This window comes from Ochotona princeps, chromosome X, assembly GCF_030435755.1.
Source record: "Ochotona princeps isolate mOchPri1 chromosome X, mOchPri1.hap1, whole genome shotgun sequence".
NCBI lineage: Eukaryota > Metazoa > Chordata > Mammalia > Lagomorpha > Ochotonidae > Ochotona > Ochotona princeps.
Genome location: NC_080865.1, coordinates 65,786,489 through 65,930,667, shown reverse-complemented (window position 1 = coordinate 65,930,667; position 144,179 = coordinate 65,786,489). Strand labels below are relative to the sequence as shown.

Genomic DNA, 144,179 nt, shown 5'->3' with positions numbered 1-144,179 from the left:
GCATCCTAAGAGGTTATTTAAGATGCTCTACCAGATGCCTATCCAAATACCTGTTTTCCCTAATAGGCATCCTAGCAGGTAGTAAATGATATCTCATTGTGGTTATGATTTGCATTTCCCTGATGACTAACGATGTATGGCTTTTTTTCACATGCCTATTTTCTTTGGAACAATGCCTATTCAAGTACATGCTATTTGTTTATATAGCTGTGACCATAAGTGTATTGACTCTTAACTGGGCTCTATATTCCCACATATTGTATTTTGGCACCTCTGGGTTCCAGTAAAGGTGTCAGCACCAACATTTACTGATTGCCTGTTTTTTGTTTTTTTTTTTTTTTTTTACAGTTGTATTAATGGTCTTCTCTCTGATATCTGTCACCTATGGGGCCACCCTCTGCAATATGTTGGCTATCCAGATCAAGTATGATGACTACAAGATTCGCCTGGGACCACTAGAAGTTCTTTGCATCACCATCTGGAGGACGTTGGAGATCACTTCCCGTCTCATGATCCTGGTGCTCTTCTCAGCCACTTTGAAGCTGAAGGCTGTGCCCTTCTTAGTGCTCAATTTCCTGATCATTCTTTTTGAGCCTTGGGTTAAGTTCTGGAGGAGTGGTGCCCAGATGCCCAATAACATTGAAAAAAACTTCAGCCGGGTCGGTACTCTGGTAGTACTAATTTCAGTCACTGTCCTCTATGCTGGCATCAACTTCTCTTGCTGGTCAGCCTTGCAGTTGAAGTTAGCAGATAGAGATCTTGTTGACAAAGGTCAGAACTGGGGTCACATGGCCCTGCACTATAGTGTGAGGTTAGTAGAGAATGTGATCATGGTCTTGGTTTTTAAGTTCTTGGGAGTGAAAGTGTTACTGAATTATTGCCATTCTTTGATTGCCTTGCAACTCATTATTGCATATGTCATTTCCATTGGCTTCATGCTCCTTTTCTTCCAATACTTGCATCCTTTGCGCTCACTGTTCACCCATAATGTTGTAGATTACCTCCACTGTGTCTGTTGCCACCGGCAGTCTCAGGACAGGGCTGAGAACTCAGAGCCATCCTTTGAAGCTGAAACAAGGCAAAATGTTGTCTGATTCTACCTTCTGAGTATTTGGGGGATGGGATAGAAGTTGCTATAGCAATTGTGAAATTTAAGGAAGAATGAGGCTCATGGGTGAATACCCACCAGCACATTTTCTAGTTTTTTGTTGGTAAGTCTATGCAAAGAAAGAGCAACTCCAAAAGAGGTTTTATTTTATTTTCTCCAGATTTATTGCTGTGTTTGAACACTAGAGGTAACCATGACCTAGATGAAAGTGTCAGAAATACCACTGAAATCCTTTCTACCCAGGTCAATTCAGATAACTTACTTCCAAGCATCTTGGGCTCTCTTTGACCTTCCAGTTCAGCTCACATGCTTGAGTCATTACTTGGCTTTCCTAGACTGAGAAGAAGGCCTAGAATTCTATGAGAATTTATCATGACTGATTAGAGGATGTGACAGTTTACTGGCTATGGGTACATCCCAGGAAATAATGTGACTAATGTGGAACCTGGAACTTGTTAGTGTGGCTGGAGTATTTTCATTCTAATGAGAAATATTGGCTAAGAAGAAGAGTCAGTAATAAAATAGTTATTTCCCTAAATGAGGTAGCTCTCCATTAGGATCTTACTGGTGATCATTCTATAAGGGCCTCTCTTTTCAATGGCCCTTGGTAAGCATACTCTGAGGAGGTAGTACAGAATAGGACTCCTTCATGTCATAAGGACAATTTTTCCCCTTCAGGGGCTTGCACGGACCTCAAGCTTGTCCAGTTGAATGGATGAACGAAATCTCCCTCTTAGTGCCTCATTATCAGGGATTCATTCTCACTTAGTTTTTAAAAAAAGATTTATTTATTTTTATTGCAAAGTCAGATATACAGAGAGGAGGAGAGACAGAGAGGAAGATCTTCCATACGTTGATTAACTCCCCAAGTGACCACAACAGCTGGAGCTCAGTCAATCCAAAGCCAGGAGCCAGGAACTTCCTCCAGGTCTCCCATGCAGGTGCAGGGTCCCAAGGCTTTGGGCCGTCCTTGACTGCTTTCCTAGGCCACAAGCAGGGAGCTGGATGGGAAGTGGAGCTGTCGGGATGAGAACTGGTCCCCATATGGGATCCTGGAGCATTCAAGGCGAGGACTTTAGCCACTAGGCCACCATGTCGGGCCCCCCACTTAGTTTTTCAGTGCTCTTGCTATGATACTACTTGGTGTAGACCTCAGAGAGGCTGAACTGCAATTGGAAATGAAGAGTGGATGGAACTGGATGGAAATGAAGAGTGCTCATTGTCTGCTACTACCCTTATTATTTTGCTGTTTTCTTTCTAGGGGAGAGAAAATTATTGCTGGCACATCTCTTTCATGCTATTTGGGAGTAGGATGGGTGCCCAACACCCTGAAGCAGGGTGAAGGCAGAGAAAGGAAACCAGATTACATTAAGTCATCATCAGTTCTTTTTTTTCCCACAGAATTTTACTTTCTTTTAAAAGATTTATTTATTTTTATTAGAAAGGCAGATATACAGAGAGGAGGAGAGACAGAGAGGAAGATCTTCCATCTGATGGTTCACTCCCCAAGTGACCACAACAGCTGGAGCTGAGCCAATCCAAAGCCAGGAGCCAGGAGCTCTTCCGGGTCTCCCATGTGGGTGCAGGGTCCCAAGGCTTTGGGCCGTCCTCTACTGCTTTCTGAGGCCACAAGCAGGGAGCTGGATAGGAAGTAGCACCACCAGGATTAGAACTGGTGGCCATATGGGATCCTGTTGCACGTGCAAGGCGAGCACTTAACCACTACACTATCACGCCGGGCCCAGAATTTTACTTTCTAACAAAGAGCGAAGGTTTGTCAACTACTCATTCATAACTTCCCTGTGGGTGAATGCATGTATCCTTTTTTCACATATTTCAATATCTGTGTCTCATTGAAGTTGATATTTTGATGGGACTCTCCCCCAGATGCCTGTATGGTAGCCAACAAATTGAGAATATTATGAACCCTACCTGTTGGGACTAAATATTTCAGAATTTACTTGAATAATTCTTGCCCATCACAGAGCTTGAAAATGAGAACTCTTAGTCATGTGTGCCAGTTGTGGTCCCCACATTGCTTCAGGAAATTCTAAACAATCTGACTTAAGACTTCCTGATCAATTTTACTCTTGGACTATCTTTAGCAAATTCCCCTTTCTTATTCAATGCCAGGACATGATGTTGAGAGAGCTCCTTTTAAGTAGTGGGGTTATTAACCAGAATTAGGCTTTTCCTTGGCATGGCTACAGCGGTTTTCCCAACTTCAAATGTTATTTGGAGGTAAAGAATTGGATAATTAAATTGGGAGAGACTGTAGCAACTTGATTTAGAGCAAGAGATTTCCTTTTTCAAATCCAATTCCATCCTTACATTTTCACATGATGAAGAAGAGACAAAGGTTGTTGTCACATAAACCTCCCACTGATGTTTGGCTGGTGTTTTCATGGTGAGCTTGAAATAAATAATCTATTAGAAGTCCAAAAGAACACATTGCCTCTTTAGAATTGAAGCAAGAATTTCTCCCCAGTGGTCAACATGCCCTTAATTAAGACCAGGAACATCAATGAACAATAATTTGGTTCATAAAAGCATGTGAATCAGCTACTTAAGGGATGAGTGCTATGGAAATATAGAGACACATCAAGTGGGGCTGGCCAATTATAGCTAGAGTGGAGATGCACAAGGCAGACTAGGCAACATCAAACCTCCCATTTCCTCCCCAGCCTCAGTGATTCAATGTTGTGGGAATGCAGGCAGTTTAGGGAGATGGGTGTGGAGCAGTTTCCAACCAGAAAAACCTGTTCCTTCACCCAAAGAGAAGGATTCTAGTGATACATTATGCAAATGAATTTTTGGAACTACCTGTAGATGCTGTCCTTTCTGTTGCACAGAAATTCTGCAGATACACTGGAGGGGAAGGAATTGTGAAATATGTTGTTGAGATTAAAGAACAGGGGAAATGCATACACCACATAAAAATACATGTAGTTTTTTTAGATGTCACATCAAAATACACTTATCTTTTCATTTCGTTTTCCATGAGCTCCCTGAAGAACTCTCATATTTGCAAACAATTCTTCCATTGACTACTCTCTTTATGCTCAGAAACATTTTTTAAAGACTTCTTTTTATTGGATAGTTAGATATACAGAGAGGATGATCTTCCATCCGTTGATTCACTCCCCAAGCAGCCGCAATGGCCGGAGCTGAGCCAATTCAAAGCCAGGGGCTAGGAGCCTCTTCTGGGTCTCCCACATGGGTGCAGGGTCACAAAGCTTTGGGCCGTCTTTGACTGCTTTCTTAGGCCACAAGCAGGGAGCTGGATGGGAAGCAAGGCTGTCGAGATTAGAACCAGCATCCATATGGGATCCTGTTGCATGCGATGTGAGGAGTTTAGCTGCTAGGCTACCACGCTGAGCCCTATGCTCGGAAATATATTTTTTTAAGATTTTATTATTATTGGAAAGCCGGATATACAGAGAGGAGGAGAGACAGAGAGGAAGATCTTCCATCCGATGTTTCACTCCCCAAGTGAGCCGCAACGGGCCGGTGCGCACCGATCCGATGCCGGGAACCTGGAACCTCCTCCAGGTCTCCCACGTGGGTGCAGGGTCCCAAAGCTTTGGGCTGTCCTCGACTGCTTTCCCAGGCCACAAGCAGGGAGCTGGATGGGAAGTGGAGCTGCTGGGATTAGAACCGGCGCCCATATGGGATCCCGGGGCATTCAAGGCGAGGACTTTAGCCGCTAGGCCACGTCGCTGGGCCCAGTTTGGAAATATTTTTAAAAGGCTTATTTATTTGAAAATCAGAGTTACAGAGTTAAAAATTAGTGGGGGGGGGAGAGAGAGAGAGAGAAAGAGAGAGAGAGAGAGAGAGAGAGAGAGAGAGAGAGAGAGAGAGAGAAATCATCCCTCCATTGGTTCATTCCTGAAGCAGCTGAAGGGAATGAACTATGTCCAGGCCTGACTTAAGCCAGGAATTTAGATTTACCTTTGGGTTTATTACATCAGCGGCAGGGATCAAATATTTTGGGCCATTTTCTGCTTTTACCCCAATACAGCAGTAGTTATCTTGATTAGAAGCAGAGCAGCCAAGCCTTGGGCTGATTCTCCAATACAGAACGGCTGCAGGTGGTGGCTTAAGATGCTGTGCTACAATACTGGAGCCCATCTTTTGAATCTTAGAGCAATATAGAGTACCTGTGTATTGGCAAGTTTTGCTGAGTAGAGGATGAAGCAAAGATGAGATCAGCACACCATGAAGTCTAGGGAAACAAATTAGGCCAAAGTTATATCTGTTGTCATATTACTTGAAATTTGGTAGCCCAAGTATGGATAAATGATTATGTTATGGAAATCTATTAAATAAACTAAAAACTGTCATGTTTATTTGTTCCACAAATAGTTTCAAACTGCTGGCATGGAGCTGTGAAGCACTGTGGGTGAACTAAATGTGAAATATTTAAATAAAGCACTTAGATAAATAAAGTTTGTATTTATAAGTGCATACTGTAAGTCTGACACAGCCTTGGATTTTTAATGGGTTATTTGACTCAATCCTCACAACACTGATGGAACAGATATTGTTATTATCTATTGCACAGATTAAGAATATTTTTTAAAATAGGTTTATTTATTTTTATTGGAAAAGCAGATTCACAGAAAAGGAGAGACAGAGAGAAAGTTCTTCCATCCACTGGTTCACTCCCCAAATGGCCTCAATGACCAGAGCTGAGCTGATACAAAGCCAGGAGCAACGGGCTTCTCCCAGGTCTCCCATGTGGGTGCAGGGTCCCAAGGCTTTGGGTCATGCTCTACTGCTTTCCCAGGCCATAAGCAGGGAACTGGAAGTGAAGGCGCCTGGACACGAATTGGCGTTCATATGGCATCCTGATGCTTGCAAGGTGAGGATTTAGTGATTGAGTCATCACACGGGACCCAAGATTCTTTTTATTTTTCTTTTGTTTGAAAGGCAGGGAGACAACAAGAGAGACACATACATCTCCTATCCTCTGGTTCATTCCCCAAATGCCTAAAACAAGCAGATATAGATCAGTACAAAATCAGGAATTGGGGGAAATTCATTCTGGGTCTCACATTTGGGCAGCAGGAATCTGACTACTTTACTCATCACCTGCTGTCTTCCAAAGCATGTATTAGTAGGAAGCTAGAATGGACAGGATAGTTAGAACTCAAACCTAAGTATCCAATACAGAATACAGACATACCAAGCAACACCCTAACCATTATGCCTAGTGCCTGCCTCTAGAGATGATGGTTGTGAAGCTCAGAAAGGATGATATTTTTCCATGAGCACAGCTAGTATTAGAACTCAGGACTCATCTTAGAACCTTACATTATAAACCTTATGCCCTTAATCTTAATCATGATACAAACATTATAGTCTTTGTAGGACCTTCATGAAATTATTCAGTATTATTAATTTCACAAGCCTTTTTCTGAATCATGGCTAGGCTTGTGTCAAATATTTCTTCCCACAAACACTATTCATCAGGGAATTCTCAAATCCTTCTAGAGTGAGAAGAGTCAAATCTTAAAATGTTGGGTCAAAACTGAAGTGTGTGCTCAGATGTTCCTGTAGGTTTATTCTTAGATTTAGCAGGTGGTATACTAAAAGGTCCTATTTCCCTTTTATATTCATGACTTTGGCTCCTGCATGCTCCTAAACACCACCTTCCTTCCTAATTCTGCTTGAGGGAAGAAAACTAGAAGGAGAAGTTCTTACTCAGGCTAGTATTAACTCTGATCCCAGAAACAACCAATCAGAGTGATGTGAAAGCTCATTCTCTTTCACTTCCTCTTGTCGAAACTGTTGTTTCTCATGGAGAAACTGACTCTACATTCTAGAGCAGGCCATGGAGGTGGACAGTAGAGAGCAAGAAACCCCAACACACACACACATCCCAGCTATCACAGCTTTGAAGCTTCAGTCATACTCCAGGCCCTTTCAGCTAAGCCCCTGAGGCCTGCATCTCCAAGATTGTGATATTTGGCTTTAGAGAGCTTTTATCACTTCCTGGAGTGAGACACATATGTATACATACTAGCACACAGTGGGCTCTGGCTCTAAGAAACTCCTTCATACAAAATCAGTTGCCTCAGAACCCTCCAAGATATTTATATGCATCAATGTAGAAATCCTCATTTCCCAAAGCTTTTTGCTATTGGGCTTTCTCACCACCTCCTAGATCTCATGATGCTGTTCTTCCTGAAGGGTTGCACTAACCCGTCACACACATTAGACCCCTGCAGCTTCTGGAGGGCTTGATGAAAATATGCTACAGGCCTTGCTCACAATGTATATGTCATGTGAAACCACTAAATAATGAGGCCAACCCGTGTAGGATATGAGAGCTAAATTAAAAAGAATGCATTGTGTATGTGGAAATAATATCTGAATAGCACCTTACAATATACAAGGTGCATCTTTACAACCTGTTATTATAATGTTTTATATATATATATATATATATATATATATAATATTTGTTACCAATACATCAGTTAGACCATCTGTGTGAGTTGTACACATGGAGTTACATGGTTCTAACACTGAACTCACCAAACATTATCAGGCTTTTATTTTGTGCCAGGAAAATCTGTATGAATACCTCAAAGTGCTATAGACATGCCTAAAGAGTCAAAACTGAATCCTGCATATCTTTTTCTAAAAAGATTTATTCATTTATTACAGCCAGATATACAGAGAGGAGGAGAGACAGAGAGGAAGATCTTCCATCCGATGATTCACTCCCCAAGTGAGCCGCAACGGGCCGGTGCGCGCCGATCCGATGCCAGGAACCAGGAACCTCTTCCGGGTCTCCCATGAGGTGCAGGGTCCCAATGCATTGGGCCACCCTCAACTGCTTTCCCAGGCCACAAGCAGGGAGCTGGATGGGAAGTGGAGCTGCTGGGATTAGAACCGGCGCCCATATGGGATCCCGAGGCGTTCAAGGCGAGGACTTTAGCCGCTAGGCCACGCCGCCGGGCCCGAATCCTGCATATCTAATGTAAGTGATGTTAGAAATGAACACGCACTCTCACACATTGCTAATATGAGTATAAAATGCTGGCACACCTTTTGGAAGAATTTGTTAGTGTTTGCAAAAATAGGCGCACATTTTGCTGTTGAGTTTTAATCTCTAGGATTTTTTTCTTATGGAAACATGGTCACAATTATGCAAAGAGATGTAGTCAGGGATATTTATTGAAAAATTGGTAAGAAATTTCCATTTATGGGGAAATGATTAAGCTCAGGCAAGTCTATGAGTGTAATGCTATCTGGCCATTAAGAATAGAAGGGAGAAAAAAAATTAAAAAAAAAAAGAAAAAAGAATAGAAGGGAGGTGCATATAACATATGCTAAGTAAAAATGTAAATGACAAAAGCAGATGGAGGAACAAAATGTGTAAGACGATTTCATAAGGAGTCAATCAATATTTGGAAACAGGGATATTATAGGACCCACCGAATCATCCACTCTCCTCAAAAATATATCCACATCCTACTCCTTGGAAAATGTGAAAATGTCCTGTTATATGGCTGGGGAAATTAAGGTAGGTAATCAGTTGACTTTCAAATGGGGCATGCTATGGTTCAGATGTTGTTTGAACCCTCACAAATGTTCAGAGATGGGAGGCTTGTTCATCAGGGTGCTGGTATAGGAAAATGATGGGACTTGGTGGTGGGGCCCAGTGGAAGACAGCTACATCACTGAGGGTCTGTGCTGGGGGTGAGTTCTTACAAGAGCAAATTGCTAGAAAAGCCTGAGATGACATCCCCTCCTCGCTTCTCTGCTTTCATTGTTTGAGGTGTGTTTTTTTTCCCCTTTTCCTTCTCACATGTGTTCTCACCATTTCCAGGGGCCCTGTACTGACAAACTCAAAAAAGAGGCTACGACATGCCATTTGGTTTCCACTGCCCCAAACAGTGTGCAAAGTAAAACTTTCTGTTGTAAGTTAACATTTTGTGCAAGGTGCAACGACTCAATGGGCTAATCCTCTCCCTGCAAGCACAGGCATACCATATGGGCACTGGTTTGGTTCATGTCCTGACTGCTCCACTTCCTACTAAGCTCCCTGCTTGTGGCAGGGGAAAGCAGTATGGATGGGCCAACACTTTGGTACACTGCACGCCTGTGGCAGACCTAGAAGAAGATCCTGGCTCCTGACTTCAGATTGGCTTAGCTCTAGCCATTGTAGCCACTTGGGGAGTGAACCAGCAGGTGGAAGATATTTCTCTGTGTCACCTTCTCTCTGTAAATCTGTTTTTCCAATAAAAATAAATGAATTTTTAAAAAGGCTAACCTGTTTCATATAGCAAAAAAAGTTAACTAGGAGTTTGCAGTGGATTTTCTGTGTATGCTTGATATAATCATAAAGGTCATTTTAAAAGAGAAGATGATGTGAAATAGCTATACTCTAAGTTTTGGAGATAGAGGAAGCAGTCATGAACCCATAATTTCAAGGATGCAGCTCTAGATGCTGGAAAAGTAAGGAAATAGATTCTCCTATAGAGATGCCAGAAGGAGTGTGGACTTTTGATGCCTCAGTTTTGACTCAGTGAAACTGGTTTCCAATGTCTTACCTCCAGATCTGTAAGGGGATAAGCATGTGTAATTTTAAACCTCTAAGTTGGTGGTAACCTGTTACAGAAACATTAAGAAACTAACAGAAATGAAAGACAATTACTTGGCCAGTGTTGGCTGTCACAGCTATTTGGGGAGTATATCAACGCATGGAAGATCTCGTTCTCTCTCCTTCCCTCTTTTTTCTGACTTTCAAAAAACAATGCATCTTATTTAAAAATCATCCAAGGTTTTGAGCTAGAAAATTGTTAGCTCAGTTGATTTAGACTTAGTCATTTCACAATTCTATTCTACTAAGAATTTCACAATTCTAAAATTATAAGATGCAGTGATATTTTGTATCCACCTGAAGAAGATTCCGTGGCCAATAGGTGAAGGATGAATAGGTGGCGTAGAGAATCATTATGGCTGTGGAAAGCTGCAATGTTATACTATATTGATGGATACCTATCATTAACCATTTGTCTAAATCTACAAAACATATAACATCAAGAGTGAACTCCAGGGAAAATCAAGATGGTAGAATGGGGTGAGGACACATTTAAACAGATGGAGAATCATTATCCAGTGTGAAGCAGAGAGGGCACATTCCAGGAAATAGGAGAGGACACACCAATGGTAGAGGGGCATCTAGAGACTGACAGACATGATGAAGCACTAGAGACAACAGAGTAATGGTGCTGCAGTGACTAAATAACCCAGCAGCAGTCAGTGAGTGACGATCCGAGCTTCACCAGTGACCAGAGTTCATGGGCAGCCAGGTGAGAAGGGGAGTTCACTGGGAACTAAGGAAGTGAATCCAGGCAAAGAACCGCAAATCCTGTTGATATGTTTCATACCACTATCAGCAGAGACAGAGCAGCAGACCCCAAGCAAGCAATGCAGGAACAGAGTGAATTTCACAGGCCAGACTCCAACTAGTGCCACATAGGGCACAATTTTGTGTAGTGAGGCAACTTAGTGCATTGCACTAGTCCTGCATGGAAAATAGTATTAATGTGGTATCCTACAGGTTCCAACCAAAATAGATTCAGGTTGCCTCCAGACCTAAAGGCCAGCAGATCCAGAACTCCATCAGTGACGTATCAGGTGTCATTTTGTACAGTGTGGCAAAGGCTTTGAGACTGCAAAGTAAAATGACAACAGAAGGCTAAAACAATGAATAACCCGTTGCTAAAATGACAGAACCAAATTACCGCCTATTTATAGTAATCCTGAATACAAGTGCTTAAACGCATCAATCAAAAGTCATGGATTAGTAGACTGGATTAAAATAAAAACCCATCTATCTGTTGCCTGCAGGAGACACATGTCACCAACAAAGATTAGTGGAAACTGTATCATGGATTTTGATTTTTTTTTGTTACATTTCTTCAAAAACAGTTTTTTTTTCATATTAAAATCTGCACTGATTCATAGATCATACAGTAACACCATTTTCTTCAAAACGTTCTTGATTTTCTTTTTCTTTTCTGCAGTGGCACATTAGTTATTCAGTAGCATGTTACTTAACTTCATGGTATTATAAATTTTCATTTTTCTTCCTGTTGTTGATTTTGTTTTGTGGCTTTTCATTTAAGGGGATGTACAGTAACTGTGGTGTACACAATCATATCCAAATGTGAAGATTCAATGCAGTATGCATCTATATTTCCAGATCAAAGATGGACTCCCAAATATCCCAATGGAATCCCAATTAATTATTATCTTGACAAATGCTGGACTCTCTGCCATTATCCATACCCACAATGTCAGGATACACTTAAATAGAATGTTTATGAAGAACTATGCTATTGAAACCATATAAAGGAAATCAGTGAGTGGGGAGGGGATTTGAGGAGCAGGAAACGAAATCCCAGAGCCTATGGACTGTATCATAAAATAATTTAAAAATATAAAAAATGCAAGATTAAAAGACAACCATCAAGAAGATAGGAAGAGGTATTAATAAGATGTTTTGGAACCTATAAAGAACTAGTTTCTGGGAAACATAAATGAGCCCAGATGCTCATTAAGAAAAATTATCAACTCTCACAAGAAAAAATGGAAAAATTTATGAATTTCAAAAGTTACTGTTGGAAAGTGGGTATCCTCTTAAATAACTATAAACAAGGGGTTTCTGTGACATAGTGGGTAATGTCACTGTCTGCTCCATTGGCCTCATTTGAGCACCTATTTGAGTCCCAGGTGCTCTGCTTCTGATCCAACTCCCTGTTGATGGCCTGGGAAAGAAGTGGAAGATGGTTTGAGTCCTTGGATCCCTGCACCCATGTGGGAGATCCAGAAGAAGCTCCTGGCTCCCGACTTTGGATCAGCTCAGCACTGGCCATTGCAGCCATTTGGGGAGTAAACCAGCAGATGCAAGACCTTTGTCTCTTCTCTGTAACTTTGCCTTTCAAATAAAAATAAAATGTAAACCTAAAAAATACAAAAAGAGTGAAAGTTAAACTAAAGACTGTGGTTGAGGACTTAATCTAAGGATTATATTTGAGGATGGTGTGTCAATGTAGGTTCATCAGTTACAACAAATGGACCGCTTTGGTGTGGGATTTTGTTAGTGGGGAACCTGTGTTTATGTAGGGCTGCAGGTAAGTGAGAAATCTCTGTATCATGCTGTCAATTTTGGTGTGAATCTAGAACTGCTCTATGAAAATAAAATCTTTTAAAAAATATTTAGCCTAACATCATTAAACAAAATATAATCATTTGTAAGAGTATACAGAATTTATTGAACAGGACTGTCACAGTTCCAGAATTATAATTTTAAATGAACCTTTATAGAAACAAACCTACATATTAAACCATAAATACAACAGAAAAACATAGAAAAAAAGGAAAGATACCTGATTTTGGTCTTTATTGACCTGTAAGACTTGAAAAGCCTTGATTTTTAACTTAGAAATCTTGTTTTGACATTCCTTTGCATGAGTTTTTTTTTGTGTTACTATTTCTAAAACACCAGTTTTCATATCCTCTTTTGAGTTGACTTTGCCATCCTACTCATGTCCTCTTCAACGGGTAAAATGAAATTTTAACACGTGCTCACTCTATTGGTATGAAACTTGTGGTTTTGTTTTTTGTTTGTTTTTACAATTTTAGAGTTCAACTTTTACAATGTTTAAAAAACAATCCCAAAATTTTGTGGGAAGAGTGGGGTGGTTGGAAGAAAATGCTCCAAACTCTAAGTATTTGTTTAAGGAGGCATGGAAAAAATTACTGGGAATTTTTATCATGGTGAGTATTTTTAAATACTTGAATTTGGATTATTTCACATGTAATTTTTAATCTGAAAAATACATGGAGCCAGTTCCATGGCATAGCATGCTAAACCTCCACTTGTGGCACCAGCCTCTCATATGGGCACTGGCTTGAGTTCTAGTGACTCCACTTCTGATTCAGCTCCTGGTTAATGGCCTAGGAAAGCAGCAGAGGATGGCTGAAGTGCTTGCACCTCGGGACTCAGGTAGAAGATCCAGAAGAATCTCTTGGCTCCTGGCTTCAAAACATCCCAGCTCCAGCCAATGCAACCATCTGTCTCTTCCTCTCTCTCTCTCTCTCCAATTCTGCCTTTAAAGTAAAAATAAATAAATTTTCATAGGAAAACGATGAAAATGATGCATATACCATTTATGCCCTCCACAAGTTTAGGATTTGACTGAGAAACACATGATCTCATATGACTAACTAGAAACACAAGGTCAGTTACAATAGGCACCCTTAAATAAAGGGAGTTATCATCTGTTGAGTGCTGATTAGATATAAAAGCCCATGTTGGATCACATGGCATCATTTTGTCACAGGATCCTTGGGAGGTTGATGCTATAGATTTCTATTTCTCACAGGAAGGAGCTAAACTTGAGAGTGACTTGTCTGAAGTCACCAACTACAAAGACAAAGATCCAAAAACTTAAACCCTTATCTTTTTGATTGCAAAGCTGTTCTTTTCTTTCAGCTGCAGTGCCTCTTCCTACAGATGTTGGATCTCATGGTCTGGACTGGGTATGACTCAAGTTCAGTATTTTTATACTCACTTGTGGTTCTTTTTTTTTTCTTTTTTGCAAGATCCACTTTAGAAATGCGGAATTACAGAGAGAAGGAGAGACAGAGAGACCTTCCATTTGCTGGTTCACTCCCCACGAGGTCTTAAAGGCCAAAGCTGAGCTGATCAGGAGCCAGGAGCCCCTTATGAGTTTTCCACATGATGCAGGGTTCCATGGACTTGGGCCATCATCCACTGCTTTCCCAAGCAATAAGCTGAGAACTGGATGGGAAGTGGAGTAGCTAGGACAGGAACTGGAGCCCATATGGGATGCTGGCACCACAGGCAGAAGCTTAGCACACTACTCCACAGCGCTGGCCTCTTATTTTTAATTTTTCTTAAATTTTATTTTATTACGATTAATATTATTTTCATCTGTGGTTCTTTAAATGGGGGCAGATCCATTCACACATTGCTCAGGAGCAAGCAGGCAGAAGGCAGTTCTGTCTACTCTTTGCCTGAACCGGCTAATTGTTCTGGCTGCTCTAGAGGGCTTCCCTTCTTTCCCTGTGCTCACTATCTTGGCTTTAGGCTCCAATATTCCTTGATTCCCTGACCCATTTGGCTCTTCTTTGTTTTCACAACTTCTGCCTGCCTTACAGCTTGGTTTTCCCTTCTAATTGACTAATTTGCTGATGAAACAACCCTCCCACCAGCCCCAACACCCAGGTGCCTACACCTGCTAGATAAGTTTCACTGTCTCTGTCCAAACTGGGAGAGTGAGATTGAACGGACATAGCCAGATCAGAAGCCTAGAACTTCCATGGAACTGACATGGAAGAATAGTGCCTAGGTGCCCTAGTGACAAATTCAGCACCGGAGAGAAATGTGAAAGCTTTTTAATTAAGAATGAATTGAAAAGTGGAGTTTGAAGGATCATGAGGTAAATTACAGGACAAATCTAAAGTTCATGAATATAGCTTAGGCTGGAAACCAGTGATACATTGGGTACTGAGACAGGAATGAAAGGAATGCAGCTTTTGCAGTGAATAGTGAGGGTTGGAGATTTATTGTATAATCATTCAAGCAATGACAGACAATGAGCTATAAGTAAAGTGTTATGGGAGTACTGGGGAAATAGATTTCAATCTGACTGAAGAGATAAGGAGAGATATATAGTGGATGTGAGAATAGAAACAAGCTTTACAGCAGAAGAGGGGTTTCTAGTGGTTGAGGTGAGTGGCAGGTGTAGTTTAGTGGAGGAAATGTTATATGATACATGGCACACAGGTTCATGACGTTTATGTTCATAGAGCAGCAAGTTATTACAAGGTCTTGAGCATATATGCATTAGAAGTAAGGCACAGTTGGAGATGAGGATTGAAAAGTAAACTGGAGGGTGGGAGAGTAGTGGAGATCTTTAAATGTACGGGCTAAGAATACTGAATTCAAATTTAGCAATAGGAGGATCATTTAAAACTAGAAAATAACATACAGGAAAACTATAATTTGGGGGTAGTGTATCATTTTATGATTTTTTATAATGTGTTTATTAGAGAGAGAGAGAGAGAGAGAGAGAGAGAGAGAGAGAACGTCTAAGAGGACCTTCTTCCAGGTCTCCCACATGGATGCAGTGATGCAAGTACTCAGGCCATCCTCTGCTGCTCTCCCAGGCACATTAGCTAGGAGCTGGGTCAGACGTGCAGCAGCTGGAACTTGAATTGGCACCCTTGTGGGATGCTGGCATCAACAGGCGGTGGCTTCACCTGATATGCCACAATGTATAAATTTATGTAGCCACCACTGCAATCAGATCACAAAGCAATTCCAATGTCTTATACAATTCCCTTGTGCTAGCCATTGATAGTCACAGCCTCCTCATACTCCTAACCCCTGGCAACATGGTTCCCATTCGCTGTTCTTATAATTTGGTTTCTTTGAGATCACATACAGACGGGATCATACAGTACACATCCTCTTGTACTGAAAAGATCTGGAGTAGCCAAGATGACTTGGCTGTGGCTAATTTAGGAAGATCGCTCTGGTATTTGTGTGAAAGATAGGTTAGAGGTGAGTAAAGGAGTTCAAATCAGAGCTGGCCATTCCATAATCATTTAAAGGCTGGTTGTACTTAATGTAACAGCTGTGGGAAGATGACACTAAACTAGTGTCATAGTTTAAACATGTTTACATAGCTATAATGTTTTTATTTATTTATTTATTTTTAAATTATTTTTTTATTAATTATTATGCATTATGTGACAGTTTCATAGGCTCAATGTTTTTATTTATTTAAGTATGATTACCCAGAGGATATCCTAGTACACACACACAAAAAACTCATTTAAATTTTATTTTGTCATAGAAGACATGATATGTTGTAGTTACACTAAAGTTTCTGGAAGACATATACATCAAATCTTTGAGAAAAAAAAACATTTATTTGTTTTTATTGGAAAGGGAGATTTACAGATAAAAGGTGAGACAGAGAGAAGGATCCTCCATTCGCTGACTCACTCCCCAAGTGCCTTCAATGGCCTGAGCTGAGCGGTTCAGAAGCCAGGAGCCAGGCGCTTCTTCCATTTCTCCCACAAGGGTGCAGGGTCACAAGACTTTGGGCTGTGATCCACTACTTTTCCAGGTCACAAGCAGGGAGCTGGATGGGAAGTGGAGCAGCTGGTATACAAACTGGCACCTACATGCAATACTGGCACTTGCAGATAGATAATTAGCCTGTTGAGCCACCATGCTGAGCACAAGATCTTTATTATTATTATTATTATTATTATTACATTTCATTTTGTGACACAGTTTCATAGGCTCTGGAACTCCCTCAACCCCTACCCGTGCCCTCCCCCCCACCCAGGGTGGATTCCTCCACCTTGTTGTAGTATTAAAACTCAAATTAAGTCAAGATTCTTTCGTTGCAAACATATACCAAGCTTAAGAGTCCAGCATCTTATTGTCCAGATAAATTCAACAGTTTCTTGGGAAGACCATCTCTGGTCTGAAGGCTGAGCTGGCAGAATATCATCATGGCCAATTAAAAGCCCCAACATAACATCAACAACTGTTTACAACATTGTGGAGTTAATTGACATGATATTGAGTAACCAATATGTTAAAAAATGCAAGTTCTTAACCACATCCTGTGACTACCTCAATTTTAGTTTGTAAACAACTGGCTTCTATACACCTTGAAATGGCTATAGGGTACTATTCAGCTGTTTCGTGTCTATTTTCATTTTAGTATTGAGCAGTTTATAGTTTTGAAGCATAATTTTTACTGAACTTGGCAGATTTTAGAGTAGTTCAAACAGGCTTATAACTCTAACAAGGCATATGTCAACAGTTGAGGTGCAGAACAGTTTTAGGAGGGGTGTGCAGAGAAATCTTCAATGCCTTAGTGGGGAGTAACTTATCTTTGTGTCTTACTTAGTAAGGTATATGTGAGTCCATGCTGTTTCCTGTCTGTTCCAAGCTTTCCTTGTTTTATTTATTTTATTTTTCTTTTATTTTAATTTTATTTTAGGGGGTGCTCCGGAGCGACCCTGATGGTCCTTGCAGGAGAGGTTGGGGTTCCAAAGTTGGAGCTAAGTAAGGACCAGAGAAAGCTCCTCTCCTGAGTCCCGAAGGAAGTTTACTGTTCTTCTGTTTCTGAGGACTGCTCAGGGATCCTGGCTATTGTTCTAATGACCTTGGATCCTGCGAGCAAGGATTTGGGTTTGGTTTCTTCGTTCCCATGTGGTAGATCCAAACGGGAGTGGATGACCTCAGAGTTCTCGGCCTCCGAAGGCACTCCAATTCCCCGTGGTCTCCTTGGGAGTTGGGATGCAGTCCTTGGTGCCCTCACTGATAGTCCTTGGTGAGGATCTGGGAGTCTGCAGGGTTGGGATACAAGCCTCCTCCTGTCCTCCTGCTCCACTGTGCCTCCCCCCCACCCCTGCTCTGTGCATGTGACTTCCTGTTAAGAGGTTGTCAGGATCGCTCTTGATTCCCCCTATATGTCTTTGTGTTTTACTAATGTCTAATGCTGATTCAAGTCTGTTGTCTATAAGTTACCTGTTATATTCTTGGTAGGTTATACTTCACGTCTTCCTCACACATTCTAAGGAGATGGAAGATTTCTCTGCTCTCCCGCCCCATTACTGAGTGACATAGGGTCTTAAAAGTATGTTAGGTTTTACAATTCTTTGATGTAGTTCATAAGCAGTCTGACTCACATTGATTCTTGGTTCATTGGTTACATCACAATATCTTATTGCATGAGATACAGGCTGTTTGAGATTGAAATAATATTACATTTTATAAGTACTATTTTTCATATTGACATCATTTCATCTTAAATTAAGGCAAACATGTGGTATCTAACCTTTTGGGATTGAGTCATTTCCCTTAGCATGGTGGTTTCCAGTTGGGCCCATTTGGCCACAAAGAACTGCATTTCGTTTTTTTTTAATAACTGAGTAGTATTCCATGGAGTAAATGAACCATAGCTTTCTTATCCAGTCTTCTGTTGATGGGCATTTTGGTTGCTTCCAAGTTTTTGCAATTATTGATTGTGCTGCTATGAACATAGGGGTGCATGTTGGTTTCTCATGTAACAGGTGTTTGGGATATATTCCTAGGAGTGCTATTGCTGGGTTATATGGTATGCAGATTTTGAGTTGTTTGAGTGTTCTCCATACTGATTTCCATAGAGGCTGTACCAGCCTGCAGTCCCACCAGTAGTGGAGTAGGGTTCCCTTTTCCCCACATCCTCACCAGCAAGTGTTATTGGTGGTTTTTTATATGTGAGCCATTGTTACTGGCGTTAGGTGGTGTTAGGTCATTGATGTTTTAATTTGGATTTCCCTTATTGCCAGGGAACTTGAGCATTTTTCTATATGTTTGTTTGCCATTTGGGTTTGTTCGTTTGTGAAATGTCTGGGCACAAGATCTTAATTTGTTATTGTCACATGATTAAAGTAGAGGTGATGATGGCTTCTTTACTGTAGTCTACATTTCCAAAAATCTTTTGCCCTTTCCTATCAATCCTCCTACCCTTGCAAACATACCTGATGTTTCATGTATAGGTAGGAAAATAGGTAAGCCATACATGATTATTTCTTTTTTAATTTAAACAATGTAGTTGTATTTACTTGGGAGCCAGAGAGACAGAGATCCATCTGTCATTCCATTCTTCAAATGTTTGCAATAGTTAGGGCTGGGCTAAGCTAAATGCAAGAGTCCAGAACTCAATCTGGGTCTCCCATGTTGGTATCAAGGACTAAACTACTTTTGCCATCACCTGCCACTTCAGCAGGAAGCTGGAATCAGAAGTGGAGCTGGACCCCAGTGCTGTGGCAATGAGGTAAGCTACTACCTGTGACACCAGCCATACTGAAGCCAGGAATCAGGAGATTCTTCTGGGTCTCCCACCTCGGTGCAGGGTCCCAAGGCCTTGGGCCATCCTCCGCTGCTTTCCCAGGCCACAAGCAGAGAGCTGGATGGGAAGTGGAGCAGTTGGGACACAACTGGTGGTCATATGGGATGCTGGCACTGGAGGTAGAGGATTATCCAGTTGAAGCTGCATGCTGCCCCTGCAAACAGCATCTGAACTATTTTTGCCAAAAGCTGCCCCATTAAAAAAATTAATTTGTTTTTTTATTTGAAAGACATAATTACAAATGGAAGGGGAGACAGAAAGAACGAACTTCCGTCTAGTGGTCCGCTCCCCAATGGCTGCAGTAGCCAGGGCTGTCCTGGTCCAAAACCAGGAGCTTCTTCTAAGTCTTTCCCAGACCGTTAGCAGGGAATTGGATCAGAGTTGGAGCAGCCAGTACTTGAACTGGCATCCATATGAAATGTTGGTGTCAGAGATGGAGGATGAACCTGCTACGTCATAGTGCTAGCCCTCACCGCTCCATTTAAAAAATTTTTTTTTATCACTTGGCATGATAAAATTTACCACCTATTGTTTCTGTGTTACTGAGGAGAGTTGAGGTACTGTAACGAAGTGAAAAACAGGATCACACTGCTAATTAAGAGTAAATTAGAAAGTGGAATCCAGGATTCATACTCCTAGTCCAGACCTCTTTTTTATTCAACCTGTTGTCATGAGCTTGTTCAAACATACATAAAAGAAAATAATATAATGAATTTTCAGACAGATTCAACAATTAACGTTTTGTTAATATTTCATCTAGCTTCCAATTATATTTTGTATTTATCTAGGTGGAAGACTTTAAAGAAAATTTTGCAAAACTTGGTATGTATTCATAACTGATAAGGATATACGTTTGAAAATATTGTTTATAGAGTTGAGAGGATGCACACACATGTTGGCTTACAATTAGGGTGGGGAGAGTCGAGGTATAGAGGAAGGTAGGTGGGACAAATGCTTCAGTTCTTTTTTTTCTCTTGTGTCCACAGGAAGGTCTCCCGAGGGAGCTCCCCCTTGCTGTCAAACTACATCAGCACCCTGGGATGGGGGACAGTCATTTGATGCTACCCTGGAGACCACAATGTGGGAAGATTGTTCCTAGTGTGTTACTTGGGTGTTTTTTGAGACATTGCCAGCTTTGTTGCAGAAGAGTTGAGAAAATCATTCCAAGGTTTATTGGCTGACCAAGTCCTCTTTAGTACTTCCACAGGCCCAGACACTACAAAGTTTGGTCAGCAGAGTGGTCCTACCTGTTCTGCTTTCCAGTCTCTGAAGAGGCACTCACTTGACTTCCTCTGCTGGTCTAGATGAGCTGGCTGTCATGTCCCCTGTTTGCATCTGGACATGTTGTCCACTGCAAAGGCATCAGCAACTGAAGAGATCCAGTCCTGATACATGCACTCCAAGGTCAGCACACATCCTGTGATTTTCTCTATGGCCAGAGTTTGAGTCCAACAGTCTAATTGGTGAGTTCCCCCACCTGTGATGACCTCAGATTTGACTCTTGTGTACATCAGCCAGTGCATGGTCAGGTTCGGTCTGTCACCTATACCAGCCAGTACACATACCAGTTAATGCAGCTGCCTGATCAGATCACCCTCAGCCCCTTCTCTCACACAAATTGATGAGTGTTGCTGCCTAACTCAGCCCATCCCAGCTGACCACAGGCACAGTCCTCATGCACACCAGTGGGTACTGTGGCCTAGTCCAGGAGAACCCTAATAATCTCCATCAGGCTCACCCCCAGTCCAAGTTCTTGTGTGTGCAAGCATATGCTGCAGCCTAGCCCACATCCCATCTGGTTCTTGTGCACGGCCATCTGTGCTGTGGCTTAGGCCAGCCGAGTCTATCTTCAGACCAGTCCATATGTGTGCTGACAGGTGTTGCCACCTTGTCCAGCCTGGTCTTACCCAACCCTGGCTCTTGTACTCAACTGGAGCTGCAACCTACCAGGGAAGTGTTGGGAGTTTGCCTACCAGACCCACTCCCAGCTACGAATCTTGGTGCTTGCAGGGGTACTGCAGTCCAGACTGACATGCCTTACATCCAGTCCGGGCACTTGCCAATAAGTGTTATGGCCTAGTCTAGCTGACCCACACCCATTCTGGCTTTTGTATTTGTTAGCAGATGTGAAAGCCTAGTCCATTTTGGCCTGTCCCTAGTCCAAGCTCTCATGCTCACCAGTGGAAGCAATGGCATGGCAGATTTAAAATAATTTTTTAAAAAATGTCTTTAAAAGCAATAATAATGGTGATGATGATGAGCCTACTTTTAACTTGAGCATGTTAAGAGTGGCATTGCCAGCCTTTCCAAGAAATTAAAAGCCAAGGTCACTAAAAAGGGTAGATAATTGTACAATTCTTTCCTTCCACAAAGCCAGCTAATAAGCTAGCAAACTGCAAGAAACAGCTTTCACAGAACTCAAAAATTTCCACCAATCAACAGCAAGCTTTTTTTTTTTTGTATTGAGATGGGACTGTGGTATTCAAAATGGCCTGTTTGCTTTACCTCACTAGCCAGAACAGAGGCAGTTGTAAAGAAGGCAGCTCACACTCCTGGTGCAGGTTGTGCTGGAAGAAATACTACACACCTTCTTCTCAAAGAATTCTGGGTGTGGATTTTGAGCTTCCCTGAAGGAATCTCACAAAGGTTTCCCTTGTTCTAATCAACTTTCTATGTTCCAAGGGCTCCTCTCTTTCAACTTCATTCTCTTTCTCTGCAACTCTGACTTTCAAATAAATAAATGTTTAAATCTTTAAAAAGAAGTGCTTTAACGGCTGGATCAGCTCACTATGTGGCATTTGCCAAAAGCTTTTCAAGGCAATGGTGTAGATAAAAGCAGCCCATGGCAAAGTCAAACAGCTGAACAAGCACAGGACGAGCCAAAACACACAGGGAGGGGGTTGGGAAAGGAAGGATACCTAAACAAGGGAATTAACAAGGCCATATACACTCCAGGCCTGACTATGTGCTTGGTGCCTGAGCGGCCCCCAAGTTTCTACTGCTGGCCAGACTATGGACTCTATACCCAAGCAGGATATGAAGGCTGAAGTACAGTTGCAAATGGCCTGGATAAGTACTGGAGGACTACGCCTCAAAAAGAATCAATCTACATGGCTTGAAATGATATTGTTTCCTTTTTATTGTTTTATTCCTGGCATTTATAGGACAGCTCTATGAAAAATACTAGCTGGTCATCAAACTAGTGGAAACATGACATCATGGGCCACACAAGATAAAAAAGAGTCAGACTTTAGCAAGAAGTTTCAGAGAAGTCATTAAACAACGAGTATTGACATTGTGGTTAAGTGGGTTAAGCCCTTGATTGTGACGTCAGCATCCCATATTGGAGCCGTAGTTCAATCCTAGCTGCACCACTTCTAATCCAACTCCCTGATAATCTACTTGAAATGCAATGAAAAATGGCCCCAGTCATTGGGCACCTGCACCCATTTGGGAGATTTGGATGGGACTTATATTCCTGACTTTAATCTGTTGGCACTGGGGACTAATCACCAGATAGAAGATCTCTCTCTCTCAAATAAATCACTAAAGACCGGCCGCCACAGGAGCTGGCCACCCGCCATCACACCACAGCAGGCATATGGTCTCATGACTGGGGGGCGAAGGTGGAGGAGGAGAGGGGAGGAGTTCCAGGGGACCTAGGAGATAGTATCAGTGGGGGTGTGCAGAGTCCTGGGGTGTCACATCCAGGCAGGCAGTGTGAGACTGGGGATTTCCCCATGTGCTTGGTCCCTGGGGGGAGGGGAAGGGAGAGAAGCAGCCTGGGTTAACTTGCTGGCTTGCTGGTATGCAGTTTGACCGGACTTGGGGGATGTTTGAATGTGTACAGATCTTGAGTGGATGGAGCGTTAGGATCCAAGGCCAGCACACATGCCAGGACCTTGGGTCATTGGTGGGTGGGCAGAGCTCCAGGCAAGCACACGATCACCCTGGAAGACGGGGTTTCAGAAGACTGGGCTCCCAACACAGGGATTATAGATTGCCCAGGGAAGGGAGTAAGGGGATGTGTGGGAGGAAGGACTGCTGAAGGAGTATGTTACAGATGAAAAATGACTTCTGAGGGACTTTCACTGACAAGGTCACTGTACTTTCAGATAAGTGAGGAGGAAGAGATCGAACAGTTTAGAGGCAAGACTGGAAGACTATGCTGAGTGAGACTGATGCACCAGCCCACATGGGAGAACTGAGCTGGGCTAGTTAGCATCAACCACTGCTGACCACCACTCACTGGTGCACACTAAAGCTAGGGCTGGGGCCTACCTGTCAGGGCTAGATCACAGTGCCTGCCAGTGAGAGTCAGAACAGGGGATGGGTGATGTTAGGATGAGCCATGACACTAACTTGCATGCAAGAGAACCAGGTTGGAGGCAGAATCCATGGGGGATATGTGGATTCAGCCTGTGGAACTACAATTTCTGCTGGTTTGCTCAAGAGCTGGGGGTAGTGACAGGCTGAGCTAGGCATGACCATGGAACCCTTAGACACTCCTGGGTACTGGGGTTGGGAGCAGGCCAGGCTAGTCCAGGCTATAGCACCCATAAGTGCACCCAAGAATAGGGTGTGGGGTGGGCCAGCCACAACATCCACCAGCTCACACAAAAGCCTAGACACAAGGGGCAGACTGTGCTGGGTAAGGGCCTGGCACCTGCTGGCATGTATGAGGTCTGGATCTGGGAGTGGGCCTAGTGGGGGAACTTGGGAAACACTTCTGGAGAGTCATAGCTCCCACTGGTGAGCATGTGATCCAGGCCTGGGTGTTGGTCAGGCTGGGCAAGGCAGCTCCATTTGTCAGCAGTGTGTGGGTTGGTTCAGGGGCCGGGAGTGGACTGGGCAGGATCGGGACAACCATTAGTGCACTGGCATGTGCGGGAGCCAGGATGGAGTGTGGGCCATGCTGGGCTAGGCTATCACACCTGTGTGCTTCAAAGCCAGGGGTGGGAGCAGACTAGGCAGGGCTAGGTGACAGCACCCACAAGTGAAAGTTGGGACTGAAGGCAGGACTGGCCAGGCTGAAACATCTGATGGCAAAAGCTAAGACAGGAAATGGGCTGTGCCGAACTTGGTCACTTAGTCACTGGCATGTGCAAAGATATTTGGCTGGTAGCAGGCCTGGTTGGGTAGCTAAGGGGACACCTGGCTCGGTTTTGGGTTCCACTGGTGAGTGTGTGAGCTGGCATGGAGGAAGCAATCTGGGCCTGGACATGGCTGCAGCGTCCGTCGGCATGCGTGTGAACTGGGTCTGATGTGCACCAGACTGGGCTAGGCTTGAGCACCCACTGGTGCTCATGAAAGGCAGAGTGGGTATAGGACAGACTGGCCTAAGTCTCTGAACTCACTGAACCATGTGAGAGCTGGGTCTGGGCATGGACAAGGTGTGACTGGTCTGTAACACCCAGCAGTTAGAACCGGAATGAGTGTGGGCTGGTCAGGCAGTCCATTGTTCCTGCCAGGACAGGAGGTGAACTGAGTCATTCTGGGCCAAGGACCCACTGTGTATGTTAAGAGTGGCATTGCACTGGCCACTGGAAGGAGACCTGATAAAGGAACTTGGGGAACTCCTCTGTCAGTATGCACTCCCTACAGGTGAACACAAGAAAGAGCAAAGGCTAGCAGCAGCTCAGACCAGGTTACATTATCCACCAGCATACACGTGGGTCAGGTCTGGGAGTGGACCAGGTTTGACCAGTTCATTATCAGGGTAAGAGAAAGAAGATGCAAATATAAAAGTTAGATAAAACTCTGTATTCTTACTTTTGAATTGGACTATCATGAATTATTTCATCTAGAAAGGTTTTTTGACTCTTGCCACTGAAAACGAAGAAGTAATGATATCCCAACAGCAAATATCCTTAGCATTCGTTCTGAAGTGTTTTAATACTATGTCCTGCTGAAAGGAGTGAAATCTTTGGAGAAATGACCTTCCAGATCTTGGACAGTAAATACACAAAATGAGCCTGGGAGATCTTGTAACAGAAAGAAAAGATGCTATCAAAGAACACTAGGCTTCTGTCAACAGTCAAGGAAGCACTCTAATCAATGGTGAGATATTTTTGTGCACTAAAATAATAATAATAATGGTGATGATGATGATGATGATGAAGGGCTGGTGTGGTTGCACAGTGCCTAGGCCTCCACCTGTTGCACCTGTTGCACCAGCATCCCATGTGGGTGCAGGTTCAAGTTCCGACTGCCCAACTTCCAATCCAACTCCCTGCTTGTGGCCTGATTGAGCAGTGAAGGATGGTCCAAGTTCTTCAAACCCTATACCCACTTAGGAGAGCTGGAGGAAGCTCCTGGCTCCTGGCTTTGATTCAGCTCAGCTCCAGTCATTGCAGCCATTTGGGAAGTGGACCAGTGAATGGAAGATCTTTCCTTCTCTCCATAAATTTGATATGTCGTTCCAACAAAAATAAATAAATCTTTTAGATCTGACTCAGCCCACATATATGCTGATGGGTGCTGTATCCTGTTCTGGTCTAGTCTGCCCCCCAACCCTGGCTCTTGTGCTCTCCAACAGGAACTGCAACCTAGCAGAGTTCCCCAAGTTCTACTGGGCCTGCTCCAAGCAATGGATCTCACATTTGCCAGCAGGTTCTGCAGCCAAGCCTGACATGGCCTACTCCATATCCCTGGCCCTAATCAGCAGGTATTGTGGCCTAGCCTAACTATCTCTGACCCATTCCAGCTCCTGCCAGTCCCACACCTATCCTGGCTCTCACAAGTGCCAATAGAAGCTGGGCCTAGCCCAGCCTGGCTTTCCTCCAGACAGCCCACACATATCTAACAGGTGTTACAGACTTGCCAAGCCAGTCCACCCTTAGTACAGGTTTTTGCACTTACCAGTGGGCACTGAAGCCTAGCAGGGCAGTCCTCATAGTTTTACGAGGCTCTCTCCCAACCCCAGATCTTGCACATGCTGGTGGGTGTTTTGACTCAGCCTGGCACAACCTGCCACCAGTCTAACCTGCTGTCATTGGGTATTGCAGCCTACCCCAGTCTGTCCTGCCCCTAAATTTGGCACACACACACACATGCCAAAGAGTGCTGTAACCTTGCCTGTCCTGGCCCAACACTAGCCCCGGCTCTCATGCTCCACAGCAGTTGCTGCAGCCTAGCAGAGTAGGTCCCAAAGTTCAGTAAGTTCCCTGCCCACACTTCCTTAGATGCAATTTGTATTATGTAAGTTTTTTTGCATAAGTCATTCTTTCCTGCTTGTTTTCATGCTCCATAACTTTTATTGAAAACTGGATATTTACTGGAGATTTTGAAAGTTAGAACTCAGGAACTAGGCTACTGCCCTCTCCCAACCTTGTTGCTACTTGTTATGGATTTTTTAAACAATTTAGTGATTTATTTGTTCTTTTTAATTTTTTTATGATGTTTACACAATTGATCAGGGTAGGAATGGTCAAGAATTAGGAAAAAGTAGATGAGACTATTGCTCCCAAATTTTCTTTTTCCTCCTCTTGTATCTGGGGGAAAGGAGGAGATAAAGGGAGAAGTTGCACCCAGTTTTCCAACTGCCTCAGGACACAGGAATGAGGAACAGCCAATTGATATCATCCCAGGGTTTCTGATGTGGAGCATGCTTTGAAGGTTCTACTCAAGTGATTTCAATAGTTCTGAAATGATGTCAATCTTGCTGACCCAAAGATCAGGAAATTCTTCCAAGGTCCATTGGATGATATAATCCAAATTAGAGTCTCCATTCACCTAAAAATTTTCTGTCAATACTTGGCTAGGGTAGTTGATCAATTTGTTCTGTCTTCCTTTCTCTGTTATGGTACCAGATGCCCTCTGCAGGCCCCAATAGACTGGCATATACTCCATGTGCATCTGGGCATGCCATGCACAGCTCCATCTTAGCCACTGGGGAAGCCTAGTTCTGACATATGCAGCTCCACAGTCAGTCCACAGATCCTATAATTCTCAAAATAGTTAGAGTTTTGAGCAAGTGGTTCAGTTGAGGGGCTTCCCAAAGAGGCATCATTTGAGGTGATTTCAGACCTGACTTGTGTATGCTTGTCAGTATGAGATCTGACTTAGTGTGTCATCCATATCAGCCAACACGGACACTGATAATTGCAATTGCTGGGTCAGTTCTGTCTCTAACCACATCTCTTACACAAGCCAATGAATGCAGAAGCCCAGTCCATCTCTGCCCACCATACACTTGGTCCTCATGCACTCAAGAGGGAGCTGCAGCCTAGTGGGAGCAACCCTAAATAAACCCCACCAGGTCCACCCTCGGCCCTTGTTCTTGAGCATGCTGGTATGTACAGCAGACTGGTCCAGTCATTTCCACATCCCATTTGATTCTTGTACACATCAATGGGTGTTGCAGCCTAGTTCAATTCAATCAACTCCACTATCAGCCCCACATGCATGCCCGTGGGTGTTATTACCTGTCTGGCCTGGCCTATCCCCAGCCCTGGTTCCCATGCTCACTGGTGGAAGTTGCAGCCTATGAGAAAGGTGCCATAGTTTCCCTACTAGGCCCACTCCCAGTCCTGAATCTTGCACTCTCCAGGTGGTTCTGCCATCTAGCTTTCAGGACATTCCCCCATTCCCAGCACTTGCTTGCTGATGCTGTGGCAAAACCCAACCAGCCAGCACTCATTCTGGCTCATGCATGCACCAGTGGATACAGATGATTAGCCCAGCCTGGCTCTCCCCCTAACCCAGTTCACATGGAATCCAACAGGTGTTGTAGCCCTGCCTCGCCTGATAAGCTCCCAGTCCCAGTTTTCATTCTCACTAATGGGAGCAGTGGCCCAGCAGGGGAGCCCGCATTACCCCGTTACTGGGCTTGCACTGCTCCACCCTGGTCTCATGTGTACTGGTGAGTGTTATAGCCCAGTCTGGCATGGCTCACCTCACCTTGGAGTTTGCTGGTGGGTGCTGCAAACCCACCAGCCTGACCCAACCTGCGCACAGTTCCAGCTCATGCTGTTGGGTGCTGCAGCCTAGCCCAAGCCTACCAGCCTCCAATTCCAGCCCTGCATGACTTCTGGTATTGTGGCATCCCCGTCTGTCCTGCATTCCTTCCTGCTTCCTAGATCTGCCATTAACCTCATTTCTCTTTATTAGTGCTAAATAAGACAATAATTTCATAACTGAATGCCAATATTACTGTAACCATCAAGACTATGAAAAGCAGTCTGATTTCTTGTGGTTCACTTTTACCCTTGAACAATGTCACTAGGGGTGTATAACCACAAAATAATCTGCTAATATTTTTTTGTTGTATTTGAGAGGCAGAGATAGATCTTCCGTCTCCTAGTTTACTTTCCAGTGTCTCTAATAGACAGGACCGAGCCAGACCAAAGCCAGGCTCCTGGAACACAATCTAGATCTGCCATTTGGGTAGCAGGGACTCAACTCCTTGAGCTATCAGCTGCCTCTCTGGGTGCACATTAGGAGAAAGCTGGAACCAGAAAGGGAACCAGAACTCTGTTATGGTACACTGACATCCCTTGTGACACCATAACCAATGTACCAGACACTCATGACAGTACTGTGCTTTAAAGATATTTTAAGGTATTCTCTGTATGATTATGGCACTTCCTTGATCTATATCTAGGTTCATTTGTTTCAGTTTGTTTTCAATTCTTAGATATTGCTTTTTATTTAACCTATTTTTAAATATTTATTTTTTGTTTGAAAGGCAGAATTACAAAGAGAGAAAAATAGAGACAGAGATATTTTCTGTCCACTGGTTTACTCCACAGATGGCTTCAGTGTCTGAAGCTGAGCTGATCTGAAGCCAGGAACTAGGAGCTTTTAAGAGGTCTCCCATGGGGCACAAGGACTCAAGGACTTAAACCATCTTCTGCTGCTTTCCCAGGCCATTAATGGGGAACTGGATTGGAGGTGGAGCAGCCAGGACTCTATCAAGCACACATATGGGATGATAGTGCTGAAGGCTGAGGTTTAACATAGTAAGTCATGGTTGGAGCCTTAACTTGATTTTTAGTTATGCATCTGAATTTAAAGCTAGATAACATGGTACATTCAGGGAAGTTTTGCTTCTAATTCTCTCATTACTCCTGGTTCCTCCTTTCTTCAATTTTGTTAAATTTTTGCTTTATATCGTGGATATTTCTTACTTAAAAATAGAAGCAAATGTATGTGTGCGCACATGTGTATTTCTCTGCATTTTTATACCCAAGATGGCTTCCTCTCTACCTGCTCACCCTGCCACTGGTGATCATCAATAAATAAAGATCAGCCACGTTTCTTAAAATTGCATATTACTTAACATGTACATGTGTAGGATTTCAATCAGTCTTTGGATACAATAAATAATAGCAATGGGAATTTGTCATTTTTCACATTTTTCTATCCTGGTATAGCCTCTAGTAAGTGACAGGTCTGTATGTGTGTTATTTTACTAAATGTTGACAAATTACCCTCCATAGAGATTATACCATTCTGCATTCCCAGTGGCAACATACAAGAGTTCAGACCAATTTATATCTCATGAGAGAGTCAGTGGGGATTGAGGTGGTGGACTCTGACCTTAACAGCATGAGAGAATTCACCTCACAACTCAACCCACAGAAATACTCTAGAACTTTCAACCTTACTACTTTCCTTATGATATACCCTGTGCTGGTAATAAATGGATTACCTGGCAGTCATGAGGAATGCATTGTGGCAAGCCTTGTCTTGTTATGAACCATGTCTCAGACTCTCCAGCTGCCTGGCTAGAGGAGGCTAAATATTCTGAAGCATGTGATCTTGTCTATGCACCTGTGTCTGGAGGGCAAGGTCTAGTACACACAGAACAGAATGTTATAGTCTCTTCCCTGAAGTACTTTTTCATTCATTATTATCAACTCTGAAATGAGTCTTTGGAGATTCTCAAAAGACGCGTCCATCATCTCTTTAGCCTTTGATCTTTCAACCAGGCTGTTGCTTGCCTTCACATGGCTTTCCCCTGTTTCCTTGGAGCTCTCGCCACCTTGTGGCAGCTCAGCAACTTTTTTGGGAAACTGAAAAACTTTTCATAAGGGAAGGATATAAAATCCAGACTCCTTACCATGTTATATGGTGTCTGTGACATGTTTTGTGACATCAGTAATTTACTTCAAAACGTTTCAGAATCAACTAATATACCGTATTTCATCAATTCTAAGATACATATTTTTCACTTATCGCCTGTGAAATTGGAGTTAAATTTTATCATTCAAATTATTTCATATTCTAATTGACAGCAATTTCCCTCTCTTGGCGCATAAAATAATGATTTGTCTTATAGCATGTAATGTTTTGGATTCATTGAATCAATTATTCAATGAAATATCGCATCTGTCTAAGAAGTCTTTTAAAATACTGATGCAGTGTAGGCACAATGGAGAATAGCTGGATTCAGTGTGCATTTTGAAGTGGTGGAGGAACCAGCAATGTTTGTTTATACTAAAAGTGATGCTTTACAACGTATTTTAAGTTAGTTTGAGTGTATACTCTTGGGGTAGTGAGTTAGCAGCTGATTTATCCTGAATTATTTTAATCATAAATATGTACTCAGAAGTGATTTCTTACCACTGAAAGCTCCCACTCCAGTGTCAGAACCTCCAGTACCTTCCTATGGCTCAGAATTCTGTGCTTTCCTACCTGAAAATGCACTCAGGAGGTTCATAATGTTTCTTTATGGCATGAGCCCCTTTGGCCAACTGGTAAACCCTTTTCGATTATATTTTTAGGGCACAAAGTCATTAAAATATTGAAGAGATAATTTGGGAGAATCAAGTTGGCAAAACAGGGAAAGGACACATTTCAACAGATGGAGAAACATTAATCAAGGTGAAGCAGAGAGGGCACATTCCAGAAAATAGGAGAGGACAAACTGATGGCTGAGAGGGCACCTGTAGACAGGAAATCAGTGGAGACAACAGTGTGGTGTTGCAGTGACCAGATATCTCGTTGGCATTCAGTGAGGGTGATCTGAACTCCATCAATGCCCAAAACTCCACCAGCATGCATGTGGGAAGTAGAGTTCACCAGGAACTCAGGAGGTGAACTGAGGTAAAGAACTGCCCATCCTGATGGTTTGTTTTATTTGACCAGGAGCAGAGACACAGCAGCAGATCCCAACAGTCAGTGCGGAACAGGATATATTGCGCAGCAAAGACTCCCACAGAGCTGAATCAGGGGACATTTTGTGTAGGGAGGCTAAAGCTATGGGACAAGGCTGCACATGCACTAAGCTGGGAGCAAACTCATTCCTAGCTCAGTGATTGCAACAGCATGGTATCCTACAGGTTACACCCAAAATAGGTTTGGGTATCTCCCATGTCAGGTGCCATTTTGTACAGTGTGGGAAAGGTTTTGAGACTGCAGGGACAATAGAGGGCTGTGCATAAACTAAGCTGGGAGTAAACTCACTTAGCTCAGTGCATTGCATTGGTCCCACAGGGAAAATAATATCAACATTGACATCTTACAACTCAAAATGGGTCTGGGTGGTCCTCAGATGTAAAGTCCAGCAGAATCCAGCAAGATCAGCACTGCTGATAATCTAGCTATTTAGGACACCTGGTGTTTCCCTAATCCTGGGACCTGCTCCAACTAAAAGTGGGAGAAAGCTGTATAGGCAGTGGTGCAGCTACTACACAGGATCACAAGAGGTGGAAAGTGGTGACCCAGGAATTGGGGTTACGGAGATCATGGTCGAAGTCTAACATAAGAGCCTAGATCTGAAGTTTGCTGGAGGGAGTGGCACAAATGACTACAAAAGAAGAATCAACCTCAATCAGTATAATCAAACCAAAGAGCTGTGGGTGACACAGCTTAGAGACCTGCCCCAAGGAGAAGAATCTGCTAACCAGAAGTACAATGACCAAAAGCAAAAGAAGAGACAAAGGCACAATGAATATGACTGAAGACACCCCTGTAAAAAAGCAAAACCCTATGCCAACCTCAGCGATAACCGAAGAACACATTGGAAAAATGAGAGGTAAAGAATTCAAAACACTTACTATGAAGCTTCTTATCAACAGTGAGAATCATATACAAGAGTTCAAGGAGTTTAAGGAATATGTCACACAGGAAATTGCAACGCTGAAACAAAATCAAGCAAAATTATTAGAAATGAAAGACACAACGGAGCACATTAAAAATTCAATGGAATGTCTCAATAATAGAGTGAATGATTCAAGGCAGAAGAAATAAGTGGAATTGGAAGATACTTCTTGCCACATTTGGGAAATAATCAAAAAGCTGGAAGCAGAGTTGGCTCAAGCTAAAAGAACTATTCAAAAATTAAGAGACACTATTAAAGGCCAAATATAAGAGTTATGGCAGTTCCAGAAGGTGCAGAAAGAGAAGCTGGTTGGGAAAATGTATTTACTGAAATATTGAAGAAAAATTTCCCTAATATGGAGAAAGAATTGGGAACCAACATCCAGGAGGGGCACAGAAATCCCCAACAGGGGTGACCAAAAGTTATCCTCACCGCGGCACATGATGATCAAGCTCTTGTCAATTGAACCTAAGTAAAAAGACAATAGAGGACTAAATCAATGAACAACCATTCCCAAAAAGGCAGGACCAAATTACCACCCATACATATTAACCCTGAAAGTAATTGGCTTAAGCTCAATCATACGTCATAGATTGGTAGATTGGATTTAAAAAACAAAACACATCTATTTGTTGTCTAGAAGAGACACATTTCACCAACAAAGTGAAATCAGTGGAAGCTGTATCTCATGGATTTTGATGTTTTTGTGTTTGTTAGTTGCATCTCTTCAAAACAGTTTCTTGTGATTAAATTATTCAATGACTCATAGATCGTACAGTAGCATCATTTTCTTCAAGAAGGTAATTGATTTTCCTTTTCATTTCTTCAGCGACACATTAATCATTCAGTAGCATGTTATTTAACTTCATGGCATTGTAAACTTCTATTTTTCTCCCTGTTGGTGATTCTGTATTGTGACTTTTCATTTAAGGGGATGTATAGTAACTGTGAAATGGAGACTAACATATCCAGATGTGAGGATACATTGTAGTATGCATCTCTATTCCCAGACAAAGATAGACTTACAATGAAACTGTTCACTATACCTTGACAATAGGATTCTGGACTCTCTGCCATTGTCCATGCCCGCAATGATGGACATATGACTGTGTATGAAGAACTATACGTTAGTAATGAAATACAGGAACTAGTTGAGAGGTGGGGGAGAATTGGGAAGGAGATAAGGAAAATCCCAGGAGCCTATGGAACTGTATCATAAAATGATAATAATAAATAAATAAATAAATAAATAAATAAATAAATAAATAAATTTGGCAAAAAAAATTTGTTGAGGTACCTCCATGCCGTTTTTGACAATGAGTGTAGTAATTTAGATTTCCTTTTTTCTCCACATCCTTTTCCACGTTGGTTATCTGTATTCTTTCTTTTTGTCCCCCAATTATATCATTTATTTTTTCTTAAATTTTATTTTGATGGTATTTACATAGTTGAGAAGGATGCATGCTAATGTGGACCACTGATTAGGGTGGAAAGAATTGAGGAATAGGGAAAAGTGGATGAAACCATTATTTCCAATGTCCTTATTCTTCTTCCTATATCTGGTGAACAGGAGAGACAAGCGGAGAAGCTGTACCCAGCTTCCTCACTGCATCAGTACCTGGGGATGGGGGACAGCTATCTGATAACATCCCAGGTTCTATGATGTGGAGCATGCTCTGAGGGTACTACTCAAGTGGTTTTGATGGTTCTAAAATAATGTTGATTTCATTGCTCCAAGGATGAGGAAATCCTTCCAAGTGCTGTTGGCTGACATAGTCCACTTTAGTATCTCCATTTGCCCAGATACTTGCTCTTAAAACTTGGCTGGGAGAGTTAACTTGCTCTGTTCCCCACGGTACTAGACGTCGCCTGCAAACCTCAATGAACTGGTTGTCATGTCCCCCATGTGCATCTGGGCATGCCATCCACTGCACCATCTTCAGCACCTGAGGAGGTTCATTCTGGCATATGCACTCCATGGTCAGACCAAAGATCCTGCGATTCTCCCCATGGTTGGAGTTCTCAGTCCAGTGATTTGGTTTGTGGAGGTCCCCAAAGAGCTCATCTGAGGTAACCTCAGAGTTAACTCCTATGTGCTAGCCAGTATGGGGTTCAGCTCAGTCTGGCATGCACATTAGCCTACACACACAGAGGTGGTTGTAGTTTCTAGGCCAGTTCTATCTCCAGTCCAACCTCAAACACAAGCCAATGTGTACTGTGGCCCAGACCAGCCCAGGTCAACACACTCAGCCTAATGGGAGCTGCAGCCCAGTCAGATCAACTTCCACTATTGCGACCAGGCCTGTTTCTAACCATGGTTCTTGAGCATGCTGGTATGTACAGCAGACTGGTCTAGTCAGTTCCACATCCCATTTGATTCTTGTACACATCAATGGGTGTTGCAGCCTAGTTCAATTCAATCAACTCCACTATCAGCCCCACATGCATGCCCATGGGTGTTATTACCTGTCTGTCCAGGTCTATCCCCAGCCCTGGTTCCCATGCTCACTGGTGGGAGTTGCAGCCTATGAGAGAGGTGCCATAGTTTCCCTACTAGGCCCACTCCCAGTCCTGAATCTTGCACTCTCCAGGTGGTTCTGCCATCTAGCTTTCAGGACATTCCCCCATTCCCAGCACTTGCTTGCTGATGCTGTGGCAAAACCCAACCAGCCAGCACTCATTCTGGCTCATGCATGCACCAGTGGATACAGATGATTAGCCCAGCCTGGCTCTCCCCCTAACCCAGTTCACATGGAATCCAACAGGTGTTGTAGCCCTGCCTCGCCTGATCAGTTCCCAGTCCGCATTCCCCCCTTACTGGGCTTGCACTGCTCCACCCTGGTCTCATGTGTACTGGTGAGTGTTACAGCCCAGTCTGGCATGGCTCACCTCACCTTGGAGTTTGCCGGTGGGTGATGTAACCTGGCCTGACCCAACCTGCGCACAGTTCCAGCTCATGCTGTTGGGTGCTGCAAACCCACCAGCCTCTGGTCCCGGCCCTAATGCATTGTGGCCCAACCCGGCCTGTCCTGAAACCACCCGTCCAGGTTCTCAAATCTGCCAGTGGTGCTATGAATTGGTCTAGCTGGCCTGCCTCCATACCTGACCCACACATATGACAGTGGGCACTGTAACCTGCTCTGGTCTAGGTTGCTCCCAGTTTTGATTCACGAACTCATCTGCAGGGACTGCATCCTTACAAACAAATTCCCCAAGCTCCTCTATCAGGTGTCTTCCCAGTGGCAGTTCTTGTGCACACCAGTAGGTCCTTGGCCCAGAATGACTCAGTCCACCTCCTATCCTGGCAGGAACAGTGAATTTGCCTGACTTGCCCACACCCAATCCAGTTCTTCTGTTGGGTGCTACAGCCCAGCCATGCATGGACCACCCTCACACCCAGTTCTCACATGGTTCAGTAGGTTCATAGAGCTAGTCCAGCCTATCCTACACCCAACTCTGGCTCTCACAAGCCATAACAGGTGCTCAAGCCTAGCCCAGTCTAGAATACTCCAGACCCAGTTCACACCCATGCCAAGGGACACTGCAGCCATGTCTAGCCCAGTTCACTGCCCCCCTTTCAGACTTCATGCTCATGAGTGGGAACGAAAACCGAGCCAGGTGTCCCCTTAGCTACCCAACCAAGCCTGCTACCAGCCACAGATCTGGTACTCTGATGCAGCTTGGCATAGCCCATTCTCCATCCTGGCTTTTGCCATCAGATGTTTCAGCCTGGCCAGTCCTGCCTTCAGTCCCAACTTTCACTTGTGGGTGCTGTCACCTAGCCCTGCCTAGTCTGCTCCCACCCCTGGCTTTGAAGCACACAGGTGTGATAGCCTAGCCCAGCATGGCCCACACTCCATCCTGGCTCCCGCACATGCCAGTGCACTAATGGTTGTCCCGATCCTGCCCAGTCCACTCCCAGCCCCTGAACCAACCCACACACTTGCTGACAAATGGAGCTGCCTTGCCCAGCCTGACCAACACCCAGGCCTGGATCACATGCTCACCAGTGGGAGCTATGACTCTCCAGAAGTGTTTCCCAAGTTCCCCCACTAGGCCCACTCCCAGATCCAGACCTCATACATGCCAGCAGGTGCCAGGCCCTTACCCAGCACAGTCTGCCCCTTGTGTCTAGGCTTTTGTGTGAGCTGGTGGATGTTGTGGCTGGCCCACCCCACACCCTATTCTTGGGTGCACTTATGGGTGCTATAGCCTGGACTAGCCTGGCCTGCTCCCAACCCCAGTACCCAGGAGTGTCTAAGGGTTCCATGGTCATGCCTAGCTCAGCCTGTCACTACCCCCAGCTCTTGAGCAAACCAGCAGAAATTGTAGTTCCACAGGCTGAATCCACATATCCCCCACGGATTCTGCCTCCAACCTGGTTCTCTTGCATGCAAGTTAGTGTCATGGCTCATCCTAACATCACCCATCCCCTGTTCTGACTCTCACTGGCAGGCACTGTGATCTAGCCCTGACAGGTAGGCCCCAGCCCTAGCTTTAGTGTGCACCAGTGAGTGGTGGTCAGCAGTGGTTGATGCTAACTAGCCCAGCTCAGTTCTCCCATGTGGGCTGGTGCATCAGTCTCACTCAGCATAGTCTTCCAGTCTTGCCTCTAAACTGTTCGATCTCTTCCTCCTCACTTATCTGAAAGTACAGTGACCTTGTCAGTGGAAGTCCCTCAGAAGTCATTTTTCAGCTGTAACATACTCCCTTAGCTGTCATCGTTCCAACAGATCATCATACCCCCTTGTCTGAGCAATCTACAGTCCCTGATCCTGACAGCACATGGATTCCCTAGCCTGGTCTTTCCAAACCCAATCTTTTTTTGGGTGGTATACTGGCTTTGAGCTCTGCCCACCCACCAATGACCCAAGGTCCTGGTATGTGTGCTGGCCTTGGACCCTACCCCTCCACCCAGTCATGATCCAAGCACATTCAAACTTCCCAAATCCAGTCCACCAGCACAGCACACCAGCATGCCAACCTAGGACTCTTCCCTTACCCCATCCCCACTCACCCAGAATCAAGCAACTGCCAAAATCCACAGGCAGGTTTGTCTGCCTGGGCCTGAGCCCCCAGGTCCCTTCATGTGGAGCCATCCCCCAGGCTCCCTGGAAGCCGGAAGCCCCAGGCCTCAATGAGCCCATCTACATTAACAGAACCCAGGCACTGTGCATTCTTCCTGATAATAGTCATTCTTCTAACTGTGAGATGCTATTCTGTTGTGATTTTAATTTCTGTTTCCTTGATGCTTAGTGATAGCACACATCTTTTCATGCAACTGTTGGCCTTTTGTATGCTTTCTTTTGAGATTCATCTATTTGGGTCATTTGCTCATTTTAAAAACTGGGTTATTTGTTGTCTAGCTATTGAGATGAGTTCTTGATATATTTTGAATATTAGCTCCTTATCAGATCCTTTGTAAACATTGTCTTCTTTAGATTGTCTTTTCATTGCTGGTTTCCTTTGCTGTGCAGAAGCTTTTTTCTTTTTAAAGATTTATTTATTTCATTACAAAGTCAGATATACAGAGAGAAGAGACAGAGAGGAAGATCTTCCATCCGATGATTCACTCCCCAAGTGAGCCGCAACGGCCGGTGCGCGCCGATCTGAAGCTGGGAGCCAGGAACCTCTGCCGGGTCTTCCACGCGGGTGCAGGGTCCCAAAGTTTTGGGCCGTCCTCGACTGCTTTCCCAGGCCACAAGCAGGGAGCTGGATGGGAAGTGGAGCTGCTGGGATTAGAACTAGCGCCCATATGGGATCCCGGGGCTTTCAAGGTGAGGACTTTAGCCGCTAGGCCACGCCGCTGGGCCCATGTGCAGAAGCTTTAATCTGGTCTAATTCTATTTGTCTATTTTTGCTTTTGTCTCCTCTGCCTTTGGGTTCATATCCAAAAATACATTGCCGGGCCCAATGCGATAGCCTGGTGGCTAAATCCTCACTTTGCATGTACTGGGAACACATGCGGAAGCCGGTTCATATCCTGGTTGCTCCACTTCTCCATCAGCTCGCTACTAGTTGCCTTAGAAAGCAGTGATGATGGCCCAAAGCTTTGGGACCCTGCACCTGCATGGGAGACCTGGAAGAGGCTTCAGGCTACTAGCTTCAGATTGGCTTAGCTCTGGTCCTTGTGGCCACTTAGGGAGTGAATCAGTGTGTGGAAGATCTTTCTCTCTGTCTTTCCTTTACTCTGTACCTTCCTTTTCAGTAAAAATAACTAAATTAAAAACAAACACATTCCTGAGACCATAGGGGCTTTCCCCCCCGTTTCCTTCCAGTAATTTTGCAGTTTCTGGCCTTATTTTTTTTCTTTCCAAGATTCATTTATTTTTGTTGGGAAGGCGAATTTATTAAGTGGACACATAATGCAATGTAATTAATAAAAAAAATTATTAAGCGGAGAATAGACAAAGATCTTCCATCTGCTGATTCACTATCGAAGTGGCTGCAATGGCCGGAGGCAAGCTGATCTGAAGCAAGGAGCCAGGAGTTTCTTTCGGATTTCCCACATGGGTGCAGGGTCCCAAGACCTTGGGCTACCCTCTACTACTTTCCCAGGCCACAAGCAGGGAGCTGGATGGGAAGTGGAGCAGCCAGTACATGAAGTGGTACCCACATGGGATATCAGCACTTGCAGGTGAAGGGTTAACCAGTTGAGCCGTTGTGCCAGCCACCACTATCGCGAGTACCACAGCTGCCTTTGAAATATTTATTTGAGAGTCAGAGAAAGAGAATTTTCATTCATTGGTTCACTCCCCACGTGCCCACAACAGCTGTGGCTGGCTGAGAGTCCTAATCAGGAGCCAAGAATGCAATCCAAGTCTCCCGGGTGGCAGGAGCTCAGTTACTTAAGCCCTCACTGCTGCCTTCCAGGATCTGCATTAGCAGTAAGCTGGAATGAAGGGCCAGATCTGAGAATGCAATTCAGGTGTTCCGATGTAAGACATGGGCCTCATAACTGTCATCTTAATCACTGGGCTAAATGGTCAGCCATATATCTTACATCGGAATCTTTTTAAGGCCAGAACTTGGCCAATCTGTAGCTAGAAGCCAGGAGATTCTTCTGGGTCTCCCACATGTGTACCAGATCTCAAGCACCTGGGCCAGTTTCCACTACTTTCACAGGAACATTAACTAAGAGCTGAATCAGAAGTGGAGCAGCCAGGACTCAAACTGGTACCCACATGGAGTGCTGGTGCCATAGGCAGAGGCTTAGCCTGATTAGCCACGGTGCTGGCCCCTGTTTTTAAATCTTTACTCCAATCTTAGTTGATTGTTTTACATGCTGTTATATAGGGACAAATTTCATTTTTCTGCATATGACTATCCAGTTTTCCCAGAACCCTTTGTCGAAGATACTATCCCTTTCCCCTTGAGTCCTGACAGGTTTTTTTCAAAGGTCAATTAAAATGTGATTTAACTCCTAGATCTCTAATATGTTCCATTAATCTATATGTCTATTTTATGTCATAACCATGCTATTTTAATTATTAGCTTTATACTATATTTCAAAATTAAGTAGTGTAATATCCCCAAGCTTTGTTCTTTTTGCTCAAGATTGTTTTGGCTATTTGGAATCTTTTTAGTAGCATATGAATTTTAAGGTTGCTTCCTCTATTTCTATGAAAAATCCCATTTTAAGTGTATTGATTCAGTCACTAGTGCAGACATTTTAGCATCAGTGTACGAACTTCTTGATTAAGGATCCAGCCGAGAGTACAGTAATTGCCACAATTTTCAAATAGTGATGGGAATAAGCCATCTTTTCTTAAAAAACTATTTATTTATTTTACATGGAAGAGTTACAGAGATAGAAAGAGGGAAAGAGCAAGAACGACCACCCACTGGTCCACTCCTCAACTGGCCACAACTGCCAGAGCTGGGCTGGTCCGAAAGCAATAGCCAAAAGCTTCTTCTGGATCTCCCACATGGGTACAGGGGCCCAGGGACCTTGGTTATCCTCTGCTGCTTTTCCAGAACAAAAATGGAGAGCTGGATGGGGAGTAGCCAGGAGTAGAATCAGTGCCCACATGGCATGCTGTCACTGCAGGTAGAGAATTACCACACAATGCTGCCATGCTGGCCCCCAAAATAAGCCATCTTTTGAAGTACTGGCAACAGCTACAACATCATGTAAAGATACCTTCAATGTGTGATGGAGAAACATATCACCAATAAATACAACGGTTATCTAGTGAGATTGATTTGTTGCCTATATTCAGCTAAAAAGTGTTATTTTTCTGCTAAAGTGCGGAGAACTCCACCCCACCCCAATTCTATTCATTAAACCTGAATTTTAAGAAACCTAACACTATACAGTACGTGAATTAGTGTAAGAGTTGTAAGAAATACTATTTTGGGACTGATGTGAATGGGTAGTGATTTAATTCACCGCCTGTGACGCCAGCATCCCTGTTGATCATCAGTTCATCCTAGCTGCTCCACATTCGATTCAGCTCTCTGCTAATGGCCTGGGGGGAAAATGGCAATAGTTCTTGGGCCGCTGAACCTATGTGGAAGACCAGGAGGAAGCTCTTGTTTTGCAGCTTTGGACTGGTCAGCCCTAACTGTTGCAACCGTTGTGTGAACCAACAGACATAAGATTAATCTGTGTGTGTGTGTGTGTGTGTGTGTGTGTGTGTGTGTGTGTGTGTTTTTCCCTCCCTCTATCTACCTCTCTGCCTTTCAAATAAAATAAATCATTTAAAAAAGAAACAGGGGCCTGACATAATGGCTCACCTGGCTAATCCTCCACCTCTAAGCTCCAGCATCCCATATGAGTGCCGGTTCATACCCTAGCTGCTCCACTTCCCATCCAGCTCCCTGCTTATGGCCTGAGAAAGCAGTAGAGAATGGCCTAAAGCCTTAGGACCCTGCATCCGCATGGGAGTCCCTGAAGAGTTTCCTGACTTCAGATTCCCTTATCTCCAGCTGTTATGACCACTTGGGGAGTGAACCAAAGGATAGAATTTTTTTCTCTGTGAATCTACCTTTCAAATATAAATAAATCTTTTAAAAAATATTTCATTGGTGAAATGACTTGTGTTTGAAGTATATTGAATGGCTGGAAATATTGTTTGGGTGTCTGAATAGAATGCAAAAGTCTGAGGTAGGTGTTATGATGTAACAGTGAAGGTGCCATTTGGAATTCCCACATTCCATGGCTTGCGTACTTCCCTGGGGCTTCTCCTTCCATCTACTTTCACTTGTCTCCAGTAACCCTGAGTGTATTACTTTGTTATGCTGCCATAGCAATGTACCACAAGCTCAGTAGTTCAAATATCACAAATGAGTTATCTCATGCCTCTGAGGGCTATGAGGAAGAAAATCCTGTAAGCCTGCCCCCTAGCTTTTGCTGCTTATTGGAAATCACGAGCATTCATTTGGGTTGTAGAAGCGCCACCCTGATCTTGACCTTCGTCTCTGTCTGGGTTTTTCCTTGTGTGCTTGTATTTGAACTTCTTCCTTTACATGAGGATGTCAGTTATGTAAGAGCACTTCAAAATGCTCAGGGAAAAATTGTATTGAAACTTTTTTTTCTTTTTGGAGGGTGGGGAGATACAAGAGATTTTGAAATCCAAACATAAGAGAAGTACTCTAATAGCTTGTAGAAAATGCACATTATGAAAAACAATATGCACATATTTAAACTTTTAAGAGATCTGTTTCATTTATTTGAAAGACAGAAAAAAGAGGTCTTCCATTTGCTGGTTCATTCCCCATAGGACCATAACAGTAAGATCTGAATTAGGTTGAAGCTAAGAGCCTAGAATTCCATCCAGGTCTTCCACACAGGTGGCAGGGGCCCAAGTACTTTAGTTATTCTCGAGTCCACTGCTTCAAGGAACTGTGTCAGAAGTGAGGCAAAGCAGCACCCTGATATGGGATGCCAGAATTTTTGGGGACAAAATTCTGATGTGCCAAAATGTTGGACCTCATTTTTTTGCAATCAAAATAAACTCATCTTTGAATTCCACTTTCCATGAATCTTTTGAAGTCCCTTTATATTGCATTATAATCCCACCTTATTCCAGCAAGATACTGTCTTCACTATTTCCATCTACAACGACCCTGTTTCCAAATAAGTGTACATTCTACACATTCTAGGGTATTGGTGTTATTCCTTTAACATATTCATTTTTATAGGACACAATTCAACCTGTAGTATTGGCCTTCCTGCTGCTCTTTTAGTACACCAAGCTGACTTTCACCTTAGATCTGCTCTTCATGGCAGTCCTTCTGTCCAGAAGCCAAAGAAACATAATTGTTCTCTTCTCACTATAAATATGTCATTGCCTATGTTACCTGCTCGATGAGGTCTGCGCTAATCTCTCTATTTAAAACAGCCTCTATCTTGCTTCATACCTAAAAATTTGCTTCTTTTTACTTGTTCTTATCTAACTGCCCCAGAATGTAAATTTCACAGACAGGAAGCTTGCCTATCTTATTACTTCTATATCATCAGCCCCAAAGACAGTACCTGTTCAAGAGTAAATATTTAACAACTGTTCGTTGAATGAACATTAAATGAGTGTATGCTTTGTTCTCTGATTAATTTCTGCAAAGTCCAGTGAATCCACTTTTTTCCCAAAAGAGTGGAGCTTATCTCTAACTCTGAAATCATTTCCCTTCCCGTTTGAATGAACTTCTCTTATCTACGAGACCAATTATAAAACAATAAAATTACATTACTCCTCCCTCCCAAAGTTATTTGCTTTTCTTCTACTTGTACTACCAGGAAACCAGATGATGGCAGCAACTGAAGAGGGATCCTTTTCCTACAGATACATATTTTCAATCTTTACTCAAAGAGTATCCATCATTTGTGCTCTCTCCAGCCTCTTCAGCAGGCAAAAGATATTCTTAGATCAACTGACTCAGTTGATGAAACAGAGTTGATGTCCAACTGCAATTTCTAAATATGAATGACTTAACTCAGAGCAATGGCTATATTTTGTTTCTCAGAAGTTGTGGGGGGTGGGGGACGGTGGGGAAGCCAGGAGAGATTTGGCATAGCAGTAAAGACACATTGGGCAGTGATGCAGCAGCTTAAACTGTCACTTGGGATGTCCACCTTCCATATCACAATATTAGGGTTCAAGGGCTGGCTAATCTGCTTTTGGTCCAGCTTTCTCATATTGGATCCTGGGAAGGAACAATGATGGCACAAGTACTCAGGCTTTGCCACTGACACGAGAGATCAACATGGAGCTCCTGTTTTTGGACAATGGGAACACCGCAAGATTTCTCTTTTTGTTTTTTTCCTCCGCCCCCGCTCCCCATCTGACACTCTATACATTTCTAAATACACCCAAATTTTATATTGGAGTATCTGGGTTTGAGTCATCACTCCACTATCAAACTCAGTTCCTGCTAGTGTACACCTGGGAGGCAATAAGGATGGCTCAAGTCCTGCCACCACATAGAAGACTTTAACTGAGTTTTTGGATTCCAACTTTAGGTTGGCCCAGCTCTGGATATTGTGAGCAGCTGGGAGTGAACGAGCAGGTAGGAAAACTTTGTCTCTCTCTGTTTCTCTGGCATCCAATATAAATAAGTAAGTAAACAAATAAATAAGACTTGCTCACTTTGAGGTGCTGACCTACCTTAAAGTAAAGGGGGTGAACTGACAGGTGCTAAGATAATTGGAAATGTAAACAGTCTTTGGGGAATTTTTTTATTGCTTATTTTCATATTGCCTTAAAGATCAAAAGAGAACTCCAGCCAGAACCTTTGATGTTTATCCAACTCAAACTGGGTTTTTCCTATAATAAAAAATGGGGAATTGCTTGTAATTTGAGAAGATTAAAGCAAGGGGAAGTAGGAAAGTTGATTTTTAAAAACTGTTTCTTAAAAAGACAAATCTTCTTTGAATGAAGAAAGAACTTTTATTAGACCATTTCATAGAATCAATTCCAAACTTTTTTTTCCGTTGAAGTCAGTGTACCTTTAGACCCTTGTAGAATGCACACCTTTTTAGGCAATTAATCTCAAATTAAGGTGCCCATAAATCACTTGATGATCTTGTTAAAATGTCACGTGAGTCTCTATGAGTCCACAAAACTGGGCTCCTCTAGAGATATGCCTATGTCATACCTAGACCACAGTCTTTTCATATTCTCCTTCTGCTGCACTAAACTTAGAAAATATTTTGAAAAATATTGTTTAATTAAAATTAAGTAATATTTTTTTTAGAATAGGGTCCATTAACTTCATTAATTTTCAAATTGTAAAGTCCAAAAGAATGGTCATGATAAAAGCATTAAAAAGGACTGAACTAAGTTCCTGATGCAAAATAAATATATTAATAGAATCCTATTTGGAAAATAGACACACATGAAATTAAAATATCCTTCAAAGTGTCAGACAATAATAAACATAGACAATGAAAAACGAATCTACAGAAAAATGCAAAGCTCCTATGGTTAAATAATAATACAGTATTTTTTAAAAGATGCATTTATATATTTGAAAATCATGATGACAGAAGGAGAAAGAGATGAGTCATCCTCTGATTCACTCTCAAAGGCCCTTAATAGCCAGGTCTGGACCAGACCAACACCAAGAGCTCAGAACTTCATATGGCTCTCCCAATAAGCGAAACATAGAATTACTGTGTGATCAGCGATGTCATTCCTGGGTATATATCTAATGGATTAAAAAAAAAAGTGTTCAAGGGCCCAGCATGACAGCATAGCAGCTAAAGTCCTCGCCTTGAACGCGCTGAGATCCCATATGGTCACCAGTTCTAATCCCGGCTGCTCCACTTCCCATCCAGTCGAGGACAGCCCAAAGTTTTAGGACCCTGCACCCACATGGGAGACCGGGAAGAAGTTCCTGACTCCTGGCTTCAGATTGGCTCCTCCAGCCTTTGCGGTCACTTGGGGAATGAACCATTGGACGGAAGATCTTCCTCTCTGTCTCTCCTCCTCTCTGCATACCTGATTTTCCAATAAAAATAAATAAATCATTTAGAAATGTTCAAATAAAAGCAAGTACAATGTTAATAGCAGCTCTATTCATGGAAGCAGCTCTAAAAGGTGGAAGCAACCTAAATATATTTGATCAGTGGAAAAATTTGTAAAGAAAAATGGTATATCCACAATATGGAATATTATTCAGCAAGGAAAAGAAATCAAATCTCAATACATACAATGAGATTTATGAATGAACCCTGAAAGTTTTATGCTAAAAGAAAGAAGCCAGATACCAAAGGATTGTGGTTATATATGAGAACATTTCAAAGTGTTTGCATTCAAATGGGAATTTGAAAAGAAGCTTCTGTGTGGTGTAAATAAAATTTTGAAGTCTATACATAGTCTTTTTCATACTATGCATTTTCCATGTCAAGAGCTTCAAACCAGAGTTCAAATCCTTAAGAGTCAAAAATCAGTCAAACTCACTATAGTTAGGTGGTACCTCAGTGTGGTTTTCATTTGTACCTCTCTTATGGCTAGGGAGCCTGAGCATCATTTCATATATCTGTTAGCTATTTGAATATGTTCTTTTGGAAAATGTCTGTTCATTTCCTTAACCAGAAAAGGTCTTTCTTACCATCTGATTTAACTTTCTTTTGTAACAAATTACCACAGACGTGGTGGCTTAAATCAAAATGAATTTATTTATTTTAGAGAGAAAGGGAGATCTTCCATCCACTGGTTTCCTCCCCAAATGGCTCAACAGCCAGAAGTGGGCTGGTTTGAAACTGGGAGGCAGGAGATGCTTCTGGGTCTTCCATGTGGGTGCAAAAGGACAATAAGATGCTGGACTCCCTGCATGGTCCATGCCCACAATGATGGAATTATGACTGATTATGAACTGTACTGCTGTAATAATATGGAGGAAATCAATATGGGGGGAGGGCTTGGGGAATAGTTAGGGGAATCCCAGAGCTGTGTCATAAAATGAAATAAAAAAAAAAAAGAGTCCAAGCACTTGAGCCATCCTCTGCTGTCCTCCCAAGCCATTAACAAGGAGCTGGATCAGAAGTGGAGCAACTGGGACTTAAGCCAGCACCCATGTGGGACTCTGGTGCCACAGGTGGAGGATTAGCCTGTACACTGCCATGCTGGCCCCAACAATACAAACTTGTTATTTTACAGTTTTAAGTGTCAGAAATCTGCAACTGGCCTCACTAAAATAAAAATCGCAATATTGACTGAATTGTATTCCTCTCTGCAGATCCAAGGAGAGGAGTCTGTTTTCTCCCTTTTAAACAACTGCAAGTTTCCATTCTCTTTATTTAAAACCAACACTGCAGCTTGTATTTTCAGTAGTCAGTATCTTGGCCTTCTACCTGCCTGCTTCTTCAATCTGTAAGAGTATTTGTGTTAAATGAGACCTTATGCATATGAGGCAACTTCAAAAAGGTAGTGGAAAATGTATTTAAAGATAAGTTTAGGGACCAGTGTTGTGGTATAGTAGTGTAAGTCACTGCCTGCACAGCATTTTGTGTTTTGGCTGCTCCATTTCTGATCCAGCTTCCTGCTTATGACCTGGGAAAGCAATGGAGGATGGCTCAAGTCCTTGGGCCTCTGCATCCACATGGGAGACTGAGAAGAAGCTCCTGGCTCTCCCGTCTATGGGTTGACTCAGCTCCAGGCTGCTGCAGCCATTTGGAGAGTGAATCAGTGGATTTATGATTCTCTCTCTCTCTCTCTCTCTCTCTCTCTCTCTGTCATTCTCTCTCTCTGTGTGTGTTTCCTTATCTCTGTAATTCTGCCTTTTATATAAAAATAAATAATTTTTTGTTTATTTTTATCTCTAAGGCACAACTTGAACAGTCTTAAAGGGCAAGACCTGCATATTGTTCCTGAGATGATTCAATCCTATAAATTGGAGTGAAGACTTCCCGTGTAGCAATCATAGCACAAACACACTTACTGCTATTTAAATGATGTTGTCATAATACTTCACAACTGAATGAGCACCACTACTTACATTTGCTCAGTTGGTATTCACCATAGTCCTGTGAGTGAAGCAGGGAGAACAGGGAGCCACATGAGCATTCCCCTAGTGAGTCCCCAGGCTCCTTTATCCCTTGGAACCTTAGGGGCATAACTTGCTTTCTTTACATTTCCAGTGTTCCCAGAAGCCTAGCTGTAGTATGAGAAGACTCTCGTTACCCTCTCCACTTTATATTGCCATTGAAGTATACAAGTTCAATTAATTTTAACAGTTACCTGCTGAACTCTAGAGAAAATGATATGAAAGTGTCGAACGTAAGGGGGTGACAATGTTTTCAAAATTTTACAAAGTTTACATAATCATAGTCTCTGATCTATTGGTTTGGCTCCCCTTTTCAATGGCGGAAGATCTCGTTTGCTTTAGGTCCTTGGTGTATTCTAGGGATCATTATTATTGTAGCAAACCTTGATGGAGTTCTTTTGATAAGTCATGTACTGTTTTAATAGTTTTACATATTTTAGCTCAATTATCACAATACCTTTTGTGGATTACTATAGTAAGTCAGGCTTCAAATGTGGGTGGGATACATGTTTCTAACCACTATCCGGGGCATGGGAGTTGTGGTGTAGTAGGTTAAGCATCCTGCATCCCCCGCCCCTCCCCAACCCCCCCCCCCACGGCGGATTGCTCCACCTTGTTGCATTTCCATAGTTCAAATTCAGTTGAGATTCTTTCATTGGGGGTATTTACCAATCATAAAGTCCAGCATCTTATTGTCCTGGTAAGTTTTCTTGGTGAGACCATCTCTGGTCTGAAGGTAGAACCAGCAGAGTATCATCCCAATCAAGTAAAAAACCCAACATAATATTCACAACATTATGGCATTGATTGGCGTGGTATTGATTAACCAATATGTTACTAGGGAAATGCAGGTTCTCGACCTGTGACTTCCTCATAGACATTTCAATTTTGGTTTATATTCAACCATGTTCCATATACCTTAAAATGGCTATAGATTGCTATTCAGCTGTCTCTTGTCTATTTCAATGTTAGTATTTAGCATTTTATAGCATTGAAGCATGATTTTGTTAAACCTGGCTGTTTTTCGGGTAGTCTAACTCTATAACTTTAACAGGACCAATGTCAACAGTTTAGGTGAACGTTTTTGGGACGGGTGTGCAGAGAAATCCTCAACACCCCAGAGAGGAGTAGCTGATCTTTGTGTCCCACCCAGTGAGTTATAAGTGCATCCCGGCTGGCCGCTTCCTGTCTGTTTCTAAGCATTCCTAGTTGTTCTCTGTCTATCTATTCTAGTTTGTTTGTTCATATGTTTGTTTGTTATGAGGGGTTTCTGGAGCAATCCTGATGGTCCTTACAAAAGAGGGTGGGGACCCAAAGTTGGTCCTTGATTCCAGACCCTACTATTCTGTGCTTCCTATTCAGCTTCCTGCTAATGCACCTGGAAGGCAGTGGAGGATAGACCAAATATTTGGATTGTCTGCACTTACTTGGGAACCCTGAATGTTATGGACATTTGGAGAATGAACCAGCAGATGGAATACCTCTTTGTGTCTGTCTCTCTGCTTCTCTTTCTCCTTCTCTCTCTCTCTCTCTCTCTCTCTCTCTCTCTCTCCTGTGCCTTTCAAATTAATCTTTCCATATTGCCTCACTGTCTCTTCCTCACTATCTCTCTTCCTTCTGCCAGTAAATATAGGCTGCTCTGAACCAGGAGGAACCAGTGAGGAACCAGGACACTAAGTTACAAATGAACAAACAGAGGCTTAGACTTCATGAAGACAGAACTGAGTAGCAAGTAGGGTTCCTGGGGCAAATCCAGTGCCAACATACCATGTTGTCTTTCACAGAACTACTTTGGTGAAGTCTGGATCTGTTCTAACATAGTGAAGAGAACTTATTTCAACTGGTTCCTCATGTGCCAGTCTCTCTTATCATTATGTCATACTTCAGTTTGAACACTGTGATTGATACCAGAATGCTACCTTCAAAAGATCTAAGCTCCAAAAGATTTTTCTCAACACCATCCTCTATTGATTCAATTTTAAAAAGGCTATAAACAGTAAATACAACAGAGTACCATTTTCATCCATAATGGTTTCTTAATTGTTTGTTCTTAAAATACCAACCATCAAAGGGTTTAAAAAGTTCCTCAAAGAAAGTTTTTCTGGTGTCCTGAGGACATGTTTAAACTGCTAAGTAATTCAACATCGTCTGTTACTTATTAATTCCTGGAAAAGGTGTGTGAGAGTTGAAACTGTAAAGGAAAGTCAGGGACAGATGATGATGAACACAAAAGATGAGGAAGAAGACATAATATACACATCAGGGAAGGGCATTGTGTTTACAGCTTACCAGAATCCACCCACTTTGGGTGAGATCAACGGTCTACAGGAAGTATGTCCAAAAGAGAGCAGACTGTGTTATGACTGTGGATATGTTTGTAATGATATTTAAATATTCCCCAGAGATCTCCAGGAAGCAGTGAACTTCAAATTTAACCCATTTCAAGTAATCTATAAACCTGGGAAATGCAAACAGTAAGATAGTCCTATGAAACAATGTAGGGTGGAGGGGGCTATTATGCTGTCTAGAGCCACCAGAAGAAAAAAACTCTTGAAACTCATGGTAAAATAAAAATTAAAGAAAGGTTTTTTTTTTTAAGAGGGATCAATACTGGCCAAGAGAGGAGTCCCTGATTTGAGGCATGGGTATTTTAGTTGAATTAGTTGGTTTACTCTGATTTTGAAGAGTCAACTGATCCTTCTGCTGCAGCTGAATACCAACATTCCGTTAAAATTATTTGTCTATCTTAGCTCAGATTCTGTCCCCATGAACTTACCAGCTTATTCCCTAGTTCCCAATAGTGGAAGTAGCTCTATCTACGGACTCAGGATCCAGTCAAGATGATACATATGGTCCATTGGCCAATACATATTTTCATCTATACAGATCATTTTCTTAGGAATCATGGCATATCAAGGTTAGAGGACCCTCAAAATCAATTTAGCTCACCATACATTTGGTGCTGATGTTTTCTCTATAAAATAGCTGGCAAGGGGTTGTCAGTTTTCTCTGATTATCTCAAGTAAAAACAAACGCATCACTTTGTTGTTTCTTTGGAAATTGACTAAACTATGGTCATTTTAGAGTCTTCATTCCTTTTTAAAAATTTTTCTCCATTTTGATGATGATTATGATGCTATGATACAGCTCCCTAGGCTCTTGGATTTCCCTTCTCGCCCTCACCATATCCCTCTCCCAACACATTGATTCCCATATATTACTACAATAGTATAGTTCTTCATAAACAGTCTTAAGTCCATCATTGCGGGCATTGACAATGGCAGAGAAGCCAGCATGCTATTGTCAAGATATATTTAAAAAGTTCATTGGGAGTCTATCTTTGATCTGGAAGTACAGATGCATACTGCATTGTATCCTTACTTCTGGATATGATAGTCTCCATTACACAGTTACCATACATGCCCTTAAATGAGAAGCCACAAAACAAAATCAACAACAGGAAAGAAAATAGAAATTTACTGCTCCATGTTGTTAAATAACATGCTACCTAATGACTATTGCGTCACTGAAAAAATGAAAAAAACTCAAGAAACTTCTTGACGAAAATGGTGCTACTCTATGACCTATGAGTCAGTGAAGAATTTAATATGAGTAAAATACACTGTTTTGAAGAATAAAACCTGTTTTGAGAATAAAATAAAAAACATAAAAATCTATGAGACATGGTTTCTGCTGTTCTTAGTTGGTGAAATGTGTCCCCTGTAGGCAGCAGATAGATGGGCTTTGTTTCTTTTAATCCAGTCTACTAATCTATGCCATTTGATTGATGAGTTTAATCCATTTACATTCAGGGTTAATATGAATGGGTGGTAATTTGTTCCTGTCATTTAGCAGTGGGTTGTTCATTTTTGTGACTTAGTCTTATGTTGTTATTTTACTGGAATGTTCTCCACATTTGTCTTTGGTTTTGGTGGGTGCTATTCCTCTTCTCTATCAAAGAGAACATCTTCAAGTATAATTTGTAGGGCAGGTGTGGAAGAGGTGTATTCTTTAAGATTTTCTTTGCTGTGGATGAATTTTATTTCATTTTGAAAGACAAAGGAAAGTTTTGCTGGGTACTTTATTCTGGGCTGACAATATTTTTTCTTTAGAATCAGTTGTTCCATTCTCTTCTGGCCTGTAGTTTCCTGTGAGAGGAAGCGTCTGATGGCCAATCCCCATACATCAATTGATTTTTTTTCACAAGCACATTAAACATCTTTCCTATTGTTCAACCAAAGAGAACATGATTATCATGTGTCATGGTGTCACCCCTGTTGGGAGTTCTGTGCCCTTCCTGGATGTTGGTTCCCAATTCTTTCTCCATATTAAGGATATTTTTCTTTATTATTTCAGTAAATATATTTTTTTCAACCATCCTCTCTTTCTGCACCTTCTGGAACTTCTATAACTCTTATATTTGGCCTTATAATAGTGTCTCTTACTTCTTGAACACTTTTCTTAGTTTGACTCAGTTCCTCTTCCACCTTTTTTTTTAAAGATTTATTTTTTTTTTATTACAAAGTCAGATATACAGTGAGAGCAGAGACAGAGAGGAAGATCTTCTGTCCAATGATTCATTCCCCGAGTGACTGCAATGTCCAGTGCTGCACCCATCCGAAGCCGGGATCCAAGAACCTCTTCCGGGTCTCCCACGCAGGTTCAGGGTCCCAAAGCTTTGGGGCTGTCCTCTACTGCTCTCCCAGGCCACAAGCAGAGAGCTGGATGGGAAGTGAAGCTGCCGGGATTAAAACCAGCACCTGGTGAACACATGGTCCAGATCTTGGGGTCGGACAAGCAGGGCATAGTAGCTCCAAAATATGTAAATTGGTAATGGAATGTAATGTACTGGGCAGGACTGAGCAAACCTTTGCCTACAAGCAAAAGTAGAAACCAGCATGGAGCACAGGTCATACCGAGCTAGGCTCTTGCACCTACTGGTCCTCAGAGCAACTACGGGCAGGTGCATGATTTACAGCTAGGAACAAGCCCAATCGGGGAGGTAAGGGGACACCCTAACTGGGTTGAGGTTCCCACCAAGGGGTGCATGTGCTGGAATGGGGGCTGCGTTCTATCTAGGAAACAGTTGTAGTCACCCGAGGCACTAGTGTGAGCTGGGATTGCATGCACCAGGCCAGTTCAGACCCCAACACCATCTGGTGTCATGGAGAACCAGGGTAGATGTGGGACTGACTAGGCTGGGTCTCACTCCCCTACTGAGCCATGTGTGAGCTGTATGTGGGTATGGACGAGCCATGGCTGGGCTGAAACATCCAACAACAAGAACCAGAATGGGGTGAAAGCCAGCCAGGAAAAACCACTGTTCCTGCTAGGACAGGAGGTGAACTGAGTAGGATTGGCTCAAGGACCCCCTGGCAAGCACAAAATCTGGCATTGGGAGGGGTTCTGATGGAGGAGCCTGGGCAACTCCTCTGGCAGGACACAGTCCCTGCAGGTAAGCGCAAGAAGCATGACAGGAAACAGTCCAGAATAGGCCATGGAAAGTTTCCCACTGGCACACATTCAGCATGGGTCAGGAGCAGACCAGGCTGAATCAGTTCATGTCATCCACTGGCAAATCCGATCACCAGATCAGAGTGTGGGATGAGCTGGGTTTGGTTGCGACAAAACAAGTACACATTATGGAATGCCAGGGCGTGGTTGCCTGTACTGGATATGAATGCAGCACCCAACCAGCACACGTGAGATTCAGGAAGGGAGGGGCAGAACTGGCAGGAGGATTAAGGGGCTGGTCCCCTCGCCGGACAGCTACTCCCACTGGAGAGTGTGGGCTGGGATAGAGACAGACCAGACTAAGCAAGGCTACAACACCTGTGCGCTGCATGTGGACTAGATCAGGGAAAAGCCAGGCTGGGCTGATTATTCCTGCTGGTGCAAGCATAAATTAGAGTGGGTGAGGGTTGTTTGGGTATAGCCGCAGCATCAGCTGGCAGAAGCTGGCACTGGGGACTAATTCTGTCAAGTCAAATCACAGAACCACCCGAAGCGTGCGTAAACCGAGACAGAGAGACCTGGGAGGGAAAAAGTGGGTTCCCCCTTCTTGGGTCACTATTCCCATGGGAGGGCATGAAAACTAGGACGGGGGCTGGGATGGCTAGATAGAGAGGCACTCAACAACACCCGTGAGGGCTGGATGGTTGAGTTGGTTAGATAGAACTAAGCTTTAATACCCATTGACAAGTGCCAGAGCCAAATGGGATGGGGGACAGACTGGTCTTCTGCTACACATACTGGCAAAACAGGGTAGGGGGCAGGCCTGGTGGAGGTTATTGTGGGTCGCCCCGACTAGGCTGCAGCTCCCACTGGTTGATGTAAGGGCCGAACCAGACTGGATTGCAATACCCATTGGTTCCAATGCAACTCGGGACTGAAAACAGAACCAACCCAGCAATTGCAACCACCAGCTGATCGGGGTGATGGACTGTGCCAGGCCCTGTGCTTGCTAGAACATACAAGAAACTAGTCTGGGAATACCTCAAAGTTTCTTTGGAGATCTTCCCAATCGAACTGCTGGACTCAGAACTCTAATCAAGAAAAGACAGAAGACAGGACAGATCAATCATTCATCTCAGCTATATGTTGGCAGCGAAATATGGGGCAAACAGAGACTTTATGATGGACCATATCAATCAGTGGATGACCTCATCGAGTGAAACTGGCAGCGATTCATAACTGGAGAACTATTAACACCACTTGAGCAAATATCTCAGAGCATGCCCCACATCCGGGACTTGGGGTGGGCGGGAAACCGGGTGGGGCTTCTCCCTCAATATCCCCCTTTACCTCAGATACATGATGGAAACAATATGGACATAATAGTATTACCCACTTCCCTATCCCCCGAACCTTTTTTTTCCTTTAACTGTAATTAACTATGTAAAGATTGTCAACAACAATACAATAAAATAGATAAAAAATTAATAAAACCAGCACCCATATGGGATCCCGGTGCGTTCAAGGCGAGGACTTTAGCCACTAGGCCACGCCGCCAGGCCCCTCTCTTCCATCTTTTTGATTGTTTTTCCATTGTGGCAAGAAATATCTTCCAATTCCAAGATCCTTTCTTCTGCCTTGAATCATTCACTCTGTTATTGAGACTTTCCACTGAATTTTTAATGTGCTCCATTGTGTCCTTCATTTCTAATAATTCTGCTTGATTTTGTTTTAGTGCTGCAATTTCCTGTGTGATATATTCCTTAAACTCCTTGAACTCTTGTATATGATTCTCACTGTTGATAAGAAGCTTCATAGTAAGTGTTTTGAGTTCTTTATCCCTCATTTTTCCAATGTGCTCTTCAGTTAACGCTGAGGTTGGTGAAGGTTTTTGCTTCTTTGCAGTCATATTCATTGTGCCTCTTTGTCTCTTCTTTTGCTTTTGGTCATTGTACTTCTGGTTAGCAGATTCTTCCCCTTAGGACGGGTTTCTAAGCTGTGTCACCCACAGGTATATGATTCAATTATACTTATGGTATTTGGCACACAGCTGTTTGTTTGTGGTCACTTGTGACATTCCCTCCAACGACTTTCAGGTCTGGGTTGTTCTGTTAGATTTCTACCATGATCTCCGTAACCCCAAGCCCTGGGTCACCACTTTCCACCTCCTGCGATCCTGTGTAGTAGCTGAACCATTGTCTGTACAACCTTTCTCCCACTTCCAGTTGGAACAGTTCCCAGGATAATGGAGACATCAGGAGTCCCAAATAATGAGGTTATTGCCGGTGCTGATTTTGCAAGAAACTATTCACTGTTAGGTCTGAGGGCCACCTAAACCTATTTTGACCTGTAGGATGTCAACGTCAATATTATTTTCCTTGTGGGACCAGTATAATGCATTGAGCTGCTAATGAATTTGCTCCAAGCTTCGTTTATGCACAGCTCACTCTTATCCCTGCATTATCAAAGCTTTTGCCATGCTATACAAAATGACACCTGATGTGCCACTGATGGAGTTCTTGATCTGCCTGTTAGGATGCCATGTCGGTGCAGAGCACTGAGCTAGAAATGAGCTTGCTCCCAGCTTAGTGCATGCATATCCTGTCCCATAACCTTTGCCTCCCTACACAAAATATTGCCCCATGCGGCTCTGGTGGGGATCTGGACTGTGCAATCCACCCTGTTCCTACACTACTTGTTTGAGGTTTGCTGCTGTGTCTCTGCTCCTGGTAAAATTAAACAAATCATATAATGCTAAGGGAAATGAGCCAATCCCAAAAGGTTAAATACCACATGTTTGCCTTAATTTAAGATGATATGATGTTATGTATAACATGTTAAGTTATGAATGTTATATGTTGTGTATAAACTAAAATTGAAGTGTAGGTGAGGTGGTCACAGAAGGTGGCTGGGAACTCGCATTTACTTTTAACATATTGGTTACTCATTACTATGTCAATTAATTCCATAATGATGTAAATTTTTGCTGATGGTATGTTGGAGCTTTCAATTGACTGGGATGATACTCTGCTGGCTCTGTCTTCAGACCAGAGAGGGTATACCTAAGAAGCCGTTGAACTTGACTGGACAATAAGATGCTGGACTCTATGTTTGGTATACGCTTGCAATGGGGGAATCTCAACTGAACTTGAGCTGTGGTTATGCAACAAGGTGGAGGAATCCACCATGGTGGGAGGGTTTGGGGAGGGGTGGGGAGAACCCAAGTACCTATGAAACTGTGTCACATAATACAATGTAATTAATGAAGTAAAAATAATAAATAATTAAAAGAAAAAAAAATAAAGTAAGGCTCAGAAAAAAAAAAAAAAGAAACCACCTGATGAGTGAACCCAGAGATGGAAGATATTCCTCTCTGAATCTGCTTCTCTCTGTAAATATGCCTTTGCAATAAAAACAAATAAATTTTTTTAAAGTCAAAAAAAAAAATTAAACAAATCAGCAGAACCTGCAGTTCATTGCCTGAGTTCATCTCCTGATCTCTTGGTGAATTCCCCTTCCCACATGGCTGCTGGTGGAGCTCTGGCTGCCAGTGGAGCTCTGGTCACCAGTGGAGCTCAGTTCACCGCTCACTGACCGCCATTGTGGTATCTGGTCACTGCAACACCACTCCATTATGTTCGCTGCTTTCCCATGTTCATTAGTCACCAGGTGTCCCTCTGCCATCATTCTGTCCTCTCATATTTCTTGCAATGTGCCCTCTCTGCTTCACCCTGGCTAGTGTTTCTCTGTCGGTTTAAATATGTCCTTACCCTATTCTGCTTCTTGATTTTAGAGCCTTCATTCCTAGCTTAACTTTTTGGATCTACATACAAAATGATTAAACCTTCTCTGAAACATTAAGATAAATTTTCATCCTCAATTAATCTCTTCTCCTGAGCAAATTCTTTAAATTCTTCAGCTCTCCTTAATATAAGTTGTTTTCAAGTCGTTATATCATCCTGGTCACCCTCCCACAGATAGACTTCAGTTTCATTTTTAAGGTATGGGTGGCCCTGAGCATGTCAAGTACTTTTGTGCAGTTTTCAAAATATTTCCATACCAAGGAATTAAGGTGACTTTTAAAAAATATTTATTTATTATTATTATTTTTATTTCTTTTTATTGGAAAGGCAGATTGATAGGGGAGAAAGGGAGAAAGATCTGAGATGATTGTTTCTTTCCATTCCGACTTCCCATTTACCCTCCCATCAGGTGACAGTGGAAAGATTATGAGCACTTCTGGAGCAGAGCTTAGAAGAAGCTGAACTTGTACTATATCTAGTTTGGATTTAGGAGAATATATATTATTCTACCATTTCCATGTATGGTTAACTGATTGCTAGGTGCTAGGGTATAGGAACAGCTTCTAGGAATACTCCTACCTCCTCTGTGTCCATTGCACAGTATCATAATAATAAGTTGTAGGCATGTTAAGACAGCTAGTGAAAATGTTATTTTTATGAGTTTTCTGATGTTTAAAAGATTTTTAATGAGCCCAGCATGGTAGCCAAGTGGTTAAATCCTTGTCTTATAAGTGCTGGAATCCCATATGGGCATTGGTTTGTGTCCTGGCTGCTCTACTTCCCTTCCAGCTCCTGTTGGCAGCCTAGGAAAGCAGTAGAGAATGGCCCAAAGCCTTGGGACCCTGTACCAATGTGGGAGACACAGAATAACCTCCTGGCTCCTGGCTTTGGACTGGCTCAGCTCTGGCCATTGGGGCTACTTGGGGAGTGATCTAGTGTATAGAAGATCTTTCTCTGCCTCTCCTTCTCTTTGTAAATCTGACTTTCCGGGCCCGGCGGCGTGGCCTAGCAGCTGAAGTCCTCGCCTTGAAAGCCCCGGGATCCCATATGGGCACCGGTTCTAATCCCGGCAGCTCCACTTCCCATCCAGCTCCCTGCTTGTGGCCTGGGAAAGCAGTCGAGGATGGCCCAAAGCTTTGGGACCCTGCACCCATGTGGGAGACCCGGAAGAGGTTCTTGGTTCCCGGCATCGGATCGGCACAGCACCGGCCCGTTGCGGCTCACTTGGGGAGTGAAACATCGGATGGAAGATCTTCCTCTCTGTCTCTCCTCCTCTCAGTATATCCGGCTTTCCAATAATAATAAATCTTAAAAAAAAAATCTGACTTTCCAATAAAAATAAATAAAATGTAGCTTTTTAAATGGATACAAATTGTACTTATAATAAACATTGTTGTACATAATTATGCTTCAATAAACTTAAAATGTGCTGCAAGTTCTTTTCTCTTGTTAAATAAATACTCTTTTATGTGTAAAGTAAAATGAGAGAAAACTACATAGCTGAATAGGTATAAAAACTTACAGCTTCACTTCAGGGTAAAATGAAAGAATCTTCTTTGAGATTGGGATTTGAACACAGTATCACTGTTTTGACCTTTATTAAACATTGTGTTAGAAGTTACAGTGAGAGTAGTCATCCAATAAGAAGCAATCAGGAAGGAAGAAATAAAACCAAGATTAGAACAAGTATTTAGCAAAGTTTCTGGATACAAAATTTAGTATGCAAAAACCAGTTCTAAATTTAAAATAAAATACATAATTTACAATCCCATATAAATATATCCAGTGCTTAGCAATATCTGAAGCAAAGAAAATGTAGGAGGTTGATTGCAAAATTGACATGAAATTACAAAGGTCAGAAATAGCCAATGTACTCTTGAAGAAATAAATGGGGAAATTCTTATCTATTAGATATCAAAACGTATTATAAAATCACAGTAAAGAAGGCAGTGGCATGACAGAAAAGCATAGGGAGGTGACATGTATATAAACATTCAATATAGGCTAGAGGCTGACATTCTAAATTAAAGAAGAAAGTGGTGTACTTTTCAAAATTGGTACTGGAATAATTCGTTTTCTATATGTAACAACAGTAAATAGAATCGCTGTCTTACAGTTATACATAAAAAAGCAACTCCAGGTGGATTCAAAATATCAAATGTGAATGGCAAAAATATAAGAGTTTTAGAAGTATCCTCATCTTTGGGTAGTGACAGATTCCTTAAAAAAAAACACACTAAAAATGTATAAATTATACATTTAAAAAGCTGATAATCAGAGAACACTAAAATGTAAAACTTTCCTTTACCAGAAAATACTATTAAATGAGCTAAAAGAAAAGCTAGAATTGTAATTAATAAAGAACTAATATCTGATTACAAACAAAATCCTGAGAATCCACCAGGAAGAGAAAATAAAATGCCAAGTACAAGGGCCCAAATCTAAAATATGTACATCTCAGAAGTGAAAATTGAAACGACCAGTAGTTGAAATAAGAGACATTCAAGTGGGAGCAGGTGTTGTAAGTAAGTAAGGTGTTGTAAGTAAGGTATAAGTAAGGTGTAAGTAAGTAAGTAAGGTGTTGTAAGTAAAGTGTTGTAAGCAAGTAAGCCACTGCTTGGGCCACCTGTAGCCTGTTCAGAGTACCTAATTCAAGTCCCAGCTCCTCTTGCTTTGATCAAGCTCCCTGCTAATGTACCTGAGAGGCAACAGATGATGTCCCAAGTACTTGGGCACCTGTCATCCATGTAGGATACCCAGATAGAGTTCTTGGCTCCCGGTTCCTGCTCCTGACTAAGGCCTAGTCCAGCCCTGGCTGTTGTAAGCATTCAGAGAGTGAATCAACAGACATGGTTCCAACAGATGAGATTCAGGCAATCTGATAAGGGTGAAATTCAAGTATCCTAAGCAGTAGCTTAACCACTGAACTCAATGCTGGGCCCCAGGTATACAGTTTAAAGAATCGGTAACATATGTGTGTCATTACATTAACATTGCTCCACCATCATATCTATCAACAGTAGAATGAATAAGCATATATTCATGCAAGGGCATATAGCAGTGTAAATGACCTACGACTACATAACAATGCGTATGAATCTGAAAAACCCAATGTCGGAAGAAGAAAATCACACAAGAACACATATGTACAGGTACATGCCATTTACAAAAAGCTCAAAAAAATAGGAAAAGCTAGACAATTTGTTGCTTAGAGATGCACTTAAAAAGTATGAAACTATATAAAAAAGTAAGTGATGATTACCAAACTTTCACGATAATTGCTGTATCTGGTAGGGGAAAAGAGGGATGTGGTAATGGAGGGGCTTACCTGGGTAGTGAGCAGATAGATATTCATTCCTTAAAATTATTCTTCAAGTTGCATGTAAATGCTTTGCACATTGTTCTGGGTGTTTCACCACTTCAGAAAAGGGATATAAAAACCAGGGCCCAGAATTGAATACATAATTATAGCCAGTCCATCATAATGGAAGACAATTACCTCTCTAGTTTTAAGTGTTCTGCCCTGTTTATTTTGAATCAAAGTGTATGGGAGTATTTTACAAGCTTCATGGAAAATGAAATTAGAAGATTAATCTATTTTGTTGTTAAAATATTGAGATCCCTGCATAGATTTTTTTGGAATACACATTGCCTATTAAGTTTTTGAAGACCCCTCACATTTTATACTTGTTAAATTTTCCTTTATCCTATTTAATCTTTTTTCCACATGTGTCTGCAGCTGGCCAAGCTCTCCCTACAGCTGCCATCCACCAGCTGGAGTCATGTGCCAGGGGCGCTGCTACATTGAAACTTCTAAGCTAGGCAGGTTGAAGTCCCAGAGGCAAGGAGCAGGTTTGACAGCTCCTCAGAAAGTCCACTTCCAAGCAGCTTCTGTAACATATTCACTTCCCACCCTGCTGCACCGCAGCAACCAGATGCTAACGCCCACCTAATTATATTTCTTCCAAGAAAATCTAGCAAAGTTCTTATCAAAAAAGGTAATGCTTCACGTGAAGTCATGTTGATAAGATGATGAGCAAGTGCATTTTCACCCTTGAAGATTGCTATTTCCTGTAGAGGTAAAAACCCTAGCAGGGAAATTCCCTGTGGTTCTCACAAGTAGGGTTGGTCCACTGAAGCTGATAACACAGTTCCCTCCAGAGAAGGAAGGCAGAATAGCATTACTCATCTCTGGGAGCCTTGTGGGCACCTGCGCATTTTGCACATCCTAAAGGTTCATAGACTGAGCCAGACAGAGCTCCCCACCCCGAAGTTCTCATCCTGAAGCCAGACTGCAGCATCGGCCCTGCTGCTGAGAAAGGCTCCAGGCCACCTCTTAACAATGGGAAACTTGGTGGTTGATCACTGGTTCTCAGTTTTGTTTCTGGTAAGTGATGTTTCAATTCATATTAATTACATAAGGAGACAACATGTTTGTTGGGATTTGTAAATTATTTGAAAGGGAGAAACCATGCAACTTATGGGGTCCTTAGGGTGGTATCAGTTGAAGAAGTTAATTCTGACCACAATTGAGGGCAGAGACAAATGCTATGTAATTGTTCATGTTATCTAATGGTGAGTATGGGGAATTTCAATCTGTTCTCATTCTGTCTTCTTTTCTCTTCCATCTCACTTTTAATCACTACCTTAGAGCACTGATTTCTCCCTATCCTTCCCAGACTTTTCTCACATAGATTTCCTAGAATCATTGTCTTTTTGAGATGAAAGTGATCTTAGAGACCACTTAGTTCAGCACTGCCTGCTAGAAACATATTGCAAGACACATACATAATTTCTGAATTTCCCAAGAGTGTTTACTGAAGAAGCCAAAAAGAAACAGGTGAACCCAATTTTTAAAAGTATCATTTAGCCTAATGTATCAAAAATATTATTCATTCTGAATGTAATACATGTTGAACATAGAAATGAGGTCATTTATATTCTTTTATTTTCCCGAAGTCCTTACAATCTGATGTGTATTTTATATTCATAGCACATCTCAGTTAGGAGCAGACACATTTTAAGTGCCCAGTAACCACAGGTGGTTAGTGACTACAGCATCACATAACAGTGCAGATATAATCCAACTCCCTAATTTTACAAGGGAGAATAAAATTCAGAGATCATGCAGTAAATGCACTGAAGAGCCATCACTTAAAGCCAGCTCCCCAGTGTTCAGCCCAGAGTCTCTTTACCATCTCAGGTGTGCACAATCTCTTCCCTATGCCCTCTTCTTTCTCTGTTCTCATTCTTTCATTTCTGAGCCATACCTAAGACTGGGCCCTACCACTTCCCTTCTCTCTGTCTTAGAATGTCATGTATCACTTTTTCCAGGGCTTTTTGTCTTTTCTCCAGTTTTTTTCTTTGGGTTGCATAGGACAGCCCAGATGCACCAACTTTTGGTTTGGCATTTAATGAAAAGCCACATGTTTATTTTATTAGGTTATCTCATAACGTATTTTGAGTGCTCAGTGCCGTATGTTCAATTCCTTTTGCATGGTCACAGAGCATTTAGTTTAGGAGACAGGGGATCTGGCAGATACTTTCAGTGCTTGAGTGATTTTGATCAAATTGTCTTTTCTAGACTTTGGGTCTCCTGTGTGAGCATGGGAATCCGAGGGGGAAAGAGCAGTGACTTAATGGAGTGACTAGATTAGACATAAATATCAGGGTGTTTCTACTTCTCAAACACACTCCGTTTTTTCGCCTTCATTCTCATTCTCTCTCTCTTTCTTGCTGGTGGTGACTCATATTTAATTCTCCAGCTTAACCTTCCACCCCCCCACCCTCATCCTGCTGACAACCTCTGATTTCTTGCTGTTTCTAGCATATACTCCTACACACTGCTGTGTGCATGCGCGCACACGTGTGTAGTGTTATTAAAAAATTACCTAAGAAATACTTCTACTCCTCCTTCCTCTCAGGGCTTGTGCTTCATCTTTTCTCCATTCATTGTGGAAGGAATGATAGCCAAGATGGGAAGTAGATATCCTTCCTCCTAGAAGTACTTCCTCATTTATCTTGTTTATGGTTGCAAATAGGATTCAAATTCATTACCCTGTGTCCGTCTTGGATCCTGGAAATTTTCTACTGCCCCTAAATCAGTTTCTCCTCGCTGTGTTCCACCTGCTTGTGATAGCTGCCGCTTGCAACTCTCTTTTTCCTTTGAAGTTATAGATTCTTTGGAAGACACTTAAATCTAGAAAGGGTGTTACTTGAGGAAAGGAGACAGAAAGGACTTGACTTGTAAGGCCAGTTTAGTAATGACTCAACTCTGTAGCCAGCATTTATTGGGCTCTTACTGGGTACCAAGCATTGCCTGCATCATTCCACATACACTATATTATGTAAGTATCATTGTGTGAGAGATACTGCTGTTAACTTCATTTTATAAGTGAAAGTATTGAGGTTCAGAGATGTGAAACCATGTACCTAAGAGTACAGAGCCAGTAAGAGCTGATGTCAGAATTTGAGCCCAAGGAGTTTGACTCTAATATCATACTTTAAATGTTATCTTGCTAGCTATGAATGAGAAATCAAGATTTAGAAATTCTAAATGGGCCATGTGTTCAGCTAAAAGCCATTTACCTGTTGGTTGATATGACTCTGACCTATCCTGGGGAAAGGGGTACATCCTAAAGCCATGGCAGCTTCCTGGAGACTTGCTAAATTACAGACAAGCACTTCCAACCTAGGACTCCAGTGCAGGTCTCCAAGACAAAGGGCAGTGGGTTCCAAATTTTCTGTTCAACCAATCCTGAGATAGAGCTCGGATCAGGCAAAGCAATCTTAGAAGCTAAAATGAGTCCAAAACCACAAGAGGTTAATGCGAAAGGCTTACCATCTAAAAACAGGAAAGTGTGTGTCAGGGTGTAATTAAAGAGGCAAACCCATCTGGAGTTGTTCAGGCCTTTTCAGATGCATTTTGTTACAGATGCTAAATTTAGCCCCTGTTTCCTCCGAAATCCATTATTCACTTGCTGCCACCTTTTTGGTGCAATCATTTGAACACTCTAGTCCAGAAATGAGCCAATGTTTCTGGCCAAAGTGAGATAGCACATATTGTAGTCTTTGCAAGCCAAATGATGTCTGTTCCAGCACTTCAACTCTGTCATTGCAGCATGAAGACAGCATGAACAATACAGAAAGGAGTAGATGCAGCTAAGTTCCAATGTCACTTTATTTACAGCACTGAAATTTGAAAGCTGTGTAGTTTTCACATGACATGAAATATCATACCCTTTTTTTTCTATCTTTTTCAGCCATTTACAAATGGGAAAACAAAAACAGGATAAAAACCATTCTTGGCTTGCAGGATGTGCAAAAATGGTGGTGAGCCAGAGGTGGCTCCAGGGGCTTTTGCTTTTGAGCTTGCTGATGATTAGCAGGGAATGCACATTTCAAACTGCTAACTCTGAGAGCAAATCCAATACTGGCAGGATTGTACTCATTTTAAATGAGAACTATTGATAAACACACAGCAGCCAAATGGCACATCATTGCTTCTTTCCCACACCCCAGTTCCAGTGTATATTCTGCTCCTCTAGGTTGTTTGGATCGGGCTCAACGTTTTCCTGTTTGTACAAGCCTTCTTGAAATTTGAGAAGGAAGACAAGTACTACTACACCAGAGAAATCCTCGGGGTGAGTATCACGATTGTAATGAGATAATCTGCATGATTTTTTCTTATCTCTGATTCCAATTCTAGTTTGACCCAGTACTCTCATGTCCTCTAAGGCTAAGTTTTCAGAAAAAGGACAGGATTTTCAGTTGCATTTGAGTTTCAGAGAAACAGCAAATCACTTTAGATTTAAGTGTGCTCAAAATATTGCATGCAATGTAAGTATACTGAAATATTCATTTTAAACAATCTGAAGTTCAAAGTTGGTGGGAGTGTCCTTGTATTTTCATTTATTAAATTTGATAACCCTGTGTAGTGAAAAATCCCCAGATCTGGTAAAGACAACATTCAGGGACCAACCTCATGGCTCAGCGGTTTAAACCAGCACTTGCAATGCCAGCATCCCATTTTTGAGTGGTGGTTCGAATCCCAATTTCTTGATTTCCCATCCCAGGGTGGCAGCAGATGTACTCAGCCCCTTCCATCCACACAAAAACTCTGCCTCCTGGCTTCAGTCTGGCCCATCCTTGGTGATTGCAGTCATTTGAGGAACAGATGCAAGATCTCTCCGTCTCTTTTGTGTGCCTGTGATTCTTCCTCTTTCTGTTACTCTGCCTTTCAAATAAACCAACCAACAAATAAAAAAAAAGCTTTTTTTAAAAAAAGACATAAATTCACGAAGTCTTGGCTTCTTTTGGGATTTACGTGCAGATAAGGGGGTAAGGATACAGTTCACCTTCTTATTTTCCCTGTGATGACCTAATTGTATCCAAACTGTTTGTTCTTGTCCTTCTGTTGTCTGTTGATTCAAAGTGCTGCTGTTAGGGCTGGGTGTTAGGGCTGGGTGTCAGAGTGTAGAAGGTCAAGCCTGCACGTAGGACGACCACGGTGTGAGTCCTGGCTGCTCTGCTTCTGGTTGAAGCTGCTCTGTGCATCCTGGCCGGCAGCAGTCAGTCCCAGGGCTCGCCTTCCGCCCACAGGGGAGGAAGCGGCTGGGGTTCTGACTTGGCCGGCTCAACCCTGGCTGCTGCCCGCGTGTGGGGAGTGAACCAGCAGATGGAAGATCTGGCATCGCTTTTCAAATAGATGCACATAAATGGTAAAATGTAAAATAAAATACGAAATAAATGTTATCAAATGCTACTTTTTCCCCTTAAAAAAAAAAAAGACATAAAGAAAAACTTTCGGCAGTAGTCTTCTAAATGGTTTCTGGAAAGCCAGATGTGAAGCAATGGCTCACTGAATGTTGAAGCCTTAATTTGTCTTATGGGGAAAAAAAAGAAGAAAGGGAAGAAGGAACAAAGGAATGAAGGAGGATTAAGAGAGATTGAGGAATGAGGGAGGGAGGGAGAAAGGAGAGAGGGAGGGATAGAAAGAGGAAGAGAAAGACACAAAGAAGGAGAAATGAAGCAAAGAGAGAAAGGAGGAGAGAGAAAAAACTAAGAATGGGGCAGGAGGCAGGAATGGAAGAAGAGAAGGGAGAAAAATAGAAAGGAGGGAGGAAGGAACCGAGGCAGGGAGGAGGAAAGAAGAGAGAGAAAAGAAAAAGGAAAGAGGGAGAGACGGTTGTTTCAAGGTGGGGGAGGGGGAAAGAAAGGAGGAAGGAGATTGAGAGGGAGGGAAGAAAGGAACACAGAGGAAGGAATGAAAGAGGAATAGAGAGACAGAAAGTACAAAGAAAGGGGAAAAGGAGAGAGAGGATCAACAGAAGAGAGAGATGGGAGAGAAAGAGAAAGAATAAGAAGGAATGGGTAGGAAGGAAGGAGAGATAGGAGGGAAGACAAAGAAAAGGGGAGATGAGAGGGAGGGAGGAAAGGAAAAGAAGGAAGGGAGTGAGAGAGAGAAAAGTGGAAAGGAAGAAAGGATAAAAAAGGAAGAGAGAAACGAGAGGAAGAAGAGAGAAATGAGGAAACAAGAAAAAGAGAAAGGGGAAAAGGAGGGAAAGATGAAGCAGGAAGAGAAAGAAAAAGAGACAGGGGAGGGAGGGAGGAGAGACAAAAAGGGGAGGGAGGAAGCAAGAAGAGGGAGGGAGGACAAAGTAAAACAGAAAGAAATAAGATAAAGCATTCTGCACCTTGGATTCTCCTCCCGGAAAGGTTTCAGGTGTGGGTGGTGCTTGCCAAGAGCTGAGGTCAGGTCAGGGTAATAGAACGGAGAAGGCTGGGGAACTACAGTGGAAAGCTGGGGGTGTGCAAGTGAGCAGGTTCTCTTGCAGGCTGCTGCGCCTGGGCACTGCCTGCTTAGAGGAGACAATGTAATTGCTATCTCCAGTTGATAACACCACACCAGGTTAAGGGGTTTGCCTATATGGCTGGCATCTCCACAGTACCTTTTTGTTTGTTTGTTTGCTCCAGACAATTTCCAATAGATAAGAAAACTTTTCTCTCCACAAGCAGAAGACCCATGCTGTGATCACAATGAATCTGAATGTTCTGTTCAATGCTGATTTTCCCCTGCCATTTTCCTTTTAAAATGTTTGTCCCTGATCCTTCTTTAGAAATTAGAGGAAGTGCTCATTTGGTTTAAAAATAGTTTTTTTTTAATTAAGAGAACGATGCAATCAGTATGACTCGTTATTAACAGCTTGATTACTTGATGACAAAAAAGTCAGCAGCAGGAAAATGAATCATGCTAATGTCCTGTGGACATATCATTCTCTAAAGCCGTATTTAAAACACTCAGAAGAAATAATATTGTTCTCAATGAGACCAAATCATATAGAAATGGAGACTTCTTCCTGTTTCACTCCCCAGAGATCTGGAATTCCATATGAGTGTATGCAAAGATGCACGTGCTTACATGTCATCACACACACACACAGGCTTTATTTGTTTTTCACATAGCCATTACCCTTCATTCACCTTTCAGTTTCTGTATAGTAAAATATGCTCTTTGGCATGCAGAGTTCTATGAGTTTGTAAATTAAAATATACAGAAGGGCACGTTGCTTTTTGTTCGAACCAGAAAAAGGAATCATTTTTATAGGTATTCATCAGAAATTACATCTTATACTCCATGAACCTCAGATATCTTTACATGTGAATACAGGCGTAGGCTAGAATCAGCTCACACCAGCTTGCAATAATCTTCTCTATATACCTCGCTTTAACAATATTTTGTTGTGGCTGCCATTGTGGCTCAACAGGTTAAGCCACTGCCTACAATACCGACATCACGTGTGAATACTGGTTCAAGTCCTTGCTGCTCCACTTCTGATCCAGATGCCTACTGATATACTTGGGAAATCAGTACAAGATGGACCGAGTTCTTGGGCTCCTGTCACCACAACAAAGACCTGGATTAAAGTTCCTGGCTCCTGGAGTCAGCTAGGTCCAGGGCCAGATATTATGGATTTTTTGTGGAAATGAGCCAGTAGTAAATAAATTCACTTATTACTCACATCTGCTAATTCACTTCCAAATGCCTGAAACTGTTGGAACTGGGCCAGGTTGTGGCCAGGAGCCAGGAGCTCAGTCCAGATTATCCATGTGGATTCTAGGGACCCAACCACTTAAGCTGTCACCACTACTTCCTAGGGTGTACATCAACAGGAAGCAGGAATCGGATACAGAGTCAGGATCCAAACCTAGGGACTCCCATGTTAGAATATGGGGACCCCAAGTAATGTCTTAATCACTGTGCCAAAGATCCACCCCCACTCCTGCAACTTATCTGAACTCTACTTAATGTAGGATCTGATGATATCTAGTTGGTGTCTTGAAATCTATCATGGTGAGAATATTCACAAAATTAAAACTGGCAAATGCTGGAAATCAGGAATCTCCTTCACTTGGGGTTTGGGAACTGATGTTAAAATGTGTACCACCACTATTACCTCTCCTTATAACCCTACACCTTTTAGGAGGATGGTGGTCCTTTGTACTGATGTGTCATAATCTACTAAATCATTCTATGAAATATTTCTTAAATTCACGCTCTCCTGGGGCATGTACAGAGGACAATTTGATTCTCTATGAAGCAGAGCAAGTGCGTTGCAGAGAAAGGAGTTGAAGTCTATAGTCAATGAGGCATTACTGACAGCAGCAGTTCAATTATAACATCTGTAAGTGTTGACTGAGAGATATGAATGCACATTGGAATAATTCAGTGCGCTGCAAGATTTTCTCATAAAAGAATTCATCCCATACAGATAGCTGCCATAGAATATGGGGATATAAAATCATAGTCCAGTATTTTCAATCCACTTGCCAATTTGAGCTTTAAGAAACCTCTATGACTCAAATAAACAAGCTGTGGGAACCGATGTGGAAATGCAGGGTCTCCAAGATAAGCAGAAAAAAACCTACTCAGAAATAGAACAGGCTGTCTCTACCAAAAACAGTCGGAATGTAACTCAGCAGAGTGAAAAAGGCAGGTCATGTGGCAGAGCCAGAAATGGAAAACCGTAGGGCACCTCTTGTTCACTGCATTGCCTAGCATTGTGAGACATTAGCGATGTCAGGCAGATCTTGACCTAGCTTATTCACCTGCTGTCACATTGCACTGGATGCAGGCTATATGGAAAATTAGGATGTTTTAAAAAGATTTATTTATTTTAATTGAAATATTCATGGAGAGAGAGAGAGATCTCCCATCTGTTGATTCACTCACCAAGTGACCACCACAGCCAAAGTCGAAGTTGGGAGCCAGGAACTTCTTCCAGCTCGTCCACATAAGTGTAGGGCACAAGGCCTTGAGCCATTCTTTGTCACTTTCCTAGGTCATTAGCAGAGAGCTGGGTAGAAAGTGCAGCAGCAGGGACTTGAACCAGCACTCATATGGAATGCTGGTGCTGCAGGTAGACTTAGCCTGCTCTCCACACCCTCTCCCCTGAATTCGTTTGTACTTTACCTATTGTTAGGGACAGGCTGAGTGAGTAGTGATACTGATCTGTATTCTTCCTTTTAGCAAGGACTTGACAGGCATGGATGTTAGGCTGGCCAGTTGGCTTTACTGCAAAAGAAATGGTCTGGCTACCACTCTACCTCCACTTCCATCAGATGGCCACATTCCACAGCCTGCAGTCCTAAGTACATGAAGCTGACTCAGAACCTGATTGTGTAGAGTTGAGGTGAGAAGTTGGACTCAGCTGCCATGGAATGGAAGATATTCTGCCAGTCTGTACCTAGCTCAGCCTGTTTCTAAGCTGCTAGCTCAAGTTATTCTTTATGCTGCTTACCTACCCACAGAAATCAGCTTGAAATTTGCTTTCAGAAGTTTTCTCTTCTAGAATGTCTACATAAGGTTAAGAATTTTGCTCTGAGGAACTTACTAGTCTTGCTTAAGCTGTATTTTATTTGTGAAAAAATCTATTTGTGCAAAATAAATTATTCTATTTGTGAAAAACAGTGCTGCACACTGAACTTTTCTTAAGACTGATTAATCTGAAAGGTTGAGTCTTACATTTATGCCTGCACACACACACACACACACACACACACACACACACACACACAGAATCATCCATTGCTTTGCTTCCCAAGTGCTTGGATGAGCCAAAGCTTGACTAGGCCAAAAACAGGAACCAGGAACTCCATCTGGGCCTCCTATGTTCATAACAGGGACATAAGTACTTGGGCTGTCTTCCACTGCTTTCCTAGGCACATTTTCAGGGAGCTGGATTGAAAGCCAAACAGCTGGGTTTGAACCAACACTTGGATATAGGATGCAGGGCCTGCAGGAGGCTGTTTAATCCTTATTCAATTTGTTAAGATATTTTATGAAAGAGGATGTTGCGATGGCTCAATGGCTATTCCTCCACCTCGAAGTGCTGGGATCCCATATGGGCACTGATTTGTGTTCCAGTTGTTCCACTTCCCTTTCAGCTCCCTGCTTGTGATCTGAGAAAGCAGTGGAGAATGTCTCAAAGCCTTGGGAACCTGCACCTGCATGGGAGTCCTGGGAAAAACTCCTGGCTACTGGCTTCAGATTAGCTCAGTTCCATCCATTGTTGCCATTTGGGGAGTCAACCAGTGGGTGGAACACTCTCTCTCTCTCTCTCTCTCTCTCTCTCTCTGTAAATCTGCCTTTCCAAAAACAAAATCAATTTTAAAAGAAGGATATTTGATGAGAGTACTACAAAATTTTGCAGAAATTTATAAGATTAGTTTATTTTGTGAAAAACAAATTTGGACTCCATGTATAGATTTTTCACAATACACATTTTCAGTGTTGGTGCTGTGGTATAATGGATAAAACTATTGCCTGTTATACCAGCATCCTATAGGGCTATGGATTCAAGTTCCAGCTGCTCCATTTCTGATCCTGCTCTCTGCTAAGGGTCTGGGAATATCAGTGTCGGATGGCACAAGTAGTTCGACCCCTGCACCCATGTGGGAGACCTAGATGGCTGCTGGCTTCAGTGTGGTCCAGTACCGGATATTGTGGCTTTCTGGGGACTGAACCATAACACTGAAGATTCTCTCTCTCTAACTCTGACTTTCAAAATAAATAAATAGATCTTAAAAAATACATTTAAAAATATTTTAATTTGAAGGGCAGAGTTACATAGAGAATAGAGACATAGAGAGAGACCTTTCACCTACTGATTCAATTTTTACATGGCTGCAACAGCCTGAGCTGAGCTGATTCACAGTCAGGATCCAGGAATTTCTTCCAGGTCTCCCAAGCAGTTGCAGGGGCCCAAGGATTTGGGCTGTCTTCTGCTGTTTTCCCAGGTCATTAGCAGGGAGCTGGATGAGAGGTGGAGCAGCTGGGATATAAACCAGTGTCCATATAGGATGGTGCCATTATAGGCAAGAAGGTTAGCTTGCTACCCCCTCTGCTGGCCCCTCAAATTATACATTTTTATGAACCTTTTGAAGACCTCTTGTATGGATAGATTTCAGAAGTTTTTGCACTAAAATAAGCTTATCTTTTAAGTTCATATTCCATGAATCTGTTGAGGAACCTTTGTATATATAAATGATGAAATCTTTCTACTTGTTTATTGAAATTTTTGCTTGTTAAATATTTACTTATTTAATTTATTTGAGAGGTGGGGTGGGTGGCACTTCAATATGGGATGTAGGTAACCCAATTGGCATCTTTATTACTTCTCCAAATACCCAATGCTTTATTGTTTTTTGTACAGCTATCATATGCTTATAATTGCTACATTCGGAAAGACAGAAAAAAGAATGAAAGAGTCAGTACTGGTAATTATACCTTTAAGTACAAGCATTATTTAAAGATGCAAGTAAAACTGCATATAATCTTTAAAACTATTCTGTAAATGGCAAATAATAAAATCATCATTGAGTGCATTAAGCAAAATTATTCATTGCAAAGTATTACATCTATAGAATGTACTTTTTAGTTTAGAATCATTAAATTATATTCTCTTTCATGTTAATAAATGTTTAGTGAAATATTTCCAAGCCATTGTCAGGGAAATGACCCAGTTCAATATTAAGTTCAGTTCATTGTCTTTTACAAGTAGAGCACTTAGCCTGACTGTGCTGGCTACTGAGAGAGTGGGGTAGAAGCTAGAGCCCCATCCAGTTGTTGATGTCAGAGAAGTGGACTGGGCCAGCACTCACCTGCAAGATGATTAGATGAAACAGCAATATGTCTCTTTTTCCTTTCCTCTAGTCATCACTGGCCTGGGCCCGAGCCTCTGCTCGCTGCTTGAATTTTAACAGCCTGTTGATCCTGGTTCCTGTATGTCGCAATCTGCTGTCATTCATAAGGGGCACTTGCTCAGTGAGTCTCAACCACTACTATGTCAAATTCCACATTAGCCAAAGAGATCTCTGGCTTCTTCATAGGATAGATCAACACTCAGTCCTTGGGAATGGAAGCCAGAGATCTCCTTTGGTGGCCAAATGAGTGGGTGAGGGTTGGTCGGTATTTGTATGCTGTGTGCAAAGCATATTGGTTCCGGTTAGTGGAACCAAGACTGCCTTGGGGCACCTGATCATAATCACCTTTAATTTGTAGTTTTGCAACCGCACACTGAGAAAACCATTGGATCACAATCTGACCTTCCACAAGCTGGTAGCATATATGATCTGCCTCCACACAGGTAACTCCAACACTGAAACTGTAGGCTCTAAGGCATTTAGAGTCCAGATTCATTCATCTATGACCACAAACGTTGAAAAATATTTATCAGCATTATTTGTAAGGCATTGCCCTATACTGTTTTCATAGAGCTCACATTCCTGAGCATATAAAAAAGATCTTGGATCTCTGCCTTCTTGTAAATCTGCTGGGAACTCTTCCTTCTGCTAGGTATTATCTGTGGGTTTCTTCTATTTTGGTGGGGTATGCTTGTCATGATGTTCCAATAGATGCTTCTTATATTCTATTCCATCTTTTCATTTAGCTATTCATGTCATTGCACACCTGTTCAACTTTGAACGCTACAGCACAAGTCGGCAGGCCACAGATGGATCCTTGGCCTCCGTTCTCTCTAACCTATCTCATCACAAGGCAGACGGGAATTCTTGGTTAAATCCCATCCATTCCCCAAACGTGGTGAGTTGGCTCAACGGTAAAGCATCTAGGATTTGGTAATGGGCAGAGCAGGGTGGGTAGAGTAGTCTTGTGGGTATTGTGTCCTGCTGACATTTCTCCTTTCACAGACATTGTTGTATGTGACGTTCACCAGCATTGCTGGCCTCACAGGAGTTATTATCACGCTAGCCTTGATTCTCATGGTAACTTCAGCTATGGAGTTTATCCGAAGGCATTATTTTGAGGTCTTCTGGTATACTCACCATCTTTTCATCGTCTATATCATTGGTTTAGTGCTTCATGGAATCGGGTAAGGTTTTCAAATCCTCTCTCTCTCTCTCTGTGTGTGTGTGTGTGTGTGTGTCTATTTTGGTCTCAGCTCCAACCTTGCATAATTGTTTACCCACAAATGTCCTCCTTTGTCTGCTTCAGTGGAATTGTTCGAGGTCAAACCCAGGAAAGCATGGAAAAGAATCATCCTCATGAATGTGCTGAATCTTTTCAGAAATGGGGTGATGATAAACACAAATGTAAACCTCCTGAATTTGAAGGGCACCTCCCTGAGGTAAGAATCCTAAGGATAAGGACAGACTCTAGGAGATACTCTTGCTACTATAATCATTACTCATTATGACTATCGCTTTTATTATCTCAGCCCTGCTTGTGACTTGGAAAAGCAATAGGGGATGGCCCAATTATTGGGACCCTGCATCCACATGGGAGATCTGGAAGAAGTTCCTGGCTCCTGACTTCAGATTGGCTCAGCTCCGGCTGTTGCGGCCACTTGGGGAGTGAACCAGTGGACAGAAGATCTTTATCTCTGTCTCTCCTTCTCTCTGTAAATTTACCTTTTCAATGAAAAGAAAAGACATCTTAAAAAAATTAAAACTCCCCATGTGATCGTAAGAAGCTTTTATGACATTTTATAACAGAAGATCTTGAAGAAAAAGGACCAATGTATGTTGCATGTTGAAAGACCCTTTGTAAAAGTAATAACAATACCCTAAATTATCAGTAATATTGACCATATGTCAGCCTTGTTGTATAATATGCATGATCTTGCTTACATACAGAAATAACCTGTGTAGTACATATTTCTCATCTCCATTTTGAGACAAAAGGATTGAGATCATGGGGTCAGATTTGTGGCACAATAAGCTGCTGCCTACAACACCAAAAACTCATGAGGATGCTACCATGGAGTCTCAGCTCTTCCACTTTTGATCCAGCTTCCTGCTAAGGCAGCAGAAGATGGCCTAAATGCATGGGTGGGAGGTCTGGATGGAACTACAAGCTCCTGGCTTCGGCTTATACTAGCCCCAGCTGTTGTGATCATTTAAGAAGTGAACCAACAGATGGAAAATCTTTGTCTACCTTTTTGTGTCTCTCTGTCTGAAATTGCCTTTTGAATGAGCAAAGAAATCTTTGCTTTTTTATAAAGCATTGTGATTCTAAGAGATTAAGCAACAGTAAGTGAACAGAGGAGCTTGAATTCAACACAAGGTTTTTTAGTTTCAAAAAATGTACTCATAGTCACTGTATTGTCCCAAAGCTCAACTGTAAAATCCATCTTTTTGTGTGTGTGTGTGGAAAAGCATTCTTCAAGTGGCCCTCATTTGGTGTTATGGGGATGTGCTTGAAGGTTACTGTCAGACAGTGCATAATTAAGAAACTGGGTTCTATGTAACTTGAGGTGTGCCCCGGAGTAATTGTTGAGAATATTGTGATTCAACTTATCCTGCTCATAAAATAGGTTATATTGAGAAATGAATGGAAAATTAAGTTTGGTTTGAGGTGCTTCAAAGTTATTTGAGGATGATTAAAATGGAGATGTAGGGTTAAGAACAATACCTTGATCCTCATGTAATATAATATCTGAAAGAAAAAGTCTCCTAGAGTTGACGTTTCAATTCAGTGAGGGAAAAACCTAGATTAAAATTTCTTAGGACAGTAAGACAATCATCTAGGGGGAAAAAAGCTATATTTTCATTTTAAACCTTATACTCAAATATGGATTAAGTGTACATGGGGCAAGGATTTACAGTTATAAAATGTCATAAAAGCTTTTTATGATCACATGGGGAGTTTTTTTTTTTAAGATTTCTTTTCTTTTTATTGGAAAGGTAGATTTACAGAGAGAAGGAGAGACAGAGATAAAGATCTTCTGTCCACTGGTTCACTCCCCAAGTGGCCGCAACAGCCGGAGCTGAGCCAATCTGAAGTCAGGAGCCAGGAACTTCTTCCAGATCTCCCATGTGGATGCAGGGTCCCAAGGATTTGGGCCATCCCCTATTGCTTTTCCCAATCACAAGCAGGGAGTTGATCAGAAGTGGAGCAACCAGGACATGATCCGGCACCTACATGGGATCCCGCGGATGCAAGGCAAGGATTTAGCCACTGAGCCATAGCATTGTGTCCCACATCCGGATTAAAAAAAAAATGTTGATGTGGGAGAAGATACTTCTAAAAAAGGAAAAAAATCTTAAAGCTACAAAAGAAAAGAACCAAATAAAACAAAACTATTAGAAATAAAAACAGACAACAAATCATTAAGCAGGGAATAGATTAACAGCTCACGGACCAACAACTAATAGCTTAATATATAAATAACTCATGGAAATTGATAAGAAAAACAGAACCTGGTAAGAAGAGATGTGAAAGGTAAGAACAGAATAATCAAGGCATGTTCTAATGTTAAGTATATGAAGTAGTGCTTAGTGTTATTCAAATGGAAGAAATGAAAAATAAAACTATGAGTAAAGAGTTTTTAATCTCTCAGATTAGCAAAGATGAAACAGTGTGGAGCAATGTTCTGATGTGTTGCTGCTGAGAGTGTTAATTTACGCTTGTAGATTTGGCAGTATCCATCAAACTTCACAACCCCATTTCCAGGAGTTCTACCAATATGCCTGTCTATATGTTAAATTACATGTATGAGTTTATTCCTGCAGCACTGTTTGATGGCGCAGAAGACTGGAAACAAGTCTCCATCAATAGTAAATTACAGGACTTTAAGATGATGGACTACTCTGCAGATAGTGAGATAGGGATGAGAAAGAACAAGTCTCCAAGACATTAAATATAAATAGGGCGGTGTGAATGATCTGTTGTGATTTGCATTAAAATGATAGCTTAGGTGCTGGCGTTGTGGTGCCATGAACTAAGCTGCTGACTGCAATGCATGCATTTCATATGAGAGCACAATTTGAGTTCCAGCTACTCTGGCTTCCATCCAGCTCTCTGCTAATATTCCTGGGAAAGTGGTTGACAATAGCCAAAGTACCTGTGTCCCTGCCCCACCCATGTAGGAAACCCAGATGGAGCTCCAGACTCCTGGCTTCACCTTGGCTCCTCCTTGGCTATTGTGGCTATTTGGAGAATGAACTAGTGGATGGAAGATTCTCTGTCTCTCCCCCTCCACCCTCCATTCATCATTCTACCTTTCAAATAAATAAATAAATAAATAATTTTAAATGAATTTAATGACTATTTAGTAGAAAGGTTCATAAAATGACCCACATTAATTGCTTCTGGGAAGCTGGGAGGCAAGAATGCAAGGGAGATTTCTGTTGCACTGTATGTTCTTTGTACTATTTACAATCACATGTCACTTAACAATGGGCATGTGTTCTAAGAAATGCTATGCTGAGCCATATCATCATTGTGCAAACAAACTGGGATAGCTACAGTGTCACTGGGTGACATAATCTCATAGCAATTACATCACATATGCAGTCCATCATCAACCAAAAAAAAAAAAACCATCATCACGTAACACATGACTGTAGATGTAATTCTGGAAGATCATATCTGGTATATGTCAATAGTACATTTCATTTCTGAGGTCAGAAGAAGTACTAAAACTATAACCCTCTATATTATCTCATTAGTAGACAAAAAGAACCTTGAAGACAAGGACCTACAAAGACTTATTAGTTCAGTTTACCAGTGAACACTCTTAATACCTTGTTTGACCTTGTATGTCAACTTCTATAGTTTTCCAATCTGTTACCTGAACTAATGTACACCAGACCTTTATGGAGACAGGCTTAAAAGTTAAAGGTTGTTTTGATGAGTCACATAATACCCTAAAGAAAAGAATACTACCTGTATCACCCTATTGTACTTCTGTGTTCCTTCTAGACACATTACAAAAATCATTCCCCGCCATAGTTCCTCTATTTGAAAATTAGCAAACAAATCCATGTTAATTGTAGAAAAGATAAATATTTACATATAGAGTTCTACTATCTAAGGTAAGTATCTTTGTCTTTCTCTCATATCAGATATGTTTTCCTCTATGGTCAAATATTCTTCTGAAATGTTTGTTTTAAAATAGCTTTATGGTATTTTGTTCTTAGTAGTTTTTCTTAGCAAATATTTTAGATGTTACACATGTGCTTTGTGAACAGCAGTTATTGATTTTAGTTGTTTATTTATTTATTTTGCATTTATGAGCGAGAATTTTCTACACCCTAATTTACTTCTCAAATGCCTTCAACAGGCAAGGCATGCAATAGCTGGGTCGGGCTGGAGCCCTGCATCTTCGTCTCCAGTTTAGGTTCCAGGAACCCAAGTATTTGAACCATTCATTATATGCAGTTTAGCAGGAAGCTGGATCAGTAATGAAATTGCTAGAACTTGAACAGGTATTCTGACACGGGATATCAGTGTCCCAAGCAGTGGTTTAACTTGCAGTGCCATAATGCTTCTTCCTTAATTGTTTTCCTTACCTCCATTTCATGGAAGTGAAATCCTAAGAGAAGGGATACCTTTGAGACCACTGAGGTCCATTGCTAAATTACCTTCTGGGAGGATGCTGCTAATTTACACTTACACTAGCTGCATGTGTGAACATTCCTATTTCTCCGAATCCCAGTTAACAATGGGCATTATGGGACCTGGCATGATGGCTCAGTTGGTTAATCCTCCCCTTCCAAGTGTCAAGATCCCATATAAGCGCTGCTTTTTGTGCTAACCTGCTACACTTCCAGCTCCCTGCTAATGACCTTGGGAAAACAGCGGAGGATGGCCCAAAGCCCTAAAACCCTGTACCTCTGGAAGCTACTGGCTTGGGCCATTGTGGCCATTTGGGGAGTGAACCAGCAGTTTAAAGATCTCTCTGTCCTTCTCTCTGTAGATCTGCCTTTCCAATAAAAATTAATAAAAATAATACAATGAGTGTTGTTTCTTTAAAAGGTTTTTCAATTTGAGAGATGGGAAAAGCTACCTTATTTTAATATTAACTTCTCTTTTCCTGAGGTCAATAATTTTCCATATTGCCATTACCTAGTTCTGTTTTTAAAATATTATTTATTTTAAAAGTAGTGTTACAGTGATAGAGAGAGGGAGAACAATGTTCTACCTGATTCCTTTCTTAAATGGCCATCATTTTTCAACTATTCTGAATTCATCTGGAGATTTTTTTTAAATAAGAAATAGTATCAAATTATATAATGCTCACTTTCAATTTTATGAACACTACATTGCTCTACCCCTACCTCAAAGATTGCCAAGGAAGTTATCTGCAAAAGCACAAGAAAACTAACCCCTTAAGGCAGATACGTTGCAGTGGGTTAAGTCACCACTCCGGATGCCTGTATTGCACATCAGAGTGCCTGGTTGGAATCCCAGCTCTTCTTGATCCAGTTTCCTGGAAGTGCATCCTAGGAGGCAGCAGGTGCTCAAGCTCTTGGGCCCTCCTGCCCACATTGGAGACCCAGTTGGAGTTCAGATTTCTGCAGCCTGGTCTTATTATGGCTGTTGTGGCTGGTCATTTGAGAATGAACAAGCAAATGAAAGATTCTCTCCCTGTCTTTCTCTTTCTCCTGCTCTGCCTATCTTTCAAGTAAATGAAAAAAAAAAAAAAAGAATATTAAGAGCTAAAAAGGGGCTCACACTGTGGTGCAGTATGTTAAACTTCTGTTTATAACACTGCTGGCGTCCCATATCAAAGCATTGGTTGGAATTACAGCTGCTCTCTTTTTGGTCCAACTCCCTGCTAATGCACCTGGTAAGACAGTGGAATATGGTACAAGTACTTGATTCCCTGCCACCTACATTGAGACCTGGGTCCTGGCTTCCACCTGGCCCTGAACTGGCCAGTGCAGATATTTTGGAATGAATCAGTTGATGGAAGACATTCTCTTTGTCTCTCTCTCTCTCTCTTACTCCCCGGCATTTTGCCTTTAAATAAGTAAATGGAAACTTTATTCTGCACATTCCAATATGTCACACTTGAGCAACTGTGATTATTATAGCAAATATATTTTTAGTAGATTTTGTGTATATGTAAGTAATCTGATACCTTGAGAAGATCTCAAGAATAGAAATGCTGCTTTTTAGAAAATTTAGACTAAATAAAAATATAAATAACATGCAAAATTTTGAACTTTGGAGAACAGAGATGGTGAATAAGTGTCAAAGCCTCTGTTACTGGTCGATTGACCAATCACTTTAGACATGTACTGTCCACTCTTTTTGATATATTTTGTTTTTTATCACCTACTTCTACTTCACATCTGTCTTCTCCATCAGTTTTTCAGGTTGGACAACTTTCCCTGAAAGATTGTCTTAGATTCTTTTTTTTTTTTTTTCTGGGCTGTTTCCTGTCATGCTTCTTGCGCTTACCTGCAGGGGCCGTGTCCTGCCAGAGGAGTTGCCCAGGCTCCTCCATCAGAACCCCTCCCAATGCCAGATTTTGCGCATACCAGGGGATCCTTGAGCCAGCCCTACTCAGTTCACCTCCTGTCCTAGCAGGAACAGTGGCTTTTTCCGGCTGGCTTTCTTTCTTTTTTTTTTTTTTTATTAATTTTTCTCTTTTTATTGTACTGTTGTTGACAATCTTTACATAGTTAATTACAGTTAAAGGAAAAAGAAGAAAAAAAAAAGGTTCAGGGGGATAGGAAAGTGGGTAATGCCATTATGTCCATATTGTTTCCATCATGCATCTGAGGTAAAGGGGGACATTGAGGGAGAAGCCCCACCCGGTTTCCCACCCACCCCAAGTCCCGGATGTGGGGCATGCTCTGAGATATGTGCCCAAGTGGTATTAATAGTTCTCCAGTTATGAATCACTGCCAGTTTCGCTCGATGAGGTCGTCCACTGATTGACATGGTCCATCATAAAGTCTCCGTTTGCCCCATATTTCGCTGCCAACATATAGCTGAGATGAATGACTGTCCCGTTCTGTCTTCTGTCTTTTCTTGGTTAGAGTTCTGAGTCCAGCAGTTCGATTGGGGAGATCTCCAAAGATACTTTGAGGTATTCCCAGATTAGTTTTTTATATGTTCTAGCAAGCACAGGGCCTGGCACAGTCCATCACCCCGATCAGCTGGTGGTTGCAATTGCTGGGTTGGTTCTGTTTTCAGTCCCGAGTTGCATTGGAACCAATGGGTGTTGCAGTCCAGTCTGGTTCGGCCCTTACATCAACCAGTGGGAGCTGCAGCCTAGTCGGGGCGACCCACAATAACCCCCACCAAGCCCGCCCCCTACCCTGGTTTGCCAGTATGTGTAGCAGAAGACCAGTCTGTCCCCCATCCCATTTGGCTCTGGTACTTGTCAATGGGTATTAAAGCTTAGTTCTATCTAATCAACTCAACCATCCAGCCCTCACGGGTGTTGTTGAGTGCCTCTCTATCTAGCCATCCCAGCCCCCGTCCTAGTTTTCATGCCCTCCCATGGGAATAGTGATCCAGGAAGGGGGAACCCACTTTTCCCTCCCAGGTCTCTCTGTCTCGGTTTATGCACTCTTTAGGTGGTCCTGTGATTTGACTCTACAGAATTAGTCCCCAGTGCCAGCTTCTGCCAGCTGATGCTGCGGCCCTGATCTAGTCCACATGCAGCGCACAGGTGTTACAGCCTTGCTTAGTTGGGTCTGTCTCTATCCCAGCCAACACTCTCCAGTGGGAGTAGCTGACCGGCGAGGGGACCAGCCCCTTAATCCCCCCGCCTGCTCTGCCCCTTCCTTCCTGGATCTCACGTGTGCTGGATGGGTGCTGCATTCATATCCAGTACAGGCAACCACGCCCTGGCGTTCCATAATGTGTACTGGTTTTGTCGCAACCAAACCCGGCCCATTCCACACTCTGTTCTGGTGATCGGATTTGCCAGAGGATGACATGAACTGATTCAGCCTGGTCTGCTCCTGACCCATGCCGAATGCATGCCAGTGGGAAACTTTCCATGGCCTATTCTGGACTGTTTCCTGTCATGCTTCTTGCGCTTACCTGCAGGGACTGTGTCCTGCCAGAGGAGTTGCCCAGGCTCCTCCATCAGAACCCCTCCCAATGCCAGATTTTGTGCTTGCCAGGGGGTTCTTGAGCCAGCCCTACTCAGTTCACCTCCTGTCCTAGCAGGAACAGTGGTTTTTCCTGGCTGGCTTTCACCCCATTCTGGTTCTTGTTGTTGGATGTTTCAGCCCAGCCATGGCTCGTCCATACCCACATACAGCTCACACATGGCTCAGAAGAGGAGTGAGACCCAGCCTAGTCAGTCCCACATCTACCCTGGTTCTCCATAACACCAGATGGTATTGGGATCTGAACCGGCCTGGTGCATCCAATCCCAGCCCACACTAGTGCCTCGGGTGACTACAACTGTTTCCTAGATAGAACGCAGCCCCCATTCCAGCACATACACTCCTTGGTGGGAGCCTCATCCTAGTTGTGGTGTCCCCTTACCTCCCAGTTTGGGCCTGTTCCTAGCTGTAAATCACGCACCTGCCCGTGGTTGCTCCGAGGACCAGTAGGTGCAAGCCTCAAGTTCATTTGGGATTCCCTCATTGCCAGCATTCTGTTTCCTCCATTTTGATTGAAGGGATCCCCAAAGAGACCAGAAAAGGGGTAGCCATCGAGGTTCCGGCAAATCTGGGAGCAGCTCCCCACGTGTACGTGGTAGCTACTGTCGATTGTCTTAGATTCTTAAAATTAAGCTTTACATATAATTTAAGAATATATGTATATCTATATTCTCTCTCTGCGTTATCTAGCCACGTGTTTTGCTTCTGTGTTTTTCTTTTCCTTCCTGATCAGATCTGTAGGTTTCCAGAAACTGTTCTGTTTATGAGTAACGGATTAGCAAACAACATCATTGCGCTATATTTCTTTTTGATTTCCATCCTCAAGGTTTTAAAATGAGTGGTTTAATGTTAGCACACATCAGCAATCTCAAATGTTTATTAAATGAAATAATGAACTGTGACACAATCAGTCTTAGTGTATGATCTTCTTTGCAGTCCTGGAAGTGGGTCCTTGCACCGTGCATTCTCTACACCTTTGAAAGGATCCTCCGCCTTTTGCGCTCCCGACAGGAGGTTGTGATTACCAAGGTAAAGAATACGGGCTTTTCTCTTGATGTGGAAGAGTTTTTTTCTGCTGGATTACAGACCCCACTGTCACATTTCAATGAGAAGGAAATAAAAAATAACATAGGGTCAACATACTTCAATTTCTCCAGTGTGGGACAAAAATGATGGTAAAGGTGGGGGGGTGGGGGGTCTGTCAGAGAAATGCCTAGGATGGATCTTTTTCAGAACTGTCTTTGATGTAGCTTGTGCCAGACCTAGTCCATAGCTATATTTTGTTTGGTCCACCCAATGTTCATTTTTTTTAAGTGTAAGGATGGACTTTATTAAAAAATTTTTTTTGAGGACTACAAATTACAAAGTAAAGGCAGATTATTATGTAGAAATGTAGTGAATACATTTTGCCTGTGCATAAAAACTATGCCAATGTTGATTTTAAAAGTCAAATTCATTCCCAGCATTTTACAATATGAATGAAAGTTTCTCTCTCTTCTCTCTTTTGTCTTCTCCCACTCCCAACACACACACACACACACACACACACACACACACACACACAGAGAGTCACTTCTTGCCTCCCTTGAAAAGTGAGAAACCCTTATTAACACCAAGTCAATGGTCTGGTTTTTGCAAATATTGTCAACAGCTGAGTAGCTGCTGCCCCCTTTTGGAAAAACTTGGGTTTGCAGTTCATTTTCCACAAGTTACTGACTCTACCCATGTACTTAATCTTCCTATCCCCGCCCTGGAATGAATAAGTTTGCCTACTGGGTTGTGTGTGCTTCCTTCATAGGTGGTCATGCACCCAGCCAAAGTTTTGGAATTGCAGATGAAGCAGAAGGGCTTCAGCATGGAAGTGGGGCAATATGTCTTTGTTAATTGTCCTTCAGTCTCTTTCTTCGAGTGGCATCCCTTTACTCTGACCTCTGCACCAGAGGAAGATTTCTTCTCCATTCATATCCGAGTAGCAGGGGACTGGACAGAAAAACTCATCGAGGCTTTTGAACAACAGCAGTCACCATTACCCAGGTGGGTCTTTTAGGCCATCAGAGTCCCAGACCAGGATGTAGATTGGCAGAAAAAAGAATGCAAGTTTTCACTGACCCTTAGGTGAAGGTACAATAGAAATAAACAAGCAGAGATCAGCCAAGGGAACAGCTATGTTAGAGAGGGTGTGGTGACTCACTTGCCTGTTGTCTTCTGTCTTCTGCCAGAATTGAGATAGACGGTCCCTTTGGCACAGTCAGCGAAGATGTTTTCCAGTACGAAGTGGCTGTGCTGGTTGGAGCAGGAATCGGGGTCACTCCTTTCGCTTCTATCTTGAAATCCATCTGGCACAAATTCCGGCTTGCAGACCACAAACTCAAAACCCAAAAGGTACACTTCTATATATAATGGTTATCTGGCCTCGGCCCAACTGTTCTGTTGGTGTTGTGGGCTAGCTCTTTACAATGGCTAAGGGAGTAACTCTCCCAGGAGGTAGTAGAATGAGAAATCACTTCTCTGCCATGGCATCAGTTTCTGCCGGTTTCCTGCAAGAGCAGAGGCTGATTTTTTGATTTGGAGCTTCAGATCACCCTAAACCAGATATAGTCTTGCGGGAGGGTTTTTAACCTGATGAAAAACTCAGAACATGGGATATTCCTGCTGTCTTAGGTCTGCTGCTCTGTAAACATGGATTTCCCAGATTAGTCAATAATTGTGGAACATCTACGAGAACACTTCACAAAGTCTGTGGAAAATGGAGTTGAAAGATAAGCTTAGTTTGTGCCAAATGATTAAAATCCATGCATACAGGAGGGTTTCAAAGATCTATTATGAGAAATTATGCATGTATGTCAGAATCCCTTAGCACCAAAATAGTTATGCTCATTCCTTTTTTCTAGGTCCCCTCATGTGTGTATGTATATGTGTATATATATATGGATATTATTTATATTGTAAAGGTCGTTTGACAAGGATATGTTCTCTTTGCCTATTCCAGATCTATTTCTACTGGATTTGCAGGGAGACAGGTGCCTTTGCCTGGTTCAATGACCTGCTGACATCCCTGGAACGGGAGATGGAGGAATTAGGCAAAGTGGATTTTCTAAACTACCGCCTCTTCCTCACTGGATGGGACAGCAACATTGTGAGTTTAAACAACACACTAATTTTCATGTTAACTGTCAGGATGCAAGTCATATAAAAGACAGTGCATGATGATTAGAGATAATTATTTCTTATGATATCCTACTTCCCCTCAGCATCACATCCAACCTTTTTTTAAAGATTTATTTTTATTGGAAAGGCAGATTTTTACAGAGAGAAGGAGAGATGGAGAGAATAATCTTCCATCTGTTGCTTCATTCCCCAAATGGCCTCAACAGCTGGAGCTGAGCCGATCTGAAGCCAGGAGCCAGGAGTTTCTTCCAGGTCTCCCACAAGTGCGGGTCCCAAGGCTTTGGGCCAACTTACACTGCTTTCCCAGGCCATAAGCTGGGAGATGAATGGGAAGTGGAGCAGCCGGGACATGAACCAGTGCTCATATGGAATGCTGGAACTTGCAGGCAAAGGTTTAGTCAGTTGCGCTATTGTGCTGGCCTCCTTACATCCAACTTTAAAAGAGGCCACAGAAAGAGGTAGCAATCAGGACTTGCTTTTTCTAACTTGTTATTTTTCTGACTCCAGGCCGGCCATGCTGCATTAAACTACGACAAGACCACTGACATCTTGACAGGCCTGAAACAGAAAACCTCCTTTGGGAGACCCATGTGGGACAATGAATTTTCTACGATAGCATCTGCCCATCCCAAGTAAGTATATTCTCCTCTTGTTAGTTGAGTTTACCAAGATAGAGGTTTAGGAAAGATATAATTGCATTTTGAACATTCTTGGGGAATTGAAAACTCATGAAAGAAATGCAGTGAATGTAGGCACAGGGATTGTGATGTACCAGCAGAGGTGCTCGTAGCACGTTTCATGAACTTTTTGAAGACCTCCCATATGTATGGATTGTAATAACCTGGCACAAAATAAGCTTGTTTTTTAATTCCACTTCTCTCCCCCCGCCCCACATGGGATCTCTCTGGAGCAGAAACCATTCTTACATTTTTGTTTAAAACTGAAGAAATCTTATCTGGGATCTTAGTAAAAACAAGGGTCACAGTCTTATCATTGGTGAGAGAATGCTGCCCCAGCAAGCTTTATTCAAGCAGTTCACCAAGGAAATGCTTATATAACTCAATGACAATCTTGGCATATTTATAGATAGGAAAGGGTCTGATAGAAATGAAATAAATGTAAAAAAGAGGGGAGAAGTTTAAGATGGGCTTAATAAATGATGGACAAAAGCAGATGGTGGACGGGAATTGGGAGAACTTTAAATCCTACATTGTTTGTGCGAATGTCAAACGGCACAGGATTCTTTGGCAGTTCCACAAAAAGTTTCCCTATGACCCAGCAAGTGCACTCTTCAGTATACAACCAAAATGACAACATGTGTCTATATAAAAGCTTGTCACTTCAACATACATAGCATGTAACAATTCATTCATAATATTCAAGTAGTAGAAACCCACATACTACAAGCAGATGAATGGATAAAACAAATGTAGCATATCTACATAGTACTTCTCAGTTTTATATGGCATTAAATATTGACAACACAAACAAACCTTAAAGACATTATACTCAATGAGAGAAACTAGCCACAAAAGGCCATATAGTGCATGATTTCACTTATACGAAATGTTCAGCGCATGCAAATCTATAGAACCTAGATTAGCAATTATGTAGGATCAGGAGATGGTTGGGAGGAAATGAGTGACTGCTAATGTGGATAAGATTTGTCTTGTAGAATGATGAAAATATTCTAGAATTAGTGATTACTGCACAACTTTGTGGCTATACTAAAATGTACCGATTGTACACTTTAAAAGAGTGAGCTTATGGTATGTGATTATGCCATAATTCAATTTAAAAAGGAGAGGATGAGACACAGAGCTTAGTTGAAAAGAACATCCCCCTTTTGTGTTGAGAAATTTTGAGGTGGGGTTAAGATCACAGTCAATGGCTTTCACAGCAAGTAACACGTAAGCACTTGTCTGTGAGCCACACATTTTCCCAGCTGCATGAAAACATCTATGAAAACCATGTTTTCATCCATTCTTCAAAAAGCCACCCTGAGGTAGGTGGGCACTATTTTTATATCCATTTTATAGGTGGGGAAGCTGAAATACAAAGGTTTCTTAAAGTTATATGGGTGGACAAATGTCAGAGCTTGGATTTGAATCTAACCTGACTGGATCCAGGGTCTAATACTTGACTACTAGAATACATCTTTTGACTGTGTTCTCAAGAAATGTAAGGTTGAGTGCTGACAGTAATGTGAGATCTTGGCAACATAGCTGGGGCTTGAAAATAGAAAAAATTTTAAAACTAACAGGAAATCAACCATTTTTTTTTTAAATTGGTGTTTGGAACAACAAAGACCTAAAGAGGATGTCTCTTCATTCCCACTGACACCCAACAATCTTTACTGAATTCTAGCCCTAAATATTATGTTATTTGTGCAGGTCCGCAGTGGGGGTTTTCCTATGTGGTCCTCATGGCATAGCAAAGAGCCTGCGTAAATGCTGTCACCGACATTCCAGCCTGGATCCCAGGAAGGTTCAATTCTACTTCAACCAAGAAAACTTCTGAATCACAGGAAAGAGGATGGCAATCTGCATTTCATCTCTTTCACTATCGTGGTTAGACTTGGACAGCCATTCAAAAGCCATGACAGTTCTCAAGAGCTCTGGCGGTTGAACAGTTACACAATGTAACCCCAGGTAGCTCTGTTGATTCCAGCTGTTACTATCTCTTGGTCTTTGGTTATCACCCCACCCTCCTACCCTCATAGAAGATTTCTAAGTAGGGTGACTTTTTAAATAAAAATTTATTGAATGACAAAACATAAACATAAATAAACAATGAGCATAAAATTATCAAGAACTCTAACCCCACATAATATCAACTACACATATTCTGTTACATTTAACATAATCTTATCCAGTGTGAACAGCAATTTATGCTTTAATCCTGCTTGTCAAAAACTGAAGGATTTTCTTCTTTGCTTAGTGAATGAGTCTTTTGTTATATTTCTGGGCTCTTCATTTGGGAAAGAAATTCCTGAAAGTATGTAAATTGTAATTGAAATTCTATTATAATTGAAAAGTGAGCTATCTTGTCAGCTTCCATTATTCTGCTGAAAATAACTGAGGGAAAAAAAAAAACCTTAAACTGCATCTTAGGATGACTTATTTGTTTAACACAAAGGCTCTTTATCACTGTTTTTATTAAAAGGATTTATTAATGTCTAGTTTAAAAATAAAGACTTTACAATTTCAATAGCTTTTTTTGGCTTCATCAAATGACATCAGCAAAATTTGTTCATCTTATGCTTTCTATTTCTGTCATCTATCTAACCTTAGCCTACAATTAGCACATGTGCGCTCTGGGATATTAGTAGTCACCACGAATGACTAGGAGGAAAGAAGCCTCAGGCCCTCAAAAGAAGGGAAAAAACTCTGCATTTCAGTATACCCAGAGTTCAACACACTATAGACTTTCAATAACGTACCCAGTGAATTAGCATTACAGCATCAATTTTTCTACCATCAACTGGCCAAGAATGAACAAATGATTGTTACTAATTATTCAGGAAGGATTAGTGAGATTGGTGTTTCAGTCATTAGTCTGAACACAATAAAGGCAGCCCATGGACCCATAGTAGTTAACTGTTTTATTACACCAGTAAGACACTGATAGGTGCTTCTGTAGGGATAGACTGGGATACTACTGCTGTTTCTGATTTGTTCACTTGAATCCCAGTTACCTAAATTAAGTTTAATGTGTCTTTGAGAAAACATATAATGGAACCTTGAAAATGCAGTTTCTGTTAGAGAACTATTGATCAAATAATCTCATCTTGAAGGCCTTTGAATCTGGAATGCTAGTTAGTGTTCCCTGAAATGTATGAGTTCCTAACGAGAAAGGCTTTATTCTGTTCTCAATGTCTAAATATACCAACACTTCAGTATGTTGCCAAAATTAACATATGAAGGTCCTCCTGATATTCATGGAAGTAAACACAAGAGATAATGAAAATAATAAACTCTATGCATCACTGTCATCCAAGCTGAACTGGGGATGTGTAGGATAGCCAGAAAGCTCCTCAGCTGTTTCAGCACATTTTCTTCACCAGGTTAATAAGAAATAGCTTACTCAGCACATTTCTATTGTAAATGATTTTGTATCAGAATAGAAAATCCCTCCATTTCAATGTCTATCAGGCTGATTATCTTTGCATTCTGCTGCTTGACATGTAAAGCAATATGCTATTACACTCTCTAAGTCTTCACAGGTTTTTAATACACCTGACCATAATCCTAGCCCCGTGGGAAGGATTCTGAGAATACAAATAGAATCAAAAGTAGTTCCAATAGAACTTCACTAAGGATTAAGGCAACTTATAACCTCTTGAGGTTGGCCTGATGGAGAGAAACTATGTTTCTCCTTAATGCCACTATGAGAGAGAATAGGCAGATGACCCCATGTTAGAGCACTGATTATATTCAGAAATATCTGCAAGAAAAGAAGCAAGGGCAGACCTCACAGGCAACCTGAATACTTGTTCTCTACATTTGGTCTTGAGAATAATGCAAAAGTTTCAGGGCTTTCTGTTTAAATTCCCAGAATAAATCTGGTTTATAACATAGGGCAGCAGGTTAGTGATTTCCTGAAAGATAGGATGAAACATATTTTGCTCACTTGACTTTTTTTTAAACCTCAAACATGTGATAGCTAAGTTTTTAAACTTTACAAGTTGACTGCCATACTGAAGTTACACAATGAGAATTTCAACAGTGTCCTCTATTGATACACTCAGACCAGTGCCAACACAATCTTTGTCTTAATTCTGAATTATGCATGTTCAGATCTGCTATTGACAAAAAAAATGCATTTTGATATTTTGATTTTTCTAAGCACACTGCTGTGCTAGACTCTTTGCTTCGCTGGCCTTGTAATTGTTTTATAGCTCCAAGCATGTGCTATTTTCTACCAGAAGACTTGTGAGTTTGACAAAGTTTCCAAAGGCAGAAGCCTTATTATTCTTGCTGGAAGCAAATTAAGCAAATACTAATAAATTCAAGAAAGCCTTGCTTCTGAGAAATTCTCAAGTATTATCAAGAAGAATGAATGGTTAACCTAAAGAGCAAGCGACAACACAATCTCAAATTACAATGCTGAAGGAAGGGCAGAAAACACATCTAAGGTTTTACCCTTGGTGTTGAGCTGCTTAAACCCAAAAAAGGTCATGTGTATCAATCTGCAGTGTACTAAAACGGTGTTGATAGTTTATTTCAAGTCACAGAAAAGTTACAAACTGAGACAACAAAATGGAACAGTTTTTTTTTTTTTTTCTGAGAGAAGGTGATGGAAATCCTCCACCTGGCACCAACAAGTCAGTCAAGAATTAGGATGCTGAAGTCATCTTTTTTGCAACATTTCAACAAAGTAGGGAAGTAATTTCCAGATTATGTTGCCAGGTAGCTTTGAAAACCTGAAAGAAAAAGTTGGAAGATACATATCAGAAGTGGGCACAAAGTTCTCTTCCCCAAACATCAGGAAGAAAGTTAAAAGACTTGGGGAAAGGAAGGTCATAATCAACTCAAATCATCAGGAGTTTCTAAGGTACTGTCTCCTGCTTCCTACATCCCAGAGCCATCATTGCTTGCAACAGGGTTTCTGGAGGTAGGGGGGCTGTCCTACGGGCACAGGAGGCCCAGTAACATCTCTGGTCTCTAAGACACTGAATGCCAATGGCATACCGTATCTTCTAAAGTCATGGTAACTAAAAAATGTTTCCAGACACTTCTAAATGTCCCACTTAGCACTGATCTCTGATGGTGATGGTACAGAAGTCTGTCCATGATGGCAGAGAATGATCATCACGAACCAGGTATAGGACACAGAAAGTGCCAACACTTTGGCCACAGTATGAACAAATATTAACACAAACAGTAAAATTTCACCCACATAAAATTACATGATTATACTCATACATACATGCATGTACAATTTACTGTAGGTTTAAAAAATGGTGAAGATATCCCTTGGGATGCCCACTTTCTAATATCACAGTGCATGGATTCAAGTTCCAGCTCTGATTGCAATTCCACCTCCCTGCTAATGCGCACCCTAGGAGAAAGCAGCAATGACTCAAGTGGTTGAGTACCTGCCACCCACATGGGAGACCTAGATTGAATTAACTTGGTTGCTGTGGACATTTGAAGAGTAAACCAGTGGAGGGAGGATCACTTTCTGTGTGGATGTCTCTTCACCTTTTAAATAAATTAAGAATTTTAAAAAAAATATGGCAAAAACTAAACAGGATCTGTAGTCTAACAATAAAATACCAATACCAATATTTCTTGGTTTTGTACTACATAAAATAAAAAAGGATCATACTACAGCTGTTTAGGAAGTTATTACTGGGGGCACAGCATAGCAGCCTACTAGCTAAAGTCTTAGCCTTGAACGCGCCGGAATCCCATATGGGTGCTGGTTCTAATCCAAGTGGCCCAGTTTCCCATGCAGCTCCCTGCTTGTGGCCTGGGAAAGCAGTCAAGGACGGCCCAAAGCCTTGGGACCCTGCACCTGAGTGGGAGATCTGGAAGAAGATGCTCCTGGCTCCTGGCTTTGGATGAGCTCAGCTCTGGCCGTTGTGGCCGTTTGGGGAGTGAATCAATGGATGGAAGATCTTCCTCTCTGTATCTCCACATCTCTGTATATCTGACTTTCCAATAAAAATTAAAAATAATAATCTTTTTAAAAAAGATGTTACCACTAGGTAAACGGTACATGGGGCTATTTTTCAACTTCCTTTGAGTCTATGATTATTTCAAAAGATATAAAAGCAGGAACAAATTTTTGTCTTATAATTAGTATGCAAGGTTTTAAGTTAGATATAAGCAAAAAAAGAATACCCTGAAATATTTCTATGTTCACTATCCAAAAATAGCAATTTTCTCACATTGAAGGGAATACTTTCTCTGGCATACATCAATTAGAAAACATTTCTCTGAATATAACAGATAGTCTATGCTTTTGTTACTTAAGTTTTAAAATGATTTTATTTATTTTTATTCAAAAGGCAGATTTTTTACAGAGGACAAAGAGGCTTTCCACCTGATGGTTTAATCCCCAGATAGCTACCAGGGCCATAGCTGAACTGATCCAAAACTGGGAGCCAGGAGTTAACTCAGGGTCTCCCGCATGGATGCTAGCCTCTATGCTTTTATTTATTTTTTTAAATGCTGTGTGTATTTGGAATAAAATGCTAAAGTACCAGTCAGAGCAAAAGCCTAGATGGGCATCCATCTATGATAGCTTCCCATACAGATATGATGCATATTTGAGCATAGGTGTTTTGAAGACATCACAAAGACTAAAATACCAACATACTGGGGTGGGCATTCGACCTAGTAGTTAACATGGCCATGTCCCACATCAGAGTAAGAAAGATTTAGGACTTTGCCTGGGGCTCCTGATTTCAGCTTCCTGTTAATGCAGACTCTGAGGAAGTGGTGGTGGCTCAAGTAGCTGCAATCCTAAGGGATATGCGGATTGAATTCCTGGCCAGCCATTGCAGGCATTTGGGGATCTGAATCAGCAGATGGGAGCTCTCTTGCTCCTTCTCAAATAAGTAGTTATTTTTTTCAAATAACAATCATATACTGTAACACTGCTAATTATATATACACGAGTTCCTGTTTACGTAATATGAGTTATGATAACATGCATGGGAATAATACAGATAGAGTTAAAAAGTAGACATCCAAAATAGGATATTTCAGCTGATAGAAGGGCAATGTGCATTTATAACTGTTTTAGGGGTGACAATGTGGCACTGAGAATTAAACCACTGCCTGTGATGACAGTGTCCCCCATGGGCACTAGTAACGGCTGCAATTACTCCTTCAGATATGGCTCTCTCCTAATGCACCCGGGGAGGCAGTGAAGAGAGTAACAAGTATTTGGGCCCCTGCACCTATGTGGGAGACCCAGCTGAAGCACCCAGCTTCTGGTTTTGTGGCTTGTGATGCCAGCATCCCATATAGGAGCACCTGTCCTGGTTGTTCTACTTCTGATTTAGCCCATGCTAGTGTGCATGGGAAAACAGCAGAAGACGGCCCAAGTACTTGGGCCACTGTAACTAATGCAGGGGTCGAGAATGGAGTTCTAGTTTCCTAATTTCAATCTGGCCGTTATGACCATTTGGGGAGTAAATCAGTGGATGGATGATCCCTTTCTGTCACTCTTCCTTCAAAACACAATACAATACAATAAATACAGAGTGTACAATCAAATAAAGTCAAACAACTTTTTAAAATTAAATATTTTTCTTTTTTAAAGTTATTTTTACGTGAGAGGCATATTTACAGAGAGAGAATTTCCATTTGCTCATTCATTCCCCAGATGGCTACAACAGCCACAGCTGAGCTGATCCAAAGTCAGGAGCTAGAAGCCAGAAACCCAAAGACTTGAGCCAGCTGCTTTCCCAGGCCATACACAGGGAACTGGATGGGAAGTGGAGCAGCCTGGGATTGAACTGGTGCCCACATGGGATGCCAGCACTGCCAGCTGAGGGTTAGCTTACTAAACCACTATGCTGGTCTCACAACATTTTATGAGGTAGATTATCTGGGGATCCTTTTTACCTGACTGATAAATGAGACATAGGATTCATTTCAGCAATCTTCAAGCAGATGGTGGGGCTGCTGTCGTGGTGCAACATGTTAAGCCACGGACTATAATACTGACATTCTATGTGGGAGTGCTGCTCGGCTTCTCACTCAGCTTCCTGCTAATGTGCCTGGGAAGGCGAAAGAAGAAAGTGCTTGGACTCCCGCCATTCATGTGAGAGACCTGGACTGAGTTCCTGGCTTCTGACTTGAACTTGATCCAACCCCGGCTGCTGTGGCCAACTGGGGAATGAAGTAGTAGCTGGAAAACCTCTCTGTCTCTTCCTCTCTCTCTCTCTGTCACTCTGCTTTTTAAATAGAGTAAATCTTTTTAAAAAAAATACTAAAAGCTCAAATATTTGTATTTTATTGAAATGCTGTATATTTTTCCATTTTCAAGGGACATCTGGACTCAAGCAACACAAGTGATTCTGCAATGACACACTCCAAACTACTTTTTGAAGTCTGTGATTGCAGAAGCAAGGGTTTTCTGCTCTTACATTTCTCATTTCTACATCTGATTCATTTTGTTAATCTCATCATATACTAGTTCTACCATTAGGAAATATTAAGAAAGATTGCAAGCATTCAACAACTGAACAAATGCTCTCTAGTCTTAGCCTGTCCCTCTAGATGGTGACCTACAGTCTGCAGGGAAAAGACAGTTTAGCTAAGAGAAGGGAAGGCCTCACAGAGAACAATCTTTTTGGTTAAGGTCAAGTACATATACTCAAGGTAACAAACAGAGCTGGTATGATTCGGGGGAGCCCATCCTACTGACCTTTTAAGGCGCTCCAGTGGATTTCTGGATTTGTTCCTTCAAAATTAGGATACTCTGCCTTTGCTCTGGAGGCAGCATGGCAATCTGGTCTGCAGTCAGCTGAAGAACCTGCATGATCAAAGCAGCCTGTGCAAAAGGAAAGGCGGCAGTGAGCTTGAACGATGGCCGTGAAAAAGAAAACTCCCAACACCACCAGCTTCTGTCCAAAGAGCTACCTTAGTGGAGGATGAAGCAAACTGGAAAAAAGAAGGATATTTCTGACATAGAAAACAAATAACAGTCTCCCCCTCTCCCAAAAAAAAAACCTGGTCAGAAAAGGCACAATGAAAACAACAGGTATAAGACTAGATGACTCAAAATAGACCTCTTCGTAAACTCAAAGTTCCCACGGGCCCTGCATTTCTTCAGTTTCAGATCCTGTTTTGAAAGTCTCTCCATTGTACAAGTGTTAGCCTATAAGGTATGAACTCACCACAATGATCACATGTGAAAACAGAAAAAGAAGAAAGAGGTTTGGATTTTCAGGTCCATATGGCTTATAGAAGAAAATCACTCTCAACAGATGACTCTGAAATTCAAGATAAACTGCCATGGGCAACAATATTATATGACAGTTCTAACACAACAGTAATCACCACCTCCATGAGGACTTTGAGGACCCAGAATTGCCATACAGTAACTGTGAAAAGGGGAATCAAAATAATGAATTGTGTATGTATGGTAGCCGTTAGTCACTATCGTTTACCTTCTCATGATCCTGTGGAGTGACTTGGTTCTGCCCAGGACTAAAGGCACCAGGCTGGCTTCCACCCTGCAGACTTCCTCCTTGCAACCCTGCTCCCTGCATGACTGGGACCTAAATGCAAAAAGGGAAGACATTTTTGGAACTCCTAACATCTTGAGAACTTGAACCCAGAGACGGCAGTAAGAAAAATTATGAACTCCAGATGGGTATGAATTTGAGAATGCACACTAATGATTCCGAATGTCATTTTCTATTGTTAGCAATGGTAGAAGAGAGGGGTTAGTCAGAGATTAACTAGCAAGTTAGACATACTGTTAACAAAGCTTTAGTGTCATCAATAAATATCACACGCTATGATTGCATGCCATTTAATCTAGCAAAATTTAGCCAAATAAGCACAGGAGAAGACAGAATACCACCTTGGAAAGGAGTGCTTAGTGGAAACACAACACAAGGCAACAGATATGTGTGTTGATCTACCAGGGAAGCTACATTCACAGAGTTACTGCCTAGTTCAATTTTATCCCAAAGATTCTTATCCCGTTAGGAAGGCAGAAATAATCACATGTCAGAGACAGGAATGAGATGGAAAGGCCCCTGGGGAAAAGGTTGCTATTAGTCCTACATTTGCGTGTCATAGCTTTCAACAGAAGATATTCCATGCTTCTTGCTTAATATACACCCAAAATACAAGGCTACTCCAAAACGTTTGTGGAAAAGTGGAATTAGGGCCTGAGACGGTGGCTCAATAGCTAAATTGCAAGCACCTAGATCCTATATGGGCAATGGTTTGTGTCCCAGTTATTCCATTTTCAATCCACCTCCCTGCTTGTGGCCTGGGAAAGCAGCAGGGGACAGTCCAAAGCCTTGGGACCCTGCACCCATGTGGGAGACCTGGAAGAGGCGCGCCTGGCTCCTAGTTCCTGGCTCCTGGCTTTGGATTGGCTCAGCTCTGGCCACTGCAGGCCATTTGAGGAGTGAACCAGCAGATGGAAGATCTATCTCTCTTTCTCTCTGTAAATCTGATCTGTTTTTCTAATAAAATAAGTAAATCTTTTCTTTAAAAAAAATAGTGTAATTAAAAGTAATGTTGGGATGGACCCAGCACAGTAGCCTAGTGGCTAAAGTCCTCAACTTGCATGTACCTCGATCCCATAATGGGGCCGGTTCGTGTCCAGGATACCCTACTTCCCATCTAGCTCCCTGCTTGTAGCCTGGGAAAGCAACAGAGGATGGCTCAGGGCCTTGGCACCCTGCACCCACGTGGGAGATCCAGAAGGAACTCCTGGCTCCTTGGCTTTGGACTGGCTAAGCCCTGGCCATTACAACTACTTGGGGGAATGAACCAGAGGATGGAGGATCTTTCTCTCTCTCCTCTCTGTGGATGATTTTCCAAAAAGAAAGAAAGAAGGAAAAGAAAAGAAAAGAAAAGAAAAGAAAAGAAAAGAAAAGAAAAGAAAAGAAAAGAAAGAAAGAAGTGTGGGGGCCAGCAGTGTAGTACAATGGGTTGAGCCGCTGCCTGTGAGGCCAACATCCCCTATAGGCACCATTTGAGTTCTACCCTCTACACTTCCAATTCAGCTCCCTGCTAATGTTCTCAAGAAAGTAGCAAGATGGCTCAAGTGCTTGGGTGGTCACACCTTCATGGGAAAGCCAGATGAAGCTCTGGGCTCCTGGTGAGGCCTGGCTTAGCCAAGCTGTTGGCAGTCATTTGAGGGGCGGATGTAAAGATGGAAGAACTGTGTCTTTCTCTCTATCTGTAACTCGGCCTTTCAAAAAGATACTTATAAAAAAAAAGCAGCATGCATTTTCTATTGAATTTTCTGACATACCTGCGTATGACTACTCACATAAAAGTGCAGTTAAATCATCTAAGCTCTTCAGTAAGTTGAACCCTTTGTACAACTGCTAGAACCCAGGAAAAGGCTTCTGAGTACCTAGCAGAATTGTGAGATCATTCCACAAAGAGTTTATACTCACACCCAAGCATTCATCCAGAACTTAGGTACTCTGACTAAATACAAATATTCAATGAACATGTTACTTGCTTCTCCAGCAGATTAGAAGCAGCAAAGCATAAAAGAAATGTTGCCAAACATCTATTAGGATCAGATAATATGACAGCAACGTGAAGGCAAAAGCCTGACAGTGAAACAGAGCAGAAACCAAACAGGAGACAGATTATGTTTTATACTATAGCATATATAGGAATGGAGCTATTTAATGATGATCCTGAATAATAAAAGAAATAATTTTTGTATCTTAAGACAGGAAGTAAAAATGCACTTGATAAATATTTTTTCATTAAAATAGTTCAAAGGCTTGACAGAATAGTTCTATCATCTGGAACATTCATTCACATGCATGAACTAATTTGCAAAGACAATGGGTCTTTGAAGCATTGTACAGCTTTGTACAGAGTGCTAGAATATTATCACTGTTCTCTTTAAATTAATATTGAATTCAGAGACTGCACTGAACCCTCACACTCTTAAGGATCTGAGATACCTGTAAGATTTTTTAATATTACTAACATTCTTATTTGAAATATTACAATGTGATCTAACCACTCAATAACGGCTATTTTGTTTCTAGAAGTGGATGTTCTTCTCACATAGGTGCAGGAAAGAGTGATCATACCTCATGGTTCATCTGAGGTGATCTCAGGTTTTGTTTTTGCCCAGAGCAAACTATTAACAGCACTCTAAAATATACTTCTTTCTTTGGATGGCAAGTATAATTATTGTGTGCCAACTAAAAAATAAATAAAATTCTGAATTATGGCCATCTTATTAAGTAAGAAAAAAAGAAAGGTATGAGACAATGAAAAGGGAAAAAGAACACTTGTATTTGTTAGAAAGATACACAAAAATTCTAATAAAAGCCTTTATCTACAGGACCCTGGGGGGCAGGAGGAATGCCATAGTGCAGACAGGTATAAGATAATGTGATTCTTACTAAAAATGTTTAAAAAGATCCGAAAATAAAGCTGTCTTTTGCTGTCTCCACCTCAGATCTGCTCACCTTGCTAGATGACTCTATTCATGAAAACTACATAAATCTAATGGTACTGAATAATGATTCAATGACTAGCAAAGAAACTAGAGCAAGATATGCAGAAATGGTCTTCCCATTATTATTTTCTATGTCGTTATCCACAGAATTAGCAGCAGGAATCTGGTAGAATGTAAGCGCCATGTGAACAGGGACTTTGTTCACACTGCTGTTGTCTCCACTATCTAGATCTTGTTTGGTATGCAATAGATGCTAACTAACCAATTGTTGAATGAGTGAATGCATGCAAACAAAAATTCCATTATGAAGTTACTGACTACAGAGGCACAATAAAAATCAAGGTCCATGTACACATTTTAAAAATAGTTATACATATCAGAAAAATCATGTGTTTACTTCAAGGAGTATGTGGATATATACCCCCCCACACACACACACACAAGCGTGTAAGGTAACAAGACAGCAGCAGTGGAAAAACGGTGGGTTCCATTCCTTGCCCTGTTACGTTTCAGCTATGTGAATCTGATCAAGTCACCTGATTCTTGGGCCTCGGTTTCCAAGCCTGTAAAAGGAGGGAACTGGATGACTGACATGTTCCACTCCAATCTAGCTTTGACATCGCCCTCCTCTTGCTCACACACAAATAGGGAAGACATATAAACGTGAAGATGTAAGAGACAAGTACACAGAGGAGAGAGGAAAAAGGAGAAAAGGGGCTAGAGAGAAATGAAGGCGTTAGCATGTAAAAATTCAGGGAAAATACACACGCAAACCACCTTCCCACAGCCAACGAGAGATAAGGAGAGGGGAGATGGCAACTAGAGACCATTCTAAACACACAGTTGGGGAGAACCAATGGAGAGAAGACTTCAGTTCCACAGCTTTAAAAGGGTACTCCATCAGGAAATACCTTTTCATTCCCTTGTTCACTTAGGCTGTGTGAGACAATAAGTTAATAAAACACATCTCTGAAATCTTACAGTTATCTGAATGACCACAAATAGTTCTTCATATGCTCTAACCTGGGGGTTCTCAGAGTCATTTGGGGAAGGCTTTGTAAACTACCCAAGCTGACAGCCTAATGATAGATTCTAACAAGCCTGCAGATGAGATGCAGGCAAGTCTATTTTGGAAGAAGCCTTGTATATGACACTGGTTTGTATCCCAATGAAGAGTGTCCCATAACCCCTTCATTTCAAAGAGGTCTGCTCTGAATGTAAATAGCAACTGATATTATAGGATAAAGCTGTTCTTTGGCATCACAATCCTAGTGGCCAGAAAAACCATTATCCTAAGGAACACAGAAAATAAAGGGAGATCCTTCCATCTCTAGTAATCTCAGAAAGAGTTCAAGTCACAACACAGTAACAGACTCAACAATCAATTCCTGAATACAGCAAGATTCCACACAACTGCTAGAAATGAACATTACACATACCTGTCTACCTCCCTGAGGGCCAACTGCCATATTCATTGGATTGGGACCTTGGATTCCACCAGGTAGAGGTCCTCTAGGGCCAGGCACTGGGCCTCTGGGATCCATGCCTCTGGGCTCCATCCCTCTGACTTCCATGGCACGGGCCTCCATGGCACGGGCCTCCATAGCGCGAGCCTCCATGGCACGAGCCTCCATAGCACGGGCTTCCATTGCTCTGGCATCTAATCCTCTTGCCTCCATGGCTCGAGCCTCCATACTTCGTGCATCCATTCCTCGTGGATCTCGTCCACCTGGAAATAAATTTGTAAGACAACTTCTGTGGAGCTACTCACTTATATTACAAGAACTAGCAAGGTAAGAGACATAGCAATCTATTTTTGCTGCATTTCCCCTCAGCTGTGAGACTGTCTCTCAGTTTCTCAGATTTGTACATAAGCATTAAAGATGCTTGATGACCCTTACAGCTCCCTCCCTGTCCCAGCATTGTCTCTCTCTCCCAGTTTACAGTCAAAGACAGCTAAGCTCACTATCAACTTAAGACTACCGATTACTTTTGAGATGAGGTCTCTCCTTACCTCTGCCATCCAATGGTGGACCCCTCTGATCTAGCATAGGTCCTCTTGGCTCGGCCATTAGAGGTCTAGGCTCAGCTAGAGGCCCTCCCCTCATCTCATGTGGGGGTGGTCCACGGCTTTCATGGCCAGGGACATGGTGCATGGGTGGACCCTGATGAGGTGGTCCCAGGTAACCTCTAGAGATGAAAAGAAATATTATATAGAAGCTATAGAGATATGTATCTATTTATTACAGAATTTGATAATTGGTAGCACTCATAATTAGGGAAGAATTAATGGACAGTCATTATATGAAAAGAAACACGGGTTCTGGATTCAGAACGCATGGGTTCAAAACTAGCTCCCATCATTTGCTAGCTGTGTGATCTTAGGCACACTTGCTTAACTTCTCTAGGCTCCCAGTTTCTGACCTATAAAACAGGACTAATATTAACCAGCTTTTAGAAAGGTCATTCTGTGGGTTTGAGATAATTAAAGAAAAGTCCTCCAAGCAAAGTCAAAGATATAATCCATGTTTAATGTAAGCTATTGCTATTGATATTGTTATCACCAACACATTTTCCCTGTCTAGATATGAATACTAGGATTTCCAACTTCTGAAAATATATAGTAGCCATGGTTAGTTGGAAAGGATGTCTGCCTTAAGAGAAGTGCTTGGTGTTAGACAGTGACCATGAATTTTATCTTTTGAAGTAGGCAACTGTTACAACTTGTACAGAAAGACTGTTCTCAAGACAAAGGAAAATCCTGATTTTCCAACTGTTTCCTTCTGTGTTTGTACTTACCTAGGCTCTACGTCTCCAGTGACAGAAAGTAAAGTGCCTCCTCGTGGGTCATTCGGAGCATCTCCCAAAAGACCTCGAGGAGTTGGAACATTGGCAGGCAAAGATCCTCGCTGCAGAGCTGCTCTGGGGTCTTGCATCGGCACTGACAGGGAAACAAATGGAGAGTTACTGCTGTGAAGGACACATAAAGAAACCAGAGGTGACTCTATACGCCACTGACAATGTAATTCAGACACCTTAGACCGGGGGACAACGCACCACAGCAGAATCCTCTTGTAGCTCAAGAACAGAAGTAGAGTGTTGGCAGAATCTGTGACATGTCAGAAGTATGGATGGAATTATATAGAGAGCAAACTGGGGAACAACCTGCCAAGGTCAAGCACTGCAACCTGAAGAACCTTAGGTTCCTGTGTTTCCTTCTCATCAGTCTTAGTTCAAGCATCACAGTTACAAATGAGAGGTAGGGTCTTGGCATAAGCAAATACTGCTATGGTTCTACAAGAATCTGCTGTCTCCTCAACCTGTTGTTGTTCCACCCAAGCCTCCTGACACCAGGAGGGAGGGAGTACAGCCGTGGACAGACACCAATATCATCCATGGTCCCTGCTGTAGGTGAAAAGGTCAATCTTAAGCTTGTGACCACAGTAGGAAAAAATACATCCCAACCCCCCCACCCCAAACACTACTCTTTTGAGTTCTGAATGCAAGAATGACTGCCAGACAACTCTTTTTATCTCACAGTCCCACCCTGAACACCACAAGCAAAAGGAAACCCGCAGATACAATGGGTACCTTGAACTCGCTCAATTGATGCAGGCCCGGTGGGTCCCACGGGCGAGTGCTGTAGGGTTCCTAGGTGAGCAGTAAGTTCAAAAGGAGAAAAAGTAGATACTTAAAACAGCTTGCACTCAGACACACACACACACATGGAAACTGGAGATGTATACGAGGAAGTTAACAAGCCAAGGGTCCATGAGCTTCCCACCAGCTACAAAATCTTCCTAAAGCACACAAGCTTTATTGGGTACCCGAAAGTGTCCCACTTTTCACCACACAGCTTCCTAAAGGGAAACATGCAGGACTGTACTTATCTGGCAGGAATAACCAGCCATTCTCCATTTTTACCCCTACAACCACGTCTTCCCCTTAATGTCCTGATGATGCTATTAAAACACGCACACACATACACACAAAATATACAAAGGGTACTTTGAATGTCTAGTTAAAGAAAGAAAAAATGAATATATATTCAGAAGTAAAACATGAAAAAAATTACACTGAATCTGGAAGCGAGATTTATTCTGGAGAGAGCGTAAAAATTCATTATCCAAAAAGTATTGAAATGGGAAATGTATGAACTGATTTTCAGATGATATTACTCCACAAGTACTTTGCCATAACCATTGTTTTCTTAACACATAGCATGACCACAGCAAACAAAAAAGTAATGTGGTAAAGGCACCTGCAATATACAAAGATGGTTAGAAAGCAAGAAGTATGTTCTCAAGTCCCTCATTGTCTCTTTTCACCATTTTACATGCAGAAAAGAAACATGAGATTACAGAAAAGGAAGAGAAATTGGGTGCAAATGAAAAGATGTTATTCTTCTGCTAGGTACTGAAGGAAATCATAAAAGAAATTTCACCATACTTCTGTCTCTTCATGAAGACACCCTTCACATACCTTCACCATATGGATAATTTTCCTTTGTTAATTTTAGACCAGAAAAGTGAGCTACGGCAGGAACAAAAGATGTCTTCTGGAAATATGTGTTATACACTACAGTTTCATTGACGAATGGCTAGCTTGGGAAGACACAGAAGCATGACCGAAGCCTTAATTCTTTCTTGCTACTACAAAAACACTCTGGGGTACACAGACAACCGTTTGTTAGCGGGGATGGCCCACAGCAGAAAAGCACAGGATGCTTAGAGAAAACACAAGGTATTTGGCCAGGAGTTTGTTCTGCTGTCAGACAACAACAAATTATGGACCGATATCTTTTTCAAAAAAATTGAAATTATCCATTTTTACTTGAAAGTCAGAATTATAATGTGGGGAGAGAAATACAAACATAGAGAAAGATTTCTTTCGTCCACTTGATCACTCCTCAATTGCTCGTGGTGGCCAGAGCTGAGTTGCTTCCAAGCTGGGAGCCAGGAGATTCTTCTAGGTCTCCTACAGAGGTGCAGGGTCCCAAGGAGCTACCCTATGCTGTTTTCCCAGGCCATAAGCAGGCAACTGCATTAGAAGTGGAGCAGCCTGGACTCAAACTGTCACCCACACGGGATACTGGCACCACAGGCAGAGGATTAGCTTGCTAAGCCACTGCACTGGCCCAAGGCCTATATATTAATATTTTGCTGTTAAACCGGGTTTCACTTGCAGGATATATACTAGGATTAAAAAAAAAAAACCTTAAGCTTCTACATGCTTATCCAAAGAAGTCTTTTCTCGGTACAGTGACCCAATGCATAGAAGCAGAAGACACTGAAGAACATTTTGGGCTGGTGCAATGGCCTGGTGGCTAAAGCAGTAGAGGATGGCCCAGGGTCTTGGACCCTGCACCATGTGGGAGACCCAGAAGAAGCTCCTGGCTCCTGGCTTCAGATCAGCTCAGCTCTCGCCATTTGCAGCCACTTGGGAAGTGAACCAGAGGATGGAAGATTTTTCTCTGTTTGCTTCTCTCTGTAAATCTGCCTTTCAATAAAAATAAATAAATCTCAAAAAAAAAGAAATTAATATGAGGCAATGTGGGGATTGTGTTGTGGTATAGCCTGTTAAGCTGCTCACTGTAATGCTGGCATCCCATATGTAATCCTGTTTGTGTCATAGCTGACCTGCTTCTTATTCAGCTCCCTGCTAGTGACCTGGCAAAAGCAGCAGAAGATGGCCCATACACTGGACCCCTGCCACCCATGTGGGAGACCTGCAAGAAGCTCCTGGCTCATACCTTCAGCCTGGCCAACTCTGGCTGCTACGGCCATCTGGCCATGAAGCAGTGGATGAAAGATCTTTCTGTAATTCTGACTTTCAAAATAAACAAATGAATATTAAAACATAAGAGGCAATGTGATGTGACAGGGTAACTACTGGTTTTGAAATCAAAGATCTCTGTATTTTAACTCTGCCACCTTCTACCTGGAAGAGAGAATGAGCGCACCAACACCAGTCCATATCACCTGAGATTTCAGGACTGACTGACCTTGTTCCCCTGAGCAAGTAACTTCCAACTCTGAGCTTCCATCTTTTTGCCTGCAAAGCTGATGTGCTGCCACCTAACTCTCAAGGTTGTTACTGCAAACTGCAGTGTGACACAGTGTGCAGCAGATGCTCCTTTTCTCTCCTTCTCTCTTCCTGATGCTGTTTTCAAACCTCTGTATTTTTTTTTTCAACACAGATAAATGATGTGGAGATTTGGGACGGTTGCTGCCCCTGCTGTCTATATTACTGCCACAATATAAGACACTTAAAGGACTGACAGACTGTTGGCATACCCAAGCCATAATAAATGCTCATAACCACAATTTCTCAATTAACAGACAGTCACAGAGGGACATGTAAGTGGAGTCATTAGGCTATCAGGAAACAGGAGCTCCGCTTGCTTCATCATCTAATCTTGTAGAGCAGAGTTCTAAATCACTAGGTGGAAAGTCTAGCTCAGCACTATCCAACAGAACTTTCTGTGATGAGAGATACAAGTTCTATAACTGCTATGTCCAATAGGGCACATGGATTGAAAAACTGACTTATTTAATTTATGAACTGAGTTTAAATTTTACTGAGTTTCAATTAACTTTATATTTATTTAAACAGTCACTGGTAGTATATTACACAGTGCAGATATGGAACATTAACAAGCCCAGTCCAATCTGACACTAATATGTGTTTACCTTGTCCTCGTTCCATGGCCACCGGTCCACCTCCTGGCATCCCAACCTGGGTCTGCATTCCCCCTAGAAGATAAAGGGTGGAAAGAAAAATCAATTAGGACAGTAGTTTTTACATTGGCAGCATAGGCTGAAAGTACCTTACTGTTATGTTTTCTTCTATAGTAGAGCTGTACCTGGATTTTCATCTATTACACATTTTTAAAATTTTAGTTACTTACTCATTTTTAAACAATATTTATTTATTTTTATTGGAGAGGCAGGTCTGAATTACAGAGAGAAGGAGAAACAGAAAGATCTTTAGCCTGCTGGTTTATTCCCTTAGTGGCCACAATGGTCGCAGCTGAGCCGAACCAAACGAGGAGCCAGGGGCACTGATTTAAAATTTAAAATTTAATAAGTTTGGGCCCCGCACAGTAGCCTAGTGACTAAGTCTTCGCCTTGTATGTGCCAGGATCTCATATGGGCACCAGTTCATGTCCTGGCTGCTCCACTTCACATCCAGCTCCCTGTTTGTGGCCTGGGGAAGCAGTAAAGGATGACCCAAAGCCTTGGGACCCTGCACCTGCGTGGGAGACCCAGAAGAAGCTCCTGGCTCCTGGCTTCAGATAAGTTCAGCTCCGGACATCGTGGCCGCTTGGGGAGTACACCGATGGATGAAAATCTTTCTGTCTCTCGTTCTTTCTGTAAAATCTGACTTTCCAATAAAAATAAATAAAATCTTAAAAAAAGTCCTTATCTTGCCACAACACTCTGTTCTGTTCTACTCATTCTATTCACATCAATTACCAAAAGCAACAAAAAGATAAGATCTGAGGGAAGAGCAGAAGACATTTAGGGTATAATTTCTCACATTATACATTATCCTATAACAGTACTTTTATTTGTATGGGCTAAATTCCCAGGAGTACAATTGGGGGGTTAAACTGTATGGGAATATTCAATGCTAGCTGATTTCATTAGAACTGAAAAGCTTCTTATTTTCTTTTTTCTTTTACAAGATTTATTTTTTTTTAAAGATTTTTTATTATTATTGGAAAGCCGGATATACAGAGAGGAGGAGAAACAGAGAGGAAGATTTTCCATCCGATGTTTCACTCCCCAAGTGAGCCGCAATGGGCCAGTACGCGCCAATCCGATGCCGGGAACCAGGAACCTCTTCCAGGTCTCCCACGCGGGTGCAGGGTCCCAAAGCATTGGGCCGTCCTTGACTGCTTTCCCAGGCCACAAGCAGGGAGCTGGATGGGAAGTGGAGCTGCCGGGATTAGAACCGGCGCCCATATGGGATCCCGGGGCTTTCAAGGCAAGGACTTTAGCCGCTAGGCCATGCCGCCGGGCCCTCAAGATTTATTTTTATAGGGAAGGCAGATTTACAGAGGAAGGAGATCCAGACCCTCCACCCACTGGTTCACTCCTTAAGTGGCCACAACACCCGGAGCTGAGCTCGTCTGAAGCCAGGAGGCAGGAGCTTCTTCCAGGTCTGCGACACTAGAGCAGGGTCCCAAGGCTTTGGGCTGTCCTCTACTGCTTTCCCAGTCCACAAGCACAGAGCTGGGTGGGAAGTGGAGCATCTAGGACACGCACCTGTGGCCATAGAGGATGTGGCCCTAGGAAGTGAAGTGTGAACCAATTAATCATCCTACTGGGTCCAAAACTTCTTTTTCATCAGTAATGTGTGAATATTACTTCCTGCATCAATACTGTTATGTCACATTATTATTATTATTATTAAAGATATATTTATCTTTCCAGGAAAGTGAGATTTACAGAGAAAGAGAAACAGAGAGAAAGATCTTCCATCTGCTAGTTCACATCCCAAGTAGCTGCAATGGCCAGAGCTAAGCCAATCTAAAGCCAGGAGCCAGGAGCTTCTTCCAGGTCTCCCAAGCGGGGATAAGGTCCCAAGGGTTTGGGCCATCCTTGATTGCTTTCCTAGGCTACAATCAGGGAGCTAGATGGTAAGTGGAGCAGCTGGGATACGAACCAGAGCTCATATGAAATCCTGGCTCATGCAAGACAAAGACTTAGCCATTAGGATCTCACTGGATCCTTGTTACCTCACTTTAAAAAAATCTATTACTTTGATGGGTTTGGGTAAAGTGAGATCTGTTATTTAATTTGTAATCCCCTAACTGTAAATGAATTTGTTGTGGTAGGTTATTTGGACTCATTCTTTCATGAAGTATCTATTCATTTTCTTTGACCACTTTTGTTCTGAGGCTCTCTCTCCTCAACTATGGAATAGCTCCGTATCTGAAAAAAAAAAAAAATCTTAGTTAAGTGTTATTTTAGAAGGGCAAATGTTACAAATTCATGAAAAATCATTTGAAAGTTTAACTACTTAAACTTCTCTTATAGTTTCAATTTTTATCCTTATTGATTTCCTTGTCCTGATACCTTCTGGTTCATTATTTTTCTAATTCTTTAAACCTAGTACATAGAGTTCTTCTGTATTTTATTAATATAGGTATTTAAAGGTATCCGTTTTCCCTTAAGTACTGCCTTCCTTATTTCTCACACTTTAAAAAAAAATATGTATTTATGTGGAAGGCAGATTAAAAGAGAAAAGAGAGAGAGATCAATCTTCCATCTTTTGTTCACTTGCCAAATGGCTTCAACAGCCAGGTCTAGGACAGGGTGAAACCAGTGGCAGGAGCTACATTTGAGCTGCCCACATGAGTGGCACTTGGACATCTCCCATTGCCTTTTCAGGCACATCAGAAGAGGAAGCAGAGCAGCCAGGAATTGAACTGGCAGTAGGATATGTGGATGTTAACATCACAAGCAGTGTCTTAACCCACTCTACCACATGCCGGCCTCACTCACACTTTTTGTCTCTCACACACACACGGTTCTTGCCATCTTTCAGGAAATTCATAATTTTTGAAATTTTCTCTTTAATTCAAGGATTACTGACAGTATGTCCCTTATTCTTCCAAGAAAGGATTATTTTAGTCACATTTCAATATCTTTACCTTTATTGGCTTATAATTAAAGAATGTGTTCTGCAAAACTGTCTTTTCTTCTGAATTTGCTAAGATTTTATTTTATGGCTAAGGATGTAGTCTTGCCCACTAGCGCATTATTCAAAATGTCACCCACCAATGGTGCTGATCTACACACCGTGTGCTAACAGCTTACGACAAGCTAAGGACAGAAATGGAGAGCAGGCACACAGAAACCTTTATAGCACTCTCACACTGCTGTGACATTCAAGTATGTGACCACTGCATGTGTCTCACTGAACAAGATATGGACCAATCTAAGTACTTTTTAACACCTGTAACAACCTGTACACTATTATGGCTTGCATACATGTAATATAAAAGGACAACATTTTAAGGTAACCTAGACACTTCTAACTCAAAACCGTATAAAAGTCTGAGCCAATTTTTCTTTTAGAGATTTAGAACTCAATCAGGATAATATGGATAATGAAAAATCTGATTTACTGAAAATTTCTTTAAAAATCCATCTCCTGGGGCTCAATGTGGTAGCTCAGCAGCTAAAGTCCTTGCCTTGAACAAGCCAGGATTCTATATGGTCCCCAGTTCTAATCCCAGCAGCCCAGCTTCGCATCCAGCTCCCTGCTTGTGGCCTGGGAAAGCAGTGGAGGATGGCCCAAAGCCCTGGGACCCTGCCCCCGCGTGGGAAATATGGAAGAAGCTCCCGGAACCTTGTTTCAGATCTGCTCAGCTCTGGCCATTGTGGTCTCTTGGGCAGTGAATCAGCAGACAGAAGATCTTCCTGTTTCTCCTTTTCTCCGTAAATCTGACTTTGCAATAAAAATAAATAAATCTTTAAAAAAATCCACCCCTGGGGCCTGGTGCAGTAGTCTAGTGGCTAAATCTTTGTCTTGCATGCCCAGGATCCCATATGGATGCCGATTCGCATCCCATCTGTTCTACTTCCTATCCAGCTCCCTGCTTATGGACTGGGAAGGAGAGGAGGATGGACCATGGTTTTGGGACCCTGCACCTAAGTTGCAGACCCGGAAGAGGTTCTTGGCTCCTGGCTTCAGATTGGCTCAGCTCCAACCGTTGTGGTTACTTGGGGAGTGAGCCAGCAGATGGAGGATCTTTCTCTTTGTATGTCCTTCTCTCTGTATATCTTCCTAATAAAAGTAAATAAAATCTTAAAAAAAAATCCAATCCCTGCCAACTTAGCTGTGTGGACCGATTTCTTTACAAAACAGTCATCTAAATCGTTCTCATGAGCAGCGCTATGGTCAATCTAACTCATATTAGGGAAATAAACACAAAGAAATTTGTTGTATAAAAAACTTTAAATGTTGATAATACATCTTAGAGTCACAAAGGTATTCATATAAAAAACTGTTATTTTTCTCAGCGTTTTTAGGTACAATGAGATGTTAACCGGGGTCAGCATTGTAGTGCATTGGGATAAGCAATCATTCACAATACCACTGTTCCATATCAGAGCACTGAATTGAATCCCAGATGTTCTCTTCTGATCCAGTTCCCTGCTAACATGCCTGAGAAGGCAGGAGAAGACAGACCAATCACTTGGGCCCCTGCTGCCCACGTGCGAAATGTGGCTGGAGTTTCTGGCTCCTCGTTGTGGCCTGGCCCAGCCCTGACTGTTGCAAACATTTGGGGAGTGAATCAGCCAATAGAAGACCTTTCTGTCTCTCCATCACTGTGGCAACTAAATAAAATCTTTTTAAAAAGAAAAATTAACTGCAAAAGCAATATTCTTAATTACCTATCTATATACTTTCAATGAGCAGAGTTTTTAAACTGCCTTTTTGTTATTGCTGTTCTGATTATATTTATTAAAACATAGTTTTAGGCCCGATAAACACAGTAACAGATGTGACTATGTATTTTGTGTTTGTCTTTTTTATGAGCTTTTTAACCTGATCTAAAAGTCTCTAGCTTTTGATTGGAGAATTCAGTCCATTCACAGCTACCCAATAACAATTTTTTTTTTGGTACAATAACTTTAAAAATCATGAAATTTTAAAACATGCACATTCCATGGCTTTCAAATATACTCTCCTGTATTCATTTTATAATCAATATCCTATTACCACAAAATAATCAGGCTTTACTGCAGCAGCTATGATGACAAAACTAGCGAAGTACAGAAATGGTAAAAGACTCTAAATGAAAGTTACCTCCAGGAGCTAAGGGACCAGGGCCAGGTCCTGTGACAGCAGCCGGCATCTGCCCTGGTGCTGGAACACCACCTTGCATAGTGGCTTGCATAAGAGGAGGTGCACCATTGACATGCATTCCACCCTGACCAAGACAAAAAGCATAGTATGTAGTTGCTTTCATGGAGACTTAACACACTAAGTCTGTCTTAAAGCTTCATCAAATTGACAATCCTAAGTATATTATCAAGTGTTCTTTTGGTATAGAATGTCTTACGGGACGTTAAATCTATCACACACTCTGAATTTCAAAGAAGCAAGTTGCAGTACTTATCACGAGCATGTTTATACGAAACACAGTTAAGATTCAGCATATTCTAAGAACTGAGACAGATAAGCCTTATCTCTGTGGCAAGGCAGCATAGAGCATAGAAGTTGTCAACTTTATAACTGGGGCCAGGCATTAAGAGCATTAACAACAACAAAGAATGCCCCAAACTCAAGACACAACCACTGGCCATCTGTTTTTCAGATGAAAAGTGGCTTTTAAAACTTTCATCAATTTTCCCTCACTCCTGTCCTCACATATAATTCTAGTCTGGGAGGGGAGAAATGTCAGATTTTTTTTTTTTTAAAGATTTAGAGTGACAGACAAACACAATGGGACAGAGAGACTGATCTATCTCCCATCTGCTGGTTTACTCTCCAAATGCCTGCGATATCTGGGACTGGGCCAGGCCAAAGCCAGAAGCCTGGAGTTCCATCTAAATCTCCCCTGAGGGTGGTGGAAGCCCAGGAACTTGGATCATCTGCTGTTCTTTCCCAGGAACCATCAGCAAGGAGCTAGACTAGAAGCTCAGCAGCTGAGACTTGAAGCAGTGCCCATATGGGATGTCAGCATCACAGGATGAGGCCCATCCCTCTCTCACAATATGAGTGCTGGAATGTTTTACATTCTAATCTTACTTTAAAAGATCCTTGGAGGGAAAACAAGGTTCCTTGGAGGAAAGGGAAATGTTATCTTTTTATCTTCTGTATTCCTTGGGAAACTGAGAACTATCTTTGAAAAGCAGAGTCCAATAAATAAAAAACTAAGCCATAAAAAAAATCACACATACACTTGGAAAACACAAACAAAACTGAAACAGAAAGGAGGAAGCCATACATAGAGATGGGTAAGAGAAAATAGGCTATGAGGTCAAATCAAACTAGGTTCAGATGCTAGACTTGCCATTTACAATTGTGTTAATTTTGGACCAGCTACTTTCTTTTAATTTAATCTTGCCTTTCTTTAGGGAAAGTATTTCTTGAAAGCAGAGGCTGGTAAACTATGGTCCAAGGGCCAAAATTATTTCGTATTATAAGCATCATCTTACTGGAACACAACCACACACACTTTAGGTATTATTTATGACTGATTTTACAGTAGTATGGTAGGGTAGTTGTGACAGAGATCCTGATGACCTGCAAAGCCAAAATTATTTACTATCTTGGAATTTACAGAAAATGTTTGCTGACCTCTGCCCTGTACATCTGTACAATCCATCCATCTTGTTTAGTTCTGCCACCCTAATAGGTAAAAAAATGGTAGATTATAGTTTATATTTATCTTGAGTTTGAATACTTTTTCATACATTTATATATTCTACTTTTGTAAACTGCTTACATTCACTGCCCAATTACTACTGGGTTATTGGTGATTTCGTAACTAATTTATAAAAGGCTTTTTTTTTAATTATGAAAAATTACAGTTTTAAATCATTAGAAAATAATACCCAACTTAGAAAAAAAAATAAGTCCAAAATCTTCCATATGATTTTTCCAAATTGCATGTTGAATCCTCTTCTTGAACACTAGACATTTTTTACATACTTAACAATTTTTAAACTTTGTGAGAGGGAGGGAGAGAAGGGGGTGACCACTTATACTCCCATGTGTTGGTTCACTCCCCAGTTGTCTACTGGGCCTAAGGCCAAAGATGGGAGCTGGGAACTCAATCTAGGTCTCCCACATAAGTATCAGGGACTCAATCACCTGAGACAGGTGCACTACCTCCCAGATTCTGCATTAGCAGAAAGCTGGAGAAGGGAGCTAGAGCCAGGGATTAAACCCAGGCACTCCAACATAGAATGCAGGCATCACAAACAGTGGCTTAATCACTATGTCAGAGGGTTGCACCTGATGTTTATAAGCTTTTTATATGAATCATTACATATTGAATATATTTTTTGTTAACTTACTCAACATACCTTCAGGATTTATTTCTGTAGACTGATGCAGAAACACAGTATAACACATTTTGGGAAATTTTTCACTGCTTCACTTCCACATGGTACTGTTTTTAACCTATCTAAGTTGATGCCTCACGTCTTAGTCCATCTTACTGCTTTAGAGAATTACGGTTCTGAAAGTCATCCATACTGACAGATGTAGTTTAACTGTTGCATAGTAGTTCATTGGGTGAATAAGTTTTCTCTATTCTCCAAGAATGCACATTTAGGAAGTATTCATTTAAAAAAAAAAAATCCATTATTTTTGTTTGAAAGGCAGATTTACACAGAGAAAGAGAGACAGAGATACTTTCATCTGCTGGTTCACTCCCCAAGTGGCTACAATGACTGGAGTTGAGCTGATTCAAAGCCAGGAGCCAGGAACTTCTTCCAGGTCTCCCATGTGGGTGCAGGGTCCCAAGGACTTGATCTGGACCATCTTACATTGCTTTCCCAGGTCATAAGCAGGGAGTTGGATTGAAAGTGGAATAGCTGAGACATGAACCAGCATTGATATAGGATGCTGCTGCAATAGGGCAGATCAGCATGTTGTGCCACCATGCTGGCCCAAGAATATTTCCAATTTTTTTGCTATTATAATACGGCAATAAATAATTTTAAACATCATTACAGCTCTTTATTAATCAGCCTTTTATCCCTCTTATGTGTGGTAAATAGTTTTTTCCTAATTTATCATTTGTCTTTGGTTTTCCTCTGTTCACATCTTTAGGGTTTTGTCATGTTTGGGAAGCGAATTTTTATTTCCATTGATAATAAAGAAAATAAAGGTGCAACCTCAGGACTGGTGTTGTGGCACAGCGGCTTAAGAGGTCACCTGCAACACCAGCATCCCATCTTAATCCTGGCTGCTCTACTTCTGTTGTAGCTCCCTGTTAATGCACCTGGGAAAGCAATGGAAGATGGCCCAGACTCTTGGGCCCTTGTCCCCAGGAGGGAGACCTGGTTGGAGCTCTAGGCTCCTGGCTTTGTTGTGGTAATTTGGGGAGTGAACCAGCAGATGGAAGAATAATCTCTCTCTTTTTTTTCTCTGTATCTTTGCCAGGCAAACAAATAAATAAATATTAAACAAAAAATTAAGAACGTTAACCTCGTTTAAACACTGTGAAGACAAATATGATAATGTACATGGAATAATGAAGGACCAACCACAGTATATGCATATCTGGTATACATACAAAATTAACTTGTAAGAAAATATAAAAAAAAAATCTCTATTTCACAGAACTAAAACTGAATCTTTATTGATTCAGATGCTGTTAATTTCTGAAACCTGAAAATTACCAACTATCATCTCAATTTCCTGACCATTCTTTTTCAAGACTTTCTCCTAAAAAATACATGATATTCTCAGACAAAAGAAATATGAAGGAATAAGTCCTACCAAAGCCTGGGCCTGAGGAGCCTGAGGATTCTGCTGGTTCATTGGCACACCGGGTGCTGAGCCAGGCCCAGCAGCATGGACTGGCTGGGGGTTGCCTGTAATCAGTGTTGGAATATTTGTTTGGCGATGCAGAATTTTCTAAAAAGTGAAAAGAAAACCCTGTGAGCTGTCTTGTTGAACAACACAATAATGCAGTTCCTATCCCACTCAAGGCACGTCGTCCCACTGCCATAGAAGAAACAGAAGCACTCACCAGGGCAATCTCTGGATCAACAATTCTCATCACCACCTGTGCCTGCAGCAGAGCATAAGCCAGCTGAGGGTTCTGAAGCAGCATGTTCCGTGCTTCCTGAGGACTATTCTGGACACAGAGCTGAGAAGAGAAGCAAATCCCATTATCAGGTTCCGTGTTTATTACCTGGAAACGGAGAGTGATCTAGAACTTTCCCATCTGAGAAAGGTAATACTCAAGAGGCTGCTTCAGCCATCAGATTTTTTTTTTAACATGGTACACAAAGTCTGGGTCATGGAAGTCAGAAGGAAAAGGCATTTTAAATCTAGTGACAAGGTCATTTAGGAAAAAAGCCACATTTAAATATCTGTATCTGATATCCATGGGTCATAAAAACCCAGCTGTCTGAACAGATGCATTTGTACATATAAAAATGGAAAGTTTTTGCACAAAATAAATATGCTGTGTACACATGGACTACTGAATGTGCTAGAAACACTGGTATTCAGACACAATTTCTGTTTAAGTTCTGTTTATTAACTCATAAATTTACTTCTTGAAAATCTAACGTAATCTGCTTTATCCTTAACCTAATGCCTCCTCCCACCTTCATTTGTTTCATCAGCTCAAACATCTGCTCTGGTGGAAGACTGGCAACTGCTTTGCTAATTGACTCAGGGGCATCCTCGGGACTGATGGTCTCTCCGTAAGGTGACTCAATGACTGGGGCACCAGTGCCAAGGCCTGATTGGGAAAAAAAAAAAGGTAGAAATTAGGGGGACAAATAAAAAGCTAAGTCATTGCAAGTATCTATTTCCCAGGATTGCTGTATGGGTCGGCTGATAACCTCACATTCTTTGAAGGTCTGAAAATCTGGTTTCCATGGAGGAAACTCAGAGGATAGTTAATGTTGTCAAAGGAAAGCTGGGAGCATAATCACACAGACAAAAACTAGAGAGCAATTTGTATTGACTTCTCAAGTTAGTTCAGAAGCAAAAAGTGTTAACAGAAAAAGATGCTAATTTCAAAACAAAACTCCCGGGTCTATTACTATCACATTTTTAGCACTACTAGTGGCCTGGTGAACCCAAATTCATCTTTAATTGGAACTTTATTCCACTTTGTGTTCTCAAAAGACACACATTTCCCTAACTCAGGCACCTTGATTAAAAAGTGGCATGGGTAAGCATGTCAAGATATGCTAAAACATATAGCAAACAGAACACTTTAATTATCACATTAATCATAATTGATATTGTATACAACTTGGGTTTACACTTACTCTTCAGCTCTTCTTTGTTCTTTTCACTGGCCGCATTGTCTACTCGAAGCGCTCTTCCACTGAACTCACGCCCATTCAGGTTCCGCATGGCACTAAGTGCTGTCTCTTGGTCTTGATATTCACAGAAGCCATAACCCTTTGGTTTTCCTGTCTCCCTATCATATACCAATCTAGAGAGCAGAACCAGAACAAATGGTACAGGTACATACACATATACACACACAGCATTCCTGCTAACACTGCCACATTCTAATTTGGCCCAGTATAACATAACCTTATATCAGCCTCACTGAAATATTGAAGAGGCTAGCATTTGTGTGCAGTGGGTAAAGCTGCCACCTGCAGGGACAGCATCCCATGGGATACCACTTTGAGTCCCAGCTGCCTCACTTCCCAAAGTTCCCTGTTAATGTACTTGGGAATGCAGCAGCAGATGGCCCATGTGCTTGGTCCCCTGCACCCACATGGGAGACCTAGATGAAGCTCCTGCTCCTGGCTTCAACCCGGCCAAATCCTAGCTGTTGTAATCATTTGAAGAGTGAACTAGGGGATGGAAGATCTCTCTTTCTCATTGCCTCTGCATCACTGAGTCAAATGAATAAAGGAAAAAGTCCTTTATTTATTCATTTGAAACATAGGGTGATAGGAAGAGATTGCCCATCTACTGGTTTACTTTACAAACAGCTTCAAGTTAGGTGTGAGCCAAACAGAAGCCAAAAATTCCATCCTGGGTGGCAGAGGCCACCTTCCACTGCCTTCTCAGACACATTAGCAGAAAGCAAGTAGGGAAGCAGAGCAGTCAGAACTCAAACCAGTACTCTGACATGGATGACAATATTGTAAGCAGTGGCATAATCAGTTGCACCATAATATTGGCCCCCTTTTAAAACATTTTTAAGGAAAAAATAAAATACCTTTTAGGTAAGAATGAATGATAATTACATAGTGTCATTTATATATTAATAAGGTTGCTACACAAATAAACACGTGGAAAATCACAAGTTTGAAACACAAATCAAAAAACTTTGCCATTATTACTAAAAGTCAAATTTGCTCTGATGTTTAAGAAACCAAGAAATAAAAGTATGTCTCACCTGAAACTAACAACAGGCCCAACCTCAGAAAAGATGTCCTTTAATTGTTCTTCGGTAGCTTCATAAGGAATGTTTCCCACTAGGGAAAAAAACAGATAATACTTCAATTTGGAGCTTGCAGATCTTTAGTTAAAGTGCAGTGTCTACTCACATCATTGACATGACAACTGGTTCAAAAGTGTTCCTAAAATCTCAGTTCCACTGTACTTATTCAGGCCTCTTTTTAAAAAAGATTCATTTATTTTTATTACAAAGTCAGATATACAGAGAGGAGGAGAGACAAAGAGGAAGATCTTCCATTTGATGATTCACTCCCCAAGTGAGCACAATGGCCGGTGATGCGCCGATCCGAAGCCGGGAACCAGGAACCTCCTCCAGGTCTCCCACGCGGATGCAAGGACCCAAAGCTTTGGGCCGTCCTCCACTGCTTTCCCAGGCCACAGGCAGGGAACTGGATGGGAAGTGGAGCTGCCGGGATTAGAACCGCCCATATGGGATCCTGGAGCGTTCAAGGCGAGGACTTTAGCCGCTAGGCCACGCCGCCGGGCCCTATTCAGGCCTCTTAATAAGTGAATAAACCATTGAGGCTAAACACAAAAGGTACAAGAATTGATGAATGTTAGTTTTCTGATCTGTCTACTATTAGCTTTGTTAAACTTTTGCTGAAATTAATATTGAGGCATTGGTATTTACCTGAAGGTCTGCAAGTTTTATCAATAGTTACTCAGCAAGAAGGCCTCTAATAAAATTGTTCAATATACCTTGATCACAACATACTAGACTCACCACAGGGCTTATATACACAATGTCATGATACATGTGAGGAGCAGACAGCTGGAGTCAGGATTACACCTGAAGGACAACGGGGAGAAGGGGGAAGGAGGAAAGGAAAGGGGAGAAGCACTATACCTTTAACACTACATAACGCAAAATAAAAATAATAATAAATGAAATTCTACCATTTGCAACAAAATGTTCCAAACTGCAGAGCATTATGCTCATACAAGCCAATCCCAAAAGGACAAATATCATGTTCTCTCTGTGTAACCTTCACACAAAAAATACAAACCAAATAACTACATAGGTGAATCAGTATAAGTATATTCTCTAGATGAACTATTTAATGGAGGTTAGCAAACAGGGAAGTTAAGATACGTTGCAATCTGTATCACTACTTCTGAATAAAAGGAGGACTCCTAAAGAAATGCTTAAATCTAGCTTGACAATCTGATACTAGATTTTCTACCTTTGTCTCTACCTACAATGCCATGGTGTAGGTGGGTAATATAATGTTGAACTTGTTACTGTTGCTGGAGGACTACACTACTGTAATTGTCTGGAAGGGGAAAATGCGAGGAGCAGATGGGGAGGGAGAAGGGCCAATTCTTATACCTACAATACTGTATCAGGGAACATAATAATTCAAAAAATTTTTTAAATGTGTAGGATTTTGAAAATGAGTTCATATGTCCATATTTTCAGATGCATATGCCCTTAAGGAAGAATGGCCATGACTCCTTTTGTAGGTTAAAAAAAAAAAACAAAAAAAAAAAAAGAAAAGCAAACTTACTCCAGCCGAACAAAATTACTCAGAATTGTTTTGGTCTTCTTAAAGTTCCTCTGAGGAGATCTTTATTATTATTCATTCATTTATTTATAATCCATTTCAGGAAGACAGATGATTAGTTGCCACTACCATTGAACTAAAACGTTACAACGAAGAAGCAAAGAATGAAAATCCTTATGATACAACGGAGAAGTGGACAGGGGAATCTATATACTCCACAAACAATCTGTATTCCGGGGGTGGTAAGTACTACGGGACAGTTCAGGACTATAGCCATGCACTCTGTCTTCTAGACAATAAGTGAAGCTCATAAAAGGAGAAACGGGTAAAGGCTGAACGTAAATCTAACTTCTTCAACGATAATGCAGAAAGCCTGCGAAACCTCTGCAAAAGGGAGCGTCTTTGCCCGTGAGTCCACCAGTTGGCCGCCCCGGAGGTTACGTAGGGAGAGTGCCACAAGTTCCCGGGGCGATTCAAGAAGGATGGGGGTGCCGGGGGGAGAGTCCCTCCCCGAAGATACTTGACTCGACCAAATTCCTCTCACCAAATACTGAACGTAGAGAACGATCCACCGCAGGGTCTCTAACCGTCAAACCCGCCATCGCTCTACTCCGGCGTCTTCCGGTGCACTTCAGCACACTTCCGTACCGCGCGTGTGCCCAGCACCGACCACGCTTCCCTACGGCGCGTGAGCGGAAAGCGACTGGGCGTGGCATACACAAGGCCCCGCCCACAGCGTCATTCCTTCGCCTCGGGGCGCTCGTTACGTCCGTAAGAGAGCTAACTGCTGCTAGGTTGGGCTGCGCTGAAGTCTGAGAGTAACTCTTTCTTGATTCCAATTCAGGCCGGAGCGGGCTAATTTGAAAGCTTTTAGTCTGCGAAATTCTTCTTGGTTTGCTATGTTTTTTCCCTAAGGCTGACACAAACACTCGTCGAACACAGCAATGTTGGACACGGCAGTTACCATGGTAACGATTTCATTTTTTTTTCAGCGGCCGCCCACGTCCTTTTGCTTAAACAGAGAGTATGAAGTGAGATGGGGAAAGAGGCGCGCCAGACAAGACAATGGGAGAACGAGCAGCTCTGCAGGTCTAGGAGTCCACATAACCAAAGCAGGTGAAAAAAGGAAGGGAAAACAAAGCAGATGCCTGTGTGCTCCGGTAACTCTAGGCTCCTTGTGCTATGTGGAGAGGCATTGTCGCACAGGATATTGGCAGGCAGGGTGTTGGAAACAGCAGAAAACCTTGAGCAGAGATACACACTTACTGTTCCTGGAACATGGCTTAATTGCAAAGCCAAGGTTAACTCCCCAAAGACAAATCCTGCCTGAGTCAGAGGAAGCACAGAAGTAGGCACAGGGTTAGAAGATGAAAAAAGAACTTGACAAGCCTTGGAAGAACTTGCTGTCTTCTAAAACAGAAAGATATCATAGAATAGCCAAAGAATGTGAAGCACTGACGTTTATACTCCACATGTATTAGAGGTGCCAAATCCTGCTTGAGATAGTTTAAAAATCAGTTAAGGTGCCCTGCACAATGGCCTAGTGGCTAGATCCCATATGGGCACCAGTTTGTGTCCCAGCTGTTCCACTTCCTGACCAGCTCCCTGCTTGTGTACTGGGAAAGCAGTAGAGGAGGGCCCAAAGCCTTGGGACACTGCGTCTGCATGGGAGACCAGAAAGAAGCTCCTGGCTCCTGGCTTCAGATCGGCCACTTGGGGAGTGAACCAGCAGATTTTGCTCTCTCCTTTTTTTTCTGTAAATCTGCCTTTACAGTAAAAACAAATAAATCTTAAAAAAAAAAAAAAAGAATAAAAGCAAGGTAAAGAGTTTTTTTTTTTAACCTGGTTGAGTGTGCCATTTCAACAAGTAATTGTGGCAAAGGTAACAAAGTTTTATAAATATAAATCTATAAATGTATATATGGAAAAGCAGATCAAATTTACGGAGAGAGAGAAGGATATTTCATCCACTAGTTCACTCCCCAAATGGCTGCAATGGCTGGAGTTGATCCAATCTGAAGCCAGGAGCCTAGAGATTCTTCTGCATTTCCCACATGGGTGCAGGGTCCCGAGCCATTGGACCATCCTCTACTGTTTTCCCAGGGCAGAAGCAGGGGGCTGGATGGGAAGTGGAATAGCCGGGATACGAACCTGCGCCCATATGAGATCCTGGCATGGGCAAGGTGAGGATTTAGCCACTGGGCCACTGTGCTGAGCCCTGCGGACACCTTTTAAATGATGTTACTTTGTCACTTTTTATTTTCTGCTTTAAAAATTCTCACTTTGGCTCCTGATACATGGATATAATGTATCATACTATATTTTGGGATTTATCCTAATAGAGATCCTTGAGATTGGTAGATTCGTCAATCTGATCTCCCTCAAATTTCGAAAGGTGTTGACCATTTTCTTTCCCAAGTAATTCCTCTATCCCTTTGTCTCTTCACCTTTTGAGACTTCTCTGATTTGTATCATTTAGCCTGATCATGTTCGATAAGTCTCTTAGTAACTGTCTACTTACAGTAATTCCTTTTTTCCTTCCCAGCCTGTGTAATTTCAAAAGACATATCCTCCAGTTTATTGATTTTTCTTCTTTTCGTCTACTGTCAAACTACTCTTGTGACTTTTTAAATTTTGTGATTATATTTTTACTATCAGAATTTATTTGCCTTCTTCTAGATAATATTTCTGTTGAAGTTATTTTTGTATAGGTTTCTTTCCTGATTTTCCATAATTGTTGGAGTTTTTCTTTAGTACTTTAAGCATATTTAAAGAAGTTACATCATATTTGTCTGGCATTTCTGATGCCTGTTTTTTAAAGATTTATTTGTTTTTATTGGACAGTCAGATATTCAGAGAGAAGGAGAGACAGAGAGGAAGATCTTCTGTCCACTGGTTCACTCACCAAGTGGCTGCAAAGGGCCAGAGCTGAGCTGATCCAAAGCTAGGAGCCAGGAGCTTATTCTGAGTCGCCCATGTGAGTTCAGGGTCCCAAGGCTTTGGTCTGTCCTCCACTGCTTTCCCAGGCCACAAGCAAGGAGCTGGATGGAAAGCCGCTAGGATTAGAACTGGCGCCCATAGGGGATCCCGGTGTGTTCAAGGTGAGGACTTTAGCCACTAGGCTACTGCACTGGGCCCTGTCTATTTTTTTCAGAGTTTCCACATTGTTTTTGTTGCAAATTAGCTCATTCTATCCCCAAAGTGAATTGGAGGCAAACTCTTACAAGCTCAGGAGTCTTCATTCGCTGGCTGGCAGACTGCCCCATACCACTACATGTGGAACAGGGGAGCAACCCCAAATTACAGCTGTCACAATTTCTTTTAGCTCACTCTGGCATGAAAAAATTAGCCAATCAACTAACATTGGCAAGGGTACGAAAGACTATGCAATGAACTAGGCTAACATTGGTGCAGTGTGATAAAAGCAGAACGGTCAGAAATTCTTATCTTCTCATGGTTGGACACATTTCTTTCCCAGGGTTGCTCTTCTTGTTTTATCGGATTCATAGGAACACCCAAGCTCTGAAGCAGCCAACTGGTTGCTAAAGTTGGTGATAAATGGACAAAAGACCAGTGTTTTAGCCTGGAGAAAATTTGTAGCTGAGTGTTAATCTGAGAATAAGGGGAGGATGGACCACCTGCAACCCAACTGCCAGGCAGCACTAGGAGAAACAATAAGACTGTTACTTATGTTACTATATCTCTAATCTCTCTCATTCTCTGGGAGGCCTGTGTCAAACAGGATGTGACTTTCAGAGGCTCTGCCAGACAAAAAGTAAGATCCCATCCCAGAATGAGATATTTTCTTGTTATACATACTCTCACTCTTGCAAAGGACTTCTCTAGAATTTGAGGTTATGGCAAGGGTCAAGACATGGACATTTCAGAATACTTTAGGGGGTCCAGCTTGACTGACCATTTTATGTTGCCTGGGCTGCCACATTTGTGTGTGTGTAGGGGGGGTACTGTGTTTTCCTGTTTCTTTGTATATATGGCAATTTTGTTATTGTTGAAAAGTGGGCATTTCAAAGAACAGCAATGTTGCCTACTTTTTATGGATTGACTCTGTACCAGGAAGAACCTTCATAATAGGACATGTTTTATTTCTTGGGTCTTTTTCTCAGGCCTTTTCTGGATGTGTGTTTATTACGCAATTTATTTGGATGCATGGATGCTTTTAAATGTCCTAATTTCCTAGAATCTCACCCCTGCTTCTTGGGGGTGGGGATGGGGCTAGACATTCTACTGTATTCTAAATTAAATCTCTTGCTCCAGATGGGCAGCTTTTCATGACCAGTGCACACTGTTTCTGGTTGCTTTTCCTAGCTAGAGATGCAAGCTTTGCCCTGTGTGAGTTAGATGAAAGAGAAATCCATTCCAGGCATTTCCTAGACAGACTAGAATGGTGCAAATAAAGTCTGTTTTAATCTCTTCCAGGGAAGCAGTTGACTCCTAGGCCTCCCCTAGGTCTTCGAGGAGAAAGGATGGTTAGATTGCAGGCAAATATGAATGCCACAGAATTTCCCGCTGTTTTGAATGCACTTTCATTTTTTTAACCTGGTATTTTCTGGGTTGCTGTAGATCTGGGGCTATGTTCTAGACTTTATATAAGTTGTTTTAGTCAATCTATGATTTTTTTTTAAATGCCTCTGTGCAGAAGAAGACAGTCCTGGAGATTCCTGTCATGCCATCTTGCGTATGTCACTCAGAAAGTGTGTTTTATGAGATTTTACAAGTAATAAGGAATATAGATGAGATTTAGCTCTTTGTTCCCTGTTTTTTGATGTTTCTAAAAAATTCTATATTTTGGTATAATTTTACGTATACTAAAAAGGTATAAAGGTATTTCCCGTAACCTGCACATAGTTTTATTAACACCTTGGATCAGAAAGGTACATTTGTTAAAATTAATAGGTCAGTGTTAACTGAATTCCACGGTTTGTTCAAATTTCCTTAGTTTTGATCTAATGTGTTTTTATATTCTAGAATTAATTTTACTATGCCAAATTCCATTTTGTTGTCACGTGTCTGTATGCTCTCTTGACCGGGACAGTTTCTCAGACTTCGCTTGTTTTGATGACACCGACAGTATTGTATTGGGGAGTACTGCTCAGGATGTTGTATGTTTATTTATGTATTTATTTATCTGAGAGAGGGAGACAGAGATGGATTGAGATGCAGTACTTCCATCTGCTGGTTCATTTTCCAGATGCCAGTGATGGCTGGGTCTGGGCCTGGGTCAAAGCCAGGAGGTAGGATCTCAATCCAGGTTTCCCATTTGGGTAACAGGAATCTAACTCCTTGATCCATAACTGCTGTCTCTGAGGGCCCACATTAGCAAGAAGTCAGGAACTGGAGCCAGATATGAAAGTCAGGCACACTGGTATGAGATGACAATATCTAAACAAGGCATATTAACCTCTAGGCTAAATGCCTGCTGCACTTCTCAGGTATTTGTCCCTAAGCTGGGACTTCACAGAGACTTTCCTTGTGATTAGATTGGAATTATGGGTGTTTGGGAGAAAGACTACAGTTAAATGCCAATTCTCACCGTATCGTATTAAGGCTTTGATCAGAGGGCAGTATAGCATTTGCCATGCTTCACATTGTGAAAGTACCCCCCCACCCCCCGGTATACTCTGTTCTTTGGAAAGAAATTGATAAATCCTACATTTTAGAGGGTTTGGGAATAATGAAATCTACTTCCTGGACTAGATATGTGCAGAAATTATTTAGAATTCTTATATAAGGATGAATTTTTTTCGTTTTATTACTCAAATTGTTTCAGCTTTGCCCATTGGAAGCTTGCTCCTTCAGGTTGGCCTCTGTGTCTCTTTGGAATGTCCCATATTACTGTGTTTAAAACACTGTAAGATACTCATTGTGTATGTTGCTTGCTACAGCCCAAGAATTACTCATTTCTCCAGTCAGCCATAGTTCCTTTTAAAATATCAAAATGTCTTTAATAATCATAAAATCTGGTAATGGCCAGAGCTGAGCTGGTCCGAAGCCAGGAGCCAGGAGCTTCTTCCAGGCATCCCACATGGGTGCGGGATCTCGGGCTTTGGGCCATCCTTTAGTAGTTTCCCAGGCCACAAGTAGCAGGGAGCTGGATGGGAAGTGGAGCAGCCAGGACACAAACTGGCACCCATATGGGATCCTGGCACATGCAAGGCAAGGATTTAGCAACTAGGCTATCGTGCTGGGCCCAGCTACTATTGTTATTATAGTTTTAATTCATTTATTACTATAATGCCATGAACAACTGCGAGAAATCACTTTTTTGTTTAATGTCCATGTTATTTAGCTATTCTTTGGTTGTATTTCATTGTGTAAATTTGATGTAACCCAGTGTGTATTATCCTTTGGACTCTGTAGGAGGACATTGTGACCGTAGAAGGCCAGTGAGCACAGGATTACAGTTGGTTGGATAATATTTGGAGGAGAATAACCAAATGGCTACCTTTTGTGTACCTTATTGGATATCATTTGCATAAGAACAGTTGAGTGGAGAGTATGTATATGAGAACCCCTGGTGGAATATACAAGACAAAAGAGTTCCAAACAAAAGCATTGATGGTTTTGTTGATGAGCTCAATACTTCCTCCCTTATCCTGTATGGCCCTCAGTGTATAATAATAAACTAATAAACTACGGCTTTTGACCATCAGTCAGGGTCCACGTGTGTTATTATCGGCTCCGTGCACCAAGTCCATCGCTGCGGGACAGCGACAGGACTCATCACTGAGGTGTTGCCCATGTCATCACTGCCCCATACTTGAGTTGTGCGTATGGATTCTTTGTATAGATGACAGATAATTGTAGGAACTTTTACCTTAAAATATCCTCAGAGTTTCCTGGGCCTCCATTTGAATTCTGTCTACTCTTAATTCTTTATCAGTGTTGTTTGTTCTATGCTAAAAGACATTTTTTGTTGAATTGTGATATATTTGTGTCAGGGTGTACTGAGAAACTTCTATTTTTTAGTAGAATAGAAATTCTTGTTACCCTATTAGAAATGGTAAGCTCTTTAATGTGATTCCTTTAAGAATCATCTTCCTTTGATCATGTGCTCCTCCTCTTTAATGCCTTTCTTACTGAGTGAAGCCCCTGATCTTTGAGTGTCAGAACCTCGTATTAGATTGCCACATGTTTTATAACTTTGAATCGTCCCCTATGTTTGAGATGTCTTTTCCAATAATTTTCACTAGACTGTCAGATAATTTTTCATGTGCAATATGTTGTAATTTATGGAGTAATAATACCTCCATGCTTTGTGTCTTTATAACGCTACTTTTACTAGCCATTGATATGTGCATGGTATAAATGCTCAAAATATTACATAATTTGTTACCTTTTGACATATCCAACAAACATTTGCATTAATGTCTTCTCTCTGTATAGGCAGCCCAGCCAAAATACTACTATGCATATGCTAATGAAGAGGAAAAGATTCACTCTAATGCCTATAGAAAATGATCACCTGCATTTTGAATTAAGGAGACTTCTTTACTCAAACTAAGATGAGTTTTCCCTTAGGAGATTCCTATTACTCAGTCTCACAACTTGGAATCTTTATTCAGAATATTCAGCCACTCACAGCCCATAAGTCTGAGTAGCGTCTTATTTTCTATAGGGATTGACTATTTTGCTTTGCCATTTTTAGTTCCTTTTGGTACTGCCTCTGTCCATACCTATGATTGGAGTCCTCTTGCTGTAAATGCTCTGAGCAAAAATGTAAATATAAATAGCAGGTGGTACCAAATCTACTTTGGAGATAACAGGAAGGTGAGTGCAGAGGAAATGTATTTTTGGTCAACACAGAAGTGACCTTTCATAGCTTCCAGCAGGTAATGACTTCTGAAAAATTTCCATTCCTCCAGAATCCAAACAGGAAAACTGTATTGCTTGCCTTTGTCGTCTCACTATACAAAGTACTGATGTTAAATTGAATGATTGTACCCAGAAAGATTGAGTGATGCAACTTATTTAGAAAGTGAAATATGTATAATGTGGTGGAAGAGGATTAAATAAGCAGCGGAGGTCTGGAACAAATACAGAGAAATTATAAAACAGTTGAAATGAAATTATGGGAATTTATGTTTTTAATACTGCCTAGCAATGTGTATTACCTTCTCTAAAAGAAATTGAAAGGAAAACAATGGGAGAGATGATTTGTTAGAATAAAAACCCATTTTCATATCCTATAACATAAAATAGAGATTTTTTTTCCCTTTTCTTCTCATGATAAACTTTTGGAATGAAGACCTGATAAGACCGATGCAGTCACTTTCTCTTTTGTTGTGCTGTGGCTTTGTCTCATTTGTTGAAACTACTGGTTTCACCTATTTTATTTTCTTTATATTTCAAACAGATAGCACTGCTGAACATTGCTGATGGGGTGATTCTGTAGAGGATTCTTAGCTGTGAAGAAGGCTGGTTTATCACTTACCAAATAAGTGCTACCTCAGCAGGGATGCTAGGGAGCAGGGTTTGCCATGGGCACATGGCTAAGAGAAAAAGTAAAAGCATATATGATGTAACTCTCCAGGACCCCTGAGGGAGAGGGTGACAGGAAACCTGTGGCTTGGAGGATAGAGAAAAAAAAAAAAAATATATATATATATATATATATGATTATATATACATATTATATATATAATATATATAATATATATAATATATATATAATATATATAATACATGTATCTGTTACAAAACAGGCTATTCCAATATAAGTTCCTTTTTTAAAAATACAGATGTTTCTATTTGAAAGGCAGAGATACAGAGAGAAAGTTGTGGGGAGAAACAGAGAGAGGTACATTCCATCTGCTGATTCACTCCCCACATGGGCACAATGGCTGGAGCTGGGCTAGTCCAAAACCAGAGGTTTCCTCTGGGTATCCCAGGTGTGCAAGGGCCCGTACACTTGAGCCATTCTCTACTGTTCACCCATGTGCAATATCAGGGAGCTAGATTGGAAGTGGAGCAGCTAGGACTTGAACTGCTTTCTATAAGGAGTGATGGTGTTGCAGGCAAAAGTGTTACCCATTACACCACAATGCTAGCTCCTTTTTTTCTATATACATTGTCAGTTCCTTGATTGTCTTGTTACTGTGCCTCATTAACATACACTTTCAGCTTTCTGATTGTTACAGGTGGCATGCCTTATTAACATATACCATCAGTTTTTAACATTGTTTTGCATAGTCTGTCTCATTAATGTACACTTCTACCCCATGATTGTTGTTATCCTTGCCTCCTGATTGGTTGCTATTCAAGCTCCTGATCGATGTTATTCTAGCCCCCTGATTGTTTGCTATTCCTGCTTCCAGATTGGTTGTTATTCCAGCCCCCTAATTTGGTTGTTATCCCTCCCTTTTGATTAGTAATTATTCTAGCTTCCTGATTGTTATCCTGCCTTCTGATTGACTATTATTTTGCTCCTTCCCTGATTGGCTAAATCTATATTTAGGTTTCAGAAAGAGATCTATCAGAAAGCCACTTTGTGTATAAAACAGCAAGCACTGGCAAGCTTCTCTGGCTACTCTGCATTTAGGGTCTCCCTCCTGAGTCCTGTAGTAGGAGGTTGCTCACTTTAAATAAATTTTACTCTAGTCACTACGTCTGTTTTCATGGACATTTTTTTCTATGTGAAACAAGAACTGACATTACCCTCATCATCCCTCAAAAGGGAACTGGGGGAGTTCTGCTGCAGGGAATTGATTCCAAGACCCCCAGTGGATGCCTGAAACTTCAGGTGGTACTGAACCATTTATTAGATCTTAACAACCACAGCATATGACTTTTTCCCTCAATAAATTGAGAACTTTCATGTATTCATTGAAAGTTGGCACCTTTTGGATTTTCTTTGGCAAGTCTGAATTTTCAGTATGACTTTTTAAATAAAGATTTATTTATTTTTATGGGAAAGTCAGATATATAGAGAGGAGGAGGAGTGAGAGAAAGATCTTCCATCCAATATGACTCTTATGCTTTGGGCCCATTACTAAGTAAAGTTTACTTAAATACACACAAAAATCCAATATTACAACACTTAATCTGATAATGAAGATTGTAAGGAGTTATTCCAATAGCCTTCCCTGGACCCGGCACCATTCCTTCTTCCTCACAGCTCATGAAGTTCGCGCCCGCCTAGCTATCCACCAATTGGATGTAACCTGGCATTCCACCTGAATCCCACCTCCCAATCTTCCAGCCCCCTCCCCAACTCCGCCCACTCGCCGATCATCCCTAGGCATTCACCTGCAGGCGCCAATCCCCTGGGGGCCTGGCCTCAATCCCTCCCAATCCCCACCCCCTACACCTGGCAGACAAAAGCCCCCCCCCCCCCCCCAGGTGCGGCTCGCCCTCTTACCCCTCTTACCCCGCTTTTACCCCGGTCTTATCCCTCCCTCTCTTATCCCTCCTGCTCTTACCCCGCTCTTACCCCTCTCTTACCCCTCTCTTACCCCTCTCTTACCCTCCTCTCTCCCCCTCTTTCTTGCTGTTCCTGCTCCGTTGGAATAAACCTCCTAAGATACCTCGTTGCGTCTGGTGTGTTTCAGCTCACAGTAAAGAACCAGGTTGTGGGAATTAACTGCGCGTAATAATATCGTAATAATATCGTAATATCGTATGAACTAGAACTCTAGCATCTTTTTAAATAACTAACAAAGATTGCTACAGACTAATGGTGGATAGCATTCCACTACGAGTGGAAATATAAAGCTATCAGGAATTCTGAAAGGAAAATGCTGGCAGCAATCAGCAAATTTCATGGCAAATGTTTGTTCAATTTATAGACACTACAATTGCTCTTCTTCCTCAGTAAGTGCACAAGAAAGCATTGAACATCCAGACCCTACAAAGTCAACCAGTGAAATCCTCTACTACCATGTAGATCATAGTCCTGGATTTGAAGTGTCACTCCTGTCCTCAAGTTTATCCATTCATCTGATGATGGATACCTCAGTTGGTTCCATATTTTGTCTATTGTGAACAGTGTTGCTATAAACGCAGTGGAGCAGGAATAACTTTAATTCGATGAGTTCATGTCTTTTGGGTAGTCAGATTGCTAAATCATATGACAAGGTGTGTTTTTTTTTTTTTTTTGCAGGGGGAGGATTTAAGACGTTTCCCACACTGTTTCCCATAGTGACTGCACTAATTTGCATGCCCACCAACAGCGTGTAAGTGTTTCACTTTCTCCACATTCTTACCAGCATTTGTTGCTTTCTGTCTTCTGGATAATAGCCATTCTGATGGGGGAAGGTTATGTTTCATTGTGGTTTTGATTTTCATTTCCGTGATGGTTGGTGATGTTGAGCATTTCTTCTTATGTTTGTGGGCCATTTGTAGTGCTTATTTTGAGAACTATGCGTTCATGTTCTTTGGCCATTTCTTAATGTGGATAGGTTTTTTTGTTGCTAATTTTTGAGTTGTTGATCTACTCTGGATATTAATACTTTGTCAGGTAAGTAGCTTGCAAATGTCTTCTCCTGTTGAATGTTCATCTTAATGCTTTCTTTGCTGTATAGAATCTTCTGTTTAGTTTTGCTTTTGTTTTCTATGCTTTGGGGATCTTATCCAAGAAGTCATCACCTACACCAACATCTTGAAGTGTTTTTAATACATTTTTTCTTCTAGGAATTTCATAGTCCCAGGATTTAAACTTAGGTCTTTGATCCATCTGGAGTTGACTTTTCTATATGATAAGAGTAGGGAATCTAATATCACTCTTTTACATATATATATATCTATATGTTTGTGTATATATATATATATATATATATATATATATATACTTTTGTCAGCATTATTTATTGAAGAGACTATTCCTTCTTCAATGTATATTCTGGTGCGTGACACTCCAACTAGGCTGCAGCTCCCAGTGGTTTGTTTGAGGGCCAGGTGTGTGCTGGGCAGAATCAGGCTGGACCTTAATACCCATTGGTTCGTGTGGAAGACAGGGCTGGAAACAGAACTGACCCAGCAATTGCAACCACCAGCATATGCATAAGCTGACTGGGATGACAGAGTGCTGGACCCAGTACTGTCAGGCACACACAAGAATCGGGTCTAGGATCACCTCAGACGAAGTTTCTTTGGGGATCCCTCCAACTACACTGCTGATCTCAGAACCCCAACCACGGAGAGAAGTGCAGGTTCCATGGTCTGACCATGGAATGTAAGAATCAAAGCTGAGCCTCCTCAGAGGCTCAGACAGAGCTGTGGACAGCATATTCAGGTACACGTGGAGGATATGGCAGTCCATCGAAATCTGCAGAGGACACCTGGTACCACAACAGAGGACGGAGGACAGAACAAATCAATCAATCAACTACCCCAGCCATGTGTTGGCAGTGAAAATCTGGGCAAGCAGAGACTCTAAGGTGGACTATGTCAGCCAGTGGATTCTGGAGAGATTTTATCTTGCTTGGGATGGCAAGATTGGCAGCAATTTAGAACCGTTGAACTATCACAACCACTTGAGCAGGACCCTTGGAGCATGCCCCACATCAGGGACCATTGGATGGGTGGGAAGCTGGGTGAGGCTTCTCCCATTATCTCTTCTCTTATCCCAGATACAGAAAATAATAATAATAATAATAATAATAATAATAATAATAATAATAATAACAACAACAACATGGAAACATGGAAACAATGGTCTTACCCACTTTCCCGTGACCCTTGACCCTTTGTGCCCTAATCAACTATGTGAAGATCATCAAAATAAAACAATTACAAATATATATATTTTCGTTATGTATGTGTGTATATATATATATATATTCTGGGCACTCTTATCAAATATTAGTTGACTGTATACACATAATTAATTTCTGGGTTGTGTATTCTCTTTGACCTATGTACTTGTTTTTATGCTATTTAGTTGGTGACAATTCAGGTGTGAGGTGATATTTCATTGTTGTGCTAATTTTGATTTTTTTTTTCTATAACTTTGCTTTATTCTGTAATCAGCTTTGGAGTGATATCTAGGATTCCAAAAACTACAAAATTAATATACCAGCCATTGTAACAATAAGCCTTGTATCACCATGACAATTGTCATCCTACTATGCAGTGCATGTCACCACTGAGATGTTCTCACTCAACTAAATAGGTGATTATCTAAAAGCTATTAAATTATTAATTTTTAAATATGTCAAAATGTTGTACAAGAAATGTAATCAAAGCAAATATACATGTTTTTAAAAAGAAAGTTCAGATGACACTTTTAAAAGTTGTAATTAAAGTTTATTTAACTTACAGTCTATGGATAATTTATAGTTCTCTGATGGCTAGTGATGTAATTCATTTTTTCACTTGTTGTCTGGCCATTTGTATGTCCCTTTTTTGAGTAATGTGTGTTCAAGTCTTTTGCCCATTTCTAACTGGATTATTTGCACATTGCTATTGAATTGCTTGTATTCCTCATATCTCATTATCAGATGTATGGTTTATACATATTTTCTCTCATTTGTAGGTTATCTCTTCACTGTTTGTTTACCTTGATGTGAGAAATATTTTAGTGTGATTTAATCCCATTCATTTATTTTTGCCATTGTTTCCTATGCTTTTAGGGATCTTATCTGAAAATTCATTGCTCAGGCACTTGTGAGATAACCCTGTTTTCTTCTAGTAGTTTGAAGTTTCAGAGCTTTGATCATGTATGAGTTGATTTTTAAAATACGGTGTGAGAAGAGGGTATGATTTCATGTGGTTATCCAGTTTTCCAAGCACTATTTATCAAGAGACTTTTCTTTCTCCATTGTGTGTTCTTGCCACATTTTATTTTTTACTGAGTGATAATATTCTGTTTTGTTTTTGTGAAATTTATACTTTTTCGGGCCTGGCGGCATGGTCTAGCGGCTAAAGTCCTCACCTTGAATGCACCGGGATCCCATATGGGCGCCGGTTCTCATCCCGGCAGCTCCACTTCCCATCCAGTTCCCTGCTTGTGGCCTGGGAGGACAGTCGAGGATGGCCCAATGCTTTGGGACCCTACGCCCGCATGAGAGACCTGGAAGAGGTTCCTGGCTCCTGACTCCAGATCAGCACAGCACCGGCCATTGCGGTCACTTGGGGAGTGAATCATCAGATGGGAGATCTTCCTCTCTGTCTCTCCTCCTCTCTGTATATCTGACTTTGTAATTAAAATAAATAAATTAAAAAAAAAAGAAATTTATACTTTCAACAGAAAACACTCATCTTGAGGGAAAAAAAAAATCTTATACCATACCAGTTTTTACATTAATGTGTTTAAATATGTATACTCCTCTGCAAACCAATTGCTGCTGTGGCCTGGCCCAGCCCTGCCCACCACATTCTGGGCCCTCAGGTATACCCAACAAAGCTCCAGCCCAGTCAGAATGACCCCCAATAACCCCCATTGGAATGATCCCTAGCTCTGCTTCCTGTGCCTGCCAGCATGTGCAATGGACAGGTCCGGTCTGTCCTACATCCTATTCAGATCTCATATACTTCACTGGGCATTGAAGCCTAACTCAACCCATTCAACTCTACCTTTCAGCCAACATTCATGCCAGCGGGTGCTATCACCTGTGTAGCCAGGCTCACCATTAGTCTTTGTTCTTATGCTCACTGGTGGGAGCATGAGTTCATCAGACAGGGGCCTACAGCTCCCTAATGGACCACTCCCTCCCCAGATCTTGTACTATGCAGATGGTTCTGCAGTTCCCCACTCCTGGCACTTGCCAGCAGATGCTGGGACAAAGCCCAGCCAGCCTGAACTTACTTTGACTCATGTATGTAACAATGGATACAATTGGTTAGCCCAGCCTAGCTCTCCCCATAACCCAGTTCACATGTAGGCCAGCAGGTGTTGCAGCCCTGCCCAGCCTGGTCTGCCCTCTGTCCCAGCTCTCACGCTCGCTCACCAACAGCAGCAGTGACTCACCAGGGGAGTCCCTAATACTTCCCTACTGGATTCACACCCTACCCCGAGTCTCAAATGTATTGGTAGGTGCTGCAGCCCAGTCTGGCATGGGCCTGTCTCACCTCCCATTTGCTGGCAGGTGCTGCAGCGTGGCCCAGCCCTATCTGTCCCCATTCCAGCTCATGCTGGTGGTTGCTGCCCAACCCGGTGCAGTCAGCCCTCAGCCCCAGCCCTAATGTGAACTGCCTGGTACTGTGGCCAGACCCGTTCTGTCCTGCACCCCTTCCTGGTTCTCAGATCTGCCACTGGGTGTTATGAACTGACCCAAACCTGAGTCACATGCATGGCACATTTAAAAAAAAAATCATTACTTGTAGATGTGCAGATTTTCGGGGAGCTTTCTATTCTGTTCCATTTACACACACACACACACACACACACACACAACATTGTTTTGATTACTAAAACTTCATAACATATATTTATTTATTTATTTGAAAGGCGGGTAGAGAGAAGAGACAGGCAGAAGGAGCTCTCCATTTCCAGCTTACTTACCAAATACCCACGAAGCCAGGGCTGGGTCAGGTCAAAACCAGGAGCTGGGAACTCAAAGTAGCAAGGACCTGATCACCCCTGAGCCATCATCATCTGCTGCTTCCAGTGGGAGTGTGTGCAACAGCAGGAAACTGGAATTATTTCTGGAGCTGAGACTCAAAGTTGGTCCTTCTAATATGGGACATGATGTGGCTGGTATGGTGGCCACAGCACGCTAAACCTCTGATTGCGGCACCAGCATCCCTCATGGCTGCCAGTTTATATTTTGGCTGCTCCATAAGTTCCATTACCTATTACCTGGGAAAACAGCCGAGGATGTCCCAAAGTCTTGGGACCCTGTACCCGTGTGGGAGACCCAAAAGAAACTCCTGGCTTAGGAAAGGCTCAGCTCCGACCATTGTAGCTGCCTGGGGAATGAAGCAGCAGATCTTCAAAAATAGTTTGAAAAGGTAAAGTGTAAGAACACAATATTGCCAAAACAAAAACAAACAAACAAAAAAAAACCACAACACAATGTAAAACAAGGGGCTATTTTTTTTCCCCATTAGGTAGCAGCCTTGGACACAGACACTCGGATAACCAGGGGTGATGATGAAGCAGCCTGGGTAAGGGGGGAGGGAAGGGTGCGTGGAAGTTTTGAGAAGTTGTGAGCCCTATCACCATACTTTCCTGGTCCCCCATGCAGCAATGTGGGGGAGGTTGTGACCCCAGCTTCCAACTCCCATTTTTCAAATCCCTGCACTTGAACTCCCCGTTAGTGATACTTGACTGGGCGACAGGGCTTGAGCAGGACCCCCCAAGGCCTGGACCCAGTGCTCAGCCACTAGGCCTGAGATGCCAGAACTCCCCACTGAGCAACACTCACCTGCTGACAGAGGTCAGAGGTCATAGGTCGTCCTGGCCAAACCTCCTCCCTTCTCACAGCATGTTCTATGGCCAGCCCTATAAGTGTATTTATAAGTTAAATAATGTGATGTTTCCAGCTTTATTATTTTTTGCTGGATTGCTTTAGCTGTTTGGAATTATTTATGGTTCTATACAAATTCTGAGATTACTTTTTGTATTTCTGTGAAAAATGTCATTGGCTAGAGATTGCACTGAATCTGTATATTACTTTGAATGGCAGGGACATTTTAACATTATCTCTTTTCCCATTTCCATGAATAAGAGATATATGTTTATTTGAGTCTAATTTGTTTCATAAATGTTTTGTAACATTTGGTCTATAGCTCTTTCATTTCTGTGCAGAAATTCATTCTGAAGTATTTTTGGTGCTGTTGTAAATGGGATTTTTTTCTTAATTTCTTTTTTCAGATTGTCATTAGTGTTTTGTGCATATTTCTATTTCTTAAAAAATAATTTATTTTATTTCAGAGGAAGGCATGCAGAGGGATGGAAGGAAAGAGAGAAAGGGATGGAGAGAAATAGAGGAAAGAGAGAGAGAATGTTTTATCTACTGGTTCATTTTCTCCAGGAATGCCAGCCCAAAGCTAGGGGTCTTGACATGGTGCATGGGTTCAAGCAGTTGGGACATCTGCTGCTTTTCCAGGCACATTAGCAGGGAGCTAGATCAGAAGTGGGTGTCTGGAGCTCAAACCAACATCCACATGAGATGATGATGACAGAGGCAATGACTTAACTTGCTGTGCTTAAGTGACAGCCCTGATAAAGAAAAGTTTTGTTAACAAATCTTTCTGGGACAACTTAATGCCCCACCTCACACAATATACAAAAATAAACTCAAGGGGTTTGCACTGTGGCTTAGTAGGCTAAGCCTCTGCCTGTGGCACTGATATTCCATATAGGTGCCAGCTTGTGTCCTGGTCTGCTCTACTTCCAATCCAGTTGCCTGCTTGTGGGAAAGCAGCGAAAGATGGTCCAAAGCTTTGGGCCCCTGCACCTACATGGGAGACCCAGAAGAAGCGTTTGGCTCCTGGCTTTGGATCAGCTTAGCTCTGGCCTTTGTGGCCATTTGGGGAGTAAATCAGCAGATGGAAGATTTTTATCTCTGTTTTGCCTTCTCTCTGACTTTCAAATAAACTGCCGTTCAAATAAAAATAAATATTTTGTGAAATTAAAATGGATTAAAAATACTATTTGCAAACAAAGCCAGAATTATAAATTTTTAAAAAGAAAATATAGGTGTATATCTTTCTGTACTTGGATTACACAAGAGTTTTCTTGGATATGATCTCTAAAGCAAAAGAAAATATAAATTATATTTCACTTTAAATAAATTGTGCTTCAAATAACACTATCAGTAAACTGGAAAGACAATTCACAGAGTTCTAAAATACATTTGCATCATGTATCCGATTAGGGTCTACTATTGAGAATATATATTGAGTCCTTACAACCTATAATAAAAAGAATGGTGGGTGGCTTTGTGGTTTAGTAGGTTAAGCTACTGCCTCTGATACTGGCTTATCCATATTAGCAAAAAACCCAGCTCCTCCACTTTCTGTCTGGTTCCCTGATAGTTCATCTGGGAAGGTGGCAGAAGATGGTTTCCTGTCACACACATTGGAGTCCTGGAGGGAATTTCTGATTCTTGGCTTTGGTCTGGCCCAACCCCAGCCACTGTGGTCACTTGGAGAGTGAAGCAGTCCATGGGGACCATCCCGTCTCTGTAACTCTGCCTGTGAAACAAATCTTTTAACAAAATAAAAGAATAACCTAATTAAAATTAGATAAAAATTTCAGTAGACTTTTTTCCAAAGAAGATGTGCAAATGGTCAATGTGCACTTGAAAAGATACCCTTCAGCCATTAGAGAAATAGAGGTCAAGATCACAATGAGATACCACTTCATACACACCAGGTGGCTGTCATAAAAAAAGATAGGTTCTGGCCTGCCTGTGGTCTTCAGATTCAAGGTTATATGTAAAGTAACAATTTTTATAGCCTGTTGATTCACCCTATAGATTTTAGACTTGTGCTATCCCATATGGGTACTGGTTTGAGTCTGAAAAGCAATGAAAGTTGGCCCAAGTTGTTGGGCTCCTGCACCCACAATGGGAGGCCAGGATGAAGCTCCTGGCTCCTGGCTTCAGACTGGTGCAGTCCCAGCTGTTGTGGTAATCTGGGGAGTAAACCAATGGATGAAAGACCTTTGTTTCTCCCACTCTTTTTCTAACTGTAACTTTCAAATAAAAACATAAACATTTTAAAAATGAAGAATCAATAGCAATTTTGCATAACCTCTTCCAAAAAGTAGAAGAGGGAACTTTTTCAATTTTCTAAGTATGACCTTGATCTCAAAAGTCACCAAATTAAAAAAAAAAAAAAGCTACTGGAAAAATAAATTAGGAATATGCATATAGTTGCCTTCTGTTTCTACTTTCAAAGACATTTTAAAATTGTTTGTTTATTTGAAAGATAAGAGTGACAGAGAGAGAGGAAGAGTGAAAGAGATCCATCTCCATTCACTCCCCAAATAGTTCTCCCACATAGGTGGCAGGAAATCAGTTCCTTGGGAAATTATTTACTGCCTTCCCAGGTGCGTTAGCATGAACCTGGATTGGAAGTAGAGGAACCAGGTTATGAACCAGCACTCTGACAAGGCATGCGACCACCCCCAAGTAGTTGCATAATTGGCTGTGCCATAATGTCCACTTTTTTAAAATTAAAGATTTATCTATTTTCGTTGGAAAGTCAGATATACAGAGAGGAAGAGAGACAGAGGAAGATCTTCCGTCTGCTGATTCATTCTTCAAGTGACCACAATGGCAGGAGCTGAGCTGATCTGAAGCCAGGAGCCAGCAGCTAGGAGCTTCTTCCTGGTTTCCCACGCGGGTGCAGGGTCCCGAGGCGTTGGGTGGTCCTGGATTGCTTTCTCAGTCCACAAACAGGGAACTGGAAGGGAAGAGGAGCAGTGGGAGGCATATGGGATCCTGGTACATGCAAGGTGAGGACTTTAGCCTCCAGGCTACTGCACAGGACACCACAATGTCCACTTTGAAACACTTTTTAAAACCTATGTTGAGATTTACATATGAGTGATGAACTGTCAAGTAGTTTGTAAAAATATTTATGTCTTTGAAATTCAGAATTACATAATGTGGAGATGAATAGATAAAGACAGACAGATCTGCCATCCACTGGTTTACTTCTTAAATGGTCTCAACATCTCATGCTGGATTAAGCTGAAACCGTGAGCTTATGGCTACAGATCTCCCAAGAGTGTAGCAGGTATTCAATCATTTGGGCTATCTTTCATTGCAATTCCCAGGTTATGAGCAGGGAGCTGGATCGGAAGTGGAGCAGCTGGAACATGAACTAATACCTACACGTGATGACAACATCACAGGCAGTGGCTTTTCCTGGTACGCCACATGCCAGTCCCTGAATTATCAAGTGTTTTATATTATGAGTTGCTATCTTGAGAGTCTTTTAAAAATTCACCTATTACTATAGTGGATTATGTTGACTGCTATTAAAGTAATGAACAAGGAATGGCATCATTGTTCAGTGGGTTAGCCACTGCCTGAAATACTGACACTCCATATTGGAGTGCCATGTGACATCTTCAGCTACTCTCCTTCCACTCAGTTCCTTGATAATGAATCTGGGAAAGTCTCATGAAAATGGCCCAAGTGCTTGGGTTCATGTCACCCACATGGGAGACTGGATGGAGGCTTTAGATCCTGGCTTTGACCTTGCCCTGCTCCAGCCACTGCAGCCATTTTGAAGTGAGCAAGTGGACAGAAAATTTTCCTGTCTCTCTCTGTCAATCTCTCCCTAGCACCCGCCTTGCCCTCTCTCTCTCCAACTGTGCCTTTAAAATAAATTATCATGAACAGCAGCTTACCCTACTACATCACAGTATTGTGGTCCCAACAAAATAAATCTTTTAAAAAATTTAGAGCCAATCCTATTTGTAATAAATTAGTCTTCACACATAATTCTTGTTATATATAGTGTTATTTGTTATTATTTTGTGAAATATTGCTGTATCTAATTGCACAGATATATTTGTCTCTGTATTTATTTACTTTTCTTTTGTGTATGTGATGTAACCACTTACTGTAATGTCATTTGGTAATTAAAAATAATGAAGTATTTTTAATACTAAAATGTGGATCACCTCTGAAAGTGCAAGAAGCCAATAAAGCTGTGTATTTTGAGTCCTTTCACATGCAATGCCCAGGATAGAGGACTCTGTGGAAACAGAGGATTGCTTAGTAATTGCCTTGGAATTTGAAGAATGGGGAATTCAAAGGGGAGTAGCAGTTAAATGGCATAGGACTTCTGTTTGAATTCAGGAAAATGTTCTAAAATTGACTGTGATTATGTTTGCATGCATCTGTGAATGTTTTAAAAACAACTGACTTGTAAATTTTAATTTTTTAGTTTTAATTTTTATTGTTATTGGAAAGTCGGATTTGCAGAGAGGAGAGATAGAAAGCTCTTCCATCCAATAATTTGCTCCCCAAGTGACAGCAATACCTGGAGCTGAGCAGATCCGAAGCCAGGAACCAGGAGCTTCATTCGGGTCTCCCACAGAAGTGCAGGGTCCCAAGGCTTTGGGCCGTCCTCGACTGCTTTCCCAGGCCACAAACTGAGAGCTGGATGGGAAGTGGAGCTGCCGGGATATGAATCGCAGCCCATATGGGATCCTGGCTCATGCAAGGTGAGAATTTATCCACTAGGCAACTGCTCCAGGCCAGTAAATTTTATTTTATTTTATTTTTTTAATAAAGATTTTTTTTTTATTACAAAGTCAGATATACAGAGAGAAGGAGAGACAGAGAGGAAGATCTTCTATCCGATGATTCACTCCCCAAGTGAGCCGCAACGGGCCAGCGCGCGCCGATCCGAAGCCGGGAACCAGGAACCTCTTCCAGGTCTCCCACGTGGGTGCAGGGTCCCAAAGCATTGGGCCGTCCTCGACTGCTTTCCCAGGCCACAAGCAGGGAGCTGGATGGGAAGTGGAGCTGCCGGGATTAGAACCGGCGCCCATATGGGATCCCGGCGCGTTCAAGGCGAGGACTTTAGCCGCTAGGCCACGCCGCCGGGCCCCAGGCCAGTAAATTTTAAATTTTAAATGAGTAAATTATATTGTATTTGAATTACAGCTCAGCAAAAACTATTTAAAGGGAGAAGAACGTGTTCACAGAAGTGACATCAGCAAAATGACAGAATAGGAAACTCCAGACTGTTAGATTTGCCAGACCACCCATGAAATGAAAACACCAGCAGAGATCTGAGGAATTGCAAGGGAACAAAGGCAGGCAGAGGGAGTTGCGGGAGGGTTTTACACACCTTCCAACATGGAAAATGGCACAGGCTCTGTTAAAATCCTAATTAGGTAAGGAATGCCAGCCTAGGCTCATTATTGACTGGCTGGAGTCCTGCTAGTCTGATGACGTGTCTGGCTCCTGAGGCCATTTCTGGTTCCAGGCTTAGGCCGGATTGATGTTGGGCAACTCATATCTCTTGCTGTGAGGAGGAGGATTGGCCATTTCCTGCTCAAAGTCCGGGGCAAGGTAGTACAGCTTCTCCTTGATGTCCCACATGAGCTCCCATTCGGCTATAGTGGTGAAGCTATAACCGTGTTCCGTAAGGAGCTTCATGAGGTAGTCAGATCCTGAACGATCCGGTCCAGATGCAGGATGGGTTGGGGGAGTGCGTAGCCCTTGTAGATGGGCACCATGTGTCTCAGGCCATTGTCTGAGTCCATCATGATATCCGTGGTGTGGCATGAGGTGTACAGCAACTATATGGCCTGGATGGCCATGTACATGGCCAGTGTGTTGAAGTCTCAAATATGATCTGAGTCATCTTTTTCCCGCTGGCCTTGGGATTCAGGTGGCCCTCGGCCAGTAGCACGGGGTGCTCCTTTGGGGCCATGCACAGATCGTTGTAGAAGCTGTGGTGCCAGATTTTTAAAATTTATATCATCTCAGTTGGCCACAATGCTATGTTTGATGGGGTACTTGTGGGTCAGAATGCTATACTTGTTCTGTGCCTCATCTATGTTGTAGTGATATAGGAAACTGAGATCTGGAAGGATAGGGGACATTTGGCTTGAGGGATATCTGAACAGGCTCATGGTGGGTAGCCACGACTGATGTGGAGGTGTCCCAAATCTGCGAGTTAATCTTGGAAGAAGTTAGAGGCCATGACTCATCTGACTGGGTAAAGGGAGTAGTGATGCAACATGGACTGGGCTTGGTGGGTTTGCAAAGGGCATGAGTTGGGGCACTGTTGGGACCAATGTTCCTCCTGCCTGAATTTAAAGCATGCTCCTGGAGGTGCCCAGGCTCCGTAAGGCCACCACCAGTGTGTGGGACCGGAGGGTCACCTTTGCCTGCAACTTTGCCTGTCTCGCCTGTTCAGCTGTCTCCTCACAAGTGTTGTACACTTCGAATGCCATTTTTTACCATGTCTTGGATAAGGGTCTGAGGACCCTCTTTTGCTCGTTTGAGCTTTTTCTGAATCTCTGGGGGGGGGTAGATTGGGTATTAAAATGGGTTGCCAAAACCGTGTCCCCTGAGGGAGACTCCAAGTCTAACTTAGTGTATTTAATAAGAGCCTCAGTCAACCTGTCCAGAAACAGTGCTGGATTTTTATCCAAGTCCTGTGTGACCTCCCGCAATTTATCCATGTTGACCATCTTATTAGAGAATGTCTGTATGCCTGCCAGGAAATGTTGGACCACATGTGCTAGATTGTTGTGGCCCCGTTGACTGTCTTGGTACTTCCAATCTGGGAGTACATTGGGAACTGGCTGAGCCCCTGGTAGGAGGGTCTGGTTAGTAAGCAATTGTTGATCTGCATGGTCCCTGCTGTCTGTAGAATGTGAGTCCTTTCCTCAGAGGTCAATGAGAAAGTGAGGATGACATGGATGTCTGCTATAAAATTGAGATAGGAGTACAGGTTTACAATTAACTTACATTGGACATTAGAGAAAACAGTGAGAATAACATGGTAACTTGGTTGATATAGGTGAAGACTTTAAACAGTTCTCAAACAAGTGTAGCTGAAACTATAACATTCATAACTGACAAGAGGCATCTGTTTGCTTATCTTAGAAACACATACAGGATTGTACAAAAAGATGTAACTTAGATCTTTTTGAATTTAGATAACAATATGACTGAACTGATAACAAAAGATCATTAAACTTGTGTAACTGGAGTATTCTATGTATGTATGTATGCATGTATGTATGTATGCATTTACAGACAGAAAAGTTTATTTGCAAAGGGACCAGGTGAGTGGGGAGAGAAGAGGGAATGGGAAAGTACCTCCCAAGAGAAAGCTGAGAGGTGGAGTACTTCTTGAAAGAAGAGAGTGAGAAACACCAAAGGGGTTTTTGGAAGGATGTTGGGAATTCAAAACTTCCCTGGCCCCTCCTTGTTGAGCAGGAACCTACAGGTAAGATGTTCCCCATTGGTGGTCTCCTAATCAATTAGGAAATGGGTGGGCAATGCTTATGCCACACTCCAAAGGTGTGGTGAAGACCTCATTTGGCCTGGATGGTTTCAGACCCCTCCTCTTGAAATCCCACATCCTACTTCTGTAGAGGTAAAGGGCGGCAACGTCTTCTGGCTGCTTCCTGCTGAAACGGGGTGTCATTTGGGCAAAGGGGTCCCTGGAGGTATGAGATCCACAGAGAGATGGTCTGGTCATCCAAGCTATTGTGGCAGAAGTTGGTCGTCATACAAGTTTGCATGTTCAGGGCCACCTGGAGTCTGAAGATCCCTAACTGGGAAACAAAGAACACAAGACAGTTAAGAATACAAGGGCCCACATCCTGCTAGACCTGTAGCAACAACAAAAAGCTACAATGATGGTACTGGGTGACAAGATGGGGTGACCCATCTAAAAAACATTTATTTATTAGATGTCTTTTTGAAAAGCAGCTCCAAATTCTCCAGAGGTTCACAGGTATATATTAGTTCTGGAGAATTTGGTTGATTAGGGATGTCCTCAGCAGGTGTTTCGGCTGTTAATAAATCTGTTGGATTGGCAGCAGCCCACCTCTTTACTCTGGTGTGATATATCCAAGTATCTATTCCTAGTACTTTGACGGCAGTGGGTGCAGAAATAATTACAGGGAAAGGTCCCTCCCAGAGAGGCTTGTTCATCTCTCTCTCTAAGGATTTCACTAAAACCAAGTCTCAGGGAGATTCTTTATGTAGCTCACTTAGGACTTGTTAGAAGGCTGATAACTGGGTAATATATTCAGCCATCCATTGGGTTTCTTGGTCCAAAACTATATCATTGGTGAAGAATGGCCACCCATAAAGCTTCTCAAAAGGAGAAAGACTTAACTTCCTAGGGATATTACGCATCCTAATTAAGGCTAAGAGTAGCGGCTGCCACCAAGGTGCCTGAACCTCTTGGGACAGTTTGTGAATATGTCTCTTTAAGTCCGTTGGTCCTTTCTACCTTTCCTGAGGACTGGGGATGCCATGTACAATGCAAGTTGAAATCTATGCCCACTACCTGAGTTATGCCTTGAGTCACTTCTGACCTAAAACCCAGGCCATTGCCACTCTGTATTGAGCATGGAAACCGAAAGCATGGAGTAATGTCCTGTAATAATATCCTTATTACTTCCTTTGCCTTTTCAGTCTTACATACCAATGCCTCAACCAATCCTGAAAAAGTATCTACCATGACCAGCATTACTCTGTGCCTTCTACCCCCTGGCATATGGGTGAAATCCACTTGCCAGTGCTCACCTGGATAGGTACCATGTCTCTGCTCCAATGGTGAGATTCATTTTGTCTCTTAAGCTTTTCCCCTGGGCTACATAATAACTGTTTTCAGCCTTACGAGCCTTTTCCAGCACCCTCTCTCTTTCTAAGGAGTTCAGAGCATTGTCTACAATGTTACCAGAAAAGCCTGATGGGTTCTTTCCTCAGCTTAATATATAAATAAAACGCCAGGAACCTGTTTCAGACAGAAAAGTTTATTTGTGAAGGGACCAGGTGAGCATGGAAAGAAGAGGGAAAGGGAAAGCACCTCCTGAGAGAGAGAGTGAGAGACACCCTGGAGTATTTTAATATAACAAAATTTTGCACCACTTTGCACCTTGACAGTATTTCTAATGTAGTCCAACTAGCCTAATCAGTCGTTGTCTCCACAAAATAAGAGACACATCCTTTGACGTTTGCAGGAGGCCTTACTGCAAATATCAAAATGCCAAAATTTAAAACTTTTGAGGTTTTTGAATGCCTGTCAAGGATGCCAACAAGGTTTAAAACATCTGATTGAAATAGACTCTCTTTGCATGACACAATATAGATCAGATTAATTATTGACATGTAGTGATTACTCAAATACCTTTAAAACAAGTACATAACTTTGCTGATTGTAAACATTGAGAACCTAGTGAAAAGCAGAGAACACAAGGATTATCTTAACGTAAAAATACTTGTAGATAAGAGGTCGTACACTGGCTTATTTTATATACTGGGATACTTTAACAGAGTCAGATCTAGATCTTGCTGGAGGTAGCTAGAAAACTTAGTGATCAATTAGTTAAAATCCATTTAAAAAGAGATGTTCAAATAACATGTGTATTTCCAAATGTTGTTATAGCAAAAGATTGGACTCTAATTTCAGGTATCAGTGATAAATATTTAGAAAATGCTGTAGACAATACTTTAAAGACAATGTATTCCTCTCACATCTTCCATGACTTCCCCGCCCCTTCCCCAACATTCTCTAACCTTTAAATATTTTGTCCTCTTTCATCTTTGCAGTCCAATGTAACAATTTTTTTTCTGTAGGAAAGAATATGTTACAAGCCATGCTTGTTTCTTTTTTTCTTTTACCCAAAGACTCTTATCTTTATAACCTTTTTCATCAAAAACCCATTTCTGTGTTTGCAATTATTTTTTATATTAATGGAAAAACCAGTAGATAAAAGTGCATGCATGCATCTCACACCTTGGAACAATTTAATAGTGGATTAGATTTTAATTTTGCACCACTTTATCCTTGATGTAACATTATATTTTTTTGAGAGAATACTTTATGAGGTGTATTTAATTATGTATAAACTTTGTCCATAGGGGGCTTGATAAAGAGAGAAGGAACAAAAAGTTAAAAATATCCTTTAAAAAAAATACTGCAACTGTGGGCAAAGTGGCTTAGCAGAGAAAGAAGGAGGAGTACAGGAGAAGTGAAGGTGACTGTTGCTGAGGAAGGGGAGTGTCAGACAGAATTTAACCCTGAGGTTGCTGGGTAGGAGGAGGAAATTAGGAGGAAAGGTGGATTTTTCCTGGGGAGAATGTTTGGTAGTCAGATTGAATTATAGGGTTTTGAGATTTTTTGAAGGCAGCCAAGTGGCAACTCTGTAGGGGGTTGAACTTTCCAGCCTGGCCAGAATGTCCAGAGTCCAAGGTGGTGGGATTAGTGTAACCTCAGGCTTACATGGAGGGTAAAGTTTGAGAATTGACATGTGGAGAGGAAACCGTTGGGAAGGGAAGAGGTTACATTTTTTCATCACCTAGAGTGAGTAGTATGCCACCATTAATCTGATTGGAGTAGTATATTGTGTCAACAGTTACTGAAAGGCTATGAAGTCAGTCTTTTTTTTTTTTTAAACAAGTAGTCCATGTCGGAGTCTGAGAGGGTAGTGGGAGGAGGAGGGTCCAGTTTAGTGCCAGGAGGTCAGCATGACTGAAGGAGGAGTAATCACTGGCTGAGGTGGTGCAGGCCTGGGATCCAAGGCCACGGTGGCCAGACAGAAGACGGAGGAATTAGGAGGGTGGAAGAGTAGTTAGAGGTGTTGGAGAAGTTTCCGTTTGGTAAGGAGCTGGCAGTAGAACAGGTGAGGTTAATTGATGCAGGCACAGAATTTGGGGACAAGGAATTTGGATGACCAGGAGGACTGAGAGGGCTGGTGAAGTGGCTCCATCAGCTACTTTGAATCATTTTGTAAGGCTAAGCCGCCATGGAATAAGAGATGTCTTTGGCATGAGTCCTGGCCTAGCCCCAAATTTTTAAAGTTATCCAATAGACACCATA

General features: G+C 41.9%; 3 protein-coding genes and 1 pseudogene across 7 annotated transcripts in view; 2 read left to right on the top strand and 2 right to left on the bottom strand.

Annotated features, from left to right (window-relative positions):
- The window catches only part of XKRX (XK related X-linked), a 15,173-nt gene extending 12,890 nt beyond the window's left edge, over positions 1-2,283 (top strand). The window contains exon 3 of the mRNA XM_004590131.4: positions 349-2,283. Within this exon, the coding sequence (XP_004590188.1) occupies positions 349-1,094 (746 nt within the window). The 3' untranslated portion in view covers positions 1,095-2,283. The remainder of the gene's footprint in view (positions 1-348) is intronic.
- A 58,246-nt stretch (positions 2,284-60,529) lies between these two features.
- On the top strand, positions 60,530-86,445 carry NOX1 (NADPH oxidase 1). The gene is made up of 13 exons (XM_004590130.4): positions 60,530-60,763; positions 63,924-64,019; positions 71,591-71,701; positions 71,939-72,023; positions 72,327-72,478; positions 72,586-72,767; positions 72,890-73,022; positions 81,694-81,786; positions 82,556-82,791; positions 82,977-83,139; positions 83,747-83,893; positions 84,433-84,557; positions 86,319-86,445. The coding sequence occupies exons 1-13, from the start codon at positions 60,719-60,721 to the stop codon at positions 86,443-86,445; spliced, it is 1,695 nt and encodes a 564-aa protein (XP_004590187.1). The 5' UTR covers positions 60,530-60,718.
- Positions 86,446-86,666: 221 nt separating this feature from the next.
- Positions 86,667-117,416, bottom strand: CSTF2 (cleavage stimulation factor subunit 2). 5 transcript variants are annotated; one of them, XM_058658414.1, is made up of 16 exons: positions 117,274-117,416; positions 115,163-115,241; positions 114,069-114,238; positions 113,394-113,530; positions 112,808-112,927; positions 112,555-112,692; positions 108,904-109,027; positions 103,767-103,829; positions 100,660-100,725; positions 100,395-100,475; positions 99,874-100,015; positions 99,089-99,264; positions 98,514-98,803; positions 94,061-94,171; positions 93,316-93,441; positions 86,667-89,350 (listed from the first exon to the last, which is right to left on the bottom strand). In XM_058658414.1, exons 1-15 carry the CDS (start codon positions 117,329-117,331, stop codon positions 93,319-93,321), a joined length of 1,878 nt encoding a protein of 625 aa, XP_058514397.1. In that variant the 5' UTR covers positions 117,332-117,416; the 3' UTR covers positions 86,667-89,350; positions 93,316-93,318. The 5 variants fall into 5 exon arrangements, with proteins under 5 accessions (XP_058514397.1, XP_058514394.1, XP_004590184.2 ...); XM_058658411.1 differs by lacking the exons at positions 100,395-100,475; positions 100,660-100,725 and adding an exon at positions 110,401-110,451; XM_058658412.1 differs by lacking the exons at positions 86,667-89,350; positions 100,395-100,475; positions 100,660-100,725 and adding exons at positions 92,819-92,837; positions 110,401-110,451.
- A 21,176-nt stretch (positions 117,417-138,592) lies between these two features.
- Positions 138,593-144,179, bottom strand: part of LOC131478631 (uncharacterized) — a 12,722-nt pseudogene continuing 7,135 nt past the window's right edge.

Bases quoted from the DNA above. Each gene is read 5' to 3' on its own strand.
- NOX1 (XM_004590130.4), top strand. From the start codon at position 60,719: ATGGGAAACTTGGTGGTTGATCACTGGTTCTCAGTTTTGTTTCTG. The intron at 81,787-82,555 runs GTAAAGAATACG...CTTCCTTCATAG, and splicing joins AGGAGGTTGTGATTACCAAG to GTGGTCATGCACCCAGCCAA. The intron at 84,558-86,318 runs GTAAGTATATTC...TTATTTGTGCAG, and splicing joins ATAGCATCTGCCCATCCCAA to GTCCGCAGTGGGGGTTTTCC.
- CSTF2 (XM_058658414.1), bottom strand. From the start codon at position 117,331: ATGGCGGGTTTGACGGTTAGAGACCCTGCGGTGGATCGTTCTCTACGT. The intron at 109,028-112,554 runs GTAGGACTTATT...TGTCTTGGTCAG, and splicing joins CTCCTCAGGCCCAGGCTTTG to GGTGGAATGCATGTCAATGG. The intron at 100,726-103,766 runs GTAAACACATAT...CTGCTCACCTAG, and splicing joins GGCCATGGAACGAGGACAAG to GAACCCTACAGCACTCGCCC.